This window comes from Sus scrofa, chromosome 2 (assembly GCF_000003025.6).
Source record: "Sus scrofa isolate TJ Tabasco breed Duroc chromosome 2, Sscrofa11.1, whole genome shotgun sequence".
Taxonomy (NCBI): Eukaryota; Metazoa; Chordata; class Mammalia; order Artiodactyla; family Suidae; genus Sus; species Sus scrofa.
The window spans coordinates 141,464,472-141,587,802 of record NC_010444.4 but is presented as its reverse complement, the minus strand read 5'-3'; the positions used below and the strand labels follow the sequence as shown (position 1 = coordinate 141,587,802).

The following is a 123,331-nucleotide window of genomic DNA, read 5'->3' as shown; positions in this document are numbered from 1 at the left end:
AGTATGGAGGTACCTTAGAAAACTAACTATAGATCGAATATACCCCAGCCATCCCACTCCTGAGCATATATCCAGACAAAACCTTCATTGAAAAAGATACATGCACCCCTATGTTCACTGCAGCACTATTCACAACAGCCAAGACACGGAAACAACCTAAATGTCTATGGACAGATGACTGGATTAAGAAGATGTGGAACAAAGACATGATGGAATACTACTCAGGCATAAAAGAGAACAAAATCATGCCATTTGCAGCAACACGGATGGAATTAGAGACGCTCATACTAAGTGAAGTACGTCAGAAAGAGAAAGACAAATACCATATGATAGCACTTGTATCTGGAATCTAATATATAGCACAGAAACAAACTCATGGACTTGGGGAACAGACTTGTGGTTGCCAGGCAGAGGGGGAGGGAGTAGGATGGACTGGACTGGGAGTTTGCATTTACAAGTGGAGTGACTAAGCAATGAGATCCTGCTATATAGCACAGGGAACTACATCTAGCCCCTTGGGCTGGAACATGATAGAGAATAATGTGAGAAAAAGAATGTATACAGGAGTTCCCTTCGTGGCTCAGCCATTAACAAACCTGACTAGGAACCACGAGGTCGAGGGTTCGATCCCTGGCCTCGCTCAGTGGGTTAAGGATCTGGCGTTGCCGTGAGCTCTGTTGTAGGTGGCAGATGCGGCTCAGATCCAGAGTCGCTGTGGCTGTGGCGTAGGCCAGCGGCTACAGCTCCAATTAAACCCCTAGCCTGGGAACCTCCACATGCCGCAGGTACGGCCCTAGAAAAGACAGAAAGACAAAAATAAATAAATAAATAAGCAAAAATAACAATAAGATAAATGCATAAAATAAAAATAATAAAAAGTATATCAAAACTTCTTTTTGTTTTTTGTTTTTGCTTTTTAGGGCCACACCCACTGCATGTGGAGATTCCCAGGCTAGGGTTGAATTGGAGCTGCAACTGCCGGCCCACACCACAGCCAGAGCAATGCCAGATCCGAGCCTCATCTGCAACCTACACCACAGCTCATGGCAACGCCAGATCCTTAACCCACTGAATGAGGCCAGGGATCGAACCCACAACCTCCTGGTTCCTAGTCAGATTCATTTTTGCTGCACCACGATGGGAACTCCAAAAAATATATCAAAACTTTTGTTTGCTTGCTCAGTCCTGCCCCACCCATTAAACTGTGAATTCCAGAAGAGCAGGGCTCTGCCTGTGTGGTGCACCTACTATGTGCTGCCAGTCACTGAGGACGTGGGGAACAAAACTGACAAGGGACACACCTACCTGAGACTCAAAACCTGGCGGGAAAGGGAGAAGGATGCCTAACAAAGAAATAAACAAAATTATCACCTATCAAGGGAAATATAAAAGTGTCTTCAGCATGGAGACATCAGCTGGGGCAGTCAGGCACACCACCCTGGAGGAGGTGGCATTTATGCTAAGACCCAAGAAACAATAGAATCAGTCGTCAAAGCATCTGGGAGACCAGAGCTGCAGAGAGAGGGAACAGCAAGTGCAAAGGCCCTGAGGTGGGTACAAGCCTAGTATGCTAGCGGAACAGCACAGAGAGGAAGCAGGGAAGCAGGGTAACAGGGAAACAGGAGAACCCGGGAGAGGGAAAAGGGATGGAGGGCATTCTTTTTTCTTTTTTTTTTTTGTCTTTTTGTCTTTTTGTCTTTGTAGGGCGGCAGCATATGGAGGTTCCCAGGCTGGGGTGGAATGGGAGCTGTAGCTACCGGCCTACACTAGAGCCACAGCAACGCAGGATCTGAGTCACGTCGCAACCTACACCACAGCTCATGGCAACGCCACATCCTTAACCCACTGAGCAAGGCCAGGCCAGAGACGGAAGCAGCTTCCTCATGGATACTCGTCAGATTCATTTCCACTGAGCCACTACAGGAGGGCATCCTTGATGACAGAGAAGGGAGGCCCCACCAAGTCACCAACCTCCTCTTCCACAAATGAGCTTCTGTGCACGGTGGCCTCCAAGTCTCACGCTCTGCTAAAGGCTTTTGATGAATCAACTCAGAGAATGTGCACAGCGGTCCTCAGGGCAGATGCAGTCATTTTTCCTGGGGCATCAAGGAGGATAGAGGGTGAGAGTTTGGGGGGCCGTTGGTGGGACCAGAACCAGAGGCGAACAGCGGGGAGGCAGTCTTCAGCCCCCACCCCGCCCTGGCAGCCTGCCCTTCCCGCAGCCCTTAGGGACCCAGGCTGAGGAGGCGCTTTCCTTGGCTGGTGACTGTCAAAGGGTCTCCGTTCCTCTCTTCACTGCCCCCAAAAGCAAGCCAAGGAAGGAGAGCTCACGCCCTCGCCCTCACCCAGAGGGGAGTGGGCGCTGGGAGGAAGACGGAGCCCTCTCCAGCGGCACAGCAGTCCGCTTCTGAGGCCCCTCTGCAGGCCTGCCCTTGGGGAGCCCCATCTAAAGAGAAGGCAACCAGGAACCCCGGGGCTTGGGGGCTGGATGGCAGCCTGGAAGTCAATGACGAAGACTTCGGGGCCAAGGTCAGCATCACTGGATTCCCCCAGATGCCCTGCACTGCCCTAAACCCTGGACTGGGGCACACAGGGGCAGCAGACCCCCCAGGGGGTAGGGGGGCAGGTCTTCCCGCAGCTGGAGGGATATGACAGAAAAGGAGGAAGTTCCAGCTCCTGCCTGCGCTCCTGGGCTCAGGGAACTGAGAGTGCACTGCACAGAGGGGACAGCCCCAGGCCCACCCTCACAGCGTCCCACCCTCACGGGGCGGGGGGTCTTCCACCAAGAGCAGGACCCAGAAAATGGAAATGCAGGAGTTCCCTGGTGGCTCAGTGGGTTAAGGATCTGGCTTGTCACTGTTGTGGCTCAAGTTTGATCAAAAAAAAAAAAAAAAGAGAAAGAAATGCAGAGCCCCTGTCCAAGAATCCAGGAGCAAGTGCCTAATATAGAGGCACTCAGTATAAAACTAAATAGAGACGGAGGCTTTTCCTTTCCTGTGGGGTCTGCCTCTCAACTCGTCAGGAATTTTTTTTTTTTTTTTTTTTGTCTTTTATCTTTTTAGGGCCGCACCCACATCATATGGAGAGTCCCAGGCCAGGGGTTCAAACTGGAACTGTAGCCACCAGCCTACGCCAGAGTCACAGCAACAACGCAGGATCTGAGCTGCATCTGCAACCTACACCACAGCTCACAGAAACGCCAGAATCTTAACCCACGAGCAAGGCCTGGATCGAACCTGCATCCTCACGGTTGCTGGTCAGGTTCATTAACCCCTGAGCCACAACGGGAACTCCGTCAGGACGGGGTATTTTTAATTTGCTACTTAATGTGATCCTAAGCAAAGAAAAATTAAAAATTTAATGACTAGCATGACTTTTAGCATGCCTCTTTATATCAGGCGATGCCCGTTTTAAATGCAAATATAAGGACATTTCACTCGCAAGCAGTTACTGAAATTTACAGTTTGTAATTTGCAGCCTGTGCGTGCACACGCGCACGTATTTCATTCTTACCTGAGCGGTGGAAACACCGCACAAACTCAGCTGGTTTTTTTTTCTTTGTTTTTTTTTTTGTTTTTTTTTTTTGGTCTTTTTGCCATTTCTTGGGCCGCTCCCGCGGCATATGGAGGTTCCCAGGCTAGGGGTCGAATCGGAGCTGTAACCGCCGGCCTACGGCAGAGCCACAGCAACGCGGGATCCGAGCCGCATCTGTGACCTACACCACAGCTCAGCGCAAGGCAGGATCTTTAACCCACTGAGCAAGGCCAGGGATCGAACCCACAACCTCATGGTTCCTAGTCATATTCGTTAACCACTGTGCCATGACGGGAACTCCAACTCAGCTGTTTTTATTTCGCCTGGTCCGTGCACACTCTACCAGCACGCTCTACCTGTGGCTTCCTGATGAGCAAGGAAGGGCTGACAGGGAAAGGGACTGAGGGCTGCTCCATCCTTCCCTGTGCTGTGTCTTCAGAATCAGGGGCAGGTGGTGGCTTCTCCAGGGAAACAATATCCAGGTAGGGAAGAAGCCAGACAAAGAAAGAAAGGGGGTAGGGGAGTTCCCGCTGTGGCTCAGCAAGCTAAGACCCAACTAGTATCCATGAGGATGCAGGTGTGATCCCTGGCCTCGCTCAGTGGGTTAAGGATCCCGCGTTGCTGTGGCTCTGGCGTAGGCCGGCAGCTGCAGCTCCGATTCGACCCCTGGCCTGGGAACCTCTGTATGCCTCGGGTGTGGCCCTAAAAAGCAAATGGAAAGAAAGAAAGCAGGTGGGAAACCCTGAGGAGATTCCAGGGGCAACGATGCTCCGGCCGGGCTGCTTCTCTCAGAGGAGCTTTGGGAGATGAGGGCACGGAGGTGACAGGTCACGTTCTGGAGGCCCTGAGTGCTTTCCACTGGGTCTGATTCCACTCTGACCATGCAGCCCCTGCCTAGAGCCTTCAGTGGCTCCCCAGCACCCTCAGGATAAAATCCACAGCCCCCTCCCTGAGCCCTGAGCCCCGGGCCTGCCTCCCTCCCACCATCGCTCACTGCCACACACTCTGCGGCGGCCACAGCCCTGCTCCCCCAGACCCCTGCTTTTCTTTCCCTCCACCTAGAACTTTCTTCCCCACCGAGCCCCTTCTCCTGGCTAATGCACGCTCATCTGTTGGGTCCCGACAGTAATATCACCTCCTCCAGGAAGGTGAGGTCACCTCACCTCCCAGGCTGGGTCCGGCCTCCCCCTGGACGGTCACAGGCCCTGGGCTCTCCCATCGCCGCCTGGCAATCCCTCCTCCTCGCTGGGAAAGCCAGCCTGGTTCCTGTTCAGGTCAACAGCCCCAGACCCCAACGCAGAGCAGGTGCTTGTTGAGTGAATGCCTGAGTTCAGAGCCCTCGCCTCTGTTTGAGCAAAGTATTGTCTCAGGTCACGGGCCCGGGAGGAGGGACCCACAGGCGTAGCTGTGTTCCAGGCCCCATGGCACATCGCCTTCCAGACCTCCCATCGGCCCGGGCAGGGGTGTCCTGGTACCTGTCACACAGATGAGGAGCCAGAGAGACGGGGTGGGCCGCCTCCTCTTTCCTCGCCGCCTCCCCCCGCACCTCGCCCACATCCAAGCCCCAGCCAAGGGCCTCCCGGCCAGGCCAGCCCAGCTGTCCTCTCTTCTTGGCCAGCCCCTGAGAGAACGTGCTCCCAGCTGGGGCCTGTCGGGTCCCTTCTCCCTCCCCCTCTTCCTCCCCCTCCCCACTTCCTTCCTTCCTGTGCTGGGATATTCCCTTGGCAGGAAAGGCCCCAGGTCCAGGGCAAGGCCCCCAGGTCCAGCTGCCCAGGCCAGGACACATGCTTCCTCCATCAACCAGCCCCCTCGGGCCTCCCCGGGGGCCGGAAATCTGATCCGGGCCGAGGGAACATGGGAGCCCTGCGCAGGGGACAGCCCAAGGTCATCTTGTCCCTCCCCCGGCCTCCAGCCCCAGCACAGGCAGGGGAGCCCTGAGCTCATCTGGGAGGCCTGGAGCCGGGCACCGACCGACCGGGGCTGCAGGGGCTTTGAGTCTCTGCCGGTGAGCTGGTCCTGAACCGCGGCCCACCTCGCCTAATGACCTCTAGGCTCTCCTGTGCTGAGTCACACGGCACCTGGCATGAAGCGAAGCGAGCGCTCCGCTCACAAGCATTGCTCATCGTCATTATTCTCCCCCACGTCATCATCATCATTGGATCTAATCCTCGCAGCTATCCTGGGGATTCGGTAGAGACTGCAGTCCTCATTTTATACAGGAAGAATCTGAGGCTTAGGAAGAAGACCTGCCCAAGCTCCTTCGGCAGGGAGCAGAACGGAGCCCAAACCCAGACAGACCCGGGGTCTCTGCTTCCCGCCCGCCCACCCGTTCCTGTGATTCTGGAATAATTCTTTACCTGCTGGGTGCCTCGGTTCCCATGTCCACACAATGAGGAGGAAATGGCAGGGGGGGGTCTCTAAGGACCTGTATTAAGTCTAAGGGAACTCGCCCGCCCATCCACTGAGCAGAGGCTTGCCAAGCACTGTCCTGATGTCCAACCAGCGATGGGCTGAAGAGACCAGATCTGACCCCGGCTGGTCCTACAGGCCCAGGACCCCCAGATGACCTCTTCCTCCCCCTTCGGAACAGCCTGCAGGAGTCTAACCTGGCTCCCTCCCACTGAAGCTCCATCTATTTCCCCAACATACACAAGAGAGAAAATGTCACCTCGTGGGAGAGGGAAAGGGCGCCCCAGGACTGCGGAAGACTGGGGAACAGGTCCAGGCCGGTGGGCAGAGGCGGTAAGGCCCGCACACAGGAGTAGGTCCATCAATGGGGATCCCGTTGCTAAGGGCTTAGGGCCAGGTAGGAGCTGCCAGGCCTGGAAGGGAGCCGCCTCACCCTACTACCACCCCTCCTCCCCGACTTCTGCAGGCAGCACACCCCGGAGAAAAACCCAAAGTGCTGAATCCTTGAGTTGAGAGCTATTTCTCAGCAGACTCAGCAGCACTCCCCTTGCACCGCCACCAGTGCCAAGCTCCCCAGCCAATGTTCTCCCTCATCCAGGCTCCAATCCCTCTGCCTTGCCCCCAGGGAGGGTCTTGGATTGCCAACAACCCCAAGCCCCCAACCCTCAGCGTGTCAGCTGGAGGGCAGGCCCAACAAACCAGGACGCTGGAAGAGGAAGGGAAGCAACACACAACCTCATCCCCGCGCAGCAGCCCAGGGAGCTGTGCGGCTCCACGGCCACCAGAGGGCGCGCGCCCCCTCCCAGAGCCCAAGCCACGACGGCGGCGGCGGCGGCGGGCCTGGCGGGGGTAGCGGCGGATAAGGGGTCGTGGCTCGGACACTCCCAGCAGAATTGCCCAGAAAGTATCCCCATCCTGGACTAGGGCTCAGGCGTCGAAGACAAAGGCCTCGGACGCAACCCCTCGACCTCCACCCGGGCCGCGCCCCGAGCTTCGGTCTTCGGCTGACCGCTTGCGCGCCCCCTCCTGGCCGCTGGCAGCACAGCAGCCTGGCGGGGCTCCGGCTGGAGGAGCAGAGGGGTGGGTGGCGGGATCAGGAGGGCAACGGAGAGTGGGGCGGGGATGCGCAGTGGGAGTACATGGGTGGCAGTCGTTAGCACTAGGTGAACAGGAGTACCGGGAAGGTACTGAGAACCACACTGGATGTGCAGGGTACAGGGTGGGCAAGAGGAGGGAGCTAGGGGCCACTGCGCAGGTAATGGAGGCATTGGGATACTGAGGGGCACCGAGCCCAAACTGGAAGGAGGGCACCTGATGCTAACTGGGTATAAACGGGGCTGGGGGGTTAAAGAGATATTTGAAAATATTGAGTAAGCATTAGGGGCTAGTGGATAACAACTGGAGACACCAAGTGGGTACTGGGACGTCCTGGCAGGCCCTGGGGAAGATACTGGGTGAGCGCCAGGGGCATTCAGTGGGAACGGGGTGGGGGGGCAGTGAGTTTGTTTCGGGGTACTGGGGACATGGGCATTACTGGTGAAAAGTGGGGATACTGGTGGACACTGGGTGAGTTCTGGAAGATGCAGGGCTGGCACTCATACCCTAGAAAGGACGGTACTTTCTCAGCAGCACCTCAGTGCCCCCTCACAAGAGCCCCTCGAGCCTGGATCATTGTGCTGTTTTTCACAGCCAGGACTTAGATCAGAGATGTCCCTTGGCCAGTGAGGGTCTCCTGCCCTGACCAAAACCTGTTCCTGATTTCCTGGCCAGAAGTGGGGGATGTGCTGCACATGGACAGAGGACAGAGCCCTCATAATGTCTCCCTCCATCAGATGGGGAGGGAAGTAAAGACAGGTCAGCTCTTCGTCGCTAGAAAAATAAGGAGCCCCCTCCTCCATCCCTCCCACCGGGCTTCGGCCTCCTGGCCCAGCTTGCTGGCTGCTGGGCGGGGAGGGGCTGCCAGGCTCGGCCTCCTGCCCACTGCGGGGCGCCGGGGGAGGGCGGCGCGCGGCTCGAGATGCCGCGTTGCCATGGAGACGCTGCCGCATCCTGACTGCTCCTGGCAACGGGGTCCCGCAGCCAGGCAGGCGCTCGGCGGGGACCCCAGGGAGCGGGCGCGCCAGGCTGCCCACGGCGCCGCCAGACCCCCGGGACACAGATACGAATCCCCCACCCACAGTTACCCCTCACTCCTCCTCCCACGGCTCACACATGTACACAGGCGCCCCAGCTGCAGCAGCCCAGGCGGAACTGCAGCCCAAGCCCGCCCTGCAGCCCCTACTCATTAATTCAGCAAACATTTGCCGACCGTCTCAGTGCCAGGCGCGAGATGGCCACTGCGGCTGCGGCGACGAGTCACACGGGGACGCAGCACCACCCCCCCATCTCACAGCCCACAGAAGAGGCGGACACAGAAACAGTGCCATCAACACTGTGACCCCCAACAACAGCCGCCCGCTGCCTGTGCAAAGCCCTCCCGGTGCGGTTTGGTCCAACACCAAACTCGACCACCCTTGGGAAGCACCGTGAGAACCCCCTTTGTACAGATGAGGAAACTGAGGCCTGGAGGGCGTGTTTATTCACCCAAGGCCACACAGTATGGCCCCTTGGATCTGAACCACTTCCCCATGCCACCCCCACCAGAAGTGTTTGCAGAGCACAGATGAGGGGGGACCCAACTCAGCTGGGGAGAAAGGACCCAGCGCAACTGGGGAGGAAGCAGGGAGAATTTCAGACGCAAGCTTGGGGGTCTGGGAGAAAATGCACATCTACCAGGCAGGGCAAGGGGAGGCATCCCTGGCCGAAAGGGCAGCCCAGGCAAAGAGCTGGAGAACCGAGAGTGGCAGGCTGGGTGTGAGGGTTAGGAAGCTGCCTGGAGGCTGACCTGGGAGGCTGGGAAGGGTGGCCAAGGGGCTGGACTCCCTTCCTAGAGAAGCAGGAAGGTGGAGCAAGGGAGGGCAGAGCACGGGGCTGTTGCTCTGGCAACCATGGGGGGGGGCAGAGGAGGGCTGAGGCGGGGAGACAGGGGAGCAGGCCAGGGTCCTCGGCGCCCTGAGTGACAAGTGGATCGAGCCCCCAGCAGTGGGGTCCCAAGAGGAAGTGGGACAGCTCCTTCCTGCCTCACCCAGCAGATTCTTCTGCCTGAACCAAGAACCCAGGGAGCGACCCCAGCGCTAGAGCATGATGGGGGGGGGGCTTCAGAGGGCGACAACTAAGACCATGCCTCAGAGTGACGTGAGGAAAGACCAGGACTAGACCCCTGGAAGGACTTCCAAGAGGAATGGCTTGGACTTCCTGGGAGGCCAGGGAATCCCTGAGAAGAAAAAGCCCCTCATGCACGTGGGCGGGCGGCGGAGCAGACATGCTGTCCCTTGCAGGCCCCTCCTGCCCCGGCTGGCTGTTCCTGCCCTGCCCGTCCAGCAGATCGCGTTCAGGGCACCCCTCCGAGGAGGCACCGTATCCAGCCCTCACCACCCCCTCCAAGGTTAGCCTCATTTTTTTCCCGGCCATGGATTCAGGTCATTGCTCTCTGTCCTCTCTCCGAGGCGCCGCCGCGGAATGTGACTAATTCCCTCCCTTCATTTACAGGTCCTGTTACCTGGGAGGTATTTATAGCGCCACCGTCTCCCTCCCTCCCCCGAGATGCAGCTGCTCTCCCCCCAGGCCACCTCTCCCCCTGCTCGGCCAACCTGTGCCTCCCCGCCAGCTGCCCCCCCCTGCCGTCCCCTGGCTGGAGGAGAGGCAGGCTCGGGTGGGAGCTCTCCAGCGGACTGCCATCTGCGGGGGAACCCCCCCCCTGCTCTTGAACACCCCAAATAGGCGACTCAGGGCCAGGGCCAGGGGAGGGTGACAATTAGCCAACCCTTCCTTCTGTGATCTCACCAAGGGGTCTGATACTTGTACTAACAATAGCAGCAATTACTGAGTGCTTATTATTATAATGTCTGTTGCGCACATAAGGAAACTGAGGCTCAGAAATACCCAGTGAGAGTTCCCACTGTGGTACAACAGGATCGGTGTCTTGGGAGCCCTGGGACGCAGGTTCGATCCCTGGCCCAGCACAGTGGGTTAAGGATCCAGCGTTAACAAAGCTGTGGCGTGGGGTCACAAAGGCAGCTCGGATTCGATCCCTGGCCAGGGAACTCCATGTGCCTCAAGGCAGCCAAAAAAGAAAGAAATGGCCAATGACTCCCCTCCGGTCTTTAGAGCGGGAGTGGGGTACCCGGTACTCGTGCAGAGTCACCCTCCAAAGCGCCGCCTGGTGTGTGGGAATACGGGCCCCAAAAGGCAGGTTGGTCGGGGGTAAGGACTGAAGGATGGCTGGGGTGGATCCCTACCCAAAACACATCTCACCAAGCCAGCCGTGTCCCCACCGGTCATGAGCCACGGCCGATGTGCCCAGGGGCCGTCAGGGAATGACATCGATGGGGACCCCTGGGCTGTAAGACAAAGTCAGTCCCACGTATCTCTCCTCCTCCAGGCAGGGGTCACTGAGGAGCTGCAGGAGGAGGGCACAGGTCTAACCAAAGACGGAGAAGGGAGCCCCGTGTCCACAGAGGAGGAGTGAAGGGAAACGAAAGCAGAAGGGAGGCAAGTCAGACCCTGGGAGGGACTTACAGACCATCCCCAGTCTCACAACTGCCCCAGGTCCCTTTTCATAGCCCGGAAGACTGAGACCCTGAGAGGTACAGACTGGCTCAGCTTTGCCCAGGTCCTCTGACCCGAAATTCCACAACACTAATGAAGTGACTTGACTGCCAAGATTTCCGGGAGATGGGGGAGTGCCCATCACGGCTCAGCAGTAACCAACCCAGCTAGTATCAGTAATGACGCAGGTTCCACTCCTGGCCTCGCTCAGTGGGTTAAGGATCTCGCATTGCCACGAGCTGTGGTGTGGGTCGCAGACACAGCTCAGATCTGGTGTTGCTGTGGCTGTGGCGCAGGCCGGTGGCTGCAGCTCCGATTTGACCCCTAGTCTGGGAACGTCCACATGCCACAGGTGCAACCCTAAAAAAACAAAAACAAAAACAAAAAAAAAAGATATCTGAGAGGAGTTCCCGTTGTGGCTCAGTGGTTAACGAATCTGACTAGGAACCATGAGGTTGCAGGTTCGATCCCTGGCCTCACTCAGTGGGTTAAAGATCCAGTGTTGCCGTGAGCTCTGGTGTAGGTCGCAGACACGGCTCAGATCCCGTGTTGCTGTGGCTCTGGCATAGGCCGGCGGCAACAGCTCCAATTTGACCCCTCGCCTGGGAACCTCCACATGCTGTGGGAGCAGCCCTAGAAAAGGCAAAAAGACAAAAAAAAAAAAAAAAAAAAAGATTTCTGGGAGATGAAAAGGAAAGGAGGAGGAGGAGGCTGAGTTCAAATCCCAACCTGTCTGCACAGGTTTGGTGACACAAAGCAAGTGACTTCACCTCCATGAGGCTTGATTTTCTCACCTGCAAAATGGGCTCACATCCTACCTCACTCACACATGATCACGAGGACTCAGAGATGGGAAAAAGGCAGTGTTAAGCCTGGGGTCTTGCCCCTGGAAGGAGCTCCACAAGTGCGGCGGGCTAAGCCTGTGGTCTGTATTGTCCCCTCACTTCTTTCTTCTCTCTCAGATCTGAGCAAAAGGCCACATCTCTTCCCTGAGTCTAGGGCAGCCCGAGGATAAGGGCTGTGTCTCCACCTTCAGCCGACCATAGACCACCCCTGGGACCAGGTGACCCCTAGTTGGGCTGCTGCTGGGAATGAACCTTCAATAGTGTTATCATTATTTTCATTGTCATGGCCACAGCATCCTCTACGGCTGTAGCCCCATCGGTACCCACCTAGGCTTTTGGCTCTTGCCTGGGGACGCCATCCCTCTCACAGGCCACAAAGGCACACCACGGTTCCCATACAGGGCCCGTGTCGGGGGCCATGCTGCCTTCAACAGCCCCTACTGTCCCCCCTCCCCCCCCCCCGCTTACCACTGCCCCCTCCACGGCACGCTGGCAGCTGGCCTGGAAGCAGAAAGACCCTGAGTCATTCCAATTCCTGCTTCAGGGAGCCAGAGCTGCCAGCCGCCCAGCCAGCCTCTCCAAGGGAGACCCAAGGGGCAGAGCGAGATCCTCCCCTAGCAGCCCAGGGACGGAGCAGGGCAGCAGCCAGATCTGGGAGGGCGGATGGAGGGAGGAGACGCAGGGCTCCAGGGGTTAGGCCCTCACAGAACAAGGAGCAGCAGGAGGAGGTGCCTGCGAGCACCCTTGCGGATCTGGCGCCAGGCCAGGGCGCCCCCACCCTGGAAGAGAGGGTGCCTCACCCAATTTATAGGTAAAGGCTACAGACTCCGAGAGGTCCTGTCCACTGCCAGCAGTCACACAGAGGCACCTGGGAGGCAGGCGCAGGCCACGCCTGCTCAGATGCCCACACCCGCTGCCTCTCGTGTCCGGAGTGGACAGCCAGGCCCAGGGCTTGGGTGAGCAGAGTGGAAGCAGCCAGCAGCCCTGTCCATGCTGACAGATGGCAAGTGGGACCTGCATCCCAGCAGACTGGGGGTGGCGGCCAGGGAGCTGGGCCCACTCCTCAGCAGGGCGGGGCAGAGGGTGCTCCCAGGATTGCACCTTACAGGCTTGGCCTGGCTCGCCCCAAGCTTGCCCTGGGACCTTGGGCAAGGCCTGGCTGCTCTCTGAGCCTCCGTTTCCCCAGCTCCGAGCACCCGCGTACCCGCAAGCAGGTCCGCATCGGGTCTCCGCAGGCACACCCACAGCGCTCAGGGGCAGAGAGGGGTCTGGGCCCAGGCGGCCATCCGGTGCCCACCCATGGGCACACGGGGTCCTCGATGAAGAAACACGGTGTATACAAATAATTAAACGGAAGAATTGGAGTGATTAGGGCAGATGATTATTGTCAAATTATGATTTATCTTGTAGTGGAATTAGTATTCCCCCAAAGGGCCCGGCGTGGCGCGGCGCCCGCCACGGCCCGTGATTAATCGCCGTCTCCAGAAGGTCACCTCCAGCCACTGCAGATTAACTCAGTGGGGAAACTTCTTTCCGTAATTCAAGCTGTTGTTCCCACAACCTGTCATCCGCCGCAGAAAAGGACGATTTCGTCAGGGAGCCCAGGGCGGGGGCCGGCCGCTCCCGGGCCCCTCCCGGCCGCGCTCATGATAAATGGGGCGGCCCGACACGGGTGACCGCGAGGGGGGGGCAGCGTCCGCCGTGGGGTGGGCGGCGGGAGGCAGGAGCAGGGGGAGCGTGGGGGCACCGAGGCGCCGCCAAGCACAAGTAGGCTGTGAGGGGAGAGCGAGCGCGGGCCGTGGCAATTAGGAAGAAAATTGGATTTTTCAGCGTCCAGCGGCAGCTGGGATCTGCGGTGTGCGGCGCAGACACCCCCTTCCCCAACACGCGCAGGCCCCCAGCTCCCTCCAGACGGGGGCGCCCCCGGAGGCATGGATGGAGGATGGGGGGCATCGGTCCTCCTTGGGGAGGGTAGGACGTGCAGGACCAACAGACGGCAAACTAAAAGCCCTGGTCAGGCCTGCGGTGGGGCCCTGCAGAGGCATCCAGTGGAGAGCAGTTGTCCTGCCGCGGTGCCCTTCCCCAGCGGGAGCCGCTGCCAGAGCTCCAGGCTCCCATTCCCCGGGGCTGCGTGCGAATCAGGGCCACCTCGACCAAGTGGCAGCCCAGACCAGGCATGTGGAGACACAGCCCCTCACCCCTGCCTCCTCACCCCAGCCTCTGGCCAGAACTCAGTTCCCCAGTGGGAGAGGGACAGAAAGCACTCATGCCCCCCCCCCCCCCGCCGCCGCCCATCTCAGTTACCTCCCATCCAGGCCGGCTGCCCTAGTGGGCAGGAGGCTTGTGCGGAGCATGCCTGTGCCCACAGTACAGATAAGGAGGCCGCGCTAGGGTGACTTTTGGCCCTGGGTCCCCGGCGCCCTCGCAGCCCTCAGGCTCTGCCCTTTGGGAATTCAGCGGGCTCTCCTGTCCTGCCCCCTGCTCATCCCACCTCCAGAAACACTCACTGTGCCCTATCCTTTCAGGCCCCCGGGCTTGGCATGTTCCTGAAATGTGCATCCTGTCCCCAGCCCTCGTCTCTTCATTCCTCTCAATCGAACGCATTTGTCCCTCCAGGAAGAGACGGTGCCCCCAGGCCCACGGGGAGTTCTGTGTGCTCGCTGCCACCGCCACCGGAACGGGCCCTCTCTAGTGGGCCTCCTACAGCCGTCTGCCCAGTGCCAGCACAGACCCACCACCCAGAAGGCGCCAAGGGCTCAGGGGCCTCCACTCCCCACCCCCGCCTCTAAGAGCCTAGATCCGAGGGTTAGGGGCTAGAGGACAGAGGTGGGGCCCCTAGCGGGCTGGGACCCTTGAGGACCTGCTTTTAGTTGAGAACAGAAACATGTCTTATGTTCTGACAACCGTGTGGTTGTCTCAGAACCTTCTCTGGGCTGAGATATCTAGAGTTGTGAAGACCCAGAACTATTTGGGAGAGAAAATCTATTTCTCTCCCTCTCAGGAGTGGGGGGTAGGGGAACGGCTCCCCCCCCAAACCCCGGGGACCAAACACTGGCATTTCCTTTGGGGGAGAAAGTGGCTTTCCACCCTCTGCCGGGACTGGCGGGCAGACACCCCGCCTCCACCCTAAGTCCTCGGCTGATGGTGATAAGAAATAAGAAAACCTCCCATTTTTATTACATCTTACTTTCAAAATACCCTTTGCTGGGTTGACTCAGTGACTCCAGAGACAAGCAGGGAAAGATTGTTAACCCCAATTTACAGACCAAGATACAGACTGGGGACAAGCAGTCTTGACTTGGCCAAGGCCAAGGGCTTGTAAGCAACAGAGGAGGGAGGATTCTGGTCTCCCTCCCCACCCAGCCGACTCTGGAATCATCCCCACCCCACACAGGCAGCTTCAAACCCTTTACCCCCATCCCTCCCCCAAGGCTCTGGTGGGGTGGCAGAGGGGAGAGGGCCGGGCAGGGACTGCCCCAGGGGAAGGCCCTCTTCCTGGGAGCTCTGGGTCTATCAGCCTGGTTTAAATCTCGATCGCGGCCCTCCGGCTGTGGAAACTTGGGCCCATCACTTTACCTCTCAGGGCCTCTAGCTGCTCATCTGTAAAATGACTTTCAACTGCGCAGGGCTGTTGGCGGCTGGAACAGGATTGGGGCCAAACCTAGCAAACAGTGAGGACTCCCTAAGTGCGAGCCGTGCTTGTCTTTGCTTGTTCTACCATGTTCACCATGCAGGAAGCTGACAGGGCCCCCATTTCCCAGAGGGGAAAACTGAGTCAGCAGGCCTTCCAGCAGGCAGCAGACACCACCAGAAAAACCGTCAGAAGGCCAGGGGAGATGCTGACCTTCTCCTCTCAAGAGCCCTCCCTGGCTCCGTGCCCCGGGGACCCAGCACCACCGCGGAGCCAGAACAATCTGCCAGCCTCTTCTCTAGCCCTCAAACACTGCTGGGCCCTGCCTCTGCCCAAGCTGGTCCCTCCACCCAAAATGCCATCTCTCTGCAAGCTCCACTTGTGTGACCCAAATCTTTCAAGGTTCCGCCTCAAGGCCAGGCCCTCCAGAAAAACCACCTCCAGCCTCCAGCCCCCGAGGGGCCCTGGAGCCACCGGCCACCGCGTCCCTCCACGCGGGTTTCTGAACCGCCTCCCGGGTCGGGTGAGACCCTGGGGGCTCTTGGGCGGGACACACGGTGGGCGCCCCGATCCCGGGGCGGGGGCGAAGAGCGGGGGCGCGGGGCAGGGGGGCGGCGGCCTGCTCCCCCCCCCCCCGCCCACTCCGACTCCCTCCCGCGCGGCGGCCCCGGCTTTGATCCGCTGGCCTCAGCGCCCCAACCTGATTGGCATCGAATTACGCCGCGCGGCGCAGGGAGATAATGGCGGGAGGCGCGGCAGACATGAAAGGGGGGCCGGGGGCGCAGCGGCAGCCCCGGCCGCTGTTAATGACCCAATAAAAGGAAGAGGGGGGCGACCCCAGCCTCCCCTCCAGCCCCGCCCCCGAGGCCGCGGCCGCTGCACACAAAGCCGCCGCCGACTCGGAAATTACCGCGGCTCAGCCCAGCGCAGCGTGACTGCAGGGGGCGGGCTCACCTGGCGGGCGGGCGGGAGGGCGCACGGGCACACGCGCGCGTGCACACACACACACACACAGTCACGCCGCCGCGCACACGGACCCATCCCGTCTGAACTATTTTGCTGTGTTTCCATCATGCCGGTTTTGCATCCATTGTGATGTTGGAAAAAAAGAGTGTACGAAAGGAATTCGCCCGGATCCTGAGCGATTCTGTTGTGCCCACCGTCGTCCCGGGCCTGAGACACAGCCACAGGCAGCACCGTTCAGGAGCACGCACGCACGGGGTCTCACGGGCATCTGCGGTTGAGACAGCCTCGCAGACGCGGTCACACCTCAAGGACCTCGCAGAAGCAGACACAGAGCTACAGGGACACAGGCGCCCAGCGCCGCAGGCAGAGCTGCTCACGTGGAGACACACCCAGAAGCTGAGCAAGAGACCAAATTACAAAGATGCACGCCCTGAGACAAACGAGGAGGAAACTCAGAACCTAACAAACCCATCACGCAGGCCGCGCAGGGAGAGGGAGACTGAAACACGCTGAGGTCTACAAACAAACCCACACCGACGCCCAGAGACACCCCCCCCCCAACACACACACACACACATAAACCTCAGTCACGGAAGCACGCACCGTGGCACATTCGTCCACACACAAGCCCCCACCCCAGCATTCTCTGGGACACACCCCACGCCCTCAAGTCCACCCATTTCGCACCCTCACTCACACTCGCATGCGTTTGAAAGAGCCAAGCGCTAGACTGACCCACAGCAGAGATGAAGCGGGGTCCCCGGGCCACAGAGGCCAGAGAACATGGCAGTGGGGGCAGGAATGGGGTGCAGCGACATTGCATCCCTGAGTCCGGGACGGATGGTTTTACACTGGCGGAGCATCAGTTGCGTTTATCTTTAACATGGGGTCCAACGCCTCTCCCGTGGAATTATGTGACCAGGCAAAAGGCAGGTACTAGATGTTGGCTACTGTTTCCTTGTGGGCTTCTTTGGGGGCAGCCCAGGCTCTCCAACACACACACACACACACACACACACACACACACACTCACACTCACACTCCTGGCTCCCAATTGTTTTACTGCTAGGGAAGTTCCTCTTCAATCTAATCAGAGTCCTTCATGCTGTAAACTAAGCCTAACTATGGGACCCGAGCGGGCCAATCCTTCCAAGGCACTTCTCTTGCTCAATAAAAACAGCCCCCTGGAGTTCCCGTCGTGGCTCTGTGGTTAACAAATCCGACTAGGAACCACGAGGTTGCGGGTTCGATCCCTGGCCTTGCTCAGTGGCTTAAGGATCCTGCGTTGCTGTGGCTGTGGTATCGGCTGGCAGCCGCAGCTCTGATTCGACCCCTAGCCAGGGAACCTCCATATGGCGTGGGTATGGGCCTAAAAAGACAAAAGACAAAAAAAGAAAAAACAAAACAAAAAAACAGCCCCCTGAGCACCAGGGGTTCTGGGGGCCCAGTGGCGCTCCATGCTAGGGTCAGGCTCTGGGTTAGGCAGCTCTGCTCTGTGTCTGATTTCAAATCCCAGCTTAATCATGAACCAAGTGTATCACTTGGGCAATGACTTGGCCTCTCTGAGCCTGGGTTGCCTTCACTGTCAAAGGGATTAACAGCATCAGCATCTAAGGCAGGAGGCCACTGGGAGGATGAAATAGCTCTCAGGCTGAACTCACGGACCATGGCTGGAGCTACTAGTCCATGTCGGGGTCAGAGGTGAGGGGTCAGGGTGCATACTCCCCGCGCACACACACCAGGACAAAGGCCCTCACTGCAGCTCCTTCTGAGGTGGACAAGGGAACTTTATGAGCCAAACCTCAAGGCCTAATTAATGCAATTAATCACAGGCCCAGCCACAGAGGCCATGGGGACAGCTGGGAGCGGGGGGTCACAGTCAGCTCAGTTACCCAAAAGGATGGAGGAGCGGGAAACAAGATTCCCAGTGGACTCTCCTTCTGCCATCACCCTGAGCCCAGGCTCTCCAGCCCCTGCTGACCAGAGCCTACCCCACACCCCCGACACCCTGAGAAAGTCCCTTCTCATGTCTAAATTCAGTTTCTCCTGCTGCAGCTCAGAAAGCACATGAGACTTGCAGTCAAACCCCAGACAGGCAGGTTAGAAAGGCTGTGACTGGGCTCCGGGAGGCCGAGCTGTGCAGGGCTGGGCTTGATGGTGGTAGGTGGGTTGAGGCCAAACCTCTCAGTGCCCAGTGTCCGGCCCTGGAGAAAGGCAAGAATAAAGGCGCTGCTGGCCAGGAGGGAAAGGCCCCCTTCTCCCACTAAGGGGCCTGTGTGTGAGACGTGGTGTGAGAAGGATGGGGCGGAGGTGGTCGAAGGCTCTGGCCAGGGCTGCAGTAGGAGGGGGCAGCCCGCTCAGGCAGGGGCGCTGCCGCGTTATAAATCACCCTCGACTCAATTAGGGCCTGTGAAAGGTTGTGCACACCCAGCAGAAAGCGCCGCACTTGGCGGACAGCCAGCTCCCTGCGGGGGGTGGGGCGAGCGATCTGGGGTGTGCCTGTGTGTGTGCACATGTGTGCACGGGCCTTCCTGTGCAAACGTGCTTGCGTGTCTTTGTGCGTGTGTCTGTCCCTGTTTCTCCATGTGCATCTGTGTGGGGTGAGCACAGAAGCCTGTGTGGGCAAGATGCTCGCACATCCTGTGTGTTTGTCATGGAGCGTGCCTGCATGTACCCGTGTGTACCTCTTTGTGCTGTGTGTGCCCCTGTGTGGGTGTGGCTGTTGGGATGAATGTCTTCTTGCCCGGGTGTACCCAGCTGCGTGTTTCTGTTTGTGACAGTTACGGGCAGGGACCTGATGAGTTGAGCTGGATGTGTGTGTGGGGGGGGGGTGTCCGTGTGTAGCAGAGAGCTCTGTATATTTAAGGGGAGATACAGATGGATGGAATTAGAGGCAGGCAGGGAGGAAGGGAGAGCCAGCCCAGGCCAGGAGGGAGAACCAATATTTCAAGAGTGGGGGGTCTGTGCGGTTCAGAGGATACACCAAACCTCCAACCCTGAGAAGAGAGGTTGGACATCAGGCAGCCATGGATGGACGGGCTGCCCTGATGCCACCAAGGAGCAAGCCGGAGTCCCTGCCTCCTCCCCTAATACGAATGGTGACAGCAGTCACCCCGGGCTGGGCTCTGGGCTAAACCCTACATTCAGATTATCTCACTGAACTTTTACAGACACATTGTGAAGCATGTACTATTCAAATTCCCACTTTGCAGATATGGAAACTGAGCCTCACAGCTTGTTCACAGCTAGTAAGTAGTAAAAGCCAGTGTCTGAGCCTGGGTTCGTCTAATTCCAAAGGCATGTCCACATTCATTACTGCTTCCTCCGGGGTTCCCAGGGCTCACACTCTGGGGGAGGCGGGGAGGAGAGTCTGTGAGTCTGTGTGGGGGGCTGAATATGCCTCCCACCTCTCTGAGCACTCCCCCCAACCCCCAGGCTGCTGTGTCCCCGGTGCCCAGCACATAGTAGATGCCAAAGAAATTTCTGTTTGTTGGAGTGAGGACCCAAGACCTCCTGTCCCCACTCTGAGACTAAGCGCAGCTGGCAAAGGTATGGGGACAGGGACAGGGTGGGGGGTACCTCTGCTTCCCTCCCAGGGAGGAGGTGCTGCCCTGGGCCCCAGACAGGGCTGGGGAGTAGGGGCTGAGGGTTTCTCAGAGCTGGGCTGAGCCCTGCCTCGTCCTGACCCACATCCAGAGGGGGGACCACCTCGGTGTGTCTCCAGACCAACACCATGTCTCACCTGACCCCTTTCTAGCCAAGCCCCAGACCAAAACTCTCAGATCTACCCATGCCCCCAGGAACACTTGGGGTCCTGGATCAGGAGCCCCACCGGAGAGGTCTGCACAGCACCACTGGCCAGGAGCCAGGTTGGGGACCCCTGACTCAGTTTCCTCCATCTACAACGGCGCTTCTCCGTGGAGGTGTGGGAGATCTAAACCACAAGTCCTGCGCCTCCTTGCACAGCCTGGAGAACCCAGCCATGCATGGGTCCCACAGGCCCCGATCCAACAGCCTGCCCTCCACTGATGGTAGAGCTTCTCTCCTGCCCCAGAAACCCAGGCTCCACTAGGGGCCCTCCTCCCTCAGCCTCCTGGGAAGCTCCCCCCAACCCCTGCCATCCATGTTCTGCTCCCAGGACTAGGTGCAGGGATGGGAGGTGGAGGGGGGTCTCCCTGAGGACAGCCTCCAGGAGGAAACCCAGCCATGTGCCAATCATCACCCTACCTCTCCTGCAGGCCCCTGCAGCCCCCACATCTGGAACCATTTCAGGCAAGAGACGCGCAGGACTCAGCTGCCCCTCCTTTGACGCTGGGGTTATGGTTAAGGGCCGTGCCCCTCAGGGGGTTGAGGGTCACAAGGCATGGATGGCATCCCTTCTGAGGATGGGAAAACAGAAGTGGGGGAGGTGGGTAAAGCAGGAATAGCCTGAGACCTGGAGGAGGAACAGCCACTCCAAGGATCGGGGGTGGGGTGGCGGGGTTACTCCAGAGAGGATCCAGAAGAGAACCTGCATTTTAATCCTGGAGGAAAGGCCGGAGTCAAGCTTCATTGTCGATAAGCCTCAGCTTCCCCCTGGTAAAAGGGGGGATATTACTTCCCACACAGGATTCTGGGAAGGATCCACAGTGAGAGGGTTCTTTGGCTTGGGGCCCCCATCAGTCCTGCTCAGGATGGGGTAGGAGCTGCTACTGTTGTTAGTATCATTACTTTGTTGAAACCATGTATGTCTCCCACCAAAGCTCTCCATCCAGCTGAGAAGACCAGGCAAACACCCCCGGATCGGTCAGGCTACGTGGAATCAGACACTGGACCGCTGGGAGGGGAGGATCCTGGAAGGCCAGACAGTCGGGAAGAAGCTCCCAGAGGAAGTAGCCAAGGGTTCATCTTTCAGAGATGGGAGTCAGGCAAGCTGGAGCGGAAGGGAGAGGGCGTCTCAGGGGGCAGATGGGCCTGATCCAAGGCCTGGAAACCGGAGGGCGCTCTACAGGACAGGTGGGCCTGACGGTGTGAGAAGCACAGACAGAGCAGCTGGGGTGGAATGAGTCTGGGGTCTGGCACTTACCCCAGGGGCGAGGAATGAAGAGAGGGGATCAGATCATGATCCACCTTTCTGGAAGGACTCTCCGCCCTGAGCCTCCCCTCACCCCATGCACTGCATCCCAGAGAAGCCCTTAGGATCTGTAGGGGACCGCTTGGACAGGTACCCCAAGGTAGTCCCCCCTACTCAGGGCTCCAAGAAATCAGGTGGCTGCTCTCTCCTCTGTTTGTTTATTCTCCTGTTTTCTTCCCTTTTCAGGAGACGATAATTATTCAGATCATCGCTGTGATTTACTCGGCAATCAGAGCCGCTCGATGCGGTGGCCGTGGAGCTGAGACAGGCAAGCATCGCCAAGGAGGATGAGGCCAGGGGCTCAGCCCCCCTCCCTCCATCCTCTCGGCCATTGTTCTCTTTGAGGTCTGCACCCACCCGCACTGCCTGGAGGGCAGTGGAGGCGTCCACGCTGAGGACACAGCATCGAGTGCATCTGAGCTCAGAGTCTTAGAAGGCAGTGTGCACCTGTGTGCGTCCTGGGGGATGGGGTGGGGTGGAGGCTCTAGGTTCCTCTGTGCTGGGCTTAGAATGGGGGGGGGGGCACTGTGTGCATGTTTGCGGGAGTGTGTGAGTGGGGGTGTGTTGAGGTCAAGTGTGTAATCAAAATGTGTGCACCTGTGCATTTGCCCGGGGTCTAGGGTACACCTGTCTCTGCAGGCTTGTTCAGAGGTGCAATGGGCAGGTGCCCCAACGTTTGCATTTTAGGCACAAAGCGGAGGGGGGTGCGGGTTTGGGGTTCCTGCGCTGAAGCTAAGGTGATCACTGTTGGGACAGGGGCTAAGTTCTAGCGGGTCTCTTAGCTCTAGAGGGTTGGGGGCGGGGAAAGGGGATCTGCTCACAGACAAATGCCGAGTTCTCCTGGTCAGTGCTGGGGCCCTGGGGGTCACGTGGATACAGCTGCGGCTGTACACAGGAGTGTGTACACAGGTGTACCCGCAGGTCTTCGCCCCCTCTTGCCAGCCGGCTGGCGCGGTGACGGTGACCTCATTACCGCCTCCGCAAAGGCCCCTTGAAATCCCTCCGCCGTCGCATTTGGCTGCTCTAAGTGATGGGAACGGCCTGCGCTTCCTGATCAATCGCTTAAAATTCAGGGTCGGCTCGCTCGCGGGAGAGGGCTGCCTGCCAGCCCCACGCACCGCGCTCTGCCGCCTCCCCCCTACACCCCCTCCTTGCTTTGGGGTGGGGGGGGGCTGCGATACTGCCGTATTGGAAAACATCCCCGCGCTGGCTGGGGGGCCCGGTGGGGCCAGCGCTGGAAGCCGTTCCACTCGAGCAGATGGCTGTGAAACTTTGGCGGCGAGATAAATTGGGTCTGACGGCGTGAGGCCGGCTCACAGATGGGCGGGATTCTCACGCCGGCCCCCGCGTCCGGCCCGGCCGCCGGCAGGGCCGGCGCCGCTAGAACCCCCTTCGGGCACCCGCCTGCCCAGCAAAAGCCTTCGAGGGGCCAATAGCCTCTCTCCGCCGGAGGCGCCCTCGGTCACACTCCTTCCGGCCCCAGATCTCCCCAGAGACAAGCCCAGAGGGAGGGGCAGCCCCCAGTTCCCCCGCCCCCCGTCACCTCCGCCAAGCTGGCAGCTGGGCTTTCCCCCTCCTCTGCCATCCGCAGAGGCCTGAAGCGTGAAGGTTAACAGCTGGGGGGGAGGCTGCGTCTCCCTCCCTCACCCCCTCTCTGCTGCAGCCCCGCCCACCTGCCAGCCCTGGGGATGTCGTAAACAGGGCTGTGAGGTGTGTGTTGGGGGACGGGGTGGGGGGTGCTGAAGGGAGGGAGAAAAGAGAGAGCCAGACAAAGAGAGGAAGTGAAAATGAGCAAGAAGGGAGGAGAGACCTAAGCAGAGACCGAGGGACAGAGACAACCAGAGACCGAGACAGGCAAAGAAAGAAATGAGACGGAGAGGTAGAGATAGACACCCACAGAGAGAGGAAGGAGGGAGGGACCTCAGAGCCAGCGAGGAGAAACACAAAGAGAGTGGGGGGGGGAGGTGAAGGATAGGATGAGTGGACGAGAAACAGGGACGCCTCGAGCTGAGGGTGATCGCTGGGGGTGGGGACGAGCATAGGTTGGGGGACAGGGCGCGGCCCTAGTCTACCCCCGCCCCCCACCAAGAGAACCGCGGCCCAGAATGTCGCCTGCCCCAGGCCACGTCCTCCATCCCAACACGACTTCCCCGCCTCGGTTTCCCGGGGAGTGCCAGTAAAAGGGGGATTGGGGGGGGCGGTGGAGTGGGGAGCTGCAAGGCCATCACTCTGCCGCGGAGCCCCTGTCGAGCCGACTCCCAGGCGCATCAGTCCAGCGGGCAGATATCGATCCGGCCCAGCGAAGCTCGATACCCGCGGCCTGCAGCCCGCGCTGCAGCGGTCCTACAAAGAAGAGGAGGGAGTTCACTCCCCCGGCCGCCCCCCCCCCAAGAAGTCTGTGCCGGAATAAACCTCCAGAGTCCGGTGCACTCGCCTCCGCCTGTCCCTAAGTGGCCCGACTCGGCGGTCCAGGCACCCTGCCGCAGGGGAATGGCCCGGGTGACCCCCCAGCCCCGCCTCCTGCAGGGCGCAAGGGGCCAGAGGGAAAAATCTTTGCGGAGTTGATGAAGTTGAAGTTTCGTAAAGGGCGTGAAGGAGACAGCCAATCAGCGACTGCTCATTTACATGGGCTTTCTGATTGGCTCTCACGGTGCCTCTTTAGAATGTTACTTTGAAACCTTAAGAAAACGTTGAGCCAAGTCCCGCTGCCGAAAGGGAGGGAGCCGCTCAGACCCCTCAAGTTCCTGTAGGAACCCCCAGGCCAGCTCTGATGGGAGGTGGGGAACTGAGATATGGTCTCGCCCAACCCTCAAGATACAGAACACCGCCTTGAGGCCAGAGGGTCAGAGAGATGGAGATTGGCCTGGACCCAGGCACTAGGTTCTGCCCAGCACCCTGCCAGGTGCCCATCTCCTTACGGCTCTACGTGTAGTCAGGGGTCATTTCAGACTGGAGGTCTCAAGAGGAGAGAGAAGGCCTGGCCTGGCTTGCAGGTGAGAAACTAATAGTGCAGAGTCTTGTCTGTAGCAGGAGCAGTGTGGGTGGTGTCACCCAGTTCTGCAAGCCTCCAAAGAATCCAGCTTCAAAGGTAGGCCCAATCGGCTCCCCAGCTGACTCTCAGGCCAACCTGACCTTGAGTCCTAGACAGCCAGGCACGACGAAGGCTTGGGAGCACAGGGACAGGCTGAAGCCTCAGGGGGCTGGAGAAGTGGGCTTGCTCTGTGCAGAGTCTGGGACCAGGCTACCCTAGCAGCCTAGTAACTGGTCCTAGAACACAAAGGTCCACCCTGACCTGAGCCACTCTTGCGGAGAGAGGAGAGGTCTGGACGCTGGTAGCTGTGAGTAGAGAACTGGTTTCTGTCTTGAGGCCTCCACCCTGCCCTCCCCCTCTCGCTGGGAAAAAGGTCCCCAGGGTTGCCATTTTCAAATCTGGCTCAGCTTCCAGGCCCACACCCCTCCCTGGGGCCCAGCACTAATGACTCAGGCCTGGGGGGGGGGGGGAAGGGTTTCTAAAGGGGGATGGGGGACCAGGGCCGAGTTTGTAACTGAGGCTGAAGAGAAATCCCTCCACCTCCCGCCTATGGCAAATGAGGAGACAGGAGGGAAAATTCACTCTAGTGGGCTCCAACCCCACCCCAGTTCTTTCCCAGTGATGTCGCCTGGAGACGTAGTTCTGTCATTCAACTCCAAGGAGCCTGCATGCAGAACCTCAAGGATATGTGAAAGAGAGGCTGGCCCTGAGTGCTTGTACACGTGCAGCTGCTCCTGTGACAGGTTATACACTCAGTCCTATGGGATCCTGAGCAGCAGCACAGGCTGGAGCAAACACACCTTGTTTGCAGAAGACTCAGGGACCCCACTGTCGGTGCCCACCACCGCCTGCCAAGCCCTGGAACTCAGCCTCCTAATATGCTAAATTTGCTGTGTGACTCTGGGCACAGCTCACACATCTCTGAGCCTCAGGCCTCTCTTTCAGTCCATGCTCCCCTGAACACACCATTCCCAGAGGAGGCAGCTGCAGAGAAACCCTAGAAGCAGGGGCAGAGTCCAAGAGGGGCCTGGGAGGGCCTTCTCAGAAGCCCAGCTGGTTCAGCCTGTGGTCCAGGAGTCCAGGGGGACAGGGACAAGACTGCCAAGTGCCACGGTTCTCACCCATTTTCAGAATCTCATCTCTCCCCCTCCTTCCTGCCCACCTCACAAATGACAGGAGGCTGCGTTGGGGCAGGAACAGGGGGCTGCATGTGCATGTGTGTGTGCGTGTGGACGTGGACGCGTGTGAGGAGGGTCTGAGAGCCCCCCTCCGCCCCCTCCCCCATTGCACTCTGAGAAGCTGAGATAATCCCGCACCATCTGTCTTGTGTTGCTAACCCGCTCAGCCGGACAGCTGCCTGGGCCACGGCTCTGCAGGCTAGCGGGTGTGGGGCACCGGGGGAGCTAGCCAGCTCTGAGGGCCTAGCAGCAGGACACGCAGGCCTCCCACCCGGCTACACCCACCCACCTGCCCCATTCTCCGGAGGGGGTAAGTGAGGCTGGAGAAGGAACGGGGAGGCCCTGCTCCACTCCTGCTTCCGACCAGGGGAAGGAGGAGAGGCATGGAAATCCCTCCCAGGGCTGGAGGCTGGGGGCAGACCCTGGCAGAACGGATCCTGCTGACTGGAGCCGTCCACATAGACGTGGGCACACACCCCTCTGATGGGAGAGGTACAGCGGGGACAAGCCAGGCCTTCTGGGCCCGGGGAAGGGGAGGAGGAGCCATGTCCCCAGCCCCTGGCAGGCCGGTGTCCAGGCCTCCAATGGCCAACTTCCCAACCCAAAGAGGCGAAGACAGGCTCACAGGCTTGCTCGGTGGGTAAAGCTGAGCGGGCAGGCCCTGCACCGCGAGGTCTCAGGACCATCGTCAACCCCACTCTTCTGCTGAGGAAGCTGAGGCGCAGCAAGCGAGGGAGGGGGCTCACCCGGCTCACTGCAGGGAGCGGCACGACTGGGACTCGGACCCAGGCATCAGGTTCCAGCAGCGCTGGCCCTGTCCCCAGCTCTATCGGTCCCCCACAAAAATCAAGTCCCTCGCCTGCCTCACATCCCCTACCTGTAGCTCTCCTCCCGTGAGGCAGTGAGGTTCCGCCGGCCAAAGCCAGGCGAGCCCCCTCCCAGCAGCACAGTCCCAGCACTCGCACAGGCTGGTCGGGCCTCGCCAAGCCAGGCCTAAGGAAGAGTGAAGCCATGGAGCCAAGGGTGGCCCCCCAAGTCCCCCCTCCCTGTCGACCTTCCCTCAGCCCCTCACATGCACAGGTGCTTCCACAGACACACACAATCCAGTAGATGGTACACTCATCTGGCCACACATGAGCGTGCCGGTAAACACAAGCCCAGCCACCCACACTTTGCTCGCACACGTACAAACTCACAGATACAAACGCCAACTCAGACAGCCCCCCACATCCTCACACCAATACACGGAGCTCACCCAAGCTCGCCCCTCACCCCATGCGCCCACCCCCACCCTGTACTCCAAGCTGCCCCACACTGGCCAGTCACCCTCCAGGCGGGCCCGTGGGAAGGCAGGAGCGGGGGTCAGGCAGGGGGGGAGGTCTGCTCCACACCCCCCGCCTATGGGTGGGGGCCCTCCAGCAAGAGTGGACTCCTGCCCCCTGGCCCAGCCCCCCCTTAAGACCTTGGGGGGCTGCTACCCGGCCACAGAGGCAGGTCCCCCGCCTCTCACCCACAAGGGCTCTTGGCTGTCCCGGGCTGGGCGGGAGGAAAGCGACCAGCGGGAGGGAACCGCCTCTCCTCCCGGGGTCTCAGCTTGGAGGATATGAGACATGGCTAGTCTGGCAGGGGTCTCAGCGCCCAAGGGCAGGGACTGCCGGGCCTGTCCATGACCTGGCCGCCACCCGCCCTTCTTCCCCTGAAGGTGAAGGCGTCTGGAAATAGAGCTGCTGGAGCCTGCCTCCCAGATGGCCGTCCCCTCCAGAGCACGTGGTACCCCCTCCGCAGGCTGAGCCTGGCTTCCCTGCACCCGGGGGGGGGGGGTGGCCACGACCCTCCCACCCTCGCCCCCTCTCGGTGTATCCCAGCCACGCACGCAGCCTCACTCACACACGCACCGTCACACCCACGCATCCTCACACGTCCACACGCACTCACACTGTCACTCATAGGGTCACACTCACAATTCGCACAGTTCTCCTCGCTCATTCACATGCCTGCACACGCTGTCACACACACCCGCATGCTCTCACACGCTATCGCTCTCTCACACTCAGGCACACCCACACCCTGGAAAGGGTGAAGTTCAGGGCCCCTGAGGTCGGCAGAGCCCCGGCAGAGGCTCGGAGGCAGGTGCTGACAGCCTGGCATGCAGGGGAGGCAGGGGCGGCGCCGAAGCCAAATAATTCAGGGTGGGGGCACTGCCAGCTGCAGGGAAAGCTCGGTGGCTGGACTGTTCTGGGAAGATCACTCGTGGTGTTTTGAGGAGAATCAGCCCTGAGTGGGGATTCGGTGAATTCACAGAGGGTGTCTGACATGGGCTTTCACTTTTCATCCTCACCAGGCAGTTGCACGCAGGGATTGCAGCCCCATTTTACAGACGAGGAAACTGAGGCTCGGAGGAGGAAGAGGTTTGCTCAAGGCTGTAAAGTGGGCTCCTCCAAGCTCCTACGTGCATCTTTCTCGCCCACAGACACACACTCACACACCCTGGGGAGCTGTTCCTCCGGGCGCTGTGCCTAGATGGAGATGAGAGGCCCCCAGCCGCCTGAGGACACTGGAGTGCACTGCTGGGACCGGTTCCAGGAAGCACCCTGGCCCAGGACCTGCGCGTAGTAGGTGCTCAGCTGCTGCCTGCCAAATGAGGGCCCTGTGCAGGGGTAGGTAGCACACAGGAAGCCACTTAGAGGTTTCTAGACATCCCGGAGCCTCGGCTTCCTCAACTGTAAGACAGATGCTCAGTGTCCTCACCTCTTGGGTGGTTGGTAAAAAGCAACCGGAAAAACACACGTAAAGCAGTTCGCGTGGGTCTGGCCTCTGGAGGGGCCCCATCACAGGTCAGACTGATGCATATAGCTTTGCCACAACGAGTCCGCCACCAAGTCCGTGTACACGCAGCTCCCTCTGCCTAGGGCACCCCCGACTCTCCTCTGCTGATGCCACATATCTCTGCGTCTCCTCTTCAAGGCCGAGTGCATCTGCCACTTCCTCCAGGACAACAGCCGTGGTCTCCTGCCACATCCAGCACCCCCCTGGCACCCCGGTGGCTGGCCTTGCATGCTGAGAGTGGGCCCAGCCTGCCTGGCTCAGGGCCTGCACACAGTAGGTGCTCCTGTGCTGCCTGCTGGTCTGACCGCCCTGTACCAGGTCAGCACACAGCAACCAGCAGTTAGGGCGCTTCTGCAGTTAAAATAAACCCCTGAGGTCATGGTCTGTTCTCTCTGCAAAAACAAAAATATCCAACTGCTTGTGTCTGGTGAGACCCACAGCAAGAGCAGGCGTGACGGCTTCACCACCCAGAGGCCAAGCATCCGGCTCCCAGCCGGGTCCCCATCTGAAAGGGCACCTGCCCAGGCCCGGGGTGACACTTAGAGGCAGTTGGCATGGGACGAGTGTGCCCCATGAGAAAGGTGGGCGCTCTGCTCCCCGGTGCCTTGAGCTCTGAGGAGCCTGCAAAGCATTCTCCATATTTGATTCACGATAAAAAACACAGTAAACCATAGACCCAAAACTTGTATGTTGGCTGAAATTAAAATAGCTTCTTGCTCCGTTTTCTGGTTTCGATATTCTGGATCAGCTCATGGAAGCTGAATCAGGCAAGGTGTCTGTCCCTCTTGTTTGTGTTTCTTGCTGCCCCTGCTTGGCTGGGCAAGCAGCACATGCTTGGTGGCCCCTCTGGAGCAGACCCTGGCTGGGTCTGGGAGGTGGGGGACCCCCTGGCCCTGCGCTCCTGAGGCTGATCCCCTCACTCCTGGGCCTTCCAGCACCCCCCGGCCCCCCCTCTTCCGGGGAACCTTGCGGCTGGGCCCGTGCCTGCGGCGAGTCTCACCCCAGTATTATTTTAGTCGCAGACAGACACGAGGCAGATGGTGACAACATCCCTTCCCCGCTCCCCACTGACGAGCTGTTGCCGCCCTGAAGCCTCAGGGTTCTTCTCCCTCAGGAATATTTCAATCCGGACTCGGTGGCTAAATGCGGCTGCTCTTGTGAGACGCGGACACATCTGCTCTTCCTCCTCCCCACCCCCACCCATTTCCTGGGCTGAGCAGAGAGCCCCGGGGCCGCCTGCCCACCTCCGTTCTGCCCCATCCCCTGAGCCGCCCTCGTGGACCAGGCCCCACGCCCTGCGCACTGTACCATGGGGGGTGGGCAGGGGGCAATTATCGTGCCCACCTTACCGAGGAGGAAGCCGAGGCTCCGAGTGAAACAGGGCCCCATCCCAGCTCACAGAGCCAGACCAGCAGCGTTCCCGGGGGTCCAACTGCGCCCTGGAGATGGAAGGTAACTTCCCTCCCCTCACCTGCATGTCCACCTGGCCACCTCTATGCACAGCCTTTGGGGACCACCCCAGGCACCCCGCCTTCCCTGCAGAGCAACCAGGAGCTCACTATTGAGTTGCTGTATCCACTCCCCTCATCAGCCATCACCCAGGGGGGCACAAGGCTAGCCAAGCTTCCCGTGCCCACCCCCTTGCCCTGCTGGTCCTGTAGCTGAGTGAGCACGTAGGGCAAGGGCAGCGTGGCTCTGGCGTGAGACAGGCCTGGTTTCGAATCCCAGCTTTGCCAAGCCTTTGGGCAAATCCATGAACCCCTCAGGATCTGGGTCTTCTGCTGTGAAACACACGGCTGGCCCCTCTCCCCTCCCCCAATCCAGGGAGGTTAACTGCTCTATTCCTAGAACCCAAAGCAGGGCCGGGAACGGAACGCATGCTCAATCAATATTTGCTGAATGACTGACACAGGTCATGAACTTAGCATCAGGCCTGACGCATCAGGTCCTACCTGCAGCCCCAGCCCAACACTGTGTGGGCCCAGCTCTGCCTCTGTGGTCCCCTGCGAGCCAAAGTGAGTCGTTCCTCTGACCCCTGCCCAAACCCCACAACAAAAAGCACTCGGAGCCTTAGGGAGACAGGCCCAGGGCCCTGGGACACCAGCACTAGGCTCCAACCCCAGCAAGGTGTGCACGTGGGCCAAGGTTGTCCTGCTTCCCTCAGGCCTCCTTTCCAGCCCGCCACCCCGACTGGCCAGGGGCTCCCGGGGGGGTTTGTGATGCTCTCTGGGCCAGTGAGGACACGGCTGTTTCCAGTCAGCCCTCCTGGCTGTGGGGGCCCCTATCCCAGCACGGTCGCCACCCCAGCGCCTCAGCAGGCCTTCTTCTGGGGCTGGGCCAAGACAAGCACTGACAAACCATCACACGAAAACACCCACCCACCCCAGGGACGCTCCCAGCCCCCAAAGATGTACAAAACCATACACACAAAGGCACACCTCCCGGCTACAGGCACAGAACCAAACTACACACGGCCGGAAGTACACGGCAGGGTTCATGAGCTCACAAGCACCCGGACCACAGAGAACACCACGGTGCCAGAGTCACGAACACACATGTCACGCAGCACAGCCACGAACACCCGTACAGGCCCGGCACCCAGCCCGCGAGGCCAGCAGGGTGCAGACATCAGCTGGCACAGAGTCCGAGGTCTGTCTCCCCATGTCAGGCCCGGCCAGGTGCCGAGCCCCCGCAGCTCAGGGGACAAGGGGGAGCAGGCCGAGGGAGCCGCGGGAGAAGGAGAAGGGCAGGCCAGGCCCGAGACAGACGTGGGGGCAGTCCCTGCTCAGGGGCAGCTCTGCAGCCCCACGTTCGCAGCACTCAGGCCCGGGCCTTATCACACACTGAGACGCCACCTCCACCACCCGCTCCCTCCTGCTGCCACCTCTGCCCAGGTCACCCTCACGTGCCTGCAGGGCGCAAGAAACCGGGCGAGGCTAGTCATTGTCACCACAAAAGCCAATACAAAGGGAAAGAGAAGCTAAATATCAGTGCAGGGACGTCCGGAGACACTTTTCCGCAGGGGATTCTGGGCAGCAGACCACACTCCGCCGGTCATGGTCAGGGTGGAGGAATCCATCTAAGTGGCCCCATGTCAGCCCACGCTAAGGACACAGACCTGAGGCCAGCTGGCATGGGAAGGCCTCCTGGTGAACCACCAGGGCCCCCTCTCTGGCCCACCCATCCCCTCTCCCATCAACACCATGGCTTTGGGACCGTCATTTGAGCCCCTTCGTTATCTGGCCTCGTCCTGAGTTCTTTTCTCTAGGCCTTTGCCAGCGCTGCTCTTCCACCAAGAAGGCCCCCGCTCCCACCTTTTGGCATTCCGCCCATCCATCAAATCAGTGCCACCTCCCCCGGGACGCCGCCCCAGTCCCTGCCAAGAAAAGAGTCCTTACTTCGTTGCTGGAATGAGCAAGGAGGAGCCATGGGGGTTCCGCTGGGCCTTAGGGTCCCACTCAGTGGAATCTGTAGCACACAGCACAGCACCACCTAGAACACAATGATGGAAAATAACCCGCTACAGGAGTCTCCGAGACCTCCTCAGAGCGAGATGAGGTCAAAATGATTTTATGAATGACACTGAAACTTTTTACTGTGTCAAGATTTGCAATGATGGTGCAAAAGTAATAGTGGCTAAGACTGTTGGTGCCTTAGCACAAACCAAGGTAGTGACACCAAACTATACTAGGATTCATTGTATATGTCACTGTCGGGAGCTTCCATTAAAAAAGGAGGGGGGAGTTCCCGTTGTGGCGCAGTGGAAATGAATCCGACTAGGAACCATGAGGTTGCGGGTTCAGTCCCTGGCCTTGCTCAGTGGGTCAAGGATCTGGCATTGCTGTGAGCTGTGGTGTAGGTCACAGACGTGGATTGGATCCTGCGTTGCTGTGGCTGTGGTGTAGGCCGAAGGCCACAGTTCCAATTTGACCCCTAGCCTGGGAACCTCCATATGCCGCAGGTGCGGCCCTAAAAAAGACAAAAAAGGAAAGGGGCAGTTCTCGTTGTGGTGCATCAGAAATGAATCCGACAAGGAACCATGAGGTTGTGGGTTCCATCCCTGGCCTTGCTCAGTGGGTTAACAATCTGGCATTGCCATGAGCTATGGTGTAGTTCACAGACATGGCTCAGATCCCGTGTGGCTGTGGCATAGGCCGGCAGCTGTAGCTCCGATATGACCCCTAGCCTGGGAACCTCCATATGCCATGGGTGCAGCCCTAAAAAGAAAAAAAAAACAACAACAACAAAAAAAAACCACTTAAGAATGTCTTTGTCAAAGTGAAGCAGTAAAGTTATTAATTTTATTAAATCCCAACCATGTGTACACATCTATTTAACACTGTGTGCAATGATACGGGAAATTCATAAAAAATAGTCTGTAACATACCAAAGTATAATTTCTACCTCAAGAGAAACTACTTCTGCAGTTGAGTTACAAGCTAAACTAGCTGCTTTTCTATGGAACTTGACAAGAAAGCCTAGCAAACTTTAGACATGGATTTTGACAGATATATCTCAAAAATAACCAAGTAAGCTTGTCACTTCAAAGGAAACAACTACAGTATTTATTGCCAATGATAAAACTATATACTTTTTGGGCTTTTTAGGGCCATACCCACAGTATACGCAGGTTTCTAGGCTAGGGGTCGAATTGGAGCTGTAGCCACCAGCCTACACCACAGCCACGTCAGATCTGAGCCACATCTGTAACCTATGCCACAGCTTGTAGCCAACCCACTGAGCAAGGCCAGAGATTGAACCCACATCCTCATGGATACTAGTAAGGTTCTTAACTCTCTGAACCACAATGGGAACTCCAAAATTCTATTTTTTAAAGTGAAAATTTGAATTTTGGATTACTTGTATAGGTCACTATAAATTTGACAGTTTTCTGGGTACATTTCTGATGAAATTGGTGGTGATATCAATGGATGTGGTTATTTAACATTACACAGTGAAATGCATTAACAATTGAGAGACCTGCATAACTCAGTGAATTAATATTTTCTAAATGCCAATGCATAATGTTGTAAAATGATGCACAGGGAGTTCTCTTGTGGTGCAGCAGGTTAAGGATTCAGCATTGTCACTGCAGAGGCTCAAGTTGCTTTTTTTTCTTTTTCTTTTTCTTTTTTTTTTTTTTTGACTTTTAAAGGGCACACGGAGGTTCCCAGGCTAGGGGTCAAATAGGAGCTGTAGCCACTGGCCTGCACCACAGGCAGAGCAACAGGGGATCCAAGTGGCATCTGTGACCTATGCCATAGCCCACGGCAATGCTGGATCCTTAACCCACTGAGCGAGGCCAGGGATCGAACCTGCATCCTCGTGGATGCTAGTCAGATTCGTTTCCACTGAGCCACGACAGGAACTCAAGTTGCTACTGTGGTGTGGAGTCAATCCCTGGGCCTGGGAACTTCCACATGCCACACACACGGCCAAATAAATAAATAAATAAAATTATGCATGGGCAAAGGATCTAGATAGACAAATGGACTTTCTATGTAATAGAATATATAAGGCTCACCGATAGGATTTCAGATTCTTCATGGCAACTAACCTTTACGAAACTCCTACTTGTCAAGTTTTGGTGTAGTATCAAATTATCTGAAAAGACTATGAATATACGCCTCGTTCTTCCAAACAGAAATCCGCATGAGGCCAAGTTTTCTTCGTGTACTCCAGCGACAACAACAAAAATATACCACAACAGATTGAAAGCAAAAGCAGATAGGAGAATCCAAAGCCAAGGAGGCTGTTTGCTCTATTAAGCCAGATATTAATGAGATTTGCCAAAATGTAAAGACAACACCACTCCTCTTGCCAATTTTACTTTGTTCCAGAAAAAAAAGCTATTTGTCATAAAAGTATATTATCTATGTTAACCTGTAGTAGAATTATTTACTGTTATTTTTTAGATGAATGAATAAGTACATGTTTAAATTTTCTCAGGGTTTTTTTGTTTTTTTTTTTTTGGTCTCTTTGTCTTTTTTAGAGCCACACCCACGGCATATGGAGGTTCCCAGGCTAGGGGTCGAATCAGAGCTACAGCTACCAGCCTACACCACAGTCACAGCAATGTTGGATCCGAGCCGCATCTGCAACCTACACCACAGCTCATGGCAAAGCCAGATCCTCAAGCTACTGAGCCGGGCCAGGGATCAAACTGCAACCTCATGGTTCCTAGTTGGATTCATTTCCATTGTGCCACAATGAGAACTCCCCAAACATCGTAAGTCTCGATGGATGGAACCCGCATCAACAAAAGCTCTTTGGGGTCCTTGGCAATTACTAAGCCTGTGAAGGAGTCTGGAGAAAAAAAAGGTTAACAATTGCTGCTCCAGCGCTTCCACAGCAGGAAAGACTAGGAAGAGACTTGAAGAAACACCTACATCAGCAAAGACAGGCGGTGACCAAAAGGGGTTCCTGGAGCTGTTCTTTGAAGAGTTCTCAGCCTTACCCCCCACCTCTGGCCTTAGAGTCCGAGGAGGGAGGGCTTGGAGCTAGGGGGAGGGGAGCCCATGACTTCACGGTGGGGGTTCCCGCAGAAGCTTCTGGGAGGCCCTGATGCCCCTGTGCTGCCGTGGAAGGGCGGTGAGTGTGGAGAGGGGAGACCCCAGCAGACCTCCCGGCAAACACAGGCTAAAACCCTGCTCGGGAGCTCTGGCCCTTCCCAGCCAGCCTCCGTCCTTACTCCCCGCCACCCACCAAAAGGATTTGAGCCTTAAAATTATCGTCACCAGTGCGCAGCAGACAATACAGAGGGGACATTATGCGCTTAGAGAGAGGCCTCGTTGTTGGTGCCACCGGGAGACACAGCAGCGCTCTGTTCTGAGCAGGCTGGGGGCTGCTCACGTGCTCCACCCCAGACCCTCACACCCCGAAGCACATCCTCACCCCAGGGCACACTCAGACTCGCCCGGGTACCCGGCAGGCACATGCTGCTGCACCCAGGGGCCTTGGGAGATACCCCGCTGCCATCCCCCAGCCCACCCCCGTCCCGCTCACCGCCGCCTACACGCGACCTGCCCTAGATCCTCACTGCCAGCCCCGTGGCACGGGGATCTTCGCCTGGGGAGCCCTGATGGGGTGCTGGGGACACAAGACAGCCACATCATGGGGACCCGGAGGACGCCCTGCCCTGCCCTGCCCCGCCTGGCCAGGATCGCAGGGCACTGAAACCAGCAGCCGCCTAGGCCGGGCCAGACGTGCCTAGACCCACAGAGGCGCACAAAGGCTGCCTTGTTGCTTTGCCAAACCCTCCCGGCTCTGGAGTGGGAGGGAGGCACAGGGCAACGGGTGCCCCTACCCCCGGCTCCTGGGCTGGCCCTGGAGCAAGATGGACTTTAACCTCTTAGGTCACCCCTCCCCTGCGGGGGCCAGCGGGCAAAGGGGGGACCAGCCAAAGCCAGCGGAGGGGCGGGGGAGCCCCAGGCCCAGGGCTTAAACTCCGCCCAAGGTCCTTTTGTTTCTCCTGAGCTGGGGTCTCTCTAACCTCGCACAGGTAGGTTGTCCCCTCTGCCTGGAACTCCCCCCTCCCCTTGTTAGGGGCTGGTTCAGTTTCCTTTAGGACGCTCTTTAGAAAGACCCTCCTTCAAGAAGCCCCCCTGACCCCTGGGCTTCCCACCAAACACGGAGCTCCAGGTGCCCGCAGGAGAAAGCCCGGCACTGCCCAGTGTCCCCGCTCACGGACACTGGCAGGACTGGATGAGCGGGCATGGCCAGACCCACGGACTCAGGGGCCTCTCATGTCCCAAGACCTTGCTGTGGCGGGGGTGGGGGTTACTAGCCCAAATCAGAGACCAGGACAGCCACCGTCACCCCCACCAGGTGACACAGAGGGAAATCCTCGGCGGAGCCTGCTTTCCCACCTCCAAGCCAAGGACACCTTCCCGTCCATCCACCTGCCGGCCAAGTCCTGCTCAGCAAAGGGGTAGTTGGTTTTATTTTTTTATTTAATGTTTACAGCGTACTTACTGCCCGGCAGGCACTGCTCTCAGGGATATTTCCATGTGTTAACTCCATGAATCCTCACCCCAACCTTTTGAGGTAAGCATTCTTTTTTTTTTTTTTTTTTTTGCTTTTTAGGGCCGCACCCACAGCACATGGACGTTCCCAGGCTAGGGGAGCTACACCACAGCTACAGCAACACCAGATCCGAGCCGTATCTGCGACCTACACCACAGCTCATGGCAATGCTGGATCCTTAACCCACTGAGCGAGGCCAGGGATGGAGCCGCAACCTCATGGTTCCTAGTCGGATTTCTTTCTACTGTGACCCGTCAGGGAACTCCCGAGTTTTGTTTTGTTTTTTCATCCTTGCTGTGCTTTACTTTCCTCATCTTAAAAATGAGAATAAGGGAGTTGCCATTGTGACTCAGCAGAAACGAATCTGATTAGGAACCATGAGGTCTCGGGTTCGATTCCTGGCCTCACTCAGTGGGTTAAGGATCTGGCATAGGTTGCAGATGTGGCATGGATCCCACGTGGCTGTGGCTGTGGCTGTGGTGCAGGCCAGCAGCTACAGCTCTGATTCGACCCCTAGCCTGGGAACCTCCATAGGCTGTGGGTGCAGCCCTAAAAAAAAAAATCTCTCACGAAGCCACACAGCTAGTAGGTGATGGAGCTATAACTGGAACTCGGTAAGCCCCTTCCAGGCAGCCTTTCCCGGCCCCTCAGACCGGATTAAGGGCTTTTGCCGGGAGCAACCCCAGCCTCGGATGGCTGAGATGGAAGAGCTGTCCCCTAGTTCGGCTTGCCTCTGTTGGTGGTGCCCCTTGAAGGGACGCATTTGGGGGTGGGGTTCAGGGGCCCAGCTCCTAACACAAACCTGAGCCATGGGGACTAAACAACCTTAAGCTCAGGAGGGTGGCTGAGCTCCCAGTACCCAGGGGGAGAGGAGGCGGGCGCTGTTCAGAAAGGCCCAAGGGGTTCTCTCCCCTCCCAAGGCTGCACCCCATCCGCTTTGTCAGCACGCAAGGCCTCTGCTGTCACTGAGTACATGGGGCTGCAGAAAACTGGGCGGGCGGGGGGGTCACCAGGTGCCACAGGAACACCTGGAGTCCCAGCTGCTCCCAGGTCCCTGTGTCCCCCCCCGCACCGCCCCCCATGCAAAGGTCTCCCGAAACCCTCAGGCACTGAGAACTAAAACGAGAGAGACATCTCTTGGTCCCATGGCCCAATCTTTACATCCAATCTTCCAAACCGGGAGACAGTCTCTCCAGCCAATCCAGGGCTTCCAAACGGACACTCGGACCCCCACCAGCGGAGAGGGACACCTGGGCACCCCAGGGACAAGCCAGGCTGCAGCCCCCTCACACTTCAGGGCTGCCCTCTGGATAGAGCCTCCCTCTCTGAGAAGCTCCACGTCCAGCGGCCGAAGGACACAGAGGCAAGCCCCGGGCTCCCACCTGCTGTCTCTGTGTTTATAAAGCAGGACCGGCTTCCCTCCCCAGAGAAAGAGCCCAGAGATGGGGCCACAGGAATCTCGGCCTCCGTCTTCCCTGCCGAAATCAGCCTGAACGGCACCCCGAGGAGTGGGTGGGAAAGGGGACAGGTCGTTAAGAACAGAGGCCCCATCAGACTCCTGGGGACAGCCCCTTCCCCACCTCATCGCAGCTCTCCCCGCTGCCCCTGGGGAGCCGAACTGCTGCCACGGCAGCTCAGACCTGCTCTCCCCTGTGAAGGCAGCCAGAGACCAGGCTTCCCTCTGGGGAAGGGGCTGGGGTCTCCCACGACCCCCAGCCCAGCCCAGCCCCAGCCACTCCAGGGCAGAGTTGCCAGAGACTCTGCTTCATAACCCAGGGAGGCTGGGAGTCGGGGTGGCTGAGGGAGCTCCCAGATCTCTCCTTGGGAAGGGCCACAGAGAGCAGTCTGGCGGGACGGGAGATAAGGCCTGTGCCTGAAGCTGCCTGTGCAGCCGCTGTTTATCCTTCAATAATACATGGCAGACCAATAAAACCAGCAAAGGTTTCCAAACGTGCTTGACAGAAAATGAAAATGCCAGCTGCCCATGTCAAAAAATTAATTACAGTTGTGATGATCACGATGGAGACCCGGTGGGCACCAAGTCATTTCCCGCCCCCGCGCCAGGCCAGGGCCGAGGGCTGCCGGGACCCGACGAGGCACGGCCCTCGGAAACGTAGAGATGGACTCACCTTCAACCCCGAGCCCCAAGGCCCTGGGCTGGAGCCGTGAGAGGGAGCGAGAGATGCGGTGAATCCTAGATCGGTCCCCGCTGATGGAGCAGCGCCGACTCGCTGTGCGCCCTGCGCGTGGGATGCCATTTGCCATCGCTTCTGAGCACTTTCGAGGGACAGTTCCTGTGACTGTGTTTCCCCATCTCACAGGAATTCAAGAACCTGAGGCTCCATAACAACTGCGGCCGTCTATCCAGAGCCACGGGGATCCCACGCCAGGCGTTTCGAATTCATCACCTATTGACTCCCCACTCTAGGCCCACCCGACTAAAGCAGCACCTAAGAATCACTTGTCCCCCTCCCCCCAAGATCACAGAGCCACTATGTGTCAGAAAAGAGCTGTGTGGAGTTCCCATTGTGATGCAAGGGAAATGAATCCGACTAGGCACCATGAGGTTGACGGTTCAATCCCTGGCCTCGCTCCGAGGGTTCAGGATCTGGCGTGGCCGTGAGCTGTGGTGCAGGTCGCAGACGCGGCTCAGATCTGGCGTGGATGTGGCTGTGGCTGTGGCTGGCAGCTGGAGCTTTGATTTGCCCCCTAGTCTGGGAACTTCCAAGTGCCGCAGGTGCGGCCCTAAAAAGCAAAAAAAAAAAAAAAAAAAAAAAAAAAAAAAAAGAAGAAGAAGAAATGAGGAGTTCCCGTTGTGGCCCAGTGGTTAATGAATCCAACTAGGAACCATGAGGTTGCGGGTTCGATCCCTGGCCTTGCTCAGTGGATTAAGGATCCGGCATTGCTGTGAGCTGTGGTGTAGGTCGCAGACGTGGATCGGATCCCATGTTACTGTGGCTCTGGCCTAGGCCAGTGGCTACAGCTCCGATTCGACCCCTAGCCTGGGAACCTCCATATGCTGCGGGAATAGCCCTAGAAAAGGCAAAAAGACAAAAAAAGAAAAAAAAAAAAGAAAAAAGAAATGAGCTGTGAACCTAAATCCTGGTCTGTGGCACTTCAGTCCCAGGGCAACTATAACTACGAGATAAAAGGCAGCCCCTTTGCTTGTGGGAAAAAGCACATGACTTCACAGAAGAGGAAGAAGCGGACCAAAACCGTGAAGAATGGTTCAAGTTTCAAGAGCGATGGCGCGCAGGGGCCTCCAGGTGAGGGAACAGCGCATGCAAAGGCTCTGAGGCAGAACCTGTGCGTCCTGCTCAGGGAGCAGCAAGCGGGCTCTCTGCGAAGTCTGTGGAACGCAGGCTAATGCGCAGGGGGTCCAGGGCAGGCAGGAGGGACCATGTGGCCCTGGAGGAGGCAGGGACCATGAATGGCTCGAGCTGTGAGTCTGAATCCCGGCCTTGCCACTGATCGGCTGTAGGACCTGGGAAAAGTCTCCTCTGCCTCTGCAAGCCCCGGTTTCCTCATCTGTAGCATGGAGATCATAATGGCTGTTTACCAGCCTCAGCGTCTTAGTACTGGGCCATGGGGAGCCACAGAAGACTCCTAAACAGGGACTCAAGCTAGGCTGGGAAAAGAGGGACCCAGCTGCCCATATCTAACCCCAAAGGAGCCCCAGGGTTCAAGAAGCAAGAAAGCAGATCCCTGACTCAGGGCCAGCAGCCCCACCCAAGTTGCTCTGACATCTCCCATTTTATCTTTAAAGAGGAGCCTTGTGGATTCCCTTATAAGCAATGCAGGCCTGTTGCAAATGAAACTAATGTATTAAATTAGTGAACTCTCCCCCTTCGTAAGAGAGACAGTCCAGGAAGCAGAGCCATTTTCCCAGCCTGCCCCCAGCCACCCACACGGCCAGGCCCAGGCCCAGCCGCTCAGGTGGCGGCAGTCGGCAGCCCAGTCTCCTGAGGGGGGTGCTCGGCCGGGAAATGCCTGCCTTTCCATCTGCTGATTCCTTCCCCAGAAAGGCCTTCTTCCTACCCCAGCCCCACTGCCAGTCCCAGCAGTGCTGGATGTTCAGGAAATCTGCCTTACACCTGAAGGGTTATGCTCTTCTGAAACACAAGTGTCAGGTTAACTCTCCTCTGCAGGAGTTCCCGTCGTGGCTCAGTGGTTAATGAATCTGACTAGGAACCATGAGGTTGCGGGTTCGATCCCTGGCCTCGCTCCGTGGGTTAAGGATCTGGTGTTGCCATGACCTGTGGTGTAGGTCGCAGACGCGGCTCGGATCCCATGTTGCCGTGGCTCTGGCGTAGGTAGGCGCCTACAACTCTGATTCGACCCCTCACCTGGGAACCTCCATATGCCTTGGGAAGCAGCCCTAGAAAAGGCAAAAAGACAAAAAAAAAAAAAAACAAACTCTCCTCTTCAGACAGATCAAAGACAAAAAAAAAAAAAACACAAACTCTCCTCTTCAGACAGATCTTCTGACCATGCTGGGGAAGTGGGCCTCGTTACCCCCAGTCATGCTAGGGGCAATGCTCACCCAGTTCTCCTGCCTGTGTGCTCTTTCCTTCTTTACCTATGGCAGCCTGTCCGTCTTCTCCAACCAGAATTCTGCTCCATGAAAGCAGCATCTTTGTCTTGTGCCCTATTGTGTCCCCACCACAGAGCAGAGCAGGTACTCAATCAATACATACGAAAATAGGGAGGGAGGGAGGAGAGAAAGAATTCATCACGAGCAAAACCTGGGTTCTTGTCCCCAAGATTAGGAGGCCCCTTTGAAGCCTCAGTCGCCCCCCTCTGCAGAATGGGCAGGACCTCTAGCCAAGGACCACCACGGCCACACTGCAGGACCGCCCCCCGCCCCCGCCCCCGTAGTGCTGTCACTGGCCTGCCTCCGGAGCTGCCCTGCCCTTCCCCACACCCCATCTCAGAGAGACAGAAATTAATTTCCCTTTGGCATAAACTGATTTTGATGAGCCCAGTCCCCGGCGATTCATCACAGACTTCTCGGGGAGCACTGCAGGGAACGGCGGTGGCGGCATGACTTATGGACCTCGCAGCCCCAGACGCCCAGCTGCTTCTGATGGCTCCGGACACCTCCAGCCCCCCTAAATCAGCTGCGACGGAGAGACCTGGAGAGCTGCCTGGCTCGTCCTCGCGCTCGGCTGGTGCCCCTGGCAGGCGCCTGCCAGGTCAGGGGGCACGGGCTGCGCGGAAGCGGGTGACTTCATCCTGGCTGACTCACCTCCTGGCCAGCCACTGGGGACGGACTGCAGGAGAGAGGCAGCGGCAGCCCCTCCAGCCCGGAGCCTTGGGGAGGGGGACTCCCCGCCTCCATCCCCAGGGCTTCCCCCAACCGGACGGTGCCCCTAGCCCACGACAGTCCACCATCCCAGAACCCACACGGGCACCCTGCAAACAGTCCAGGCCCTTGGCTAGAACTGGCCTGAAGAGGTCAGGGCCCAGGCCCAAGGGCCCTTTACCGCCCAGGGGAAAAGCAACCAGTCCGAGAAGCTCTGAGAGTCTTTCTCTTCCTGTAAAACAGACACTTATGGCTCAGGGGTATTGGGCACATGTGACTGATGTGAGAGAGTCCTCCAGACAGCAGAGTGCCACCCAGAAGAGGGGACGGGAAGCAGGATCAGTGGGCCGTCACGCCACAGGGTTGAGACCAGACAGACCCCTTGTGCTGGCCTCAAGCATCCTGAATCAATGACCTGCCCTCCGTCTCCCTCTCATACTCCAGCCGCTGCTACATTTAGCATCGGGTTCCTCAGAGAGGCCGTTCTCCGTCGGGCCTCTGCGGTTCCGGGCTGCTTTCCCAGCCCAGAATTCTTCCCTGCCACCCTTTCTTCTTTGTCTGGCAAAAACCGCCGGAACTCTCAGTCCCCCACTTAGATAGCGCGTCCTTTGAGAAACCTTTCCCAGCACCTCAGTTAGACACCAGGGGTCCTGTGCCCATGCCCCCACCGTCTAGCCGATCTCCTGTGTTCGCATCGGTCAAACGTCCCACGTCTGCCTCCCTCGTTCTCCCCTGCACCCTGCTCCGGCACAGCCCCGCACCCGGCTCAGGCGGGGGCTCACGAACACTGGTGTATCTGAGCTGCTCTGCTGGCTGCGGCGGCAGCCTGAAGCACCACGTCCGCCACAAAGGGACGGCTCGGGACAAGCCAACGGTGCTCCTGGTAGTTGCTTCTTGGGAATCAGCACCCTCTCCCTCCCGGCCCCCACACTAAGGCACAGGTCCAGCCACCCAGGGGTGGGCGAGGGAACCAGGGAGGGCTTTTGTTCTGAAATGATTGGAAGACACTCACCTGCCTGAAGCAGAAAGACTATCCACGTGGAGTCAGGAGAACGGAGCGAGACCTCGCCCTCCTTCCGACGTGCTTTGGAGACGGACTCCAGGACCTCGCGTCTGAGTCTCCTCATCTGTCAAGTAAGACTCATTCCACCCTGACGACCTCAGAGGGCTGCTGGGAAGACCGAATGCAGAAGCGTGGAGGCCGGAGCTTGGTTCCCCTTGATGAAGACGAAGGACACACATCGGCAGCACCGTCGCCATCACGGACCCAGCTCGGCCACGCTCACCAAGGTCAGGGGAGGGCTCAGAGCACGGGGACCCCAGAACCCGGGTCGTTACCAGCCAAGGTAGAGTCTTCCCCTCGGCTCCCACCTTGAGACCCCATCTTCATGATTACACGGCATGCTGCTGTGAAACCTTAAGAGCAGCATCAAACCTCTGCCCCCGACACCCGGGCCGCGTGACCGTCCACCTCGCTGAACCTCAGTCGCTTCATTTGTTGAGGGGCCACGCCCACGGCAAGCGGAAGTTCCTGGTCCAGGGATCAAACCCACGCCACAGCAGCAAGCCGAGCCCCTGCAGTGACAACGCCGGATCCTTAACCCGCTACCCCACGAGGGAATTCCAAGTCTCTTCATTTAAAAATGGACGAGGAGGAGTTCCCGTCATGGTCAGTGATTAACGAATCCGACTAGGAACCATGAGGTTGTGGGTTCGATCCCTGGCTTCGCTCCATGGGTTAAGGATCCGGCGTTGCCGTGAGCTGTGGTGTAGGTCCCAGACACGGCTCGAATCCCACGTTGCTGTGGCTCTGGCGTAGGCCAGTGGCTACAGCTCCAATTAGACCCCTAGCCTGGGAACCTCCATATGCCACGAGAGCAGCCCTAGAAAAGACAGAAAGACAAAAAAAAAAAAAAAAAAAAAAAAAGGCCATGAAGAGAGTTCCCACTGTGGTGCAATGGCTTAACCATCTGGCTTGTCTCTATGGCAGTGCTGGTTCAATCCCCAGCCTGGTGCAGCGGGTTAAGGATCTAGCATTGCTGCAGCTGTGACCTGGCTCATATTCAGTCCCTGGCCCGGGAACTTCCATATGCCATGGGTGTGGCTGAAAGATAGAAATAAATAAATAAACAAACAAACAAACAAAAATGGCCATGATGATGGTAACTGCCTCCCAGATGTCTCAGGAGGATTAAACGGGATAACTGGGTAACCAATGCACTGAGCTCCCAGCCTGAGGCCCAGGAACTATGACCCATCACCATCATCCTCCCTCTAAATGCTGTGGCTCTACGTGGGGTGTGATGCCCTTGTTACCCTGGTCCTTGTCTACCAAGGTGACTCCCAGAACCTTCACAACGAACCAGACTGTCAGCCCCACAAGGATGGACAAAGTGAGGCTCAGAAAAGCTAGGACTTTTCAGACTGAAAACGCCTTGAAGGCAGAGGCCGCGTCTCCAACGTCTGGGCCCCCATTGGACTGATGCTTCTCCCACCAGACTTGGTCTCCACCACTGGTCCTGGGGCCGGGTCTCTTTTGCAGGCCCCTCCCACCCAAGCTCAGAGGAGCAGGCAGGGGTGAGGTCCAGCCCCCCTGCCTCCCCGCAGCACAAGGAGAGGTTCAGGCTGTGGACAAAGGTCAGCCGGGGGCCTGCCTGGTCGTGGCTGCCCCAGCTGATGCAGGAAGGCCTCAGGACTGCCCCCCCCCGCCCCCCGGGCCCTGGGCCCCGCACTGGCTCCAACTTCCCGCCTGACTGGGCTGAGCACTTCAAAGCCAGGAGCCTCTGAAATGAGGCCGCAGCATCCGAGATGGCAGCTGGTGGGGGGAGTCAGGCGGCCTCCGGCTCCCTGTGTGTGTCTCCAGGCGCTCCCGTCAAAGCTGACTTGTCGGGCAGCGCTGGCCACCAGAGCCCTGGGGGATGGCTTCGGGTGCCCATATCATGGCCGAAGGAGCATCACAGCTACTAGCCCGCCAGGGAGGCAGCGCTGCAAAAGGCCAACGCCTCACGCACGCACGCAGGCACTGGACACCCACTGTTGGGAGCTAGGGAGCCAGGGAGAGTGACCCCTGGGACACCCGCATGTACACACCCTCTGCACCACAGAGTAGGATGCTACTGCGGCCTCTGACAGTCCAGACCCTGGATCAAATCCTGCTTAGCCTATTTCCTAGACATGTGACCTTGGAGAGTAATATGGGCTGAATGACCTTCTATCCCAAGGGCACATGTCAATGACCTTAACCCCCAGTATCTGAGAATGTGAACTTATTTGGAAATAGAGCCTTTACTGAGATAATCGAGTCACAAGGAGGTCATTAGGATGGGCCCTAATCCAGTAAGACACATGTCCTTACAAGTAAAGAAATAGGGACCCAGACACATGCAGAGGGCAGATGATATAAAGAGATGCAGAAAAAAATTAAAATAAAAAAATAAAATAAATAAAGAGATTCGGAGAAGAGAGTCAAGGAGAGAGGGCGGGAACAATGCCTTCCCTCGCAGTCCTCAAAGGCGGCTGCCAACATCTTGATTTTAGCCTTCTGGGCTCCAGAACTCTGAGACAACGAATTTCTGTTGTTTAAGCGGCCCAGTCTGTGGCACTTTGTTAGGAAGCCCTAGAAAGCGAACACAAGTGGTGACTTTCTCAGGGCCTCTGCCCTCAGAGTCCTAAACAGACACTATAACAGCACCTGCTGCATAGGTTGGTTGCTGTGAGGCTTAGGTGAGATGCTTCCGGTAAGGACAGCGCTTGGCACAGAATTAGACACTCAGTTCTCAATATGAATAACCATCCATTCAGACAGTCCTGAATGCACTTACACAGGTACTCATCTACTCCAGATAATACTGTGTTACGCACCTCCCAGATACCAGGCATGCGGGCCCTAAGGTCAAGCCAATCTCTGTTCTCCAGGGCACTTGGCAATGAACAAAGATAGACCTGTCCTCATGGGAAACAGACAAACCTCAGACACACAAACCAGCTGATGGGAGAGCAAATGCTGAGGGCTTGGGCCATGTGTGCAGGGCTGATGTGTGCCTAGGTGTGCACAGAGGTGTTAAGGCGTACACGGGAGCATCGGGATACCGTGTGCACACGCATGTTCATGTCTGCACACCTGGGAGCCCAAGTGCATACCAGTGTGAATTCATGCAGACGCGTTCATTGTGTGGGTCACACATGTGGCGTTTGAGCGTGTTCATGGGTACGTGCATGTGGGGACATGAGAACACGTGGGCCAGCGTGCATCTGGAGGAGTGTGGCTGAGCAGGGGTGGACACGTAGGCAAGTGTGTGTGAGAGCAGGAGGGCCCAACACTGTGCCCTCTGCCGCCTACAGCCCAAGAAGGAGCTCTGAGGGTGGTCGCAGCCCTCTGCCAGCCAGTCTCAAGTAGACGCATACATACCCCTTCCCCACCTCGGACGTGAATGCTCTTATAACCACAACCCGTGGGTGACGCTTCAGAAGCCAGTGGTCCCAAAGCCCCCGAACAAAAGAGACATCAGCCCTGTGTTCCAGGCATATGCTGGTCCTGTGTCCACATTCAGATCCCTCCAAGCTGCCTTTCCACCTCATTTTAACTTGATTATCTGCCCATCCTCAAAGGTCCCTCCAATTTGGGTATTCTCTTCCTGGCCCAGAATGCCCGACACCAACTGTCCCAGCACCATCCCCGGGGCGGGGGCGGGGGGCGTTTACTAAGCTACCTGGCTGCATTCCCACCATCACAGGATCTGACACTTGACAAGGCAGCATGGCTGGACAGGGGTCTGGGCAGGGAGGGCAAGCCCTCGAGCGCTAACCAGTGCCCAGTGGGCATCCAGAACTGGTGGAGCTATGAGGGGACAATACTTCCCAAGGGTGAGAAAGGCCCCAGGGCTTATGGTGGGGAGACCCACAGATGCGACCAGCCCCAGCGGACTGACTCCTAGCCCATACCCACTCTCCCTGCCTCAGACCTGTGTGCCCCAAGGACTAGACTCGGGGGACCAAAAAGAGCTGGGCCAGCCTCTCTGCCCCCCCCCCAACCAGTATCTAAACCCCAGACCTGAGTTCCGGTTCTGCTACTGACAGCGACAAGAGTGATGATAAAGGCTCACATTTATCACGCACTAAGATCTGTGCTCACACTTTGCACACACTCTCCTGCCGAGGGCACCCGGGGTTCCGGTGAGGTCAGGGACTATCCGTGTTATAGCAAGGACAGCAAGGCACAGACAGCTCAGCTCACCCGCTCTCCATCGCACCCCGGATGAGCAGCAGAGCCGGGACAGCGCCCCCTCTCCACCATGCAACCCCCCCTCCCTTACAGAGCAACCCTAGGCCGTCCCCTCTCCTCTCTCCACCTCGGCCTCTGTGCATGGGGAGTTGCCATGACCTCCAAGCTCTGTGGGACTCCCAGTTCCCACTCCTGGATGAGGGCTCATGCCTCAGAGTGAGAGCCAGGGCCTCCCCTGGGCTCTTGTGAAGCAGGCAGATGACAGAACCACCCCCACGGCCACTGAATCAGACTCTCTACACACTCTGCCTCCCCACCTCCGCACGCTCACAAGGCCACATTCTCTGCTGTGCACCAAGGTGTGGGAATCCCTAGGGTGGTGGGACCCCTTGGCAGGAAGCAAAGAAGGGGGAAGTGGAAAGCTCCCCCCACTCAAGCCCTGCTAAGGGGGCTTCAGGCCACAAGGCTAGGGATGCTCTGAGGTCTGGCTACCGCTCAACCAAAGGGCAATTCCGAGGCTCGTGGAGAGATTAGGGAATTCCAGAGGCGCTACCGAGCATGGGGGTGGCAAGGAGGAGGAAGTGAATTCTGCTCCGCAACCATCTCTCCCTGGCCAGACAGGCATAAAAGTCTGAACAGATGTCCCCCCCCCCGCCCCACAAAAAAAAAGAAAAAAAAAAAAAACTTGAGGGAGGTGGGAACAACCAGCACAGCGGAGGAAGGGCGAGCCTGGGGGCGCTAGAGAGGCGGCAGGAAGGTGGGAACCCGCGCAAAGGCCGACCCCAGCCAGGACTACCGGCCAGGCAGCCCGCCCCCACCCCCCGGAGGCAGGCAGCTTGGCAGGGCTGAGCGCCAGCTCCTCGATCCAAACCGAGTTCCCACCGAGCGTGCTTAATGCAGCAGCGGTGACATTTCTGCCGGCAGAGGCAAAAACAGGAACTCGGCCATTTTGATGAAGGGCGTCCAGAGTGCGGGCGGGAGATGAAGGGGGGGGCGGTTTCGGCTCCTGCCTCCGACGCCCTAACCCCTCACTCCGGCCTCTGCGGAATGCGCCAGTCACAGGGTCACAAAACTAAGACAAGGCAGCTGTTACATTAGAACCGCTGAGCCTCTTGCATGGGTGGGGAAACTGAGGCCACAGCGCTGAAACTAACCAGATCCGGAGAGAGTAAAAGGAGCGATGGAGAAGAGCCCCAGGAGGATGCCGTAAGGAATGTTCTGGTGGGAGCGCCAGTCTGAAGAGCCAGAGAGCTGAACCCAGCCGGCCGCAATTACCCGCTAAAAAAGAGCCTACACACCTGGCCCCCCCAGCACTGGCGCGCCCTCATGAGGGCGCTCGCGGCGCCTCTAATGGTCCAAGCAGCGAGAGGGTTAAGCTTCCTCGCGGTACTTGCCGCAGTAAGTGGAAAGGAAAGAAGTGTCAACTCTGTTCTCACCACAGCGGGGCTGTCGGATGGCACCTCCCCCCGCCCCGCGCACCCCGCCCGGCCGGCTCCCCCGCCCTCCCCTCGGAGCGCGCGCGCGCGCGCGCACACACACACACACACACACACACACATACACACACACACCTCCCACCGCTTTGCCCAAATTATTTTCGATCCCGGGAGACTCCGGATGCCAGACGCGCTCCGCAGCGGCGGCGGCGGCGGCCGCGCCTGATTCATTGCGCCAAAGCTGCAGATGCGACCTCCCGCCTGCGCCCTGTGCCCCGGCCCGCTCCGGGCTGCGTGCGCGCCTGGAGAGATGCGGGGAGGTGGGGGGGTGCGTCAATTTGTAGGCGCTCCCCCCCCCCGTCAAGAGGCGGGCCCCGGCCCCCCGGGGCCGGGTCCCCAGTCCCCAGCTCCCCGGGCTGCGCTAATTAGCTTCCTCGGGGGGCGCCACGCGGCGTGAGGGGCGGCAATTTCCCGGCTGGGCTGTGGGGGAAGCGCTCCCACCGCCTGGGAAGGTGAAATGGGAAACTCGATTCAAAGAGAGCTTTCCTCCCCCCTCCCGCCAAGCGCCGTAGAAAACGGGTTTGAAATTCCTCCTCTCTCTCCCTTTTTTTTTTTTTTATTTATAGTGCACCGTCTCCATGGAAACCGCGGAGGAGGTCACGGTAGCTGGGCCCCCGCGCGTCACCCCGCGCCTCGCCGGCTGCAGGCGCCGGGATTGCGGCCTCCCAGGCGCCGCGGCCCGCGTGGACTCTACTCCGAGTTCCCCGCCCCCGCTCCACTTAGCCCGCGGCTCAGGCCATATGACTCTGCCGGGTCCCAACCGGGAACCGCGCACCTGGGTACCAGTGCGCTAGGCTGTGCTTCTGTCCCTGGGCTCCAGCACGCGGGAACGCGCCCAGATACACGTGCCCAGCTCCAAGACGGGAACTCGTGCGGCGAGACGCGGCCGAGGGCCTCACTGCACTGGTGAATGCGCTGGGGGATCGACCTATATAGGCGTACACCTCCAGAGCTCTCGCTAAAAGGGGACCACCCGTAGTCAAGAACGATCGGTCCCGCCTGGGTTACTTCCTAACCATGTGACTTTGGGCAAGTCACAACCTCTCGGCGTCTCACCTTGCTTGTCAACAAAATGGAAGGGTTGTGTGGCTTGAGACCAAGTATGTTAAACGTTTGGCACGTGGTTCTGAAAAATGGTAGCTGTCACTGGGGTTACTTTTTCAGGCTGGGAAAGCCGAGGCCCAAAAGGCTTTGCTCAAGGGCGCGGTCAGCCTGAAGCATTTACACCTTGGGAGCTTCCCAGCACCTCAGCCTAAACCCGCGGGAGGTGAAGGGACGCGTGCCGGCTTTGCAGGGCCTGGGCCTGCCTGGGGCGCGTCGGGCGGGACCTCCTGCGCGAGCCACATCCGCACCCGGAACCCTGGAAACGGGACTCCCCGCGGTGCGCACCCCACCCCCTACCCTGCACCATTAGCAACGGGCCTGCCTACCCTCCCTCCCAGGGCTGAGGCCGCACCTGCCCCACCGGATGGCCGCCCCGGGGCCAGGCCTTGCCCCCCACCGCGCACACTTCCTCCCGGACCCCCAGCGCCCCGTAGAGCGTGCAGGGGGAGGGGACCCGGCCGCCCCCGCCCCGCCAGCTTCCCACAGCCTGAGCAGCCCGGAGCCGGGGAGGCAGGAAGTCTCAGAGCCGGGGCGTGGAGGCGGGGTAGGGGCAGGAAGTTGGGGGTGACTCTCCCAGAGACCCCAGACGGGGCCCCGGCGTGGGAGCGGGGTGGGCGGGCGCGTAAGGATTAAGGGCGCCCCCCCACCACCACGCCTCTGTAGCCTTAGGCCACGTGACCCTGGCCGCAGCGCCCCGCTGGGTGAGGGCGAAGGCCGCTACCTCTGGCGACCCCCGGCAGCGTGCACAAGGCGGGAGGGGCAGCCTTTGTCTACTGCGCCGCAGAGGCAGCCCCCCACGCCCCCTCCCCCCCGCGCCCCGCCGGGCCCTGCACAGCCCGGGTTTTCCATCCGGCCCCGCTCGGCTCGGCAGCTGTCAGGGGACCGAGCTGACCTTCGCGAGCAGGGAGTTTCAATTAGCCGCAGATCAGATAAGCGGGCGGGCCCGTCTCTCCGGGCACCGCGGGGGCGCAGCCCCGCCCCCGCCACGCCGCGCCAAACGCGCTCCAGATGGGAACAAAGATGAGGACGCAGCTCCACCTGCCTCCCCGGGGAGGGGGGAACAGGAGGCCCCGCCGGGAGGAGCTTCCCACCGGAGGAAGGGCTTGGGCCCACTCCCCTGCCCGGCTAGGACACCACTCGGGGGCAGGGGTCTAGCCAAAAACATCTCGGCCGCTCGGCTTGTCCCCTGCACGCACGCGGACCTCATCCACAGGCGGGCATCGTGCCCTCCCCTCCCCCCCTCCCCAGGGAGGCCTTTGCCACCTCTGATCTCATCCGGAGCGCTCCCTAGGAGGCTGAGAGAAGACGGCCCCAACAGAGAAAAGAAACTGAGGGAGAGAAGGGCTGGGCTTCTGGATTCAGGTCACACCAACCACTGCATTCTTTCAGGTGTTTATCCGGGCCTAGCACGTACCCGGCGCTGTTTAGACTAGGGGGCCAACAGCCTCATGGAGCTTAGATTCTAATTCAGGAAGACAAACCAGAATCGAGTAAACAAATCGGTGACCAGGATGAGCTCAGAGAGTCTGAAGGGCCATGAAGCCCTTAAAACAGGTCCTGTGAGACTGACGTCGGGGAGGGAACCGTGTTGGCTGGGGTAGTCAGGGAGGGCCTCTCTGAGGAGGTGACATCTGAACTGAGACTGAGCCTTCAGGAGGAACCAGCCAAGCAAAGGAGAAGGTGTGGAGCATACCACTGGGGTCATGACCTTAGGCCCTAGAACAGGGAAGCAGCTAGAACAGGGCTTTGAAGACTAGGTGAGGGGTCAGGGTTGTTGAAAAGTGACATGGGACACTTTAGGGGGTTCTAAGCTGGGAGTGACATGGTCTGACCGGAATGTTGAAAGATCCTTCTGGCTGCTTTACAGAGCAGACGAAGGCAAAGGTACAGAGAGAGGCCAGGGAGGAGGCAGGAGGATGGGGCTGGAGAGGACAGAGGTGAGGAGAGGGGCAGTTTACGGGATCAGTAGTATCTTTCGGCTGATGAAGGGGAGGTGAGGAGAAGCAACAGAAGCCTGCTGAGAGAGGCAGGGCTTGAACCTAGGTCGGCCTTCGGGAGCATGGATGTGCTGCTCAGAGGTGAAGGATAAAGCTCTGCAGCAAGAATGCCAGGGTTCATTGAGTTCCCGTCATGGCACAGTGGAAACGAATCCGACCAGGATCCGTGAGGATGTGGGTTCAATCCTTGGCCTTGCTCAGTGGGTTAAGGATCCAGCGTTGCCATGAGCTGTGGTGTAGGTCACGGACTTAACTCAGATCCCGCGTTGCTGTGGCTGTGGTGTAGGCGGACAGCGGCAGCTCCGATTCATCCCTGAGTCTGGGAACCTCCATCTGCTATGGGTGCAGCCCTTAAAAAAAAAATAAAAAAAAGGAATGCCAGGGTTCAAGTGCTGGGACAGATGTTTTCCAGCTGAGTGACCTTGGGTAAGCATGTCTATCAGTTTCCTCAAGGATTTTAAAAAGAGACTGTCACTGTAAGACTTGAATATGACAGCATCTGAAAAGTGTTTATCACAAAGTCTAGTAAAGAGTAGGTGCTCAATAAACGCAGGCTATGATGATGGGTGTTGTGGTTACGCCCCCACCCCCGCACCACCCACACCTGCCTCTTTTTGTCCTGGAACCAACCCCTGACCGGCTCACCCCACCTCTAGCCTCGTTTTCATTTGCTGAGAGCAGGAGCTCCTCCTCCCATCTCCCCCCTGCACCTTTTTTTGGAGGGCAGGTGGCTGGGGGACCACTGGGAAGAGATTCCCCCTGTCCCGGTTCCCTAAACTGACTGCTGGGATCCCTCCTCCGCCAGGACCCTGGGACCCCAGCTCCCCAGCTTGATGTCCTGGGACAACCCTCTGAGCCCCTCAGCGGTCTCCCTATGGGCCTGCCCTCCCCGCCCACCGGAGGAGTTGAGAGCATTCAATTATCTTTCATTGAATCCGCTGTGTGACCCTCCAGGCAAGGCTGTGGTGGGGACAGAGAAAAGCAAACACGGACCCTGCCCTCAGGCAGATGCTTCCAAGACTCCACGGGGGTTGGTTAGGGCGTTTGCTGCTATAGGAGCTCAGAACAGGGCAGGAGAGGGTAGAGAGACTCCTCTGGGGAAGCAGGTACTACAATCACAACGCCCATTTACGGAGCTTTTACCCGGAACCAGTCACCACGCCCTGGTACAGACAGGTCTCTGAGTCCTTACAACCACCCAGTGAGGTCCATACTATTACTATTCTTTTGTGTGTGTGTGTGTGTGTGTGTGTGTGTGTCTTTTTGCCTTTCCTAGGGCCGCTCCGTTGGCATATGGAGGTTCCCAGGCTAGGGGTCGAATTGGAGCTGTAGCCCCCGGCCTACACCACAGCCACAGCTGCGCGGGATCTGAGCCACGTCTGCGACCTACACCACAGCTCACAGCAACTGCGGATCCTTAACCCACTGAGCAAGGCCAGGGATCAAACCCGCAACCTCATGGTTCCTAGTCGGATTCGTTAACCACTGCGCCACGACGGGACCTCCTTTACTATTACTATTCTCATTTTATGAGCAGATAAACAGAAACTTCCAGAGGTGACGTGCCTTGCCCAAGATCATACAGCAATTAAGCAGTGGAGCTGAGAATCAAACCCACATCTGGCTGAGGCCAGAACAGGAGAATTTAAACATTCTGCTCTCTGGTCTTGTACTTTCTATGAAATGCAAGGATGCCTCTGAAAGGCCACCAGCCAAATTCCTGGGGTGGCAGCAGATCTTGCCCCTACTTGGCTCAACTTCCCTGGTTGCCTGAGTCTTCATCTGAGTCCGCAGGAGCCCAGCCTGGTGCTGGGTATACAGTAGGCACTCAAGCACGGCTTGAATGCGGCTTCCTCCTGACAAAGCCGCGTCGGTGCCCACCCTCACCTCCACACCTCCCCTTGGGTTCTGGGGCCCCACCTCCCGTTTGGGAGCCTGTCCTGCTGCCGACTAGGACAAGGAAAGTTCTAGTTTGCATAATATTTGCATCTGCTTTGCATGCTGTTCACATAACATCAAAATGCACAGAGGCCTGGCCCTGGTACCCTATTTCCTCTCTTGGCCTGCTCCCTCCACCTGCTGACCCAGAGGGTCCTGGGGAGTGCTCCTTTAGGGTCCCTGGAAGCGTGACTGTTTCCAGCATCCTGGGGACAGATGGCACGATTCCTGTCTCCCCTCATCTCCCCTCCCCTCCATCCCTTCCTGAGGGAATTTCGATGGGGTCAGGGCAGGGGAGCCAGTGGCAGAAGCTGGTGTTTGTGCAGAAACCACACACATACACACACACACACACACACACACACACACACACACACACACACGGCAGTGCAGCAGGAAACATCTGGAATCTGGGTGCCTGCCGCCCCGTGACATAGGTTGAGGAGGAGGCGGTTCTGGCGCTGGTGGCGCAGTGCCGCTGCTGCTGATGGCTGGGGCATCCTCAAACCCCTGCCGCTTCTCACACTGGGCCAGTCTGCCTCCCCAACAGCCAGCCTCACACCTACAGAACCTTCTACTATGGCTGCTTGGACTGGGGGCAGGAGATGGGAGGCACAGGAAGAACCAGAAGCCAGTAATGGGATGGGAGTCAGGCCTGGAGAGAAGCAAACTGTGGTTCTGCGATCCTGGGGAATGACGGGGAGAGGCCGTGGCCAGCCTGGCCTCAGCCTGGACCTTTAACCAGGTCAAGAGCTCTTCAGAGACCCCATGTGGGGATACAGAGGAAGAGGGAGCTACTGTGATTGGCTGATGAAGCATGACCCACATGAGTTAACAGTGGCCAATGACCTATGCTGATGGGACCCAGACATCATTGTAATGAGTGTCTTGGGGTCTGAAAGGCCATGAAGTGTCAGCAATTGAGGACTGTGATTTGCAGAGGCATCTTCCAGCCCACACTTGCCCCTTTGCCCACTGCAGGTGGAGATTTCAGGCTTGGAGACCCCTAGAAGGCGAACAGGAACCAGAGACCCAGGAACTCGGAACGGTTCTCCCGCCTGTCAAGGTGCTGGCTCCCCAGCCCAGGGTTCTAGGTCTGTCACCATCCAGCCGGCCTCCCTCTTCTACTCTCCCCCTGCTCTACCTGATACCTGGACATGGTCCCTGCCCGCAGCACCTTCAGTCCCCTGTCATCTTCTCTACCCATCCTTTGAAGCTGACATCTCCTCTCTAGCCAAGGACCTCATGTGAGCCTCTGTGATGGACTGAACGTTTGTGTTCCCCCAAAATTCATTTGTTGAAATCCTAATCCCAAATATGATGGTGTCAGGAGGTGGGGGTTTGGGGGTGATTAGGTCATGAGGGTGGAGCCTTCATCAGCGCTATCAGTGCCCTTATGAAAGGGATCCCAGAGAGATCCCCAGCCCTCTCCATCATGTGACGACACTGTGTGATGACAGCATCTTTGAAAAAGGAAGCAGGCCTTCCAGGGACACTGAATCTGCCGGTGTCTTGACAGTGGACTTCCCAATCTCCAGAACTGAGAGAAATAAATGTTTGTTGGTCAAGCCATCCAAGCTATGGCATTTTTGTTACAGCAGCCCAAAGGGACTGAGCCCCCAAACCCAGGAGAGGCTCCCTGGGGTCCCCTCTGCTGAGCTCCCAGAGGAAGCGTCCACCTGGTAGGGCCTCTCCCGGCCCCTGACCTCTTGCACATGCCCCTAGCACTGGCCTAGGCTCTCATCCCCACCGCCAGCCCTTATCCTTCTGGGGTCACAGTTCTGCGAGTAACTCCAGCTTCCACAACTTCTAGTCACAGAATTTCCTTGGGCCTCAGTTTCCTCATGTCAGATGGAGAGAATACCAACTTTCAAAGACCCTTGTAAGAATGAAGTTAGATGAAGTCCTTAACGGAAGGTCTGATTTCCACTTATTTATTATTTATTTATTTTTTGTCTTTTTGCTATTTCTTGGGCTGCTCCCACGGCATGTGGAGATTCTCAGGCTAAGGGTCCAATTGGAGCTGCAGCCACCGGCCTACACCAGAGCCACACCAACACGGGATCCGAGCCGCGTCTGCAACCTACACCACAACTCACGGCAACGCCAGATCGTTAACCCACTGAGCAAGGGCAGGGACCGAACCCGCAACCTCATGGTTCCTAGTCGGATTCGTTAACCACTGCGCCACGACGGAAACTCCTGATTTCCACTTATTTAATCATTCCCTAGGTATCATCGAGAGCCTTCCACGTGCCAGGCATTGTTTTAGGCACTAGGGTTTCTTCAGTAAATCAGAGACAGGGATTTCCATTCTAGAGGGAGAATGACTATCGACCACAAATATGGAAACAAAGAGGATTTCACTTGATGACACATGCTGTGAAAGTATGACTAGGATGCCGTAATTGGGTGACACCAACACAAGTGGAGGTGGGAGTGGGGGGTTTTCCATAAGATGGTCAGGGACGTTGTCTCTGAGGTGTCATTTGAGCCAGGACCTAACGCTGAGGAGTCAATGCTGCTAAAAAGCAGAGGAAGGGTGTTCCAAGGAGAACGGCAAGTGCAAAGGCCCTGAGGCAGGAGGAGGATGGTGTGGCTAGAGCAAGGGGAGCAGGTAGGGCAGTGCATGGGTGGGTGGGGGGGGTCGTCAGGGAACTTGGAAAGAGTCTGGCTTGAATTCCAAGGGCCTTAGAAAAGCACTGGAGTTTTTCGCAGGCAGGAGCTGGGCCCTGATTCACACAGTAACTGCTCAATAAAGGCTTGCCGTTGTCAATATGAAGACGAGCAATAATACAAAGGGCCGAGGGGAACAGCAATCTGCCCAAGGTCACAGAGTCCCCAACCCACAGCCCCTTCCTCCTTTGCCTGGCTCAGCCCCGCCCCCGGAGCCCAGCGGCTCAGCCCCCACGCCCGGCGGGGAAGGCGCGGAGGGCATCCTCCCTTTCCTCATTCCCACTCCTTCCCTCCGGCCATTTCCCGTGCTCCCGGCGCCTGCGCCCCAATTAGCCAGCGAGGCTGCCGGCCTCGGCTCCAAATGACAGACACCTCCTGTCACCCCCTGACGGGCGAGGAGATTAACTCTGAGCGGCACCGGCTCCAAGGGACAAGGACAGGGAGGAAAGAAGAAGGGGGAGGGGAGGACCGAGCCCGCCCCCACCAGGAGCCCCCAGCGCCTGGAAAGGAAGGGGGGCTGCAGGGGGCCCCAGGCCTCGGCGAACGAGGCCCGCCCCCCTCTGCTGATTGGCTGCTCCCTCTGGGGCCCCTGCCCCGACCTCCGCCCTCTGCCGCTCGAGGGCAGGGACCCGGCCGCGTTCTCAGGGTGCCCGGTCCTTTTACGCCCTGACGTGCTCAGTGCATTTCTTTCCTGCCAACTCATTCAACCCTCCCAACAACCCCATTTTAAAGGACAGGAAACTAAGGCTCAGCGGTGGAGGGACAGGTTCAAAGATCACACAGATGGCCTAGAATTTGAACGGAGGCTGCCTGATGGCAGAGGAAGTGTCTGTCCCGCCTTTCCCTATGAGGAGACTCGGCTCCTGCCACTTGGGAATTTACAACCTGCTTTGGGCCAATGAGACATATGCCCTGGAAAAGGGCATTAACAGAGCAGGTCTGAGGACAGATGCTAGGGCGCCAGGCTGGGGGTCGGGAGCTCCAGGTGACACTCTCAGGAGGATGGAGCCGGGAGAGGTGGGTACCGACCGACTGGAAGTGAGGACGAGAGGTGAGTGGACCTCTGACACAGGTAGGACTGGTCAGAAGACGACAAGAGGCAGGTGTTCTGGGCAGAGCATTGCCCAGGCAAAGGTCTGAGGGCAGGACTAGTTAAGGCAGGCCTCAACTGGTCAGGGCTTGAGGTGCAAGTGACAGAAACCCAATACACGCTGGCTTAAGCAAACGTGGAACTTGCTCGTTCAGATCAGTTTCCCTGTCCCTGCGTCGTCCGTGGCTGGCTCTCGCCATAGATTCGGTAGCAGCCTCAAAGTCCCACACCACCATCCCAGACAAGCCGGGCCCCATAATTCCAAAGTCCTGGGATTGCACCTGATTAGCCAGGCCCGGGTCACATGCCCATCCCTGCGGGAATCACTGTGGTTAGGGAGGGAGCATCTGCTGAAGGGCCAGGTCCCCCAGGGATAGAGCAGGAAAGGGGTGGGGGAGGCGGTCCCTGGGGTGGGTGGGGGGCACTGGAGCCAGTCAACACCAGGGCTCCCCACTTCCAGAGCTAGATTCTGGGCCCTGGGCGACTCCTCCCTGGGCAGCCTGAGCCCTCCACTCTCCCCAGTTCTGAGAGTTCTTACCTGTGTGGCAGCCCTCCACCAGCGCAGCTCTGGCCTGGTGAGAGGGGGCTCCAGGAGGCCTCTTGATCCAGGCGTGGCTCCCTCAGGCTTTCTCTGGGGCCTTAGCCGTCTCCACAGGCCTGCCTGATCTCTCCACACATCCTTCGCCCGTAGCCACGCTCCAAGTTGCCCCTGGAGTTTGTTTCATTATCAGGGTCTTTAATGGTCTGTTACAAAGTCACCAGCTCCGACTGCCAAGAAGAGCAGTCTTGCAACAGGACAAACTATGGCCAGGTGCCAGGACGGACTTCTGCGGGGGCGAGAGTTCCACCCTATAGCAAGGGCATGGCTGTCGGTGTTAGGAAGCAGGATAATAGGTAACAGGTGGGCCAGCCACCACGTTAAAGGGATAGCTGCTCATCCCAGAGCCAATGCGCTCCCTTCTCCAGGAGGAGTCGGGGAGGCCCTTTACTTGAGGCGGTGGGTCAGGCTCAGGCTTTGGAGCAACGGACTTGGCCATCATACAGACGGAGATAGGAATTCCGGGTCAGCTGCGTGACCTTGGGGCATGCCCTCTTCCGTCTTGGTTTTTCTCATCTGTAAAATGGGAGAATGCAAGGCCTGACTTCAAGGGGTAGCGAAATTCAAATGAGATATTGCGTCCAGGTGGTGGCACAGCTCCTGAGAGACTCTTGCATACGGGGGCAGCTGTTAACCACTAATTTTCTTCTAGCTCTGTCCAACCCCGGCCCTTAACCTGGAGCTGCGGGCAACCCTTTCTGCACCTCAGTTTCTCCGTTTGTACCTGCAGCCCTCACCCTCCGAGGGTGGGCGACTGGGATGGTCTCGCGGAGGAGAGGACCCCTCCCACCCTAGTCGGTCCTGTGTGTGTTGGGTGGGGGGGTGGGGGGGTGGGGGAGGGAAGGCGGCAGGCAATGCCCAACCAACGATTTCACCAGGCTGGGCAGGCAGCGCCAGGCAGGCGGGAGCTGGTCAGGTTTTTAATTGAACGCGATGCAAATGAAATGTAAATACCATGCAAATAAGCTCTTGCCAGGAGGCGCTGGGCTGGGAGCTCAGGGAGCAGGGAGGGGACTGCTGAGCAGGGGCCCTCCCCTGTCCCCCTTTCTCTGTCTCCCGTGGCTGCCCACGCCCCTGCCCACCCCCTGGTGCTGCCCACCCGACCAGGCCATTCTGTTCTGGGAACAGCGGGCAGTGCATCCCCCCTTCAAGATCTGCTTCCCTAACCCTGTGGTTCCTGGTGCTGGTGACAGGGTGCTTGGGAAGAAGCAGGGACCTCGAGGATGGGGCTAGGCTGACGCAGACACCCACAGTCCCACAGAAAGACCCATGAAGACACAGACGGGACACACAGACAGAGACGCGCAGGAACCACCGGCCCTCTCAAGGTCCCTGCAACACTGAGACCCACACAAACAGCCAATCACACGTAAATATACACAACTGCACATTCAGTCACAAAAACACACAAAAAGATCTGGTCACAGGGACACATACACACCCACACAGAATCTGCCCTGCTATGAGGACTGCAAACTGAAGTCCCTGTGCTGGCCTGAGGTCAGGGCTGATGGGTGGGGGGACAGGCACCCTGTGTGGTCAGAGCCTGGTGGTCTGAGTGGGGCCAGATGGGCTGCAGGGGGTGAGGGAATCCTTCCGGGTGGCCTGGGCCCTTTGCCCACCCCCGTCCCAAGGCACATCACCATACCCCAGGGCTTATAACCACTAAGCAACCCCGGTGTTGGTCCAACCTCAGGTGTTGGGGTACTGAGCCCATCCTGGGGTGCAGAATCCCCCTGTGGTTCCACAGCCCCTCCCCTTGCGGCAGCCAGCCTTCTGGGGGAGGTTGGCCCAGGTGACAGGGCTTGTTCTGCCAGGTCAGGAATCCATGCCCCCTTGCCAAGGAGTAGGGATGAGCACAGAGGCGTGGGGAAGGCTGAACCGGCTGGACAAAGCTCCATTCCACCCAGGATCCACATCTGGGGGTGGTTCCAGCCACCCCCCCAAGTGACTCACGGTCCACATTTAACTCTCATTAGCGCCTCTGAGCCCAGCTGGGAGGGACAACTGCCAGCTTCCCCCAGCAGACGGGGAGCTCTGGGTGGGCCGCCCTCGCAGCCTCAGTTTCCCCCCCAGGGGCCTGGCCGGGGGACAAGGACCGTGTGGGAGAGCAGTGGCTCAGAGGCCTCTTCCTCTGAGCTGGGCCTGCCCTGCACCGCAGGCGCGGCATGGGGGGCTGGGCGTGGCCTCTCCCAGAAACCCCAGCCCCAGTCCCCCACCGGATGCACCCCAGCCTCAGATAATCCCCCACCACAACCAGAGCCCAAGGGTCAGGAAGAGGGGACGGGGCAGATGGCTTTGGCTCTGAGGCGACTGAAGTTGTGGAGGATCCTTCGGCCAATCAGGCCAAGGCGCCCTCAAAAAAAAAAGAAGTGGCTCCCCCTCCCTCCGCCAGGCCCTTACACAGCGGGGTGGTGGCGGATGGGTGGAGGGGGCCCAAGAAGCCGGGACCCGCGGCCAGGGACCCATGGCCATTCCGGGCCGCCTTCCTTCCACCCCTGCACAGGCTGGACCTTGCTCTGCTTTAACCAATGCGGCCCTGTTTCTCCGTCAGGATGCACAGGGTGCCCTGGGCGCGGGCCCCTGGGAAGCTCTGCCGAAGCCCCCCATCCTGCCCCGGGAGCGCCGGCTCTGCCTGCCCCCCTCCAACCCCGCACTCCCTGCCCCCCCTTCCCCTCTCTGTGGGAAGGAGGCAGCTGGGGCGGGGGTGGCCGCGGGAGCGTCTTGCCCGTGTGATCGTGTGATCGTGCCGAGCCGGGAATTCGGGGCCATGTGGGAAAGACATTAGTGCCGGCCGCCCTGCCAGCCAGGAATGCGCCCCCCGCTCCGCAGCCGCCGCCTGCCTGGCCCAGAAACAGTGACTCACCCGCTCCGTGTTCGTGTTCCCACCCCCTCATCGTGCACCCTCCGCAGCCCACCACAGGCCTGGCCCGGGCTTTCCAGCCTCCCCTGCCTTTGCTCCAACTGGTCCTGCTACCTGCCTCGCCTCTCCTCCGGTCTCCAGCAGGCTCAGGCTCAGGATGCCGATGCCAAGGCGGATCACACCTCCTGGGGAGCGCTCAGACCTCCCCAGGGCTGTCTGTTCTCTAGACTCTTGCTCTGCGGATACACGTCTTGGGGACCTGGCCCCTCAGGCTGCTCCCTCACTCCAGAGTGATCACCTCTGGCCACGGCAGAGCCTGGGTGCTGCACAGGGCAGGTGCAGAAGAAAGGGAGTCGATGTAACCTGCTCAGTTGGGAAAGCAGGGCGTTGAGTGGGGAGCGCTGTTCCCCCACTTCCCCTCTGTGACCCTGGAATAGTAAACAAGGCCACCTCCCTCATAGGATGTATGACCTTGGGTCCCTTAGTCCCCTTGTCAGAGCCTCGCTTTCCTCATACAATGGGGATAACAGCATGCACCCCGTCGGCTAGCAGGGCGGCCATGCAGATGCTTTTGTCTCTAATGTCCTCAGCGCACTGGCCTGCGGCCGAGAGGGACTCAATCACAATGACAGTGGTGATGACACTGCCAGTGATCGCAGCTATTTCATGAGCACCTACTACACCGCAGGCCCTAGGCTGGGTACTTCCTAGACATTCTCTCAATCACCCCTGCCTCCGTCCTATGAGAGTAGGTCCTGTTATTCTTTTACAAAAGAGGACATATCGGAGTTCCCATGGTGGCGCAGTGGATAACGAATCCGACTAGGAACCATGAAGTCGTGGGTTCGATCCCTGGCCTTGCTCAGTGGGTTGAGGATCCGGCATTGCCGTGAGCTGTGGGGTAGGTGGCAGACGTGGCTCGGATCCCACGTTGCTCTGGATCTGGCGTAGGCCGGTGGCTGCAGCTCCGATTGGACCCCTAGCCTGGGGACCTCCATATGCCGTGGGAAGCGGCCCCAGAAAAGGCAAAAAGCCAAAGTGAAAAAAAAAAAAAAAAAAGAGGAAATATTGAGGTCTGGTAAGGGGAGGCACTGACTCGGGGACCAACACCCCAGGCTCTGGTTCCAGCACCCACAGGGCCCTCCAGTGGGAGCATCGGCTGGGTCCGACTCTTCCAAAGACCAAACTGGGCTCCACTAGGTAATCCCTACCTGCCTGGGAATCCCACAGCCAGCCTTCCAGCTCACCCAGGTGCACCTCTCATAACTTTTAATAAGAAGTAATAGCACAGAGCAGCGGGCATCAGCTTCGTTTTTAATTATCTAATTTACATTTAATTTTTCCCACCAACATGATGCAGGTTATTAATGTTTTACCTAAGAGCATCTATTTATGGGCTAAAAATATGTTCACAAAACTCAAGGGCAATGCTTCTCTTTTGCAGGCCCCCAGTTCAGTGGGGGGGAACCCCAGCGGTTGCCAGTCCTATGACCCAGCAACCAAAACAGTTCTTGACCCTGGAGTCATTAATGAAGAGATGTCCCAGAACCCTTTCAGAGCACGCCGCTTCCCTTCCAGCCTCCAGAAAGAAGGATTACAGAGTGTCTACTCTGCCAGAGACTTTAGGGAAACATCTCATTTAATCCTTGAAGCAACCCTTACAGACCAGTACTATTAAATACTTGTTCTACAAAGGGGCAACCTCAGGAAGAAGCAGCCTACCCGAGGTCACACAGGAAGTGCCAGCACTGCAAGCTCAGGGTCTATGACACAGAGCCTACGCTCTGCACCGCAGGATTGGGTGGCCTGCTCAGAAAATCCGTGCCCTGGTCCTAGAGACACCAGCTCCAACCTTGAAGACCTGAGGTCTGTGGGGAAGGGTGCCCTGTGCTTCTCAGGATGTCCACGGGGTTGGGGGACAGGACGAATGGGGAAGAGTGGGTACAATGACACAGGTCTCACAGCAATGGCCCCTGGGGGTCCCTAAGATCTGGGGATGGTTTTCCAGGCCTCTCAGTGGCTGTGCCTTCCGTGGAGGGCCCTGGAAATGGCAGGGCCGCCCTTCTTTCCCCCTCTGCACCCCGTATGAAACTAGGCCTCCTCTAAAGCAGAGCTGATGCGCACAACGTCTGCCTTCCAGGAGGGAAGAGAGTATCAACTCCAAATGAGGCCTGAGCCCAGGCATGGTGGAAAGAGGACCCAAGTCCAGGGCCAAAGGGCAGTGTGGGTGTTCACCTGAACTTCGCCCACCCCCGAAGTGGGCCGTGTGGACCCTCCCCTCAAGCGTCAGCCAGGCCGGGGCTGGAGAGCGCCGGGGACTCCTCCTCGGCTCAGTCAAGCTCACGCAACCAGGAACCCCTCTGACCTACCTTTCAACAAGTGCCTGGGGGTCTTGGAAGCTCCACACGCCACTGCAGGACAAGAGAGGGCCACCCTGGAACCCAAAGGCCTCATTAGTGCCTCTGAACCACACTTCGCGTCCAGCCCCGTGTGCTCCTCCAGAAAAGGGCGATCATGACCCAGTGCCAACGGCAGGGAGCTGCCAGGACCGCCATGGTGATGAGATGAGATGGCACAGCCAGAGCTCAAGCACCTACCCCACGCCTGAGGCTCCCCTCCTCCTTATAGCTCCCTCATTACACAACAAGGGGGAGCGAGGCCGAGAGAAGCCAAAGGCCCACCCCAAGATCGCACAGCAGACCGGGGTCGGAGGTGGAAGTGGAACCCAGATTTGGGTTTCACCCATGGGTGGGACTTTATAAACTCCATGGATCATAGTGAGTTAAGCTTTACCTAGGCGCCTGGTCCAGGCTAGGCGTGTGTGTGTGTGTGTGTGTGTTGCTAGTGGGGGGGGTGGCGGACAGGGTGTCAGGGGAGCTGCTGCTGCCGCCTCCCTGGTATTTTTAGCCTCGAGAATGAGCTGAGCTCAGGGCTCTGAGCAACCATCGGCAGGGAGGGAAGGTCCCCGCCGCCCCCTCCCTACCAGCGCCAGCCCAGAGCCGGGGTTGGGTAAGGGGGCCAGCCCGGGAAAGTGCACGGACCCCAGGGACGGGGCGTAGTCAGATCCCGCACCCCTGCACCCCAGCCCATCCAGCTCCAGGTCATCTTTCCAATGCCCTCTTCCTGCGGGTACCTCGGCACCCAGCCGAGCTGGCAGGGACTGGCACCCCACCTCATCCCCTGCATACCCTTGGCTTCCCCTGCTAGGAGCTCCTGGCCAGCTCTTGTCTGCGAGGCCAGGTCAGAGCTGTGAGGTTCCCATGACAACGGATGACAGCAGCAGAGGCTGCTGGCCACAGGGTCAAGGGTGAGGGGAGTGTGGGTGTCAGAGCCGGAGAAGGGAAGAGGCCCAGCACGGTGCTAGGGGAGAGGGAAGGAGCCAAGGACCCTCAAATGACAGCTCCTTCTTGACGTCTGAACCCCTGGGGGGGGGGCCTAGAACTTTGTTTCTTTAAATTTTTTCTTAGAGTTGATTCACAATGGTCTGTCCGTTTCTGCTGTACAGCCAAGTGGGCCAGTTATACCTATACAAACGTTCTATGTCTCACATCGTCCTCCACCAAGTTCCATCGCAAGGGTTTGGATATGGTTCCCTGTGCTATACAGCAGGATGGCATTGCTTATCCACTCCAAATGCAATAGTTTGCATGTACTAAGCCCAACTCCCAGGCCATGCCCCTCCCTCCCTCTCCCAGCTTTGGCCGATGGATGCTGGAAGGGTCTCCACTGCGCTGACTGGGGAGGCTATAGACAGGAAGGGCCGGCTCGGCCTTTGGTCACATGATCACGTAGCCAGCTACAGGGTCACAGCCTGTATGGAAACCCTAGCCCCTTGCCTCTCAGCCCAGGACACTGCTGCCTCTAGGCTAAGGTCTTGGGGAGCAAGAAGTAGGGCCCAGATGTTCCCTTATTCCCAACTCCAGGACGTGAACAGGTCCCAAAGCCCTCCGATCAGCCTGGCCATCCTGCAACTTGAATTTCCATCTCTGAATGAGTGGTCACTGGTAGCTCATAAGCTATGGCCAAGCCTGGTCCCTGCCCTGCTTCCTAGTAAAGGATATGTTTTGGTTCCCTTGGAAGGGGACATGGCTGGGAGCATGACCATGGCTTCCTGCTAACTGCCCAGCCCAGCCCCAGGGTCCCAGACGGGGGTGGGGGGTGGGAATTTGCTCTACATACCCAGATTGATGAAGGCTTCCGTCCAGACTTAAGTCCCGCCAAAGGCTACCCAGGTTCCAGAACCATCACGGGCTCCTACTGTTCCCAAGACAAAATACATTCACTCATCCTGGAGCTTGAGGTTGACATCAGAGTCCCCTGGGCTCCCTCCAGTATGGTTTCCTCACCGCCCCAGTCTCCAAGTCTCTTGGTAAGTGACACGGTCCTTTGAGGCTCGGCTCTACTCTCAGCGCCTCCAAGAAGCCTTCTTGGCTCTTCCCGTCCATATAAACCTCTTGTTCACCAAGGGGAACAAGCTTGAGAGTTTTTTGTTTTTTGGTTTTTTTTTTGTCTTTTTGCCATTTCTTGGGCTGCTCCCTCAGCATATGGAGGTTCCCAGGCTAGGGGTCCAGTTGGAGCTGTAGCCACTGGCCTATGCCACAGCCACAGCAACCCAGGATCCGAGCTGTGTCTGCGACCTACACCATAGCTCACGGCAACACCGGATCCTTAACCCTGTGAGCAAGGCCAGGGATCGAACCTGAAACCTCACGATTCCTAGTCGGATTCCTTAACCACTGAGCCACGACAGGAACTCCAGGCCTGAGAGTTGACAAGGACCTTTCACACAGGAGTTTTCAGTCTGCCCTCGTAGTATCTGTAGGAAGTGGCGCCCACGAGAGGAGCTTCTTGTAGAAGGTCATGCCTGGTGTCAACCTGGTACCCGCTGCAAGGCCCTTTCCTCTTGGGGCCCTCTCTTGGCAGTCGCCAGCCTGCGCCCTGTAGTTGTGACCCTCAAACCCAGATCCAACACTTTCTTTTTCTAGCTCCTTATATACAGAAGGCCACCCTGTGTCCTGCACCTCCTATTCAACCATTTATTCAACATTTTTGGGAGTTCCTGTCGTGGCTCCGTGGTAACAAACCCAACTAGGGTTCAATCCCTGGCCTTGCTCAGTGGGTTAAGGATCTGGCATTGCCGTGGCTGTGGTGTAGCCTGGCAGTTGTAGCTCTGATTTGACCCCCTAGCCTGGGAACTTCCATATGCTGCAGGTGTGACCCTAAAAAGACCAAAAAAAAAAAAAAAATATTGAGCACTTAACATGTGCCGGTAAACACACTCTTCCCCCTTGGAGCTCACTTTCTTCTTTTTCTTTCTTTTTTTTTTTGTCTTTTTGCCTTTTTTTTTTTTTTTTTTTGTCTTTTTGCCTTTTTCTAGGGCCGCTCCCATGGCTGTAGCCGCCGGACAGCCACAGCAACGCCAGATCCGAGCCACATCTGCGACCTATACCACAGCTCACGGCAACGCCAGATCCTTAACCCACTGAGCGAGGCCAGGGATTGAACCCACAACCTCACGGTTCCTAGTTGGATTCGTTAACCACTACGCCACGACGGGAACTCTGGAGCTCACTTTCTCGCTGGGAAGAGCAGCAAGCAAACAGGAGCGCTCAGCCAGCCTGATCCCAGAAGGGCTGAGACGGGGACCCCAGGGCAGGGAGTGCACAGAAGGGGGTCCTCCCCGCAGACTCAGCGTCAGGCTGGACTCCCACCTCCCTTAGGTCCTGCCTGCCCGGGGAACTTGATTCCCACGTCTCACCTCAATCCCACCTGCTACAACTCCTCCAAGACTTTTTTTTTCTTATTTGGCCCGACCCGCTGCATACGGAAGTTTCCAGGCCAGGGATTGAATCTGAGCCGCCTCTGTGACCTACGCCATAGTCGTGGCAACACTGGATCCTCAACCCACTTTGCTGGGCTGGGAATTGAACCAGCAATGTCACGGAGACAAGCCGGATCGTTAAACCACAGCGCCACAGCAGGAACTCCTCCTAAAAGACTTTTAAAGTGGGTGTCTGGCTGAGAAGAAGCAATACCCAGATCTCTGACCCCAGGGCTTTATCAACCAGCAATCTAACTCTATCCGCCCAGGATCTCTTTCCTCCACTGTCTCCCAAGATGGCTAGAGGGCTGGCTGGACAGCAGGCCCATCAAGCCTTGAGCTGACAGATCCGCTGCACCCCTCTCTGAGTCCCTGTCCCCCACCTCTGCTTTGGGGAACTGGTGAGCAGGACCAGCAGGTAGTGGGTAGGCAGGCAGGTGTCAGAGCCTCCCCGCCCCAGGCTGCTGGGCCAAGCTGGGGGAGGAGGAGGGAAAGAGGCTTCAGGAGGCTGCTTGGTCCTCGGGGTCCCCAAAGGCCACTGGGAAGGGAAGAGAAAACGAGCAAGGAACTCAGTCTCGGCGTCCAAAATCCTCTCACCAGTTAGGACCACGGGGGCTGCAGGAGGCAGGGCAGCTCCTGACACAGGACCCAGCGCTCCTCCTGGGGGCGGGGGTCGGAGCACCGGGCACCCTCGTGATGAGGCTGCTGCAGGGCGATTAATCTTGTGAGGCCTGAGCCTTGGCCCCCCACTCCCCAGCCTCCCGTGGTCAACCCCGCCCGCGCTGCCCCGGGAGTTAATCTCCGCTCGGGGGACTTCTCAGCCGCTGTCACGGCTGCATTAATTCTGAGGCAGAGGGAGGCCGGCGGGAGGGGAGCACGGCTGGCGGGGGTGGGAGAGACGCCTTGGGAAGGTTTCACGGTCAGCAGCTGGTGAGGAGGGGTCCCCAGTGATGGTGCCTGGGTCCCCTGCAAGGCCCGGCGCTAAGTGAGGGGCGGGGGCCACTCCCGTTATCCCCTCAGACCATCAGAGCCCCTGCACCCCGGCCTCGAGCCCTCAGCCACCAGCTGAGCCCCAAATGCAGTTTGCAGTTTTGACAGCAGATGTCTCTCCTATTATGATTTATCAAAATGCTTAAGGTAAATAATGCACACATATTTATAGGAAAGGAGGGGGGCAGCAGAGGTGGGAGGGGCCGGATGGGGGGGAGTTGGAGCCAAGGACTCAGAGCACCTTTGTCCCTGTCCCCAGCCCTCCCACCTTGACTCCAGCCTGGCCCTGGGGAAAGTGGGCTGGGGTGACATCGAGCCGACCCAGGCACCTGCCCAAGCCTGGCCCCCAGGAGGTCAGGGAGTGGGTGGACCTGCCTGGCTGGCCTCCCGCCAGGCCTGGGAGGTGGCCACCTGGGGGAAGCGGCTGAGCCAGCCTGACACCTCAGCCTCGTTTCCATGGCTTCACTGCGTCCTGGCTCCCGAGGGCTCCGTCGCCTTATCAACAGCGCGGGCACTGCCCTGGCCCTCACGCTCGCAGCCACTCCCCCCGGGCCCCCAGCAGCTGCCTGTGGATCCCGCTGCCACAGAGCCAAAGCTCGGCCAGAGCGGGTGCCCCTCCCTGAGCAGGCCTCAGAGCTGGGTGAGGGGCTGGGTGGGTGGTAGGAAGATGCCAGGGAGGCGCCAGGAAGTGGAGGGGCCGAGGCCTTTGTAGATTCAGGCTGCACCCACTTTGGGCCTCCAAATACCTGCAGCCTGTCATTCCTGGGGAGGAGGCCGTGATCCTGAGCCACCCTCTCCTCCTCGCCCTCACTCCACGCAGTGCTCTGGTTCCAAACATTTGTGGGCTTAAGAACAAGAATTCTCTTGCGTTTTCTGATTTGAAAAACAATATATGTTGACAGCAAAAAATAAATAAATAAATAAATAAATAAAAATTTAAAAAACCATAGCAAAAAGTGCAGAAAAGTTTAAGGAATGCTTGAGCCTAATCCCACATGGGGCAGGATCACAGGCAGCATGCGGGGTGGGGGTGGGGGGTTCTTTCGGCCAAAGCCTGAAGCACAACCAGGTGTTTAAACAGCAGCTTCTGAAACCAGAGGAACTTGGCTGTGCGCCCTTGGGTATGTCTGTCTACCTCTGACGCTCTGAACCTCAACTTTCTGATCTATAAAATGGGACGACTGATCAATGCCCTCCCGCGGGGCTGTTGTGAGCTACTAAGGGCAAAGGACTGGCCCAACGCCTGGCGAAAAGCCCTATGGCTTGTGAGGTGGGGGACAGCGTTAGCTCGTCGAACCGAGGGCAGAGATGCAGAACCTGGAGCTTCCGGGGGGCGGGGGAAGAGGGGCTCTTTCTGGTAAGTTTCCCCTCCCCCGTGGGTAGCGTTCCAGTCAGAGCTGAAAACACCTAAGAGGGAAAAAATGCCCAGAAAGAGGAGATGATGTGTTTATTCGGCCCACAGAGGTTTGCTGGTGCCAGCAGCGCTGTTGCTGAGCTGCAGATCGCGGCCCTGAAGCCGGGCAATGTCACCCAGGCAGCGCTGGGGGTGGCATGGGGACACTTGCCCTGGCGCGCGTGGGTTAAGAAAGCTCCTGAGGAGGAGCCACCTGAAAGAGGGGCAGGCGCTGGGAGGGAGGGGGAGGCGGGAGGCGACAGCCCAGCCTCCGGACCCCGCCCCCAGCCCGCCGGGCCCTGGCGGACCTGGCGCTCCTCCCCGGGGCCCACCCCATCTTCACGCCCTGCTGCCTGGAATCTGAGGCAGCCCTTGTTCTCTGGCAGGAGGGGAATTTAATGCCGCTGAGGGATGGCAGGTCGACAGGCGACGAGAGATGAAAGTGTCCGCTCTGGCAGCCGGTCGGTGGCCTCCGGGGACCCTCTCCCGTAGCCCCTCTAGCCTCCCCAGCCAGTCTCCACCCGGTGTGGCAGAAAGAGCCCTCCAGGGGCCCCCAGGAGAGAGGTGGACCTCTGGGGACGGGACTCCCTCCAGGGCTGTGTGAGCTTGGGGGGCAGCTGGGCCTCTCTGTGCAGCTTACCTGCCTGCGGGGCGCCTGGGCCAAGGATTATTACCATGCTGGTGGCGGCCTGTCCCTCCCCTGCTTCGGCTGTCGTAAGCAGGGCCTGTCAGCACAGGGCGGCGGGCGGGCCGTGGGGGGCCAGGGCTGGCTGCACAGTGACCTCCATCCGTCCATCCGTCTCTGGCACCTGGGAGGGAGTGGGAGCTGGTGCTGCCGTCAGGGCGGGCCCGAGCGGCCTTGACTGCAGCCCAGCCATGTGGCCGTGGCCACCTCCTTCTTTCTGACAGCACAGAGCTGGGCTGCGTCCGGGAACAGAGGCTGCGGCCCCAAGTCAGAATCTACCCCTTGCGCCACCAGCCCCAGGGCCTTGTTGGAGGTGCTGTGGGTTCTGGCCCTGTGAGGTGACCTGGTTGCTCGGCAAGGCACTCTGCCGAGTGTCCCACGCTACGACCTCTGGTTATGTTGCCCTTTATTCCTGGGAACAGAGAGGCAAGGGCATCTGGCCAAGGTCATCCCCAAGGGCATGCGCACATGCGTGCACACACACACACACGGATTTGATACATGGTGACCAAGAAGAGGGGCGGACTAACGTGTCCAGACTCAGACTCCTGGGCCCTCCTTCCCTGGCGACAGCTGGGCCTCCAAAAGCAGCCTGGTGCCCGAGCTCGAACCAGGGCCCTCGATCCTGCTCTGTGACTCGGGCCTGTCACGTACCGTCTCTGGGTTTCAGACTCTCAAGTCTATAAAATAGATAATAATCTGGATCCTGAGGGCTTTGGAGCCAAAGCAGCGAACTTATTCAACCAGTTGAAACCACCCCCGGCTCAAGACAGCCTCCAAAGAGCCGTGGGCCAAGGCGAAGCAGCCATAGAGAAAGCCGGGGTCCTGGCCCACGATGGCCCAGCGATCACCCAGCGCACAGCCGCGGCTGTCCTGCTTCCTCCTTCCTGCACAGCCTGGCCACCCTGAACTCCGAGCAGAGGGGCAAAGGCCCCGTCTGGAGTGCTGAGTCAGGTTCAGGGCATGAGACAGGGTCCCAGCTTGAGGCGGGGAGCAGGGCAGCAAGGGACTAGGTCAGGCCAGGCCCCGCTGCTGTGGGGGGAGGGGGCGCCTGGCAGGCGCTGGGCAGGCTGGGGTGGGGAGAGGCCTTTGGCGGCCACAGAGAACAAAGAGGCTGGGGTTGCCAGGATATTCTGCGGAGCTGAAGCCGGCGGTGGTGGGGCTGGGAGAGGGGCCGTGGTGGCCGTGGGAACTGTGCCTGCTGCCCCCACGCCAGCTCCCCTACCCAGTCGGGGCCTCAGGGCCAGGCTGGGGTAAGAGGGGCTGCCAGGGGCCTCGACATCCCCAGAGCTGCATGGCTGTCAGGGCAGAGACCCAAGAAAGGCTGTAGACAAAGACACAGGGCACATCATGTCAGCATCACCGAGGGGGTCACAGGGGCACACGGACACATGACGCCACGAGCACACACCGGGCCGTGTCCCAAGGTCACAGCAGGGTCACGGGCCAGCATCACACACTCACGTAGAATCCCTGATATCCGACCCAGGGCTACACCCATGATGGTCACACAGACACAAGCTCACAAACCACATGGAACCACCCACCATCTTGTCACAGGGTCATGCGAGCCACACAGGATTGGCGCGGCCATGCCCAGTGTCACATACTTAGTTGTACGACCGGCTAACACACGGGGTCTGTTACAGGACTGAACAATGTCCCAGGCAATGTCACAGGACATCCCAAAGCGTGAGGCTGCTGGCACATGCTGGCATGGCCACAGGAGGTCTCAGGGCGGCGGCCTACCCCACCTGGTCGCAGACCCATTTCCATGTCACAGTCAGTGTCACGTACAGCCACACTACTGCACAGGGTCTCACGTAGTTGTCAGGGCTTGAGCATCTCTGTCACACACACACACACACACACACCCCTACATGGAAGAGGGCTTGTCTCTAGGCCCAGGTACATTCAGTCCCCAACCTCTCCGACCACCCCCTGCCACTCAGGTGGGGCACTTGAGGGGACGCCTCCCGGGTCACCAGGTCAGGCTCCCCCGCATAGCAGAGGGGAGCTGAGGGCACCCCTTGGGAGGGGAAGTGGACATTTAGCTCCACAGGGGAGCCCGCCTCTCTGTACTTCTCTGTCCGAAGGGACAGCTGCAGGGGTGAGCCTGCCACAGAAAGACACGGAGGCGGGAGAGACAGGAGAGACAGAGCTGGAGACACGAGACACCCGTGGAGGCTGCGGTGTGGACAGATGAGAAAGAGACACACAGAAGGAGGGACAGGCCAGCAGGGACCACGAAGACAGACCCGGATAAAAAGACGCAGAGACGGATGCGCTGGCGCAGGGCCGGCGGGGCTTTGGGTAGGAGGAGGAGGGGGCGGCTTCTTGGTGAGATTTGGGTGAACAATCGCTTTTAAACAGCCGCACAGGCCCTAGCTGCCCTTGACCATTAACGCCGAGCCAGGCCCTGCCCTGGCGTGATGTCACTTCATCCTCAGGCAACTTTCTGGGGGAGAGACCGTGAGTGTCCCGTTTCCCGGAGGAGGTAACTGAGTCTCATCACGTGTTGGGCCTCAAGGTTCTCCCCACCCCCGCCTGCGCCTCCTTCCGACACAGGGGCTGGCCTACTGTTGCCACAGAGCCCGGTCCGAGGGGCCCAGCGTGGAAGAGGTGAGGGGCTTCAAGCTCGGGGCGCCTCTGCGCTGGGGGCTGAGCCCAGGCGCCACGGCTGGGCTGTGGGTTGGCACTCCAAAGGGCACAGGCTGGCTGAGTCACGGCAGCCCCCCTCGGGGCTGGCACCAGAGCTGTCCACCCCACACCTGTAGGCATGCCAGCGAGGGCTGGCCGAGGCCATCTGCGGCCTGTGTGCTGCCAGCAGCCAGGCGGGGGCCTCCTGCCCGGGTGCCCCCTGCTGGCCAGGCTTCCCACTCCCACTCCCCCAGGAGGACCCTTCCCGCCCCCCCGCAAGGTCCTGGAGGTGCTGCAGCTTGCCTCGTGCAGGGGGCGAGGGTGCCCCTGGCTGCAAGCCCCCCTCCCCGCTGGACACCCCCCTTCGGCAGAGCCGCCTGGAGAGATCACAGGCAGCCACATGAAAGGGAATTTTTCCCAGGCAGAGATGAAGTTGAAAGCTGCCTCCCACCGCCCCCGCCTGCCCCTGCTGTGCCAGGCCAGGCTGCTGAGCTCCTGGTGCTCGAAGGGAGCTTGTGACACCCGGCAAGAGCTTGAGGGTCAGAGGCCCCCACCCAACAGGGCTGCTTTTTCTCCTCCCGGGGACAATGGCAGAGATGGCCACCTCGCCGCCCACTCGGCTTCAGAAGCTGCCCCTCCCCTCGTCCCCGAAGCCCTCACCCACCTGAAGCCTGGCCCCGAGAGCATTAGCAAGTCCCTTCTCCAGCCTAGCTCCATCGTAGCCAGGCTCAAAGCAGCGAGGTGGGGAGAAGGCCTCCCGGTCAAGGGGATGACAGGCCTCGTCCTGCAGGCCGGCCTCTGTGGTGCCCAGGGCTGCCACCTCTTCCTGTTCCGGCTGCCCCGGCCTAGCCCACGTGGACATCTGACCTCGGGGGTCCCAGACAACCTCGTGCCGACAAACGTTCTGGGCGGGTAGGGGCAAGAGCCAAAGCCAAGGACACCTCCAGGAAGGGGCTGTACATGGGGACAGGGGGGAGCTGTGTGTGTGTGTGTGTGTGTGTGTGTGTGCCGGGCACAGCCAGGTCCTCGTGAACCTGGCCTAAAACTGCTCCCTGGGAACCCACCATGCCACAGGACTGCAAGTCCAAAAAAATAAGAACCTGGACAGGTAGCTCCGCGCCCTGCCACGCCCGGACCGTGGGCTGCTTTGCCCTGATAAGACCTGATGGACGGACGGAAAAAGAGAAGGTGGCCCCAGGTGAGTGAAGGTCCCCGGAGGTCCAGGCACTGAAGCAGGGGTGCAATCCAGCAGGTGAGGCGCTCCGGGGCGTGCCAATTTCCAGATTAAGAGGACTGCCACCCTGCCGCCAGGCGGGTGGCTCCTGCTCGCCTCCCCTCTGGATCCAGGGCCGTCCCTCTTCCTCCCCAAGAGGAGGGGGGTCCCAGACAACCCCTGCCCAGCAAGAGCCCCCACGCCAGGCCCCCGAGCCGGAGCGCAAGAAGCCAGTGGTGCTTCGTGACACAAACATGCATTCGTTTTATTCACAAAACAGCCTGGTTTTCCTAAAACAATACAAACAGCATGTTCATCAGCAGGAAGCTGGCCATGGGCAAGGAAGGGGGGCCCAGGCCACCGGGGGCCCCTGGGCACCCACGCCCACCGGCAGGGGACCACGCAAAAAAGAAGCCCTTTCTTCTGTCGCCATCAGCAAGGCCAGAAAAAAAGGGGCTTATATTCTCTAAGGGAAGTAGCCAGGATCAGAACGAGAGACACGGGCCCCCCAGATCTCAGTGGATAAAGGAACAGGACTTTCGTGTTTGCAAAATCCTCCCTGCTGGGGGCGGGAGACCCCATCCTGGGGACCGTGGGTGCAGCACAGCTGGCCTGGGCCCGGGTCTGGGCCGGGGGTGGGGGTGGGGGGCTGGGGGGCTGGGCGGGCTGCTCCCTCCCGCGCTGTGAGCCCCTCGTGGCAGCTCCGCACGCGGGGACAGACACAGAGGGGCTTCGACGCGGCGCCATCAACATTCTCCTTATAAACGTGAGTGGCTTCTCCAGGCAAACTATGCACTATTTCATGGTCAGAATCAAAGGAAGTTTAAATGAGGGTGGAGTTAAACTGTGCTAAATTACAGTAGTGCTTATTAGTAACTAGATTTCAAAAGGTTACAGAAAATGTACATTCTCTACACAAAAACTGCATCTCCTGCACAGACAACATCGACAGCGACACGGGGAGGAAACTGATTGTCCATTCTTTGCCCAGGAAGTCTCAGTACTTTATAGATTCGTCGTTACCTCTTTTTTGTTGTTGTTGCTGTTGTGGTGGTTCTTCCGAAAAAGCAGTTACTTTTTTTTTTTTTTTTCTCTTTTCTTTTTCTTTTTATACTAGGGACGTGGAGATGTTAAAACGACAACAAAAAATATATATATAAAAACAGGAATGAAATCTGTGAGAGAATATTTTTGGTTCTAAAGACGGGTGCATCCGTTTTGTCTTCGCCCGAATCCCTTGCCGGAGGCCACACGAGCAGTGACATTGCACGGAGAGGGCAGCTTTGGGTTCCCGCCGCCGTCACTGAAACCACCGGAAGGCGGCTCCCGTCGGAAGCATCACCTTCTGGTGGGGGGGGGAGGCGGGAGACAAAAACAAGGAGAGAGAGTTCCGTCAGGGTCCGGCTGGGCCTGGCGCAAAGATGTTCCCCCGCGGTGCTGGCCGAGGGACAGGCATGGAGGCAAAGCAGCCGCCCCGAGGAGTTCCTGCCAGGCCCGAGGAGGAGCCTGGCCTGCTGGGCCGCCGGAGGGCTGGGAGCACCCTAGGGCCTCCTGAGCCACGGTGCCCAGGAACCCACCTTCGCACAGGAAGACCCCTCCCCCTGGTCCAAAGGTCACCTGCGCCGGGCGGCTGGGGTGCATCTGGGAGTGGTGTTCCCGTGTCTGTCCGGGGCGTGGGTCCGGGCCACCCGCGAGGATGTGAGCTCTGCTAGAGTGTGGGGTGTTTGGCGCCGTGGTGGAGAGGAAGGATGCTTGCGGGGCTTATTAAGAGGCTGCATCTATAATAAGACTGTACCAGGCAGGATGTGTGTGTGCATATGTGTGTGTGTGGTGTGTGCGTGTGTGTATCTGTCTCTAGATGGGAGTGGGTGTGCCTTTACGTGCATACAGGTGTGTTTTCTGGGCAGGAGAGCAGACGTATGAGGTCTGGGGCTCTGGTGAGGTTTGGGGGGCGGCGAGGAGAACCATGGCTGGGAGGCCATTATTGTTATCCAATCATTCTGGACATTTGCGTCAAGCCCACTTGTGGCGGGGGGGACAGGGCAGGGACAGCAGGCTGAAAAGATGCTTTTGTGCCCGGGCCTGGCACCACCGCTAGGCTGTCATGGCTGGGGTCACGAGGACAGGAGGTCCTCCGAGAGGGTGGAGAGAAGACAGCGCAGGAACCCTTTGGCCTTCTCAAAGCCAATCCCATAGCGGACAGGCCTGGCCCACAGCCCAGGCTCAAGCCATCCCCTAGCCCCAGGCCCACAGGACCTCTGGCCATTAACTATGCAGCCAGACTGAATTCGGAACCCCCCCCAGGCACCCCAAATCTGCCAACTAGGTACCTAGACCCAGGGTTCTTCCAGGCCTCAGAGCAGGGTAGTCGGCACTGGAGCTGCTCTACCCCTGGGTGACCTCGGGGGCAAGGCTGGGTTCTGAAGGGGCAAACGAAGGGCTTATCCCTCAAAGCCACAGGGTCCACTGGACAGAACCCCTCAAACGGGGCAGGGGAGCGTCCCAGCATCTTGGGTCATGGACTGGAAGCTTTACAACACGTCTGAAAGTCGGAGACTTGGGACCTGTGTAGGAGTCTCAACACCTGACCCAGAACTCCAGGAGGGGTTCAGAATCCTGGGGCCGGGTGGGCGTGCAAGGCCCCTGCCTGGAATTCCATGCTTGCCTAGGCGGCAAATTACAACCTAAGGGCATCTCGGGGTGTGGCTGCGACTCTTGGGGGCGGTGAACTGGTGTCTTGGAGCCTGGCCTAGAACCCCAGAGCCCAGGGATGGGCTGGGCATCCCCTCGACACTGGCCCGGGCAGGAAAAGGGGAGGGGGGGGATGAGGGCGGGGGTGGGTTTGGACTGCCAGACAGACGCAAGAGCCCACACACCTCCCTCTAAGGCGCCGTTACCTCCAGAGCAGCGGAAGGCTTCTTTTTGAGTTCCTCACATTTTCTGAATTTGCAAATCTGATGGCCAGTCTTTCGGTTCCTACAACTGCTGCACTGCTCGCAGTTGATGCGCCGCCGGCAGGGCGCACACATGCCGCAGCGTTTCCGCTTCTTCTTGCCCGAGCTGATGGCCGAGGCCAGCTCGCCCTGCATGGGGTACTCGGCCAGGCCGGCCATGTGCAGCGCACTCTCGGCCAGGAACACGCCCGCCGGGGTCATGATGAAGAGGCCTGGGTTGATGGGGAAGGCGCCCAGGTAGGGGAAGTCGGACTGGCCATTGAGGGCCTCGGCGCCCGCCACGGCCTCCATGTCGGGCAGGCCGGCGCCCGCCTCGCTCATCAGCGGCAGGTGCTCCTGCACCACGCGCTTGAGCATCTCCGTGGACTGCGCGAACTGCTGCAGTGTCAGCTGTCCCTCGGCGGCCAGCTCCGTGGCCCGCTCTGCCTTGCTCAGCAGGCTGGCCACAGCACCACTTTTGTGCTTTGAGGTAGGGTTGCTTTTGTCCACGGCCATGGCCGCCGCCAGGTCGTGCCCGTTGGCCAACAGGGAGGCAGCGGCTGCGGCCGCCGCCGCCTTCTCGGCAGACTCCCCGCCCAGCACGCTGCCACCGCCACTGCCGCCACTGCCCCCGAAGAAGAGTAGTGGGAGAGAGGGCGGGAGCGGCGCAGGCTCTTGTTGAGGGGTTCGCTGATGATGCCGCTCTTGTTCCGACGCTCGGGGGTGGCGCATCATCTGCCACCGAGGCCGGGGTGGCGGCCGCTGCCACCGCCGCGCCCTTGTCTGCCACGCCCGCCTTCGGGCCGCTGCCACTGCTGCCATTGGCGTTGCTGCTGCTGCTGCTACTGCCGCCGGTGTCCTGGGGGCCACTGCCGAGGCTCGACATGGTGGGGCCGAGGCCCAGACCCCGCTGCTGGGGGAGCCTGCCAACTGTGGGGGGGTCCCCAGACAAGCACCGGGCCGTGCCGCCCACGACAGAGACGCCTGCTGGGCTTTGCCGCTCAGGGCAGGTACATGGTCAGGTGTCCCCGTGGAAGTATCTTCACTCTGTCGGTTCAAGGAGAGACAGGGTCAGGGCGGCGGTCCCCACCTCCAGCAGCAGCAGCACCACCCCCGCACCCCACTGCTGCCAGCCCCGCCAGGCATTTATTAACTGCCAGCCCCAGTGAGCCATTTCTTTCTTCCTTTTTTCTTTTTTTGGCCACACCCGCAGCATGTGAAAGGTCCCGGCGCCACAGCAGCAACCCAAACACCCAAGCCGCTGCAGTGACGACGCCGGAGCCTTCATCTGCTGCGCGACAAGGGACAGAAGCTCTCAACTATACTCTCTCAGCAAAGAGTCAGCAGCACCTACAAAGCAGTGATAGCCTGTTTCGCAGGTGAGAAAGACAAGGTTTAGGAAAAGGACCGGCTCAGGGATACACAGCCACCAGGGCTCAGCAGGAGACCTGCTCGGGTCTGGGAAGACTGAATGGAGGCAGGCAGTCCTTCCTGTGCCAGGGGGCAGGAGAGCATGATAACCTCAAAGGGTGACCAAGTCCCTCTCTGCTTCCTGATCTCTCACTGACCCAACTACGGAGAAGAGGGCTGGGGACCATCTCTGAAGGGCTTGGAGGTGTGGACCCAAAGGTCTGGGGAGCGACCTCGAGATGCCCACCAGGGACTGGGAATACGCATCCATTATCTCAAGGCCCTGGCAAGTCCTGCAGGTAAAGGAGACCGGCTCTGCGGAACAGGCTCTGCCAGAGAGCGCACAGAACCCTTATTTCAAGGAGCGTGTACCCTCCTGCTGGAGGGCAGGCCACGCTGGGCCAGGGGACACGCCTTCCCTGTGAGAGGGGGTGGGGACACGCTTGTGCACATGTCAGCACACGCCTCCTCCTCTCTCAAACCCCAGGACCCGCTCTTGTCTCCGCTCAGGCCTCTCTGCCGTGCTCCAGCCTGGCTCCCAGATGGCTGCGGAGGGAGGCCCCAGACAGAGCTGACGGAGCAGCACGGGCTGTAGGCTGGGGGGACCCCTCGCTGGTGTAAGGTGGGCCCGAGAGGAGGTGCGAGCCTCTAGGGAGCCGAGTCTGTTCTTTGGCCACGTCCAAGGGTCGGAGGTGCCCCTTCCCAGGACAGAGCCTGTTCTGCTCAGGCAGCAAGACTAAGGCATGTGAGCAGCCAGGCTCCCCTGGCCCAGAGCTCTGCAAAGAACTGTTCCAGATGGAGCGGAGGGGTCGTTTTCTCATCAGCCCTGGCTCTCCAGCGTCTGCCTGCCGTGGCCCAGCAACCCCCAGGAGAGAGGTGGGAGGACGGGGGCCCAGCCCAAGCAGCTGGCGACTCAAGGCGGAGGAGGCGCACATCTGGCCGGGCCTGTCCCGCCCTGGGCTTGGGGGCGGCACACACTGCATCTTTGTCCCCAGGCAACCCCGCCACCCCCGAGTCACAGGACTCAGCCTGCCCCAGGAAGTCATCGAGTCCAACCCCCTGCCCTTAAAGAAGGGAACATTGAGGCCTGGAGCAGGCAGGGTCCCTGGCTGGCCCAGGACTGCGAGGCAGTGGCCCCGAGCAGGAGGGAGCCCAGGCAGGCATCAGGGGACAGCCAGCCACTCCCTGCCCCTCCCCAGCAGGCACTGCCCACCCAAGTGCCTCCTTAGTGATGGCAGACGGGTGATAAGCAAACTGGCAGATTCCAGGAGGACAAATCCAGGAGGGCCAGGCAGGTGTCCATGGGCTGGGGGTGTCACCGAGGTCAGAGCCATCGTAAGACGAAGGAGGTCACATATGTCCCAGGAGACCTGTGCTCCATCCTCCCTCCTAAAGGGCCAAGCCCAGGCTGGCTCTTGGGCCTCTGTCCTCAGGGATCAATACCCTTCCAGGCATCAGTGGCCCCGCCTAGGTGCTAGGGCCTCTGGTCAGTGAGATGAGGGCCAGATATGGTCATCCCAAGTCACCCAGCCCCTGCCCATCTGAGCCCAACTACCCTGCCCTGGACCACGGCCCCGGCAGCCCCAGACACAGGGTGAAGGGAGAAGACAGGAGAGGCCGGCGCCCTGGGGGCTGGAGGGGGGGCGGGGGGAGCAGGCTGTGCCCCAGCCCCTCCGTGTGCGCCGCCTCTGCGGCCTGCTGGCTGGTGGCAGCAATCGATAGCAGCATTAACGCCGCTCGGGCTCTAGTCCCTCCCCCTCCCAGCTCCGGATCGGGCTCTGCGCGTGGGGCGGGCAGGTCAATTAGAAGTCAGCTCCCTCTGACACCGCCCGGCCTGCGTTCAGGGCTGGCGCTCTGGCTCTGGCTAAGTCGCTCTGCTTTTGTCTCCATCCCGCGTCTTGGGGCGGGGGGAACCGACCCTCAGAGGTTCTGTTCGTCTCTGGCCTTCTCTTTGAATTGCTCGGATGGGTCTTTTTCTGTCCTTCCTCACGGACGACCCTCCCCCAGGTCCTGGGACCTGCTGAGCTCGGGACCGGAGGACGTGACATGTCACTCACTGAACAGGTGCTACACGCAGAACACTGGTTTGTCAGCCACAGGAACTGAAAGTGGGGGTACCCAAGGGGGCCTGGCACACAGGGTAACAACTCCGTCCTCAGACCCATTCTAACATCCAGTCCTCAGCCGGCTCCAAATCTGCCCCGTACCTGGCTCCTCTTCTCCTTCAGACTCTGGGGAAGCTGATGCCCTGGTCTCAGTGGACCACTGACCACAGGGCCTATGGACCCTACTCACGGAAGGGGAGAACATAAGACATGTTCTCGCGGGCCCCAGCCTTCTACTGCAGGGCACACGGCCACCCCCTCCCAGGGCAGGAAGGGCCTGGCAGTGCCCAGGCGGCAGGGGAGGAGCTGGGGCTGCGTTGAAGCGGAGCGGGAAGGAGCGGGAGGGAAAGCTGGCGGGCAGGCGGGCGGCGGCGGGCGCATCCATCATCGGCCCTGCCAGGAACGCATCCAGCCCCCAAAAAGAAATACTGCGCCTGAGGAGGGACAACAAAGGGCTCCGTTTCATCAGCAATGCGGAGCCAGCGCCCCGCCGCCCCGCCAGCCGCGGTCAGCCCACAAAGGACCCCTTTGTCCATGCAGGAGCCGGGCCGGCCGGGAGCTGGGACCAGGGGCTGACGGGCGGGGACAGAGCCCAGGGGGGCGGGGGGCGAAGCACGCAGGGAGCGCTGGGGGCAGCGGGGGCCAGAAGAATAGAGACAGGTGGTGGGGAGAGAGGATCGGGAGACAGAGACAGGGAGACTGGCAGAGGACAGGGCGAAGGGTCAAGGTCAGAGGACACAGCATCATGGGGAGCAGAGACTGGGGCGACTGGGCTCAGAGACCCAGGGCACCCAGCCCGGCCCGGAGACTTGAGGGTCTGAGGGACACGAGAACCCTGAGGCGCGTCCCAGGCACAGGGACCTGGGGAGAGAAGGCTGGTGGGCCTGCCGCTGGGAGAGAGTCAGAGGAAGAGGCAGGGGGACGGGTGAGACCCGGCTTGTCTAGCGCCCCAGCCCCCTCCCCAGGGCCAAGGTCTGGGAGGAAGAGGCGGGAAGGAGGGCCGGGCCCTGGGGCCCCACCTCCTATGGGCTGGAGCTCCTACGGGCTGAGCTGGGAAGTGAGGCCCAGTCAAAGCTGGGGTCCCCTCTTGACAGTGGGGCCACCTCGACCTCCACCCTTAGGCCAGCCCCGGAAGGCACGGGTCCCGGCCCCTCGCAAGCCACCAAGATGTCCTATCCTCAGGCTTCCTAACTGACCAACCCTATCGACTAGCATCACGGAGCATCTCCTGTCCCAGGCCCTATACTCGTTTTCTCCCCGCTTTTTTTGGCTGCACCTGCAGCATGTGGCAATTCCCGGGCCAGGGATGGAAGCTGCGCTGCAGCTGCGACCTGGGCCACAGCCGCAGCAGTGCTGGATCCGTAACCGCTGTGCCACAAGGGAACCTCCCCAGGCCCTGGAGTCTTAGGCTTTACGCGTCTTCTCTCCGTCCCTGACCCTCCCCAGGACTCAGGAAAATAGGGACTATTTACCAATTTCAGGGCTGAGGATTCGGAGGCTCAGAGAGGTTCAAGGTGTCAGGCCAAGGTCGAACAGCTGGTTCCCAGTAAGGGTAGAACTTGAACCCAGGGCCCAAGTGTTAGTCACCCCACTCTGTGCCTCTGTTGTTCTACCAGAGCAAGGTCACCCAGACACCCCGAGGCTGCTCCCGCCCCCCGAGGGTTGTTACCATGCCTGCCACCTTTACGTAGTCAGGGGGGCCAAGCTGTCATAGACCCCCAAGGGAGTGTCCCCATCTGGGGGCCTTGGAGATACCCAAGCAGGAACTCGGAATGCTGGGTCAGTGACATCATAATGCCAGCTGCAACAAGGTCACCAGAGAAGGTAGCAGTGTCCTCACCCTACCCTCAGGGCCAGGGAGCCAGGATTCATTCCAAGCAGGGCTCTGTCCTGAGCCCTTCAGGCCACAAGGCAATGGCGGGTGGGAGGGGTGCGGGGCAGACGGGCACGGGGGCCAGGGGGTGGGATGGTGCTGTCTGCACGGGGGCATGCAGAGGTGGCCACAGTGACACGTTCTAGATGTTCGGTTGCACACAGCCTGCACCATCCACCTGACAGGAGCCCCGTGCCCTGTGGTCCTGGGGAGACAGGGCAGGATACAGACCGGGGCCTGCCCCAGAGGAGTTCACAGGAGCTGGGCCTATGGCCACACCAACATCGGGTGCGATACTAGAGAGCGGGAAGGGGACCGAGCGGGGCATCGGGGGCCTTTCTGGAGGAAGGGGCTGCTTAGCCTGTGCGTTAAGGATAAGGAGAGGTTACCAAAGGGGACGCAAGCATGAAAAGGGGAAGTGGGTGCGAGGTGTGGCTCTGAGGTTGGCAGGGTCCCAACTGAGCAGGGCCTTGAGGCCAAGGGCAGGATTTTTTTTAACAGCTTTCCTGAGGTATAGTTGACATACTATAAAATCCACCCACTTCTAAGCGTACAAGTCACTGGTTTTTTAGCAAATCTACAGAGCCGTGCAACCATCACCAACACCAAGGGCAGAGTTTGAGTATCCCTCCCCTACCCCTCTGCTGGCGCCAACAGCCTCCCAGCTGTCCCACCTGTCATCAGGGCCTTTGGGCCCCAAGACACTGGCTCAGGAGAGCCTGCCATCAGCGAGGCAGGCCGGGGCCACAGATTTGCACGCCCTGGCTCATAGCATCCTCCCCCACACATTCTTGCACACTCCCGACATCCCTGCTACCTCCCCTCACACCCTCCACCCATCGTGATGGGTTGTGTGTCTTTGGGCTCCGAGGGAGGCGGGATGGACAGACTGACGAGAGTGGGCAGGCCGCTGGTGGCGGGGAGGGCAGACCACAGGCTGCAGCGGTTGAAGTGAGTTGAGCTGAGCAACTGGGTGTGCGTGTGGGGGGTTTCCATCTCTGATTTCCATGATTCAGCCTGGGGAGTTTCCAGAGGGAAAAAAAGCCCTACTCAGGCCCAAGGAGACACACATGGGGACACTGGTCTTGGCGGTTAGGAGAAATGCCAGCCTTGCCAGGGAGCACAGGGCTCATATCCAGCTACGGATGGACACACACACACACACACACACACACACACACACACACGCAGAGACACGCTGACCACTGGCAGCACCCAGCACATGGCCTGAAGTGGGACATGCCCTCCATACCCCTAGGGTCATCCTAAGACTGGCACCCCAAGGCCAACTGCCACGGACAGAACGGGGAGGGGCCTGCAACATGCTGCTGAGAAAAGCCGGGAGCACAGGGGGCTTTAGGTGCACTTACGGAGCTCCCCAAAACAGCTGGGGGAGATCAGCCCACTTCATGGACAAGAACACTGAGGCCCCAAGCAGAAGGTGTGCTCTGACCTTGGGCTCCAGGGAATGAGATACGACGCCTGAGACACTTCTGATAAAGGCAAGGCCTCCCTCCACAGGCACCTCCTCTGGGCCAGCGTCCTTCCCTAGACGAGTCAAAGGCTTCAGAGGGCCCTCTCCTGCTGTGCGACCGCGGCAGTTGCCCCATCTGGACCGTGGCACCACGAGGATGACAGCTACCGTGCGTGGAGGCCTTCTACCACGCCAGACATGCTGCGTAGCTCGCCTCCCGGAGCTCTCGTACCCACTTTCTAAAGGAAGTGCTATTGCTGCCCCATGTAGAGCAGGCCATTTGAGAAGCAGTTAGGACCTGGAGAAGACGGCCGTCTCCCCATCTGGGCGCCCCTGGATCTTGGACTGATGTTTTCTACGTGATGCCTGAGGTGACACCAACCTGGGATCAGAGCCCACACGCTCAGTGAGCACCTTCCTCCCGGTGGGCCTCGCCCCAGGGCAAGCCAGGGAAGCCCAGCTCCGAGATACTTGGGCCAAGGCACAGGACGGAGCGGGGAGGGGTGCAGAGCCACAGGACTGGCCGGGAGCCTGGGGTCTGCAGGTCCAGGCATGGGGTTCCATCTCGTTCCTTCCTGTTGACCGTGACTCCTCGCCCCACACTGAGCCTCGGTTTCTGTCTGTAAAATGGAGCCTGGTTCCTGCCCTGTACCCCAAATTGCATGAGTCATGAACCCAGAGGGGGCCCGTGGGGAAGGAGATGGAGAGATACAGAAAAAAAGACTCCAGGAGCTCCTGCTGTGGCGCAGCGGGTTAAGAATCTGATTGCAGCGGCCCGGGTCACTGCAGAGGCATGGGTTGGGTTCCCAGCCCGGAGCAGTGAGGTTGCCACAGCTGTGGTGTAGGTTGCAGCTGCGGCTTGGATTCAATCCCTGGCCCAGGAATTCCCATGTGCCATGGGTGCAACTCCAGAGGGCGACTGCTCCCTGCCCCACCTGCAAATCCCAGGAGGACGGTCCCAGGGGCCTGAACTGGCTCCTGATGTGTGACTTTCAGATGGGGAAACTGAGGCCTGGAGAAAAGGATCTTGATTAGGCAACAGGGTGGGGACCAAACCCCAGATGATGGGCTTATTGGGGTGAGGGGCAGGCAGCCCCCCTCCCTTTCCTATCTCTCCGGGGGAGGGGGGGGACAACGACATAGCAATAGCAGACCCTAATGACAGGCACTTACCCTGCCAGGTATTGTGCTAAGCATTTCACACACATTTCCTCGCTGCATTCTCTCTGTAACTCTCCTTTTGTTTGGTGGAGGGGGACTCACCTGTGGCATACGGAAGTTTCCAGGCCAGGGATGGAATCCAAGCTGCAGTTGTGACCTATGCCACAGCTGCGGCAATGCCAGATCCGTAACCTGCCGCACCACCACAGAAACTCCCTCTCTGTAACCGGCATTCGCCCCATTTACAGGTGAGACTCAGGGAAGTGACGTCACCTGCCTAAGGTCACAAGGTTAATAAGTGGCAGAGCCAGGATTTGAAATGAGGACACTGACTCCAGGGCCTGGCTCTCCGATACCCATCAAGGGCTCTGAGGCACATGCAGGGAGGGATTCCGGCTGGAGGATGAGGCCCAATTCAGCTCTCAGCCTAGCGGAACCCCCTGGGTTTCTCAAGGGTCCCGGGGGTGGCTCTCAGACTCTGGGCTGCTGTTGCGGAGCAGTCTGCAGCTGGACCCGAAGGCCCAGGAAAAGACAGGGGAAGGGGCTGCGGGTGGGCCGGACGGGCCAGGCTGGGCCAGAGCTCCGGGCATTCCGGCGGCCTCCGCAGGAAGCAGAATGGGACGGAAACCGGCTCCTGCCTCCTCCCCCAGAATCCTGTGGGCAGCCCAGCCGGGCTGCACAGAGGCCCTCTTTGTGCCTGCCCTAACCCGCCACCCGCGGCTGGCCCAGGGTTTTGAGTTTCCTGGGGGGTGGGGACCCCGCCACTGCTCAACCTCCAGCTACCTCCCCCTCTCGGGGGCGGTCACAGCAGTCCACAGCTGGAGGAGGAAGTGAGCCGATGGCCAGGGCTACCCCAGAGACCCTGGGCGGTGGGGGGGCTGGAGTCTGCCCGCATCTCGTTCCCCCAACATAACACACCCTGACCAGAGGCTCCAAGTGGGGCAGAGGGACCCACAGACAGAGCTGGGGAAGCCACCCCCTGCTCGCAGCCCTCAGGCCCATCGTCCCCCACCTGGAAGGCTTCCATCCCACGCCATCTCAGTGCTCGTGGGCCCAGGGTGGTGGGCGTCCCTGGAGGCCGGCCACGGGGGGCAGGGCAGTTCACCAGTCAACCACCAATTTCGTATCTTCCGGGAGCTCCCCAGACATACAGGGTGCATCAAAGGGGAGGCCTCAAGCTCCCTTTAGCTTTTCAGGGGACAAAAGCCCCTTGCGTGATGCCACTTCTCAAGGAACACCGGGCACCAGGGAGCGTGCATTGTGAGGAGCCGCACTAGAGACAAGCAGATGGGCGTGTGTCCACCTGGAGGGTGCCAGACACCTGTGCATACTGCATAAACAAGCGTGTGTGTGTGTGTGTGTGTGTGTGTGTGTGTGTGTGGTCTCAGCTGTCACTCTCTGTGGGTCTGAGCACTGATGCGCACATGGGGCTTAGATCCCAGTGGAGGTCTTGGTGTGACCTCCCTGTGTGTACGAGGGGCGTGTGTGCCATCCACATCTGTGAATGTACGCAGACACCCGAGGGGGGGTGTGTGTGTCCAAGCAGAGCGGTTTACACGGTGGCTGGATATTTGTGGGTTCTTCTGGTCTGTGAGTGTCAACACATCTTTGCCATGTGTACACGTGTGTGTGCGTGAGCAAGCGTGTGCACTCTGTGAGTTGTATCAGGGCCTCTGGAGGGTGCTGGGGTGTGAGGCTGGGGCCCAAGTGGAGCACGGGAATGGTGCAGACAGGAACTGATGCCCGGTGCTGGGGCCCCTGTGGAAAGAGGAAGCTGCCCACAGGTACGCTTGGGCTGTGGTGGAGGCTGGGCTCTGCCCAGCTTCAGTGTGGCCCCCTGAGAAACCAACCTCGGGTTCCACGAGGCCAGAACCTGCCCTGGCGACGAGCGAGGCACCTGCCTTGTCTGCAGCTCGCAACCCACCAGCTCTGGCCAGCATCGAGCTGCCTGCATGGCCTGAGCGTGGAAAAAACTGGAAAACAAAAGCCCCCAGACCGCAGGCCCTCCCTGCAGAGGCGTGGGGGAGGCAGGCAAGAGGCGGGAGGCTGAGGGGGAGGGAGGGAGGTGTCGCCGCAGCCCCGGAACACAAAAATAATGAGGCGAGAGGGGCCGTGGGGCCGAGCCGGCTGGTTCCGGAGTCGCTATCTGACCTTGACAGATGCCACAGCTGGGCGCCTGGAGAGGAGCCGCCGCCACAGTGCCGCGGAGGGCCCCCACCCGCCACCTCCCCCAGGCCGGGTCGATGGAGGTTCAGGCAGGCCCCGGCCACAGGCAGCCACCCCAGCAGGTGGGAGCTCCAAGTGCAGCCCAGTCAGGCAGTGGGGGGGGGGCCCTGCAGGCAAGAGAGTGGGGGCAGGGCCGCCGCAGGGCCTGGGAGGCAGCCGTGGGGTCTCCCGAGGGCACCCCGGCCCTCAGGTGTGGCTACGTGTGCGAGAAACACACAGAGCGTGCGATTGTGCTGGGGTAGCTGGGAGGCTGAGGGTGTGTGGCTAAGAGAAGCAAAGTGGGAGTGTGGGCGAGGCAGAGACAAAGATCACACTTGTGTGTGTGTGTCCGTGGGGGTCACCGATCACTCGCCTGCCCCCTTCCAGACACAGCTGTCCCGGAGGGCACAAGTCACGCCCGAGCCGGGGGTGGGGGCGTGCAAGGAGAGCCACAGGGCCCCCGCGCCACCAAGTTCTGTCACTTGCAGGTGGAGGAGAGGTGTCCATGGCCAGCCCCGGCCTCCCCTCCCTCCCACCGTGGCTGGGGGGGGGTCCTGGGCACAGTGATGGGTGCGGGACTGGGCACCACTCCTCTGGGGACACCAGGGAGGGGCTGGGGGGGGTGCGAGCCGCAGGAGGGGATGTCGGGCTGGAGGCGGATTAGCAATTCCGAGCACTGGCTGCATAATTAAAAAATCATTACGGCAGGCGGGCAGGCAGAGCCGGCAGAGCCGAGTGGAGCTCGCGCTCCGAGCGGGTGGGGACACGGCCGTGGCGCTCCCCCGCCCGCCGCCTCCCGGAGGAAAAAGCCCACCTGCTAATATAATTACGGAAAAACACAAGCACAGAAATTCGGTTTCAGCCAACAACATGCCTGAGGGCCCGCTGCTCAGCCCGGGGAGCAGGCGGGTCACCGGTGCCCAGGGCTCCTGGCGGTGAGGCAGGGCCTGCCAGGGTCACATCCCAGACCCCGACCCCCACCCTCTCAACAGCACCCCCCCCCCCGCCCCGCCGCCGGACATGTAACGCCCAGCGCCCCAAATCCCAACTCCAAGAGCAAACGGGCCTGTCTGGATGGTTTACAAATGGGGAAACCGAGGCGTAGCGCAAGGTCGCTGTGTTTGTGGCCAAGCTGAGGCAGGGGTGGGGTTCCAGGAACTCGATGGCGCTCCCCCCACTCCCGTGTGTCCCCCCCCAGCCCCCTCCTCCCCGACTGGGATGCACAGCTCTGCCCTGGCACCGAACGGGGCTGTGCAAGCAGGGGGGCCCCCCCAGGGCGGCGACGCGGGGCCCCGGCCTCCCGTGCAGGGACAGGGCGTCCTGGGCTCGGCTGGGTTAAGCCGGGCCAGCGGGCCTGGCTCCCGCCCCGAGAAAGGCGGCCAGCTCTGGGGCACAGGCCCCAGATCGGCAGGAACAGCCGCCATCACCTCGGGCCTGGGGCGGGCGGCGCGGGGAGCGGAGCCGGGCCTAATGAGTCGGCCGGGACCCGGGCGGGCGCCGGGGCGGCAGACGCGGCAGCCGGAGCCGCGCGGGCACGTCCGCGGCCCGGAGGCGGCGGGGAGCCGGGAGGCCGCGGCGCCCTGGGACGCGGTGGGACCGGCGGCCTGGGAAGGGCCGGGCAGAGGAGATGCCGCACCGAACAGGCCTGCCTCCCCTCATTCCTCGGTGCCACCAGGCGCAGCAATTAGAGGCTTTCAAAGTTTGTCCTTAATTGGTTTCATTTTTGCCTCATAAATGATTCATGGCCCTGGAGGTCTGCGCGGCGGAGGGAGTGGCAGGGGAAATTTGGGGAGGGTTTCGCCCGGAGCAGGGCCCCCCGACCTGAGGCTGGAGCGCCGGCTGCAGCCTGAGCAGCCCGAGCCCCCCTCGTGACCACGACAGGGCCTGGGGAAGCCTTGGGCAGGTGGGAACCTCCAGCACAAATCCAAACCCAGGCCCTCTCCTTGGGGCACTGACTAATTAGGAACTGCAACTTCTCTGCAGACCAGAGCTCTGCGTCCAGGCCCAGAGCCACCGCAGCTGCTGGGGCCCTGGGAGGGTGAATAATAATGTAATGATAACAAAATAACTGTGTCAATAGCAATAATAAAGGCGGTGAACACGTCAGGAGTTCTAAGTTTTGGACGTGAAGCTAAGAACAGGGCTTTTTAAACTACACCTCCTCCAAGCACCACCAGGAAGAGCACTACCTGGATACCCATTTTACAGAGAAAGACGCCGAGGCGTGGAGATTAAGGGCCGTTTGTAAAATAAATAAAGCGGAAGCCCATGACCCCATGCTGACTCTGTGCTGGGTGTGGGAGCTGCGAGATGTCCTGGATCCGGCCCTCAGAGAGCTGCCAGTCTAGGGCGAATACAGACAGACACACATGGAAGGGTTTAATAGAGTCTGTGCAGAAAACTCCGAGCGCTCAGCCAGGGGCCTGCTGGGGGCGGTACCAGGAAGGGCTTCTGGGAGGTCAGATGGGCAGAGGAAGCTTCTCCCCTTTAAGCCTATACATAGCCCATGCAGGATGCTCAGAGAATAGGTGTGGCCCACTTAAACCCAAGACTAGTGGTCAGACCTGAAGAAGCCCAGAGCTACAGACTCCATCAGAGTGATACAGGATGCAAAATGCCCAGCGCGGCCTGCCCAGGGCAGTCGCTTTTATTCTGAACCTCGGTGAGAGAGAGGTGAGGCCTACACAACTCATTGCAGGTCCCTAGGGACATCTCGGAGGTAAGGAAATGCACTGAACAAATCGGGGAGTAGATGCCGTACGGACTAACTCCCCCTAGAGGCCCCAGGGCTCTGGGCTGCTCGCTGCTGACTCTTGGGTGTCTCGCAAATCTCACCTCCTCACGTGTCCTCCAGCCCCTGTCCCCACCACGTGTACCAGATTCCCCCTCTGAAAACCTGGCTTGCTTGGGCCCTGGCACCCACACAGTCCCATTGGGCTGCCTGCTCTTCCACCCATCCGGCCTCCACGGGGCAGTGAAACCGTCTGGTACCAAAGTCAGATGCTTCAAGTGGTTATACCGCCCTGTGCCTCACCACAGCCCTGTGAGTGGCCTGTAGGATCAGCCCTGTTTCCCAGATGAGGAAAATGAGGCTCAGAGAAGCTAAAGGACTTGCTCAAGGCCACACAGCTTAGGGGAACCTAGGCCCAAACTTTTTTTTTCTTTTTTTCAAATGGCTGCACCTGCAGCATACGGAAGTTGCCAGGCCAGGGACTGAATACAAGGTGCAGCTACGAGCTATGCTGTGGTTGCACCAATGACAGATCCTTTAACCCACTGCACCCGTGCCTCTGAAGTGACCCAAGCCACAGTTAGAGTCTTAACCCACTGCACCACAGTGGGAACTCCAGGCCCAAACCTCTTGAATGCCCACATTCCTCACCTTGCTGGACTCCTGCAGGCCAGTGGCCAGGGCCTGTGCTAGGTAGGCCCAGCCACCTCTTGCCCTAGTCTCTGTCTAGACAAAGACTGTACAGAATCCACACGGCACACACTAGAATTGAGGCAGGTTGTTGTGGTCCGGGGCCCTGCAGGGAACTCAGGAGGTCACTGGGGTCGCCACGAGGGAGGCCTAGGGGGTGGGGTGTCCAGCCTCAGCCCAAAAGGGTCACCCTGAGGATTGGGTGGCGGGGGAGGGAGGTGGGGAAAGCCCCTGCAGGCACACACAGGGGACCACGAATGTCTGGGGCGGGGAGAGGAAGACGCACAGAGGTGCCAGGGTGGAGGGGTTGGCCTTGTTCTCTGGCCCCCTCTGGGTACAGTCAACTTTAAGGCGCCCATCACTCCAACGTGGGAGGGGGCTGCCCGCCGAAGAGTTCCTCCCTTGGGAAGAAGCTGAAGCTTTAGACACTCCCTCCTCCATCCAGCTGGAGGGAACACAGCTGAAGGGCCTGGGCAAATCTCACCCTCTGGGCCTCAGTTGCTTCATCTGCACAGCGGGCCCAAGAGTGTCCCTGGAGCGTGATGGAAAAAGCTTTTAGGTTCAGAGGTTTTCCTTGAGAAAAGGAAGAACGGGACAAAACATTCCGTGGTCTGTGTTGGCTGGGAGCACTGGAGACCCCGAGGCCAGTGTGGACAGTAGGAGCTGGACAGCAGCTTGGTGGAGTTCTCCGGAAGCCGAGGCCACCCCAGCAGGCCCAGGCGACACACCCTTCCCAGGTACCCACTCTGCGCCAGGACACTGGTCTACCCTATGCCCCTCACTGTGCATCTGCCTGTTCCAGGGCTGCCCAGCCAGCTCACTGGGGTCCCTCTCCCCAGCCTGCCCAGGAAGCTGGACGTCTCAGGCGGGTCAGCACTGACGTCAGTAGGACCAGCTGGGCGTGGAGCCCGCCACCTCCGGAACCACCAATTAATTAACTTTTTCAAATTAATTTCCCAAGCAAAATTCCATAATTACATCTGTCTCCATCAGCCTGAGCTGGGCAGGCAAGAGGACCCTGCAATGAGACGGGATGTCACTATACTAGGGGGTGACCCTACCAGCCCCCGGAAGAGGGCAGAGAGGCACTGAGGGTTGGGTTTCACCTGGGCAGCGTGCTTGTCTGGCATCCTTACGGATGCTGAAGGGGAGGAGAGGGGACCAAGAGGCCAGAGCCAGGAGGCGGAGGGCTCAGGGAGATGCACGGCTGCCCAGCTCACCCTGCTCCCCAGCCCCCACCCTGTGCCCCCCAAACCACAGTGGGGCTGGGCAGGGGCCAGGGGCGGCAAAGGCACTCGGAGGCTGAGGAGGCCGTGGCTGCGGCGTTCTAATTTCCCAAGGGGGCTGAGATTAATTAGCTCGCACACAGGCGCAGAGAGAGAGAGGAGAGTGGGAACAGGGGCGGAGAGCTGGCTGCTGCTCCCCCCTCCCCGCCTGGCAGGCAGTCAGGCGGCCTTGACAGCCTGGGTGCTCTGAAGGTCAGTGGCCAAGCTGGCTGAGCCAGCACACTGGCACCGTCTCCTTCCCAGAAGCCCTGAGACCAAAGTTGAGGGGGGAGGCCAGTGACCAGGAAGACAGCTGGCGGTGGGCCGGTGGGGGGGCCCCACTGGTCAAACCTGTGCCACACACCGTCCTGTCTCATTCTCACAGCAGCCCGAAGAGGTTGCTCTGCCCATTGCACAGATGAGAACACTGAGGCTCAGAGCTGCCTCAAACGTCACCCAAGCGGTGGATGGTGAAGATGAGACTAACATCCAGGTTGGCCCAACTCTAGAGCCCACCCCAGTCCCCCGGAAGCCGTGCTGGCCTGAGGTCTATGGGGGCTCTGGGCCTGTGAGTGTCTGTCTGGCTGTGACTTAGCTCTGCCTCAGACAACATGGGCAGGGCAGACTCTCAGTCATTTCACAGATGCAGAAATGGAGACCAGAAAGGGGAAGTGACCTGCCACACAACACAGGGCCCCAAACCCAGAGATTCTGCTCCTCCATTTAAGGCCAGCACCAACCTCCAGCAAAACAAACCCGACTCCGTGGCCTTTAGCCTTTAGCGAGCCCTGGGCAGGGCCATGTAGCATCCTGGTCGGGGCGGTGTGGGGGTGTCGCTGTGGCTGCCCCTGTGCAGAGAAGAGGAAGCCACCCCCCAGCTCAAGGGTGCTTTCTTCACTCTCCGCAGGGCTCCCCAGAGAGGAAAGGCGTCCCCAGAAAGGTGGACGTGGGGAGGCAGGTGCCCATGAACAGCTCTCACAAGCCTAGCAACTGACTTTTCCAGAACCTGTCTGTCTGCAAGGAGATCCCGGCGAGTCTGAGGTGCCTCCGTCTGCTCCCCGGGGCACCCCGACTCCTCCCCACGGCCAGGCAACCATGTCCCTGCAGAAGCCAAGGGCAACAGGGTTCATCCTCCCCAGGCTGAAAGGGGCAGCAGTCCCAAGGTTCTTGGGTCCAAGATAATGGGGGGGGGGGGGCTAGGACAGTCATGGGGCTGGTCATAGGTGGGGAGCGGGCTGGGCCAACTAGGAACATTAGTCCTTGGGTGGGATCATGGGAGATGGGTCAGGAGTCAGTCCCCAGAGGCACGGGTTCAGGCCACGACAGGGGCCAAGATGGGTTTTGGAGTCAGGGTTTCTCTCCTGCTCTGCAGCCTCCCGCCTAGGTGACCTCGGACGGGTGGCTTGACCTACCCACGAGGACAGCCCCAGCCCCACCAGGGTCCTAGAGAGGACACAAGGGAGGGTCTCAGCACAAGGCCAGCATGCACAGCGCTCAGGACAAGCAGGGCTGCCTCGTCATTCTCACTGTCATCATCGGCCAGCGCAAGAATGGGCGTCAAGGGCCGCTCAGGCCAGGGCTGTGGGGGAACCTAGGTTGTGGCCCTGGTGCTGGCCCTGTTTGCCCTGGAGTCTGAGTCAATCCCTCCTGCCTCAGTTTCCCCAGCCCCTGGTCTGCCCTCTTACTGCAAGAGCATGGGGAGGCAGGCACACAGCAGGGGTCCGAAAGCTACAAGGAGGGTGACACTCGGTTGTCCTGTTCTGGCCACAGAAAAACCCACCTCGACTTCCTGCCAGCCGTTCCTCCTACCTCCCTGGCCCCCCAGCCCTGCCGGCTCTGTGTCAGCACTTTTTGGGTCTCCCAAGGTCCCAAAAGCTCTTCCCCGTAGGCGCGTACCCAGGTCCTCACTGCCCTGCAAAAGCTACATTTGCCACCTACAAGTCCCTGCTTGGCTCCAACTTGTGGCCTTGCTGGTGGAAGGTAAGGGACAGAGAAAGTACTGGAACCATGGTTGGCTCTGTTTCCACCCATACTATGAAGCCCCAGGAATGTCCACCCAAGGACCCCAGGTTCCTCTGCCCTGGCTCCAGTCCCAGCCCTCCCCCGCTCTGTGGCCCCAAGGGCAGCCCCTTCACCCCCACACCTCGCATTCCCATCCAGGCACAGCCCTGGAGAAGGCTAAACCCAAGATAGCGTAATTAAAGAGTCCTGGCTCTGGGGTACCACTCCTAGGGAAATGCCAGCTTTGGTGGAGCAGACAGGTGGGAGAGAGGGCTGGACTCCCTTGTGGCACGGTGAGAACCACACCCCACCATCTCCTGCAGGTTTTGCAGCTTTAAGACACCGCGAAAATGCTCACACCCATTTTAACAGGTAGCAAAACTGAGGTCAGAGGGGTTGGCCTACTGGGCCATGATTACACAGCAGGCAGGGGCCAAGCCGGGTTTGGAGCCCAGGTCTGTTCCACTCCGGAGCGCGTGGCTCAGGGGATATTCGGTCCTCCTGACCGGCCCCTGCTCTTTGATTGCCTCGGATGCCTAGGCCCCTTCTCCTCTCCCAGACCTCTGTCCAGTGCTTTATGGGGGAGGCGTGTGTGGCCAGGAGATGGAAGCCAGCCTGGACCTGAGTCCTTACAGCCACCTGCCCCTTGACCCCTGCTAGGCTGTCTCAGTCTTATGGGCCCAGACTGATCAGCAGTCTGAGTGTTTGGTGACATCCAAAGCTCTTCATGGCCGCGAAGCATCCCCATTAAACTCAGCTCTCCAATCTGCAAAACGGTGTATTTCTCAGTGTGAAAAATAGATACACCCCGCTCCAGGGAAGGCAGGCCCCCTCCCCAACAGGCAGCAGGAGCATGGAGGCTCCCCGCGGGCCTCCCTCTAAACCCAGCAGCCTAGTCCTTCCTTGTTCTCGGCCGCTTTGTCCCCATCCTGCAGGCCAGGAGCTAAGTCTGAGTTCTAAGTCCCAGGGTGCTGGTTGCAAGGCAGGAGGGTGGTGACAAGGGGCTTGGACACCGAGAGGACAGAGGAAAGCGGGTGCCAGGATGAGCAGGGAGGGCGAGCAGACAGACTCCTAGGGCGCAGCCCACCAGATGAAAGCAGTCTCATTTCTCCTGAGCCTCTGGCACCCCCAGTCTCCCAAGGACCCGGCCTCCTGAGTTGGGGGAGCAGCTGGCCACTTGGCGCTCCCAGGAAAATCAATTCTCCATGGCTTTCCTTCTCCAGCCTCTCCTCCTCCCGGCTCCTCTGCATCCCTCCCCCACAGACCTCCAACTGGCTCTGCCTGGGCCAGCGACCCCCACACCGCAGGGCAATGGGGGTTAACTCTTCCGAGCCAGAGACGTGGGCCTCCTTGCCGAGAGGGCCAAGCCAGCCTGAGGGATGGGCAAGTGGCTCCCTTCCCGTGCCCACCTTGCAGAATTCAGCTGACTACACGACCCAGGGCTGGGCCGTCTCGGTGGGCGCCTACACAGGGAGGCATCTGGGCGAGTGGGGCCCCAACCGTGCTGCAAGTGGGCGAGTGTGTGCCCGGCTGTGTGGGGTCACTGCTCCCGGCCCAGCTCTATCTGGGTGCGTGCTGGGACCGGAGGGCGACTGCCAGAGCCTGTGACAGCAGACATGCAACTGCCTCCCTGGAGCCGTGTGCGGGCTCCCAAGGGCACAGCACGCCCATGTGTGACTGTGCTTGTCCATCTGCCCATGTGTGTGCCCATGTGTGTGTATGTGTGTGCGTCAGAGGCTGGGGCTGTGTATCCACAGCGAAGGGGACCCAGCCCGGCCTGCGTGTGTCCGCTGTGTGTGCGGGGTCGTGTGGCATGATGTGTGCCAGGGGGCGGTCTGTCCCCAGCCTGTGCCCCCGGGGGTGCCGCGTGGGGCGTGCGTGCGTACGCGCCGCCTGCCAGGCCGCGGGGCCTCGCGGGGCTGCTGGGGATGGGGTGACTCACGTCTCCTGAGCTCATCCCGCCGCCGCCAGCCCGCCCAGCTCACCCGGCTCTGCTGGGCTCAGGGCCGCCAGCGCCGGGCTGGGGGGGGAGGCGCAGGCAGACGCGGCGGGGAGGCCGGCTTGATAAATAACCTGCTGCTTCCCCAGGCCTCTGAGAAAGGGAGGCTGCACCCTGGGGGGGGGGGCGGCCCTGGCCCCCCCAGGCTCTGGCTGTCCTGGCCCCCACGGCCCAGGCTGCGGCTCCGGTTCCTGTTTCATCGAAACCTGAGCTGGGAAAAGCCTATCGGGTCATCTTGCCTGTCCCGCCGGCCGCCAGGCCCAGGCAAGCTGCCCCTCAGGGGACAAGCCCGCAGCCTGGCCGCCCAGCCAGTGGGTGGGTGGGTGGGTGGGTGGGGGGAGGATATTTCTGTCCAGACTAAATGCAGCTCTAGGCCTCTGTCTGCCCCCCCACCAACAGCTGCTCCCAGGGGCCCCCTGGCTCTGCAGGACTGACTAAATATAGCCCCCCCACCCCAGCAAACCCCCCATGGTCACCTCTTCCCACTGACCCCACCCACAGGAGGGTAGGGAGAAGGCTGGGGAGCCCACTGTGTGACCCTGGGCCAGTGTCTCCCCGTCTCTGGGCTCTCAGGTATGAGACATCAAGAATGACTCGGCTCCAGGCCCTGACCTGCCTCACAGGCACCAGAGAGAAGATGAAGGTGACTAAACAGGGGTCTTTGTCCAAGGAGGCAGGTGAGGTCCCCTCCTCCAGAATGACTCCAACCTGTTTCAGCAAAAGAATGGCTGGGGGACCCCCTCCCCAGCACCCCAAGTACTTGTAAGCTCATAAACATGGCCCCCTGCACCCTGCCTGTCCCTTGCCCAGGCTGGGCAATACCAGGCTCCTCCAATCTGCCCCAGCCGGACCCTGGCCAGGAAACAAGTGGTGCCAGGCTTGGGGCGGGGGGAGACGCAGAAGCATGACAGCTGCTATTTCCTGGAGGCCACGGTTGGGCACAACCCGGGTTCCTGCCTGGCTCCACACTCCACCAGCCAGCCTCTCCGTGGCTCTGGCCCTCTGCAGGGCACCCCTTCCCCAGTGTCGGCACCGCCAGCAGCCAGGGTCCCAGCCCCACTCCCCCCACTTCACTGGTGCTGGCGGGGGGGCGGGGGGGGCAGGAAGAAGGTGCCGGATGCACCTTCTGGCCCCGGGCTGGGGAGAATGGTGGTCTCCGCAGGGCTCAACAGGCGGGGGAGGCAGCCCCAGCTCCCCCTCCTGCCTGCTGCCTGCCCACCCGGCTGCTCCCCCAGCCTCACACGCACCAAATTCCCCACATGCCTGTCTGTCTCTGACAGCTCGCGCAAATACTTGGCTGCGCGGGCACCCGCTGTTCTGAGCCCGCTTCGCCTCCTCCCCTGCCTTCCCCGGGGGGCTCTGCAGACGCAGCCAGGGACGGGAGGGGGGCCAGAGCCAAGACGCTTGGTGGGCAGCGGGGGGGTGGGGGCGGGAAGCGAAGGCAGGAGGAACCAGTCGCAATGCCAAAGCGTCAGCCTGGCCTGGGGGACCGAGGGAGCCGGGAGGCCGACCCGGGAGGCCACCCGAGCTGGCCCTGGTGGGGTGGCAGCTGCTGACGCCCCCGCTGCCCCCCGGAACCTCCCAGGAGGACCTTCCGGAGGCCTCCCACTCGCCTCGGCCGATGAAACAGCATCTGCCACCCCCGCGGCGGCGGCAGCCCAGGACGGGGCGGAGGGCACCGCCAGGCCCCTGGGGAGGGCTCTGAAATCTGGACTGTGGCCCGGCCCCGAGCGTGGGGGTGCGTCCCGGCCCTCCTGCCGGGTGAGGGGCACACCCACCGGGCTGCCACCCGGGCTGGGGACGTGGCCACTCGGACCGGCTGGGGGGCCTCGTCTGCCCCCGGCTCCCCGCTTTCCTGCTCGCCTCGCCTCCCTCCCAGGAGACCAGTGGAGGAAACGCTTCCTGAGAACAGCTGGGATTTTCCGCTGGACACGGCCTCGCTGGCCGGCTCCTTATCTGCCACCCCCACCCTCATTCCTTCTCCCAGAGTCACCCCTTGGGCCAAATCACACTCCCCGCCCCGAAGCCAAGCACCCCCTCCCCTCCCCACTGGCCTCAGCACCCCCAGTGCCCGGCACACACCCCAGCACAGAGCAGACAATGAATGGATGACCTCATGGCGCGACACTCCCCACTTTGCAGATGGGTATGCCGAGGCCAGCCCCCCATCCAGGCTCTGCCGGAAGGAGACTCTGACTGCAGGGGGCCCTTCTCTATCAATTCCCACTCGCCAGCCACACTTTCTGCCCCAGGAACCCAGGCTCCTGGAGGCACTGGGGTGGCCCCAAGCAGAACTTCTCAGGGCTCTGGGTCCAGACACCCAGCCGGCTGGTCAGGGCCGCTGGCCCCACTCTCCCACAGCGTAACGGTGGCCTCGAGAAGAATCCCAACTGTACTGTCTTTGTGACGCTAGACTGCGGGGTAGAGTCTCCTCTCCCCATTGCACAGATGGGGCTGCTGAGGCCCCCAGGGGAGGGGGGAGCTGCAGGCGGCCGTGAATCAGAGGGGGAGCTGGGAAGCCGCCCGGCCCTGCCGGCTGTCGCTGGAAGCAACAGCCTGCATTTCCTCCTCACACTGGTGCCTCGGGAAGCGTGGGCAGCGGGCGGGCGGGCGGGCACCGCCGGCAGGACCCCTCCTGTGCCTGCGGGCCAGCCGCATCCCCTCGCTGCCTGCCTGGGCCCACGCGGCCCACTCCCCAGGCCAGCTCGCTCTCCGAAGAAGGGCAGACCAGAGGCCGAACTAGGCTTCTTTGTGCCTAAGGTGCTCATGTCACTTGAGGGCACCAGAGGGAAGCCCCTCCCCCCAGGTCCTCAATGTCCCCCAGCATCAAATGAGATAGAAACGGGACCATTCAGGCCTCCTCGCAGCAGTAAAACCCACAGTGGTGTGACTCTAGACTCCCAACACGACAGGAAGCCCTCAGCTCTACGGAGTCTAGGATTCTACGCTCCTGTGACTACAAATGCCAGACTGCCAAGACCAGACACTGCCTGGAAGAAAGGGGGCCCAGCTCACCCAGTTCCCACCCAGCCTGGGGGGGGCAAGTCAGGAAGCAGAGGGGCTGGGTCTCCCATCTGGGTCAACAGGAACAGGACAGGAGGCCTGTGGGCCTGGCATAGGAGCTGGTCTGGTCCTGGAGGCCAGGCCACCATGTCGTGACAGGCACGGCCACCGAGGCTGCAGCTGTCAGGAAGCCCAGCCCTCAGCAGCACAAGAGGGGAGGAAGGCTTTATAAGCCTGCGTCCCCACCCTGCGGCTCAGGGCGAGGACGGGCGTCAGGTCAGGGCCGGTCTCGCTGCTTCTCAGGTTCCAAGCCAAGCTTCACGCTTCATCTTCCTGCCTCCACCACCCACTGCTTCCCCCTTCCCACCACGACCCCCCTCCCCCGCAGGCTCCCAGGCCAGCCCCCAAGCCCATCTGACAGATGGAAAAACTGAGGTCCAGGGAGGAGACATGGCCGGCCCCAAGGGCTCAGCCTCAGCAGCCGACTGGTCTCTGGTGGCATCTCAGCCCTGCCCCCTCCACCTCACTGCCCAGAATCCTCCACAGGCCTGTCTGAACACTGACACAAGCACATGCCCCATCCTGGTGTCCCCTGAGAGCGCTCATGTCCACAGCTAATGACCTGGTCACTCATTAATTCATTCTTTCATTCACCCGACTGGCCAACCAGCCCATCACTCCACCAAATGCCAGGCCCTGCGCCAGGGGTATGGGGCCTCGAGAAGGAAAGAGAGCAAGGCCTACACTCAGCAGTCCTTTACAGAGGGCCTGCTGCTTGCCAGGCAGCATGGACCACCCCAGCAACAGCAATCTTGGCCATCCGCATGGTGTTCACAGCCAGACAAGGGCTCTGCCAGGACCCGATCCCACTTGTCAGTGGCAAGTCACAAGCTCTCCAGCCTCGGTTTTCTCATCTGTATATGGGGATGCTAAGAGCCCTCAAATCAGGGAGGATTAAAAAAAGCAAAGGCTAGCAAGCTGTTCACTCAGTGCCTTAGGATGAGTTAGCTGTTGTCATTACCGTTGTTACAACACATTACAATAGTAATAACTGGGGGACAGCAATTGATTCGAGCAGCAGCTAAAGCTCTTCAAACACTTAGCTGGTGCCAGGCACTGGGGGTACGGGAAGGAATCACCGTCACATCCCAGGGCAAGGCTGGCAAGGAGCAGCTTCAACACTCCCCGAAGCGTCTGATGAGTGAGGGACTCCGTGTCGGGAGGTATGGCCCTGCCTAAAGTAAGGCACACGCCGCGTGTTCACGTGGGCTGCACACGTATGCATGTGCAAGCATTAGCAATGCACGTGAACGTGGCAATGTGGGAAACCTGGGAGGGTCGTGCAAGTACGCGGGAAGCGGGGCAGCAGTACACGGCGTGGCTCAGCCCCCCTACCCCCACCACTCCTGCCCATGATCACAACAGACGGGAGGGGACTGTGGCAGGAGCAAGGGCCAGGCCCGGAAAGCTGCTTTGCATCGTTCTGGCCACCAGATCACAAGCCTAGGCCAGGCCCCTGGGTGGGGGGGTGGGGGCTGCCAGGTGCTGTCCCGCGTGAATCGGGGCACTTGCTGCCTGTCCTGGCAGGGCACACGCGGGTTCCTGCTGGCAGGCGGGGTAAGGCCGCGGAGGTCAGGGGAGGTCACGGGGAAGGGAGGGATGGGTGGGCCCAAGGGCCATGTGGGGTCTGCTGGACGGGGGAGGGTGGGCACAGGGCTCCCCCGGGGCCACCGGGCAGGCCTGGCTCTGCCCTGCTGGGCCAGCAGCTGGAGGGAAGTAAATATAGCGCGGGGCGTCCCGGCCACATTCCTGGGAGGCCAGCACGGCCGCCCGCCCGCTGCTCCAGGCAGAGAGCAGCAGCCAGGGCCCAGAATCGCCGCTGCCCTCTTCCCAAACAAACAGCAAAATAAATAAAACCAGCTCTCACGGCGGCACAGCTGGGGGAGGGGGCAGGAAGGGGTGGACCCAGGAGGGGCGCAGCCGGCGCACCAGTGGCCGCGGTTTCTGTTCTGCTGGGAAGCAGGAGGCCAACAAAAGAGGAAAATGGAGGGAAAGGGCAGGGAGATTGTCAGAGATGAGAGAGACGGGAGAGGACGTGCCAGAGACGGAGGCTGTGACAGGCAGGGGTGCGGGGGAGGCAGGTCAGGAGGGACAGGGACAGCGTCAGGGCCGGCTGGGGGAAGCCAGAGGCAGCCTCGGGGTCCGTAACGCAGCAATCCAGGGACATGGATGCCCCCCCCGGGGGGGGGGCAGCTGGCAGACAAAGGGGGCCTGTAGGCTGGGGCAGGGGGCTGGCTCCAAAGGCCATGAAATATTAAAGAGCCGAGGCCAATGCGTGACAGAGGTCACAGAAGTAAGACGACGAGCCAGGGAGGTACAGGGACCCTGAAGCAGCGCCCCCTCCCCACCCGCGGCTGCGTCCCCCTCGGCCACCTCCAGCAGAGCCGGTCTACCCCAGCTCTGCTCCTGCTGAGGCTGCTTTCCATCCAGACGGAGGATGGGCTGAGGGTGGGAGGGGCCGCGGGGATTAGTGATGGCAGGGGACTCTGCGGTTCCTCTTCCCTCTGGCTGATCTGTGCACAGCCGGCCTTCCAGAGCTGCCAGCCACCCTAGCAAGAAGGCCAGGAGGCCTGTCAGCACAGCCGCTGCCACAGGCGCCTCCTGGGGAAGAAGGGGGTAGACATCCAGCTTCCCCTTTGCAGAAAACAAGCAGCCAAGCCACCACTTTCCACCCAGACCAGCAGGGAGGGCAGGCCATGCCTCACAGCTCAGCTGAGCCAGCGAGTCATCAGGCGAGCCAGCGAGCCAGCAGGCCATCGCCTGGCCCTCCCACCCCACCCGGGCCCCACGAGCGGCCTCATGACCTTGGCCAGTCCTCTGGCCCCCCTGAGCCCGGGTCTTCCCCAGCCCCACCCCATCCCAGGCCTGGTGTGAGGAAGGAAAGATGAGGGCAGGTAATGCCTCGAAAACCTGCAGGGGAGGCTGGGGCGGAGCCTCTGCAAGCAGATAACCGGGCGCGGGTCAGGCCCAGGGTTGGTCCCATTTTACAGATGGGGAAGAGAAACCCAGAGAAGCCAAGGGACGTACCCAAGGTCACACACCTGGCAGTCAGCAGAAGGGACCTAGAAATGCTAACCGGAGCCACGTGTTCTTCTCTTGCTCTTCCCTGGGGGGCCGGGTGGGCGGGGGGCAGTGGGACAGGAAATCCTCATCACCACTCAAGCCAACTTTGATTGACTGCAGGCTGCGGGGTGGCCACCCGAGCCGGGCCCGGCACAGTCTCCCCGTGTCGATCTGAAAATGGCCCTGGGAGCCAGGCACTCTATGACTTCATTTCAGGGACAAGGGAACGGAGGCTCCCAGCAAGAGCACTGACCAAAAGTCCTCCATCCAGCGAGGCAGCAACCCGGCCGGGATCTGAGCCCGGTCTGACTGCCGAGCCCGACGTCAAATACACTTGTTGGGTGAGCTCAGGGCAGGTCAGGAGGACCCAGGAGAAGGGAGCTCAGTGACCCAATTGGTCCCTGGTACAGACACTAGGAAAAGGTCAAAAACAAGGTCACAACTGCCATGCCAGGGGGGTGGGCAGCAAGTGCTCTGGGGACAGGAGGTGGGCAGAGCCTGTGGGGTCACTGCCCAGGGGCTGGGCCAGATGATCTGCCTACAGTCTACCCAGAGCCCACGTGCCAGATGACACGAGCCCCTTCCCCAGCACGGGGATACTGAGGCTGGTCCAAAAAAGGTCAGCAGAGCCCTGGCCTACTGTCCCCTAGGGCTGCAGCTGGCACCCCAGAGGTGCCAGGAACTAACCAGCCCCCACCCCCAGAGTCCCCAGTGCTGGCGGAAGGGGGGCTAGATCCTCTCCCTCCCTCCCAGGCCCTGTAAGCCCAGAGGGAGGCCAGCATCAGAGGCAGGAAATGAAGAAGAATTTGCGATCTAATTGAGCTGGCGGGGGATTAGGCGGCAGAATGCAATTACAGGGGCTGGAGTAGAGCCAGGGGCACTGACACCCCGGGATGTGGCCTAGCCCAGGTGACTGGGCCTAGCCAGTCTCTGGTGAGACACCCTACTGGGGGCGGGGGGTGGGTGGATGGGGTGGGGGGTGACAGGTAGGCACGGAGGAGAGGGGCCAGACGGCGCTTCAGCACATACAGGACTGCAGGGTTCCAGCTCCATGCAACACCCAGAAGCAAGAAGTTTTCCTGAGACTTCTCCCCCAGGGAACAGGCCTGTGGACTCTCCCATAGGGTGCAGGCAGAGAGGAACACACGCCCTCACAGGCGCCACTCACGCATGTACACACGTGTGTGCATGCTCCCAGCAAAGCCCCACAGACGCCTTCGGCCGCATGGGGACAGACTCCCAACCTGCAGACACACAGCTCTGGCCCTCTGCTGCCAATGGCTCCACCAAAGGGGGACAAAGTACAAAACAAAACAAAAAAATACACCCATGACCTTAAAATCCTTTTATTCCCGTAATCACAGGCTGCCATCGCCGTGGATACGCGCTGTCACCCCGGCCCCAGCCTGTCTCCCTCCACGGCTTCCAAAACTCCCAGCAGGCAGGCAGACGGGGAGGCTGCCCAGTTTCTGCCGGGGAGGGCAGGGAAGGGAAGGGCCCGGTGGGAGAGGATCAACGCTACACACACTCACACACTCGGCCTCCACCGGGGAGAGAGAGAGACTCTGAAAGAGACTTGCAGACAGAGACACAGAAAAAGAAAGGAACACAGCCACCAGCCCTCAAAGACAGAGACCCCTGCCCGCACAGCTCAGATAGGCCCACTTCCAGAGTCATAAGCTTATATAAAACACACAGACACCCACAAATCATCAACACACCCTCTCCAAAATTCTAAGCACACACAACGCAGAATACACACATTCCTAGACTGAGAGACAAATCCAGCTTTCAGACATATACGCTCAGGATCACAAACACACATGTAGACACACGCAACTCCTAGATCCACAGACACACATGTCCTGACTCACAAATACACACATGCGCAGACTCCCACTCCCTAGGATAGACACACACACTCAACACACAGACGCACAGATACGCAGGTCTTGAGTCATTGGCACACACACCGCCCAGATGCCCACATCCCAAACCCACAGAATAGACCCGCACAGCCAGCCACATCTAGCAGCTGACACTGCCCTGGGCTTTAGAGGGCAGGTGGAATGGTTGGAGATGCCTGGGTCTCTGAGGGGGCAGTCCTTTCTCAGTGCCCGCAGCCTGGGAGGTGGGTTCAGAGTTGGGGGGAATAAAGGGAGAAGTAAGAGAATACAAAAAAAAAAAAAAAAACTTGAGTGGGATATTCTTGTTGGGCAGTAGCGCGTGAGTAACCGGGGAGGCTTTTTGTGGTCTGGTGAGTTCCAGCTATGAGTGAGAGTTTAACTATTAATACACTTAATCAAGGACACTCCACACACACACACACACACACACACACACACAACCATCGCATACACAGGCTAGGACAGGATCAGGGGGTGGGGGTAAGAAAGGGAGAGCCCCAGAAAAAAAAATGGGAAAGCCCCATTCAGGGCCCCAGGGGGTGGAGACAGAGGGCGGAGCTTCTACCCTGGGCCTGCCTCCAAAGCAGGAACAGAGTCAGCGATTGGTGCCGGCACCCCCAGTAGGGTGGGGCTTGACACACAGTAGGGGCTCAATAAATACACACTGGGCCGAGGAATAAGGGAATTAGACATAAAGACGGGGCAATAATAATGCCAACGGGAAGGTCCGCCCCATTCTTGGCGCGTTAAAGCAGGCTTCAAAGCACAGTGCTGGGGGAGCTCGTCCAGACTTCAGGGTCCAGACAGGCGCTCTAGGAGAGTAGGCCCGGGTCTGGCTCATGGGGATCCTGCCATGCCCCCACCTTATCCCGCACCCTGGAAAGTCAGTGGACCTCAGGCCAGCCCACACGCCTTCCTCCCAGAGAGGGCCCCCACTTCCATTCCACTCTTCCCTAAACAGGTGGAGCGCTAAAGAAGGTATCTGACTCCCAGAGACTTGGTCCTCGAGCGAGATGCCAGCCTGCCTCTCACACCCCTATGAGCCTCAGTTTCACACTTGGCAAGTGGGTCGAAGGTAGGCAGAAAGCTTGAAAGAGCCAGAAAGCGGTGGGGGTCACAGTGGGAACCCAGAGAACACAGGCCTGAGCTGGCCTGGGCCCTGGATGCAGAAGGCTCCCCTCCCCTCCCCTCCCCCCACCCAGCCCAGCCCTGCCGGGTGGACATTCCAGGCCTCACGTGATAAAGACGAGGCCGCTGGCCCACGGGTAAGTCAACAGGCTCTGTCGGGGAGAGATAGGAGGCCCTGGCCAGGGTCACCTGCTGAGCGGGGGGGGGGGGGGGGCGGCAGCCGGGCCCAAATACACACATAAATAAGGCACCAAAGGACAGCCAGTCAGCCGAGGGTCTGCCTTCGGCGGCGGAGGAACCTCTGCCCCCACCCAGGAAAGGGAGGTGGCACGGGAGAGGGAGGGGCAAGCCCAGCTCCTGCCCTCCTGGTAGCGCGGGGCTCCTACCGGGGTTGGAGGGGGGCTTCCACCAGGATCCCCAGGACCCACTGAGCGCTCAGAGGCCAACCTCCCTCAGCTGTTCCCACCCCTTCCCAGGGCAAAAATCATCTCCTCCCCAAGGAGAGAGGACAATTTCCGTTCTGAGAAGGGGGTGAGTTCTGGGAAGGGGGTGACAGCTGCAGAGCGGGCCACTCCCCCCCCCCGCAGCTCTTACTTGAGCCTCATCCAGGGAAACTGCTAAATCAACACTACGAAGTAGTAGGTAGCGCGGGCCTCAGTCGCCTCGAATCGCTCTCCAAAGGGCTGTGGAGGAGGAGGCTTCGGGGCGCAGCTCCCGGGTTTCCTCGGTTGGCACCCAAGCTACGGGGGTCCTTCGGGAGCGGGATCAGGGCGCGTTCGGGCCACCCCCTAAGGACGTCTCATTTAAACGCTCTCAGCTGCAGGGACAGCCACCCCCCCCCCGCCCGCCCGCCCCCGCGAGCCGGGGCAGCTGAGGTGGCGCCGGGCGTTCAAATAGCGCTCCAAACAAGTCCGCAGCCACCGCGCACGCAGCCCCCGCCAGGCGGCCCCAGCGGAAAACTTGAAAGGGACTCTGTTTGCCGGTCGCCCTGGGGCGGCTCCGGCGGGGCGAGGGCCGAACGACCGCACACGCCCCCTCCCCAGTGCTTCCTGCGCCAACGCGGGGAGGGGACGGCGGGCCCGCCACAAAACCCAGGGCTCGGAACAGCGCCCGCGGCGCAGGGAGGCGGAGGGCCAGAGGCTGCCTCGCCGGGGCCGCCCCCCCCACCCCCGCCCCAGCCCCTTCCATCCCAAGAAGCGACTCTCAGACCACCCAGGGTCGAGGGGGGCCAAGGAGGGTGCGGCTGCCAACCCTTCAGCACCCCCCCCCGTCGCAGGAGACAAGGGGAGGGCACGAGTCTTTCCGGATGGGTCCCTACAGAACCCCCAAATCTGCGGCTGCCTCCTCGCAGCCCGTGGCACCAGCCCAACTCCGCGCACCTTTTCCGATTCCTAAAGCGGGGGGGGGGGGGTAGCAAAAAGCGAACCTAGTCCCTCCTTGAGCGCTTCGGCTCTCCTGACAGGTCCCAGGGGCAGCCCCCCATTTAAAAACCGGGGTCACTCACTTTCTGTTGATCCTACAAATAAACAAAGCCTGACGCACCCCGCGCTCCCCGCCGGGAAGCAGCCCATTCCGGGCGAGGACAACTTCCCCCGGCAAGAAAATTAACACATTCTTCCCGAGGCGGTGCAGCCCCTCGCTCCGGGGAAGCAAAGGGGAGGGGGGGCTGGGGCCCAAACTTCACGGGTAAATTTGGAGCCAGAGCAGCGAGGCAGGCGCCTGGGACACCCGCCTCCCACAGCTCCGCAGCGAGAGGAACACCCCCAGTCTCCCACCCTGGCTTTGCCTGCTGTTTGGCCACGCGGGGCTCGAGAGCCAGCCTGAAAGACTCCCCAGGGCTGGGGAGGATGGGAGAACGAGGCCGCGGGGAGCAGCGGTGGTGGGGGGTGATCCTTTAACGGAAAAAGAAGGTCAAACTTGATCAGCCCGCCAGGCACCCCGCGGGCAGCGGGGGCGAGGAGCCGGAGGGGAAATGTAGAAGTGGCCACCGCCCCCTCAAGTGGAGGGGGAGACTCAGCCACGCGTGGTCCAGGGCATTAAGAGCAGTTACCGTCGCCCCCCAAACACCAGGCTGCGAATGGGGCATGGTGGGGGGAGTGCGCGCCGGAGAGCTCCAATCAGCCGCCCCCGCAGGCGGAGCGCCCGCCCAACACCGAGAGGTGAGGACCCGGGCTCCCGCCGCCCCTGAGCCCTCAGGCTCGAGGACCTGGGGAGGGGACAGGAGCCCCAGCCCCAATCCATGGCGCCCAAGCCGCCGTCCCCGACCCTAAAACCCCTCTTTTTGTCTGAACTCAGTGATCTGCGACCGAGCTGACTGCGGCTTGGGGAGGCTGGAGTATAGCAGAGGCCACCGAGCGATCCCCGGAGCTCGGGCTCCCAGCCGCCGGGGCTCCCGGGCTCAGGCCACCGGCACCCCCTGCCCCACCCAAACCCGGACCCCTCCTTCCCCGTCCCTGGCTCTCCGCACCTGAACTTCGGGGGAGCCCGCGCCGCCAAACTTTCCGCCGACTTGCAGCGAACTCCGGCCCCGGCCGCGCACCGGGCCCCGGGGAGGAGAGGGAGGTAGGCGGGGAAGGGGAGGGGGCCGGCCTCCGGGGGGTCGGGGGAGGGCCGTGGCCCGACACCTACCGGCTCTCAGAGTCGTCCAAGCCGCCACCGCCGCCGCCGCCGCCGCCGCCGCCGCGAGGCCGAGGGGGAGGGGCGGGGCGGAGAGCTGCGCTCCTCTCTGGGCACAGCCGCCGCGGTGCGCTCCGCTCCAGCCGCGCCGCCCGCCGTGCCCGGGGCCGGAGCCGGAGTCACGCCGCCGCGGCTGGCCGGAGGCGGGGAGGGGGGGGGAGCCTGCAGCACCTGCCCCTCCTCCCCCTCCCCGCGGCCCAAATTAAAAAACAACAAAAAGCAACTAATCACCCCCGAGCGCAGCGCGGCGCGGCTGGCGGAGGGCGCAGCGTGAGGCGCCCGGACTCAGCAGGCGGCGCGCATGGCTGGGCGCGGGCTGGGCAGGGCTGGGACGCGGGGCCCGGCTTCGGGGAACAAGGTCCTGCCGCTCTTCTCGCTCGGCTCCGGCGCCTGCTCTCGCCGCCGCCGCCGCCTCTGCTGCCGCCAGTGCCGCCGCCTCTACATCCCCGCTCAGGCTCCGCCGCCTCTGCCGCCGCCGCCGCCGCCGCCGCCGCGCGCCCGCCGGGGCAGGAGCTCTGAACGCTGCCCGGGGGCTGCCGGCAAAACCCGGACCGGACTCGACGCTCCCTCCCTCCCGACGCAGCCCTGGCCACTTGGACGCCGCAGGCTCTGAGGCTGGAGCTGCAGCCACTGCGCCTCCAGCTCTCCGCGCCCTGACCTGGTCGGCCCTGGCTCAGCTCCCCGGCGCGCCCCGTCTTCACCTCTTTCTCCGCAACTTTACAAAAATAAATAAATAAATACATAAGAGGACCTCTCTCGTTTTGTGAGGAGGGCATGCGCTCGGCGACGCACCTGACGAGGAAATCCGCCGCCCCTCTGTCCCCTCTGTTCGGCCGGCCGCCAAGCTGCAAGGACCGGTGCTGAGGGTTTGGCCGCGCCCCGCGGCTCAGCGGCGCGTAGGGTCGGGAACTCCTAGCCGAGCACTCTCGGAATTAGACGCGTGTTGAAGGACTCCTCCCTTCCCAGGGCGCTTTCCCGAACTCGGTGGGCTCTAGTTCTCCGGGAGAAAGGGAGCCGAGGTTCCTGTCCCCATTTCACAGATGAGGAAACCGAGCCGAGGAAGGGCATTTTGTTTCCTGTGCCGGCGCCACCCCAAGCCCTGAGTCCTGGAGCTAAAGCGACTGCATTGTGGCCCTGAGACGGGACCGCGAAGTGTAAACTCAGCCTGAGACAGTGCCTAGCACAGAGCATTGCTCGACAGACAGATACCGGCTGAAAGAGAACAAAAGCCCAGTGGGTACAGATTTGGGCCCGCATATCCTGAGCACCACTCGGTGCCCCTCCATCTGCCCAGCTTGGGCTAATCCTAAGGCTGCAGATGTCCTCTTCTCATCTCTTCAGTGACCCATAGAGCCAGCCCCAGGCCCACTCATATAATCCCGAACTGCCGATAGTGCCAGCGTGGAACGTTTCCTTCCCTTCTGTGGAATTCGTGGGGGTGGGTTTGTCTTCCTCTGCTAGCAGAGACAACACAGCCCCCGACCAACCGGAGACCCTAGTGGAAGAGGGGGAGGACCGTGCGGGAAGTCTGCCTGGGGATACACCTGATAACAGGGAGTTTGCTGCAGAGACCTGGGTGCCACAGGAGTCGCCTCTGTGAAAGAAGCGAAACAAGCTGCCACCTCTCTGCTTCCTCTCCTCTGGGTGGCCTGCCTGGGGGGTGGAGGGCCTGAGGCCTGTGTCTCCCAGGAGCAGCCCCTGGTGCCCACCTTCCGAGCCATCTAAAGGTGGCTTTTGGGACCTTGACCCAGCCAGGGGATAAGGTTGTGAGGCAGGTGTCAGATGGCTCCCCTGACCTCCCAGGCCACAGGGAGCGAGCCTCTCGTGGACACTCTGCTCCTTCCACAAATGCCGAGAAGGGTCCTCCCCTCACTGTGTGCCCAGGAATGGCTCCCTAGGGGAGGCCCCGAGGAGCCTCTCCTTCTCCTCACCAGCAGCCTTCCTCAGCGCCACCCCAAATAGACATACCATGCGAGTGAAGCAAGGTACCTGCTCTGGGAACACAGTTTTAAGACAAACACCTCCAGGCTATCGGCCTCAAACTGCTTAAAGGCAGATATTCTGGGGCCCAGCCCAAGTGTCAGGGACTGTGTTGGGCACTGACCATATGGGGAAAAGGAGACAGGATCCCAGGCCTAGAAGCTCCAGGATCTCCAAACTCTTGGCCAGCCACCATCTGCTTTTTCTGGGGAAGCTGAGGCCCAGACTGTGACCTGTCCCCCAGGAGTCAGTAGCAGGCCTCAGCAGATTGGGCCCCAAGAGATGAAACAGACCTGCAGGGCTGCTGAAGCCTAGGGCGAAGGCAGGATCAGGCCCTGCACCCTGAAAAAAAGCTTCATGCTGAGATCCATGGGGGGTGTGTGTATGTGTGTGTGTGTGTGGTGTGTGTGATTTCTCCCCCCCAGGGAATTACAAGTCCACATTTTCCTCCCAGACCTCTGCCCACCTCCCCAGGTCAGAGGGCAAAGGCCAAGGTTCTGCAGGCGGCCATGGACATGAGTCAGGGGATCCCAGGGGCGACGTTCTCAGGGAAGGGGTGTTGACAGGCGCCTGGCCCGGGTTGGAGGGCAGCTCTTGGAGTCTTCGGCTTCTCCTGGAATTCAGAAGTGGAAAGAGACCCGGATCCTCACGCCACTCCAGGTCAGAACCACAGAGGAGAGTGGCAGAACTGTCCACACGGAAAATGCAGTAGAACAGGAAATGTCCTGCAAATCATCCACACGGAACTCTCCACCACAACAAGGAGAGAAGGGGAGACACCCAGGAAGCATTAGGCGGGAGATCTCTGGCCTTGGGGGAGACCATCCCCTCCCCAGCCCCCTTCCATGAGAACTGAAGGGATCCGGGTCCACCACTCCCTCCAAAAAGGAGCAGTGTTGAGTTTCACATTGTTATTCAACCCGTCAGCCTAGATTCAGGAAGCAAGTTCGGTGAGTGTCCAGGCCCCATCCAGGGGAGAAGGGCGGGCCCCCACCTGCCCTGCCTTCTGGGCAGGCCGTGTCTGTCCAGTACCCTAGATCCTGCTCTCCAGATGGATCCTGGCTCTATTCTCCAGGGTTGGCATTTACAAAGCTCTTACCCTAAGCAGGGCATTGAGCTAAATAGTTAAGGTGCCTTATCTCATTTCATCCTCGCATCGGCCCCAGGAGTACTATCATCCCCCCCTTTTCTATTTTTTTAATTAAAAAAAATTTTTTGGTCTTTCTTTCTGTCTTTTAGGGCCACACCCGTGGCATATGGAGGTTCCCAGGCTAGGGGTCCAATCGGAGCTGTAGCCGTTGACCAATGCCACAGCCACAGCCACTCAGGATCTGAGTCGCATCTGCGATCTACACCCCAGCTCACGGCAACGCCAGATCCTTAACCCACTGAGCAAGGCCGGGGATTGAACCTGCATCCTCTTGGATGCTAGTGGGTTTCGCTAACTGTTGAGCCACAACGGAATTCCTCACTCCCATTTTTTAGATGAAGAAATTGAAGTGAGATGAGCACCAAAGTCGTTCTCCTGACCCCTGAGAAGTGTTGCTGATCTAGTGAGGCTTCTCACGTAGGACGTGCCCGTGCGTCACTTGTGTCTCATCATGAAGTGACTCCTAAGGGCCCACAGGGCTCAAGTCCGGTCCCATGCCCAGCGTGGCCCGGCTTTCCAAGCGGCCTGTGCGTCCCTGCATCCCCAACCTCTGCGGATCAACACCGCTCAACACCACCGGCGCTTCCCTCCCGCGCCCCACAACTCCCCTTGGCGTTTCTCTGCCTTTGCAGGCACGGTTCCCTCCGCCCAGAGGGCCTCCATCGAGCTTACCTTTTTTTTTTTTTTTTTTTTTGTCTTTTCTAGGGCTACTCCCTCGGCATGTGGAGGTTCCCAGGCTAGGGGTCCAATCGGAGCTGTAGCCACCGGCCTATGCCACAGCCACAGCCACACGGGACCCGAGCGGCGTCTGCAACCTACACCACAGCTCACAGCAACGCCGGATCCTTTAACCCACTGAGCAAGGCCAGGGATCAGACCCGCAACCTCAAGGTTCCTAGTCGATTCGTTAACCACTGAGCCACGATGGGAACTCCGAGCTCACCTCTTGAAAAGCTCACCGCCTGAAGGCCTCACGGAAGACCAGGGGGGCGTATCCCTCCGCCTGGAACTTTCTCTGACGTTTAGTTCCCTGCCTCAGTTTGGCTCCTAACTACAGAGCAGGCACTAGCCTTTGCGCAAATTAGAAAAAGCCACCCCCGGAGTTCCCGCTGTGGCGCAACCGGCTCAGCTGCCTCTCTGCAGTGCCAGGACACAGGTTCCATCTCCGGCCCGGCACAGTGGGTTACAGGATCAGGCACTGCAGTATTTGGGGTAGGTCACAACTGCAGCTCGGATGTGACCCCTAGCCCAGGAACTGATCCCTGGCCCAGGAACGCCTTATGTCTCCTCTGGGGGTTGGAACAATAGAAGGAACAAAAGAGAAGGTGAAAGGAAGAAAAAGCTAGCGGGGGTACCTTTGGGCAGATCTAGGTACCCCCTTTTGGCATCCGGGCATGAACTGTCAGTCTCCCTAGTTCCCTTGGCCAGGTGCCTTTTCTGCAGTGTATGCTCTGGACGATTGTGCTCTGAGACCTGATCTGGGGGCCTCTCATCTGTCCCCTCCGAGGGCCACACTGACCACACTGCCCTGAATTAGCTCATTTGTCTCCCTGTCCCCTCACTACTACTGCCTATGAAAGAATTTTGAGGGTAAGGGCAAGTCTCCTACCTGCCTTGGGCTGGAAGCCTGGTACTGCATTGGTACCAGTAACAAGGCCTGTGAGCAACTTTTTTCTGAGAATTTCTATGGGCCTGGCATCACATTAATTGCTTTCTGTGAATATGCTTATTTAAAATCCTGGGACTCAGACAACTGCTTAATGTTACAAAGTAGCAAAACCAGGATTTAAATCCATGCCTTGTCTGAGGGACCACCATGTATTTATCTGCTACGGTCGGTCGTTGATTAAATACCCAATGACTGGGAATGGCCACCCGGAGAGGAGGGCACGAGTCAGGGTCTCCAGAGGCGACGGCCCAGCCAGAGCTGGCCTAACATGGTCTCCCCTCTACCCAGGCCCCAGTTCCCTGATCTGTATCACAGAAAACGAGAGCCAGGGCATTTGGAGCCCTGCCTCAGGGCAGGGTGCGGGATAGTTTTCAGTGGGGTCACCCTGGACTGTGACCTCGGCCACACTCACAGAGCAGGACTGGGGGTGCAAACACGGGCAGGGGAAGCTTGCCTGCCGGGCGTGGGCCTAAGCTTTTGGGGTCTCAGCCCTCGTACTGACCATTGGCTCTTAGGTCCCAGCCCTGCCCCCACGACCGCCAAAGGGCCAAGAGAACTGTGAAACTACAAGGGAATTTCAGAAAAGCCAGGTCTGTTTCTGAGTAGACCAAGGTCTGCCTGTCCCTGAGAAGCCAGTTCGGTGGCCCAGCCTGGTGCTGAGCTGCGTAAACAGGGGGGAAGGGCAGAGGGCAGAAAGGGGCCTGCGGTCCCAGAAGGAGCTCTGGGGTGAGGCTGGGAGGGAGCAGAGACGGGCCAATACAGCCGCTCGCACTTTGTATCCCCCCTCGCCCAGGTGCAGCCACACTTGTGCCACGGATAACCAGATGTAGCCCCACCCTGGGCCGGGCATGGAAAACAGCCCACGTGCGGAGGGGAAAGGGAAGTGGGCACCGTCGAGGGTGTCATGCCCCCTGGCAGCAGCTCTTGACTTTTTCAGGCACGATCACGCTTCACCTGTTTCCCCCGTGGGAGGTGGGCTGTGTGCTCCCAGAGGCCGAAGCTGGGCCTTTGATGGCCTCCAGGGTCAGCAAGAGAGAGGGGCCCGAATGGAGCCTTGGGGGAGGGGAGGCCCCAGCCTGGCCCAGAGGGCGAGGGGCTCTTGAAAGTGTGCCACCCAAGACCTGCAGGCTAGGCTGGGGTGATACGGACACAACTTGCTGGCCATGGCGGGCTGGGCTTCGGCCTTTCTCTCACAGATGGAGCCCAAGGAGGCAGAGCACGTCGGTCTTAACGCCCCTCGCACTGACACTTGAAGACAGGAACCACCCCCCCAAGCCCTGCTTTGCCTTCCCCTTCAGCCTCCGGAAAATGGGGTGCTCAGGCAGTTGCCCGGGGGTAGGCCCAGGACGAACTGCTCTTTGAACTGGCGGGACTGGTTCTGCGTCTAGCCGCCCGGGCAGTCACGGGTTGCTTGCCTTGCCGGGTCTGTGAGGAGGGAGGCCTCAGGAAGGGGCCCCTCGTAAATCTTTAACTCCCAGAGCTGCCTCCCTGAGCAGCCTAGCCGGCCTCGTCCCCGCAGCCCCACCCCCAGTCGTGACTCTGGCACTTAGAGAGCCCACCCTAGATCAGAGTCAGAGGTTAGAGGTCAGAGCCAGAGGTCCCAGCACCTGGACAGATCTCTCCTCCACCTCAGAGGGGTGGGGAGGGGGAGGGTGTCTCTGGGGAAGGGCCTGTCTCTAAGTTCAGAGCTTCTCAGCCTCGTTTGCCCTCCGGCCTTCCTACTGCAGCCCTGACCTTTGCCTCTTGGGGACAGAGTCAGGAGCTCCAGGGGGCCTCCTGGGGCAGCCGCTGGGCAAACCCCAGCCCCCGCAGCCCCTTACCCTCAGGGAGATAATTATGCCAGTTCCACCCACCTCACTGCAGGGGGGTCACCAGGACTAGATAATGAATGGGTTGAGGAAGCATCAGATCCGGTTCAGAACTGGGATAGGAACCTCGGCACTGGGTCCCCCAAGGGAAATAATAAAGTCTGCCTTTCTCAAGATACCCTGTCAAACCCTTTACCTCCTGGGAAATCGCCTGAGCGATCCCATTCTTATTGTGCAAATAAGGAAGCGGAGGCTCTAAGAGGAGAGGTGACGGACCCAGGCTGTGGCCGCCATGTAGGAGCAGGGCCAGGACTGGAACCAGTTTTGGGCTCTCAAGCTGAACCTTTGCAAGGTTCTGTCTCCTCCTCAAGTTCCTAAGCTACAGCTGAGGAGACACCCTCCAGGCAGGATGGGCTGGACCATCGCCGCAGTGTAACCCGGTGTGGGGGCGGACATAAGGCAGGTAGGCAAGTGTTTGTGGGCAGGAGACTGGTCATGGCCTCCCAACCTCCTCCCCTTCAGGTCAAGACGCCCCAGGTGCTGCCACAGGGGAGGCTTGGCTTCTCCTCCCCACAACCCCCAGGAAGAATTCTCCCGACCCAGACAGGCTAAGGAGGGAGGACTGATGGTGCAATGCCCTTTTCACTGGGGAGGCATCTCAGAAGCCGAAGGGACGGAGACAAAAAAAAAAAAAAAAAAAAAAGAAAGAAAAAAAGAAATCAACTTTTAATCGAGATTGCAGATTCAGAAAAGATTCATAAGTGAAATGATTCCCCGAGGAAATATAAAAAGTTACTTACGGCGCGGCTAAATTGAGCATGCTTCAATCAGAGGCTGTGGAGAAATCATTAAGATACACAAGACACTGTTTTAGATGTATGCGAACTCTGTCAGGAGGGCTGGCCATCGCTCCAGTTAGAGAGAGAACTGGCCTTGAGCTGGCTCGGCCTGCGGTGTCACCTCCTCAGATCCACGGCTGGGGAAGGAGAGGAAAGGAGAAACCCTACCTGCCAGGCTCCAAGGGCCACTGCCCAGAGGCTGCCACGACCCCTAGGGGCCCAGAGACTCTGGCCAGGGAGTGGAAGAGAGGGATGATGGTTAGAGCTTCTTCCTGATTGAAGTAGCTTTTCCCCACGTTCCAACTGCATAATGGCACGTGGCAGCCTAGAACTACCTACTTCTCTCGAAAACCTCAAGAGGGGACAGACCCCTCCTTCATATCCCTTTGCCCCTCGCCCTATTGCTCGGGTCAGTCTACCTGGACACAGAGGGACCAGAATGCACTCCCAGACCTATGACTGAGGGCTTTGCGGTGGGGGAGCGGGCCTTGGAGAAGAGCTTCTCCGCTCCCCATCGCAGCCACAGCCATTTCTGCACAGGAGGGAGGCTTCTCTGAGGCCTCTCCTGTCGCTTGCTTTCCCCATGCCTAGGATCCCTGGGATGAGGCCAGGACATCATCGGTGGAGGGCCTCTGCAGAATACTCATCTCCCTCCCCCTCTGTACTCCACCGGGGGCCAGGACTTCTGGGCTTCGAATAGGGTCAAGGCCTTACTCATCTCCATGCTGTCAAGTTCCTGGTCCCTAGTTGGTGTCAAGTACTTACTGAAGAGCAGGGAGGACCTCAGGATGCAGCTGGGGCACTCTGTCCCCTGGGGATGGGTGTGGAGAAAGGAGACAGCCAAGGGCCTCATCAGGGGACTACAGTGGGCCTGGAGCCCTTTCCTTAGGCCCATCCGCCTGGGTAACCCCCTCCTCTATCAAATCATCAAGGCAGCCACGAAACCTGAGCTGGATGGTGGTGGCCACAATGCCTTGTGGGTGACCCGAACCCGATCCTGGCCAGGCAGAGGCGCTATTTTAAACCCCAGCTCCAAGCTGCTGCCTCAGACCACTTAGCCCATCTCTGGTTACAAAGTCACTTCCACCTCTCCACCCTGGGACCCCCTAGGCCAGTGCCAGGTTCAGGGTGTCTTGGGGCAACCTGCTCTCTGCAGGCCTTGGTCTGTCAGAGGGCACTGATGCCCCTCTGAAAACCCTAGATGTGCCCACTTAGGCAGCCTCATCCCTCCATGCACACAAGGACCAGTGACCTGTACTCTGAAAATTGCCCAGGGGACCAAGGGCACGCCCTAGCCAGAGCACCTGAAATGTTGGTCCCTGACTTTACAGGGGCCAGAGCGTGTAGGCCAGGACAGGGCAGATGCTACAGGAAGAAAGGAAGTAGGTTAGACATAAGTAGGGACTTCCCGGCAGTGAGACTGTGCCCTAGAAAACTTTCCCTTGCCTTGAGGCCTGCTGCCTGCTTGGGCAGGAAGAGGGAGATGAATCCTAGGGGAGTCCCCTCCCCAGTTCTCTGGCTCAAGGGCTTGTTGGGTGGAGCGGCGGGGGGGGGGTCTTAGGACCATGTAGCGAGCGCCCAGTGTCTTCCGCCCTTCCCTCTTCCTGGGAGAGCGCGGCACTTAGGTGGCCCAGCTGTCAGCTGGCTGGACCCACGGGACTTGTGTCCACAATCTCCTACCCCAGGCTGTAGTCCCCAATTGGCGGACTCACTGCCGACCCAGCACTGGCCCAGAGAGGGGCACCAACAGAAGGGAGGAGGCTGATCGTTCATGCTGGCTCCCCCCACCTCAAGCTGGCTGGACAGGTTGCCCTGGCAGCCCGAGCACCACCTCGACTGCCCTCACCCCACCCCCTTCCCATGCCGTGTGGCCTCAGCGGTAAGGTGTTGGCACCAAGCCTGGTGCAGCTGAGCAGTGAGGCCAAAAGCCCTGCCATCTCGGGCAAGCATGGTTCCCTCCAACCTAGCAGTTGGGGCCATGGGGAGGGTGTCGCCTACCCTCCTGGGCCTGAGACCAGCTGGGGACAGAGCCGTTTTGGCAACCTCCCTTTCCGCTACTGAAGAGGATCTCTGGCATCCCCGCAGAGTCCTAGCCCCCCCCCATTCCAACCCAGGGGGCTGCTCCTGAGGTCAGACCAGTGGTTCTCAAGTAGGGTTGATTTGGCCTCCCAGGGGACACTGGGCAATGCCTGAAGACATTTTTGGGTGTCATGTCACAACTGCTGCTACTAGCATCTAATGGGGAGAGACGAGGGAAGACGCTCAGCATCTCACAGTGCCCCGGAGAAGGGAATGCATGGCTCCAAATCTCAAGAGTACCGAGGTTGAAAAATCCTGGGAGGAAGTCTCTGACTAATCTGGGAGCCTGGTAAGACGCAGGAGGCGTTCTTCACATGTACACATAGGGGCCAAGGCTCATCGTCTCCCACACCTACAGGCAGAGAAGGTCCTTGTGCCATTCTGGCTTCAAAGGCCCCTTGTGGCCTGAGGAATGTGGTAAGGCCCTGCCTGCCAACCTGCCCACCCACCTACCCCCTGCCTCTGGACTTGTTAGAAAAAGCCCCCATGGAGCGGGCGGTGGCCAGAGTCACCTACCCTGGAGGGGGACTTAGACATACCCTACCTACCAAGTAAGCTCTACTGAACCCTCCCCCCAAGAGGCTTCTGAGACTATGGAAAAGGCAGGGGCTGCCCTGGCCTTCCGGGCCCATCCCCTTGGGCTGGCTGGAAGCTCTGGCCTCCTCCTCCTCATCTCTCCACCCCCTCTCATTGCTATTTAGGAGGCAGCCATGATGGCTCAGCTCCTGTCTCTGGTTTCCTAGGGAGCTCTGCTGAAGCAGCCCAGCCTCCGTGGGTCCATCTGTCAGGGAGGCTGTTCCGCCCCATCGATTGCTGTTCCCAGGGGGCTGTGCTGCTTGAGGGACCCAATGGGGCCGCCAGATAGGAGGGAACCACACTGCTAAGAGGGGGTGGGGGCAGGTTGGCAGCAGGCAGAGAGAAGAAACAAAGCTAGACAGGCATGAGAAATGCAGAGGGCCAGGGGCACCAAGGCAGGAGGCTGGCTGGAGTGACCTCTGAAGCCTGCTGCCACTCTCGGAGTCAGTTCTGCTTTTGCACACACCAAATCCCCACTTGCAAAGACAACAACAGTAAGAGCTGACACATGTTGAGCGAGAACAGCGTGTCCAGTACTGGACTGGGGCTGTGCACACCTCTGCTTTCATCTGAGGCTCACACTCATCCAAAGCAGGTGCTGTAATATTTCTCCACAGGGGAGGAAGAGGACCAGAGAGGTTATAGCACTTGTCAGCAGCCACACAGAGGAACTGGGGAGAGGCTTGGAGGCGGGTCAGCCTGGCCAGCGGCTGTGCCCCAGCCCCAGACACCGCCAGGCCGAGGGGGAGGAGGCGTGTCTCACCAGGCAAGAGGCCCTGCCCGTCCTCCCCATGGAGCCGCCTCCTCCCCTGGGCTCTGTGACATCTGCCCTGCTTCCCGGCCAGCCCCAGACAGCTGCCCAAAGCCACGTCAGCACTTCCACTGGGGAGCCTGGAAACTGGCTCTGGCCCCTGGACCAAGGGGGGCCAGGAGGGACGTGAGTCCCCAACAAGGTGGCCTTGACAGAGGGTGACCCACTCATCTGGGCAGGCACTGGGTCAGCATGAGCATGACCTTGGGTTGGGCCTCTCTGAGCCTCAGTTTCCCCTGTTCAGATGTTGGGGGGAGGGTTGAGAAGGTGCTCAGAGGAGGATGCAGCAGCATCTTGGGGGGACAGGGGCAAACAATCCCTTGCAGCCAGCGTTCTGGGGCCACCCCAGGCGTTCTGCGACCTCTGAGGTCCACTCAGGGCGAGGTGGTCTTGCGGCGGGGCTCAGAGCGGGGAGAGACAGGGTGGGGAGGTGTCTGTGCCGGGCTCAGGCCAGCGCACTGGCTGGCTGGGGCCAGAGATAACCGGCGCCTCCCGGAAAATCATTAGCATCTGTTTGGGCCAAGGCAAAGTTGGCCCGCAGGCGCCTCCGCCCGCCGGAAACAGCCCCCACGCCCCCACCCGAGCGCAGAGGCGCACCGACCTGCCCCCCACCTCCAGGGCCAGCTCAAACTGGTATAGCGACAATATCCACCCACCCAGGGAAGGGGGGGCCTGGGTGCAGGGCTGCAAGCCGGCCGGCGGGGGGTCAGGCCTCGCCGTCGGGCGTCCTGGTGCGGTGCGGGCGGTCCGGTCCGCGCTCCGGGCGATCCAGGCCGGCTTTTGGTGGCGTCCGCGCTGGCGGCAGCCCAGGGAGTGTGTGGAAATGACACCGCCAGGGCGGCGGAGATCCCCCCTCCTGACATTGGCTGGAAAGTGGAGCAGCTCGTCAGGGACAATCAATGGCGATCGATCGCTGCACGGCGCGGGCGGGCGGGCTGGCGGGCGGCGCAGGGGGAGGGGCCGCGGGGCAGGAGCGGGGCGGGGCGGGGCGGGGGGGGGGGGGGCATCCACCGCTGAGGTCAAACAACACGCAGACCCGAAGAGGGACACAGCGGCCCAGTGGGGGTCACACGGACACACAATCTGTACAAGGATAGGCCACTGTCCCCACCAAGGACGCACACTCACCAAAGTTATAGCACACCACCAGGCTGACACAGTTATGACACGAGGTCAAGGGGTCAAACAAATGGTTCCAATGGACACACACAATAGGGTCAGTCACATAACAATACAGTCACACTATCACACAACCAGTCTGCACTACAACCAAAGATCTTACACCAGATACCCACAAAATCACCAAGACACAAAAATGAGTCATAAACTCCACTAGCGGGTCTCAACTACACAACAGAAGGGGGTTACATACTCTGGCTGCAAAACAAAGCCAAAAAGTCACACTGCCAAATGATCTATCAGCACCATCAATGCAAAGAACATTGTCAAGGTGGGTCTTAAAACTCTTAACACCGCAATGGTGCCCCATACTGGCAACACAACAGGGTAGCGAGCCCAGGTATACAACAGGCCCCACACCGCCACAAGCTCAACTTGAGCAACTAAGACACGGATGCAGCTGGATCACATCCCCCAACATGAATATAACATGGCACAATAAACACAGTGGCACAGGCAAATCTCGGGGTTCTAACAGAGCCAAAGGAGCTACTGCAGGTTAGGCACTTGGCACAGGGCAGACACATGGTAAGCACCCAGAATACAGAGGGTACTGGCATCACTTTTAATGTCTGTATACTAGTTAGGTCATATCAATATAATGGTTGTAACTACGTAACAGCAGCACTCTCTCCAGATAGGTCCATTCCTCTCCAGGAACCTGATTCATCCCAGCAGTAAAACTAGCTCTGCCATTACACACACCTGGGAAACACAAGTGTCACAAACAACTCACACTGCTGCACTCACTCAGAGTGGTCACAGACATCACTACCCCTGGTACACTGCCACACCGGCCACATGCTCTGGGACCCTGGTGGGGAAACCACCCCCAGGATTCATCAGGTGCAACTGACCTGGTACAGAGCTACCGGCCCCAATTCCTGCCACCCTCACAAAGTTGTAGAACCACCCACTCAGCAGAGATTGGCTCAGTTTTAACAGGGTCCCAGAACCTTCTACATAAGCTCCCTAAGGACCATCTCTAACCAGTCTCTCTCTCTCCATCCCTCCATTTCTTGTAGAGAAACTGAGGCATCAGTTCTGAAACCCTCAGAAAAGCCCACCCTAGTCCAAATCTAAAGCAGGAAAGAGGGCTGGCTGGCCCCTGACCTCAACCGCTGCCTCCACTCCGTCTCCTAGAGGTGCATGTGTGTGGGAACAAGGCTAAGATCCCTCATTCCTTCAACACACCCCTCTAGGGCACTCGTATGGTTCCAGCGTAGGGCCAGCAGCACCTTGACCCCTCATTTCCTCCTATTAAGGTCTGGGCCCTCCTAGAAGCTTCTAGGATTCCCTTGCATCCGGGGGGCTCCCACTATCCCACTTTCTGAGGGTCCCTCAGAAAAGACTTCAAACATTCCCTCATTTTGCCTGGCTGTGTAACACTGGCTAATTTCCCAACCTTTCTGTGCCTAGATTGTAAAACCTACCTGCTGATCCAAGAGTCCAACACCTCCCTCCTTTCCAGACCTCGTGCAAGCTCACACATGCACAGAGACACTCTTTAGGAGAGCCTGTGACCTGGTACGGGGAAAGCAAGGATCCTGGTCTGTGGGCAGTGCTACCACCACTCAGGTCTCTTCCCTTAGGCAGGGCCAGGAAATAGCTGGGTGAGGTCTGGCCCCCTCCACATCAGCCCCATTCCCAGCTGGCTGGAGGCAGCTCTTCCCAGCAGCCCCCTTCCAGGCTTTTATTTACCAGAAAAGGTAGCTGGGTTTCCCTTCTGTCCCCCCCAAAGAAGTATAGGGACACAAACCTCATTGTGCAGGGACACACAGGCTGGCCAGGCAAGTCCATCTACCTACCCATTCTGTTTTGGGGCACATTTTCGCAGGCCTTGCGCCCAGGTGGCATGTAAGGCATAGGCCCCAAAGGGGCCCAAGACAGCCTATCGCAAGTCCCTGAGTATCCCAGGAGCCGGTCCTGCTCAAAATCCTCTGGCTCAATGTCCCACTACCCATGCTACTTCCTTGAATGCATAAGTACCCGCAGCCACAACCCTTTAATTTGATAAGCCCATTTTCCAGCATGCATTGACTATGGACCAGGCTGTGGGCCACCTACCCATTTAATAGATGAGAAAACCATGCAAAGTAAAGATAAATTAGAATATACAACTGAGCCCTAAAAGTACACACACAAACACACACACACACACACACTGAAAAGTCAAGGGCCTGTGATTCAAATCTGTTTGACTTCTGCTTCTCCAAAAGGCTACACAGCTTAGGCTCACACCCGTATGCATAAGCACTAAGGAATGTTCACGCTCACGATTCTCTCATCCACTCACAAGTTCCTGCACACATAGGAGCCCTCTCCGGCACAAACTCACACACACAAGCAGACATACACTCTCCCACGCCTGCGGCCTGTCAGCCACATTCTCCATGGCTCCCTCCCTGCAACAGGGACAGGAGCAGGCAGGGAGTCCACATTCCCAGGTTCTGCCCTGACCCTGACCCCCTCTATTTCCCACTCAGAACGTACATTCCTCCTGCTACAGCCAGATAACCAGCCCCAGGGGGAGGCCTGAGAGAAAGCAAGGCATTCTGGGGGCCAGATGCTGGCCCTACCCTGGGCTGCCTAAGCCCTGTGTTATTGCCTGGAAGTCAGCTTTCCCTGCAGAGAGCCCCCACCCCTCTAGCCAGGCTAGACCCCAGGCTTCCCTCCTTACTCCAGGGACTTTCTTAGGCTCAGAGCTTCATAGTCCAAGAAGGGCCCTCAAGGGTGTCCCAACTCACCCTTTGGATGCAAAATCCTTTATATAGTTAGTAACCTGAGCAGGACCTGGGGAGCCTCCAGGACTCCTCTCTCCCACACTCTGAGCCTCTCAGCAGGTGAAATCTGGATTTCAAACACCGGCAGCCCCCAGGCAGTTGTCCCTGTCTGGGGGTAGTGGCGGTTAATTCTCACAGCTCTGCCTGCGGTGCAGCCACTTGGCTGGCTCAGCAAATCTGGAGATATTTGCATACCCAGATGGCCAAGCCTGGAATTTCAAAGAATTCCCCAAGAAGAGGCAGGTGGCTTCCGGGTAGTGGCCCTGGAGGCTCACAGCTGTTGGGCTGAAGACTGGGGTGTCTGGGGCCCCAAAACACAAGATAAGATTGAAAAGGACAGAGGAAGAACATTTTCCAGGCCCTACCACCAGTCCCTAACTCTGTTCCTTCTGTCTTCAGGTTTGAAAAGTCACATTCTGGTTGCCCAGAATAGGTAGGCAGACAAATGAGGCTGGGCTAGCTGGCTAGAGTCACAGGGACTGCCTGCCTTTGGGGAAAGGCAACAGTGGGCAACACAGAGAGAGCTGCCTTGTTCACACGAAGCAACAGATCTTTGTCCCTGTGCAACCTGCAGCTAGGTGGGCAAACGCCCTGGCCTGGTCCCTACTAACCTGTCCACACACAGGCATATGACTACTCTACCAGTGGAGAGGGGAAAGGGGAGCTGGTGCCTTGACACTTCTGGCAGGCCTCGGGCAAAAATCCCAACCTGTTCCCTCACTGTGATTAAGGCTATGATGGAGTCCTGACTGAGCTAGGCACCGGGCCATCCAGTTCTGGATAAACAGTAAACAAAGCCAAACCCAAACAGGCCTCTCCACCCCTACAAAAGCCCCTCCCAGGTTCTGTCCAAGCAGATTTACTGACCACCCACCTCATGGCTGTGACAGCTACAGGTCACCACTGCCCTCTGCCGGCCACTCAGGCACTAGCATCCACTCAAATACTAGCTGACTTGCTACACAAGCAAATGCCTCCTCCATCTGTGGCCACAGAAACTTAAACCCGTCCAACTGCTACTTAAGTCAGGGAGCAGGAAAAGCAGGGAGGACCTCAGGGACAAAGTACCTCAGAGGAGAAAATATAAAGGAATTCTGCCCCTCTTCCCAAAATTTACATCCAAATCGTCAAAAGAAAATGTCCTTTCCATCCAGCTTAGAGAGTACACCTACACTCATGGAAACAGTACCCAGCCCATAATCTGTTACAAGGCACCAGAACCCCTCTCCTCACCCCTGGTCTTATGCCCTCTGTTCCCTCCAAACAAGGGCCAGGCTTAGATGACTGGGAATCATCCTTTGAAAAAGCTCAACTCCTCTGGCAGGTCTGAGAAAGACTTTCTTCCCCTGGTTCCTTCTGTTACACTGCAGCAGGTGCTAAAGGCCCTAGGTGCCCTCTGAAACAAGGCCGGCTCCCCCCAACTCTTAGTGCAACATGCTGCAAGCAGAGCAGCCATACCTTTCACAGATGGCAGTTGCTGTGGACTGGAGGTAGAGGGAAGAAGGACCTAACCAGTATTGCTCCTTCATTAGCCAGGG

General features: G+C 59.6%; 1 protein-coding gene and 2 long non-coding RNA genes across 3 annotated transcripts; all 3 read right to left on the bottom strand.

The window, feature by feature from the left end:
- Window positions 1,900–65,046, bottom strand: LOC110259504. The gene is made up of 6 exons (XR_002341939.1): window positions 64,673–65,046; window positions 62,863–62,927; window positions 57,571–58,146; window positions 42,523–42,727; window positions 31,579–31,672; window positions 1,900–2,096 (listed from the first exon to the last, which is right to left on the bottom strand). It is a non-coding gene; the product is annotated as an uncharacterized LOC110259504 (long non-coding RNA).
- LOC110259505 lies at window positions 4,697–5,184 on the bottom strand. The gene is made up of 2 exons (XR_002341940.1): window positions 5,010–5,184; window positions 4,697–4,879 (listed from the first exon to the last, which is right to left on the bottom strand). It is a non-coding gene; the product is annotated as an uncharacterized LOC110259505 (long non-coding RNA).
- On the bottom strand, window positions 73,476–106,811 carry CXXC5 (CXXC finger protein 5). The gene is given in 5 exon segments (XM_021084872.1): window positions 73,476–74,580; window positions 76,133–76,806; window positions 76,809–76,886; window positions 76,889–77,215; window positions 106,711–106,811. Coding segments are annotated over 4 exon segments (963 nt in total). The 5' UTR covers window positions 77,055–77,215; window positions 106,711–106,811; the 3' UTR covers window positions 73,476–74,535.